Genomic DNA, 143,570 nt, shown 5'->3' with positions numbered 1-143,570 from the left:
ACTTAGCAATCTAATGGTAGGTATATTGTGACCCTATCTCAGATGGGGGTAACCGGTAGACTATGTTATTTGGAAAGGGGAACGCAGCCCAAAAAGTTTGAAAACCACTACTCTAGAGGAACAAATTCACCAAGGCCCCTGCAGAAAGAAGGAGGGTTTTGCACAGACTGTAGAATGCAGGTAGCAGACTTCACACTGAATCACTGCAGACTCATCATCCTGCCGGGCCATTTCACAAAGCTATAGTGACTTTCATGGCTCATGGCAAAGAGCTGCTGCGAGGTTTTATCTAATAGACCAAACATCCACCCCCCACTTCTTTTCCCACAGAATGTCTGGCCTAGACAGCAGCTTCCAAGACATGTCACCAGCGAGCCAACAAGACGTTTACAACTTTGCAAAAGACTACCTTACCGCTAAGGCCTCTCAAGGGGGTACTGCAAACTTTTACATTCTGTTACTCTCCTACATTTGTATAAATCATAGGGAAAATGTCAGTTTGGGTGCCATGAATACCATGGAGAATTGCCTTATTTAAAAACCAACGGAGGTAAACTGACCTGGCTGTTGTGATCAGGCTACAGTGTCCTCGGAATCCCAGAGAACCGGGCTGGAAGAGACCCGTTTGCTGTTATTCCCACAGATGTCAAGGCAGACCCTCAGCTGGTGTAAACCAATGCACTTCCCTTTGCAATGGAGCAATGCTCATTTACCAGCTGAGCTTCTGGCCCATCTACCTTAGGGGCTTGCATGGCCCCTGTTACCATAGTATTTCAGCACCTCGCAATTGTTAGTGTGTTTATCCTCACAGCACTCCTGAGAAGCAGGGCAGTGTTTTTATCCCCATTCTACACAAGGGGCAACTAGTCTTCCAGTATCAGATTTTTCAAGGTATTTAGGTGCCTGGAGATGCAGAAAGGAGTCGAGCGGAATTTTCAAAAGTGCCTAAGTAGGTTAGTGTCTAACTCCCTTTGAAGAAATTGATTACAGACAAACTAAACCGTGAGTAATGTATTTACTGAATGTTATTTGATGCTCTCCAGTGCTGATCAAACAAAGGAACCATATTTAGTATAGTCCCATTTATCCAAAACCCTATTATGCGAACCTCTGTGTTATCCAAATTCCTTCCTTGTCCCCCAGGTAGTTTATGCTGGGGGACAAGGAAGGGATCTAGATAATGTGGAGGTCTGGATAATAGAGGAGAGACCCCTAGCCAGGACTGCGAGGAGGAACAGGACGACGAGTCCTGGACCATGGGGGAAGTCACCCCACTGCTGAATGGCCACATTAATCTCAGTGGAGCTATGCTGACTGAGACCGGCTGGGGCTCTGGCCCTTGGGCACACAGCATTTGCACAACCTGTGTTTTATTTAAAGGTGCTCCGTGCACTGAGAATACCCAGGGAAGCTTGGGCTGGCTACACGCGAACTTGGGCTCCTTCAGCACTTTGTCCACATATGGAGATCTGATTGGCATCAATGCAGACTTCAGTGCTGTAAGTATCCCTGGAGCCAGAGGCACGGGATAGAATCCTCTTGCCAGCGGCTTGGTTTTCTTTTTCGCTGCTGGCACATGTTTTGCTGCAAAAGAACCAGCCAATGGTTTTTGCGTTTGGTTTCCTAGGTCGATGCAGTAGCGGGTCTCAGCCCAGTGCAACTAGCTTCTTACGTGCTGGCAAGTGATGTTCTGCGGGACAGCGACAAAGCGGGCAAGGTCTTCGGCTCTCTGAACTCCCACACCACTGGGGAGTTCCTGGATGCGTTCAATGCTGCTGCACAGCAGGTAAATAGATCTCCTTCCATTCAACAGGTTGGAAAGCACAATGTGGTCCTCAGGCATGCACAATGGTGGCCTTGATCTGCTAAAAGTAAGGAGATTCCATTAACATTTCGTCTGGGCTCCCACCATGGGAGATATACAAGTTCCATCCTTGCATGCTTACTGCTCTGCCACAGCGTATTCTCACATGGATTTCAGCGTTGGCAGAAAGGTTAATAAATGTAAATGTACACACCTAGGAACAAAGAGCAATGGCCATATTTACAGGATGGGGCACGCTATCCTGGAAAGCAGGGACTCTGAAAAAGATTTGGAGGTTGTGGATAATCAGCTGAACGTGAGCTCCCAGTGTGTTGCTGTGGCCAAAAGAGCTAATTCAATCCTTGAGTGCATAAACAGGAATCTCGAGGCAGAGCAGAGCGGTTATTTTACCTCTGTGTTTGGCACTGGTGTGACCCCTGCTGGATTCCTGGGTCCAGTTCTGGTGCCCACAAGTCAAGAAGGAGGCTTATAAACTGTAGAGGGTTTAGAAGAGAAGAGCCATGGGAATTATTAAAACATTAGAAAACCTGCCTTACAGTGATAGACTCAAGGAGCTCCATCTATTTAGCTTAACAAAGAGAAGGTTAAGGGGTGACTTGATTACAGTCTATAAATATCTACCGGGGGAACAAATATTTGATAATGGGCTCTTCAGTCTAGCAGAGAAAAGTCTAACATGATCCAATGGCTGGAAGCTGAAGCTAGACAAATTCAGACTGGAAATAATGCATAAATGTTTAATGGTGAGACCTGCAGAATGAGGTGTACAGGGCCAGACTTTGAGTGCATTTGTACACATAAGAATGTGTGTGCTTTTGCACACACAATTTGCATCTTCAAGAACCATGATCTGGATGCACAACCATAGTAACCCCACATGCAGATGACCAGATAATCGTCTACGTGGTTAAGCACGCAGTTACCAAATTTGCATGCCCAGCCGGAATCGCTGCACATGCAAATTAGATGACGAACTCTTGTCTGAATATCATGGCCCATGGTCAATCTCTTGGCTGGGTAATGCATTTCTGGGACCTGAATTTGACTCCTCGATGCCAGAGCAGCAGGTATCCTTTGATATTAAGCTACCACTCTCCAGTAGCCTGCAACAGTGCAAATTCCAATGTTGCTCTCACTCTCTTTTGATTGCAGCGCCACCTCTCTCTGCTGCCTCATGCCAATGTGAGAAGATTCATCCTGGGCGAGATCTTTTGCCATTTAAGCACCGTGTTCAAGCTCTTCACCACTGAGGATTACGTCGTCTGGTTCAGGGAAAGACTCACTCTCTTCCTGAGCAGCCTCCATGCACAGAATCTTGGCTTTTTACCTACCGACATGTCTTGCGACTCCCTCGCAGCCATGTGTGTATTCCATCCATAGCTAGCTCAGTGCCATCCATCACGGAGGCCAGAAAAAATAACTTAGTCATACAGAGGCTCTCTGTTTCATTCTAGCTGGGGAACCCAATTGCTAAGCTATGGGAGCAGCCTCTTCGCCACTGATAGTCATAGGTGGGGTTGGGAAGGAATTTCCCCCCCAGGTCAGATTGGAAGAGACCTTGGGGTTTTTTTCACCTTCCTCTGTGGTTAGGGCATGGATCATCTACTGGGCTCATTTGGGCATAGCGTGACCAGATGTCCCGATTTTATAGGGACAGTCCAGATATTTGGGGCTTTGTTTTATATAGGTGCCTATAACCCCCACCCCCACCCCGATTTTCCACTCTTGCTATCTGGTCTTCTCTACAGGCATAACCCACTAACCCACTCACTGCCATTGCAGGAACCTTGAGCGTTGGTGGCCCCTCAGTCTCTCCTGTTCTTTACCTGCGGCACACAATAGTTTAGTCTTTTGAGGACTGACATGCTTTAGTCCCACTAAAGTCACTGGGCTCAATACAAGGGTATCTGTACGGAGGTCAGACGAGGTGATCTGATGGGGCCCGAAACTCTATGACAGTAAGACAAAGTCAGACCAGATATCAGACCTGAGTCTCGGGTACGGAGGTGCTGAGCACTGACCAATAGGCTTGTGCTATGCTGACATATCAGTGACCTGTAAGAGGCCATGAACTGAACTTTTCAGGGGCTCTGAAGCTAAGTGGGCCAGTGGACCTGTGAGGAGGGGGAATTAGATTGAGGCCTTCTATCCAAATGGGAGAATCTGAATGAATCGGGGCACGGCCCAGTTAACTCCTGTGGGGAAGGAAAAAGCTGCATTTGTCCTGTGACCCATTCTGGGTCTGTTCCTTACTACTCTGTACTAGCAGGTCGAGCAGTATTGTTCCTTCAGCTCACCTGGTAGAAGCCTTTGTACTTACAGGTAAAGGGTGTGGGCACTCTTCCCTGTCATGTGGTTTAGCTGACAGTAATCTGGGCACTGATCTTTACGTTGTCCCAGTAACAAATGAAATCTCCATATTCTGCAGAGTGAAGATCCTGAGTGACCATATAGCTAATGGGACGTATGAGAACCCAGAGGACATCTTCTCATTTATAAAGAGAGTTCTTCACTTCCAGCTGCAAAATTCAGGTAACAAAGACCTACGTCCTTTGGATCGCTGCGGCTTAGGACAATGGAAAGATGGCAATATTCAGGCACTGCATGATCTACCACTGTTTAAGCAGACTCCCAGGTTTGTTCTGGTCTCTAGCAAAGGGCAACTGTCCATCGGTGACCAGTCTCCCTTTACTCCTTACCATCCACCAGCCTGCCCTCTGGGAGCATTGCATTGAGAGGGGCACACCCTGTCTATTTTGAAAACTAAAATCTTCTCTAGACTGTGCAGAAGGGTGAAGTGCAGAAGCACAGGATTTAAAACAGGAATAAGGCAAGAAATGCTTGATGGCAACTGATCACGCAGCACGTATGGGAGATTTGCAGCTCCCTAATTCATGCCTCTTGGAATCCCATTGAATTCAAGGAGATCTCAATGCATGTACATCAGACCAGAATTTGATCTCCCTCCCTCTACACCCTTAAGGTTTGAATGCCAAACTGGAAGCTCTGCAGCATGGTCCATGGTTGTGTTTTGTCACCAGTGGGGACAGTCCCTCACAGTGTTAATGGCCTCACCTATTCAATACAGAGAAGAATTATAGTTTTCCTGACTCTCTCCTTCCCTTCACGTAGGCTCGGCCTGTGCTCAGGGAATCACCGCAGACAGGCAATGGCTGGTGAAATATTTTGGGCTCTTCACTGCTTATGGCTTGTACTCTGACTTCATCACGTTAAAGAGCAGATTCCATGGGGTAAGGACTAGATTTGAAACTCTATGGCATTTTGTTCTCAGTAGTAAACCAATCTTACATGTAATGGGGCGGTGTCCAACCAGATTAGGTCAGTATTGCTTGGCTTGGGGGGGGGGGGGAAATCAGTGCCAAAAGTGCAGCATCCAAGAGGAAGCACACAATAACAAACCAGCAGAGGAGTTAAAATTAAACCTCGGGGGAGGGGGAGAAGAAAGATTTCAGTTTCAAGCTTCCAAAGACATTTACTGCTAAGCAGGCAAAGGAGACACTGATCTTACAGTATAGACCATCTTTTGGGAGCGTCCTCTCCAAATCATTCATTTAATAGGATAAAACCATTGCCCTGGCTATGGCTCACAGCCAAATGGTACACTTTGCCCCTCAGCTAAAAACGCTTACCGGATCTGGGTTAAGATTCCAAACATGTCCAAGTTCAGGTGCGTTGAGATCTGGGAGTCCGGCGTGGTTCTCATTTACCCGTGTTCTGTGTCTGACGCAGCAAGACTCCCTCGACCTTTTCTCAGCAAGTGCACTGGCCCAATTGTCTGCTCAAAGCAACACCATCTACAGCACCGCGGCCATCCAGTTGGTCTTCGAGGCAATCAGAAGCAAGGAGGAGCCGCTCCAGCACCTCAGCACTTACCTGGATGATCTCAACGCCTGGCTACTGAAGGTAAATAAACCGATCAACTACATTAGTAGTCTCCTGGGTTCATACACATGCTGCTTGTGTATCCTTCATGCTACCAGAATGGACACTCAGTGTGGGACCTTCATGGCCCCGAAGCAACAGTAGATCTACCGGATGAGCCAGAAAGGAGTTTCCCCCGGCTGATGCAATAGGAGCTGTGACATGTTTGTTTATCCCAGCTGGAATTTAGTCTAGCCCAAATCCCTGAGATCCTTATTCTGGCCTTGCTTAGGCAAAGTTCCCACCTGTCCTCCTGCACAAAGACCAGTTAAAAGGGCTTTCCTTAGAGGAACTACATGACATCTACTGGAATGCTTTGGGGTTCCAGTCGAGTTTTGCTGCTGTGAAGCTCCGCATCAACTCCCTGTCACACCAGCTTGTCTGCCTGGCCAGCAAACTCTGCATGATTCTGCCAGTCCAAACCTTGCCTAGGGGGTAACATTCAATGAACCCCAGCTCCTGAGATCCTCAGAGACATCCCTCTGCTGTGACCGGCCCTCACGCTCAACTCTCACAGGGGTGAGAGGTAAGCCAGTTAGTAGCCGCTATGTGAGATAACATGTGCATGCGTTTACATTCACAGACTTTCTGCAGCTTTTGCTAGGATACCACATAACTCTGGTGCGTTGTAGCTGTCCTCACAGTAACAACAAAGGAAAGCCGACCAACCTGAGTGCATTCAATTATCAAGGTTTTGTGGGATCTATGACTTGACACCACTGACTCCAAAACCAAAGACCTCGGTGTGAGAGCAGCCCAATTCTCCTCTCACTTATGCCAATCTAAATCAGGAGAACGTCCATGGAAGTCAGTGGAGTTACCGAGGTGTACCACTGGTGTGATGAAGAAGAGATTCAGGCATTGACTATCTGCTTTGCTGCCCAACTTTGCCTATAAGGAAAGCACAACTGAGACCCCCCCACCCCACGCCAATTTCCCAAAGCCTCTCCAAGGTGACCCCAACTGGCTCACGTTTTCACCTCTTATAGCAGGTCGGGGAGTAGGAATTTGTGATCATTTTGCCAATTTTTTCCTGCCATTTTTTCACCTAAAATTCAAGATGTTTCAGCAGCTCTGCTCAGTGCCTGCAGTTCATTTATCTTTCCTTCCTCAGAGCTCCGTTTTGCTAGGGAATTCCAAGGTGCGAGACACCATGCTAATGATGTCAGCAGAAATTATCTTCCCACAAATCACAGCCATGTCCCTGGAAGACACAACCCTGTGGCTCCACAGACTGAACTTGCTGCTCCCTGGTGTAAATGCAACAACATTGGGCCTGCTGCCTCTGACTATGCCATGCCCATTTTACCAAGCCGTGTGAGTACTTGTCTATAGTGTTGCATTCTGAATTTTGTTTGCATTGCTATTTGGGCAGGGTGTTCATCCTGGACCATTAATGTCACTCTTCAGTCATTTTCAGATGATGTAGTAGTCTCTATCCTTTAGCTCCACATTTCCCACATAACCAAAAGCATTCATTCAGCCCACAAGTTCAACGGGTACTGTATTTCCTTAGAGGGGGACACTGAATATAAATGTTAATATCTCCAGCATTCAAATCCAGTTCATAAAATGTGTTCCAGCAGAAAACTAAATAGTATTTCCTACCTGGAATGGGGAAGTCTCAACAGAACATAGACACCGATTGCTTGGGGACAGGGACAGAGAGTCTGAGCATAGGATCCTCCCTTTCCCATCTCACTCCTTCAAGCCTCCGCTGCACACCTGTCTTTGGCATGGATTCCCATGTGAGCCCACTGCTGAGTCAGACACTTGGACACTGTTGAACAACAGGAGATGCTCTTTTCCCTCGGAGACTGAACTACATGCTTCTGCAGGACTTTCAGTCAAAAGAGAAAGGGACCAGACTTGGAAATCAAGCCTCAGTCTGTAGCCTTAGAAAAACATTGGCTAGAGGGATGGATGGGTGGGTGTATAGATTTGTGTTATCCCATGGGAGTTAGCTAGGAAGCTGTGGTACAGAGGAAGTGGGACCTGGGATGAGACACATTGAAAAGTGTTCCATTCACACCTTCTCACATGCCCTTACCCATGGCACATTCCTGCCATTGTGGCTAACTGAGGATAACAGATAATAGGCAGCCAGTCCTGTACTCAGACACGCTACCACACCCGAATGGAAGGAATCTGAGCTACATATGGCTTTATTTTGTAGCATTAAAGCCGCTGGTGGAGTCTACTCAGCATTATCAGCCAGGAAGAGGCAAGATGTCTATGAATTTCAGAAGGCCTACCTGAATGCACAGTTCACAGACTCAGGTAAGAAGCTCGCACAGTAGGTGAAGTTACGGAGCTCATTCTTGTGATTTAGATAGCAAATCAGCCTTGCACTGGAAGGAATTACACCCTCTATGACACAGTGGCTTATCCGTCATCAGTAATATGGTCTGTTGTTTAACCCTTTGTATTCAAAACTTTTCAGGCTCAGCATGTGAGGATGGAACCCATGGGACCAGAGACTGGCTGCAAAAGAATATGGGAGAGTTCTGTTCCGTGGCTCAATTAAGCGAACTTCAAACCTTTTACCCAGACATTGATGGAGTAAGTTTTTCTAGTCAATGTGCTGAGCAATAGTGAAAGCCACTGCTCTCTTCCAAGCAATCAAAGTAGCTTCACGGGACCTGCATTTACAATGTTGAGCATGGGAAGAATTCAAATTTTTAAGGAAGATGGGTTTTTTTCTCCTCTTCTTGGGTTCTCTCAGTTTTTCTAAAATGGCTACATCTCCTAAAGCAGGGATCAGCTTGGGCCAAGGTGAGAGAAAGATATGAGAGGTTAATATGAGGTAATATGAGAGGTTAAATTATCTTCCTTGTTGCTTGCCTCCAAACCTGTCTCTGATCAAAGATAAGAATGAGGGTCCTAAGTTATCAGAACATTTTCAGATACCCCAATGGCCACGCTTGCAACATATCTGTAACACAGATGTATGCTCTTTGTATAAAGACAGGAAGGCCTATTTTATGTATTAGAGATCCCCTTTAAATCAAGCTGGTTTCAAGGCTGTAGTATGTCTGACTCATCTGGACTTTGCCATTCCTATTTGCCTCACACAGTCTTCAAATTATAGCTTGCCTGTGAAAGCTACTAGCAGTTGGGTGCAGGAGCTTGGATGTACTGGAATAACAAACACACACACATTGCTCCAGTTGGTAAGATAATTGTCTTCAACTTTTATCCTAAGTTTAGTCTAATCAGTAGCAATGGGTTTTATAACATGAGCATTTACCACCTAATATGTTCCATGGAAAGTGATTGTTAAGATGCTGATCATACAATGCCAAAATTATCACTATGGCAAATGTGTGTTAAGAAATGATGTGACCAATAGTAACAGATGAGTCAACAGTAACTGCATCCTATCAAAATAATATTTGATGGGAGAATATACATACTTAAATGTAACCATGCAGTTGGTTCTAAAGACAGAAATTACACTAATGGAATACTTTAGAAGTATGACTTTAAATCCATAAATTCTGCTCATACTATCATGTGAAAAGCAAAGATTTTTTGTGACCTCTTCATATGATTCTTTTCAAAACTGTGCATAATTGTAACACACCTGAAATTATGTTTATCCTTGAATTTCACCGATGCTCTGTAAACCAGTGCTAACATTCATGGAAATGTTGATTTTGTTTCCAAACAATTTTATTCTGTGTGATTGTATCTGTCTACTCATCAATAAAAATGAATGTTAAAACAACTGATTTAGTATGTTTCATATTGTTTTAAAGCATTCTTAATATTCACTTTAAATTACTTTGAACTACCAGGTTTGTAGTGGTACAAAAACATAATGGCAAACTGGTTGCTACTGGTTGAACTAAACTGTAAATATTTCTGTTATCACCTCATAATACCGATCACAGTTTGCCAGTTTCTTAAAGAGATCGAGAAGTTACACCACATTATCGCATGCCATTTTATTAATAACACATGAATACATGCTACATTCCAATATCTTTATATAAGGAGGATGTATTAGCCAATAAAACTTTGCACTCTAATATTTTTAGCAAATTTTAAGCACCAACCATATTAGACTTTCACCATTTTGCATCAGTTTACCTCTCTCACGGAAGTTCAGTTAGAACTTCACAACACAGTTCTGTTCTATTCTATTCTCTATAGGTTCGTATACGACGCTCATCCCCACAGTGTCAGAACACTTTCCAGTAGTGCATTAAGCAGCATGACTAGCATGCCAGCTGCACCAGTGGATGAGCTGGATATCTCCACTGACATGCAGGCTATTAAGGCGTTACCTGTGGCAGCTTCTCTCTTTTTGATGTACGTGGATATGATGCTTCACAGTCTTTCATTTCCAGTGCAGTGGCATTAGGGCACTTCATTCGGATCACACACATTGGGCTGTCACTGCCATTGAGCGTTCACAGCTCTGAAATGGACGCTTTCATAGGTAACTCTTGTGACAGCCATTAATCAAAAGAGTCGTCTGTCAAAACATTTTCGTACCAAGAACATTCACTTGAAGAAACTGGCAAAGTGAGGTCTCTGCATGTTGCATTGATTCAGGGTCATTGCATATTTTTTGCATAATTATTTCTCTTGGAGATGGGCCTGGATTAGAACCCCAGATCAGAAGCCCATCAGACTTTGGGAAAGTCCAGATTCTTTCTTGTCTCAAGTCTTTATCTTATTTATTAGTGATGATACATGAAAAGAAAACAACCCAGCTTGACTCTCAGATCCCAGACTGAGTTTGCCAGGTCAGCAGTTAGAAAAAGACATCTTGTTTTCCCTGGGAACCAAGCACGTTATGTATGGGAATAAAGGAGACACAGTAATGTGACTCCACTGCCATTTTTAAAGAGGCACTCTTCAGAACAGAACTGCACTTTAATTGTTCTAACATGGGGAACCAATGAAAAAATAAGATGATAGGAACACAATCAAGCCTTTAACGCACTAGAGGAGAAATTGCTTCCTGCATCAGACACAGATCTGCAGCATCCATTTGCTGTGCTTCCTATTTATATTCCTATACAACTCACAATACACTAATACAATACCTCCTGCCCCGGGAGGTTACAATCAGAGAAAACAAGGTCCATATGATGGTTGGGGAGAAAGGGACACAGTCAGAATATATACATTTATATACGCTGGAGTACTTTTGGCTTTAGCAAATAATTACACATCACCTATATCTAAAGGCCCCTCAGCCTAGCCATAATTAGTTGGCCAATTTATTGTCAGTGTCATGCAAGTAGGTCTTGAAGGAGGATAGGGTGGTATCCTTATGGAACATTTCTTTGAGAGCATCCATGCTTAAGATGGCAGTGTGGAAGAAGCAGCAGACAGGTGAGCAGTCAGGGCAGACCAGAGGGAGCTGGGAGGGGAGAGGTGATATGATGAATGACAAGGTGCAGAAGTAGGAAGGGTAGACTTAGATTTAGGGGGCAGTGCAGTGCTGGATTGCTGATGGGCAAGGACATCCCTTTGCTGGTGCCAAAATGTCACTGAGTGATATTGATACTGCGGTTTCTTTGAGGGAAATGACGATGAAGCTCCAACATGATGACAATTACCAGGCCTTAAGGATATTACTTTAGAACCGACTCTCCTTCAGACCTCCAGAAACAGAGAATAGGAAAAAAAAAGAAAGAAACTAACTAAATCGATTAGGAAAAAAGGAAGTTCCGCTGATGTGTAATAACCCATCTAGACATAAACGCAGCTTTTGAGATTCTCCCCTCAAAGTCTCTTGAAAAGAAACTCCCGGGATTTTATATCCATTGTCATCCCATCAAACCTTAGGACCAGACTATTCACTATTCTCTTCCACCCTTCAGACCAGGGTAATGAGGGAGTCTGAATCCTCTGCCCTACACCACATCTGTCTTGCTGTCAAGGCCAGACTGTCCCTATGTCTAAGACAGAAAGGTCAGACTGGTGATCAGTGCCCAGCCAATGCTTTGTTTGCCTTAACTCGTTGATGCTACGATGACTGTCACCAACCTACACAGACCACAATGTCCCTTTACAATCTGATGGAGGACTCTGCTTTAAAGCCAGATCCCAAAACTAGTGTTTGCCCAAAATACACATTTTCTTCCCCAGGAGACCCAGCCCTGGAATAAGAGCAGGCATGGCCCTTGGAAGACTTTGCAAAGATCTTCTAGGTAGGGGACTCCATGTTGCCCTTTCAAGCCAGTTCCCCAGATGTGTTGACTTTGACTTCACTGGAACTGTGTCAGTTTACATCAGCTAAAGATCTGGCCCAAAGAGCTTGCATTGCGAAGTGGTGACCCTGTAGGGAAGTATCACCTTCCGGAGGCTGTTTGGAAAGTTGTCATTGTTTCAGACATAAACTTACATTGATGGAATGAGGGAACCAAAAGATATAGGGATAGCGAGTGTGCCCAGTTGTTTTGAATTCCATGGGGACTGGCCCACCTGTTTTTTCTGCAGATCCCCAGGCTCCATGTGATTGGCAGGACCATGCTTCCTTCTCGTCCTGCACTAATGTGGGGGTCCTCCTTCTGGGACATCCCACCCACCAGCATGAATGCTCACTCTTATCGTGCATGTATGCTTGTTCCTAGCTTAAAGGGCTCGATTTAGTGACCCCGGAACAGATGGCGCAATTAACTGTGAATCTGACGTTGAACAGCCTGGTGGACACGCTGCTAATCCTGGCAATTCTGGACCAGAGTTCATATTACGCTGTCTATAGATACATGAGGGAGTTTAATGTGTACGTGCACCAGGTAAGGATCTAAAGAATCCATCATGTTTTCAGACTTCTAGGTCATGTTAATTCTATTATTGTGGATGCGTTAGGTCCCATGTCTTGTTGGAACTGTCTTAAGCATAGTGCTTGTATTCCCCTTTGCTCTCCACACACAATGACATCCTCTACATACAATATAGCCCTACGGCAGGGAATAGCTATGGTTAAACTTCAGGAAAACTTGAATGGTTCAAGGCAATGGGTTGAAAGCTACCAAGTGAGGCAGCAAACTCCCAGTCATTGGAGTTACTCGTGGGTGAGGATAGGTGACCGACTAGCATAGCTGCTTTAGGAATAATTAAGTCAATCCTGCCACAGTGCAGGGGTATGAAACAGGTGATTCATTAACAATCTCTTCCAACTTCAATGGCTACACGATCTTGATATGCTTGTGCTTTTTTCATATTGCAGGCAAACCTGACTTCCCTGCCCAATGCTTCGGTTAGAGATGCAATACTAAGGACTGTGTTTATAAAGCTGAGATCCAAGTTCCACCTTTTCCAGACAGAAATCTGGGCAGACTGGTTCCAGAAGCAATTGCCCTTATTGCTTCCTGGTATAAATGAAACCTATCTGGCATGGCTGGGTACTAACTTCTCCTGTGACTCCTACCAGGCAGTGTGAGTATTACTATCCCCGGCTACGTCAGATGCTGCAGGAATTGCAAGTCAAAGCTAGTATTTCTGCTGAGATCGCTAAAAAGGAGGTTTTGCTTTTCTGAGACAATGTTCAATGTCTTACTTTCTCTGTATTAGGCAAAAGCAAGCATGATTTATTAGACAGAATCAGCATATGGAGCTGTTTTCTCTTTTGATTTTGCAACAGTACTGCAGATTGGGAATGATTCCAGGAAGAGTGCAGAATATGACAGTTATTCTGTAGCACCTACCATTAGAAACAGCATGCTTTGTCATCCTTTTCTTTATTTTTAATTCAGAATCTAAAGTCAAATTAAAGAGAGACGACAGCCTCCGATGATACCTACCAGGATGATGCAATGGGGAGACACCTGCCTTTAAAGCTAAGCCAGCCAGATTCCTTTCTCATCCTCTCCTCTTTTATCTCCTCAGAGTGAAAGGGTTTAACATCGCCTACGAATCTCTCTCGCCTTCCAGCAGAACTGATATATACAATGGTTACATGAAAACCTACCTGAGTCAACAATCACTTTCAACAGGTAACATCCGTACAGGAGTATACTGATAGACTTTTAAAGTCAAAAGGGACTTTTGACTTATTATGATCATGGAGTCTGAACTCCTGCATAACACAAGCCATAGAATTTCACGCAGTGATGCCTGCATTCAGACCAGTAACTTGGGATTGATCTAGAATATACCTTTTCGAGAGATGTCCAGTCTTGATTTAAAGACTCCAAGTGCTGGAGAAGACCCACCATATATGTGTAGATCAGCAGAGGGCATTTACAGCTTCCTAGAAAAGAACTTTCCGTCTGAATTTCTTGTGGCGTGTTTTTTTCCCCCCTTAAAACCATTATAAGGAAATCAATCACAATTTGGAAGCAATAAATGCATCAGTGGCTTAAGGTACGATATGCTCTGGAATTCTTCAGAAAGAAGTAATTCATCCTCGGCAACACATTCGTGGGCTCCAATTCTCCATTCCACCCAAGCAACACTTTGTGTAGCACCCAACTATACATATAAAATGATGGGGTCTAAATTAGCTGTTACCACGTGAGAGAGAGCTCTTGGAGTCATTGTGGAGAGTTCTCTGAAAACATCCACTCAATGTGCAGCGGCAGTCAAAAAAGTGAACAGAATGTTGGGAATCATTAGGAAAGGGATAGATAATAAGACAGAAAATATCAGATGTGGTCGTCCCATCTCAAAAAGATATATTGAAATTGGAAAAGGGTCAGAAAAGGGCAACAAAAATGATTAGGGGTATGGAATGACTGCCGTATGAGGAAAGATTAATAAGACTGGGACTTTTCAGCTTGGAAAAGAGACGACTCAGGGGGGATATGATAGAGGTCTATAAAATCATGACTGGTGTGGAGAAAGTAAATAAGGAAGTGTTATTTACTCCTTCTCATAGCACAAGAACTAGGGGTCACCAAATGAAATTAATAGGCAGCAGGTTTAAAACAAAGGAAGTATTTTTTCACACAATGCACAGTCAGTCTGTGGAACTCCTTGCCAGAGGATGTTGTGAAGGCCAAGACTATAACAGGGCTCAAAAAAGAACTAGATAAATTCATGGAGGATAGGTCCATCAATGGCTACTAGCCAGGATGGGCAGGGATGGTGTCCCTAGCCTCTGTTTGCCAGAAGCTGGGAATGGGCGACAGGGGGTGGATCATTTGATGATTACCTGTTCTGTTCATTCCCTCTGGGGCACCTGGCATTGACCACTGTCAGAAGACAGGATACTGGGCTAGTTGGACCTTTGGTCTGACTCAGTATGGCCATTCTTATGTTCTTATGTTCACCAGGATATAGGACAGGAAGGAACAAGGTGACTAAAAGTTACTTATGAGCCTCCCCCCATTCTTGGCTAGACTGGGGCCCAGTTGATTGCTCATAGTAAGCTAGAGCAGCCTCAGGGTTCCTCTAACATACACTTGACTGCAACAGCTGCCTCAGGGCCATTTGATCAGCTGAGATTAGTGAGAGCACAGCACTCAGTCAGGCAGACTCACTCTCGCCCTGCTATTCTCCCTCTGCCTGGGGCTATAACAGATTGCAGTGCAGAGCTGTGCCTGAGGCTCTATTCTTCTTACACTGGCATTATTTGCCAGAGGCTGGATCTGGCTGGTTTATAGCCCCTTTACACAGCCATGAAGCATAAAATGGTGAATACCTAAAGAAGAATTGAGCCCTATGTCTATGCATTTTCTTAATATCCTTTTACTTACCATGGAAAAGTATGACCTTTGCGCCTCTTGTCCCATGATGTTTCTCTGTAACCATTATTATGCATCATCTATACATGTAAATGTAAATCGTGGTTTCAAATACATGGGATTGATTTTATTTTGTCACTAATCCTGCATTTTTCCTCTTTGATTGGTCCAAAATCTAGGAGTCGCTTGTGACAACCAAGCAGGGCTCATAAAGTGGACTGACGTTAATCTTGGGAAATTCATTCAACAATCATCCGTGCAAGACCTTGTCAGTTTCAATGCAGAATTTAAGAAGGTACTGGTCTGGCACTGTAATTTTAAAGTTGTATAAAACGTTAAATGCTGACATGGTTCCCAGAATCCTCATTCATGGTCACTGTGTGTCATGTGAGGGTTGACAGCAACAAACCTCAATGCTACAGATGAAAAAGGGCCACCTTTAATGGACAAAGGGCCAATCCTGCAAGAAGCTGCTGTGAGGTGTCGAGCACCCTCTTCCCCCACTGCTCAGCACCTCACCGAATCAGGCCCACAGTATCCCAGGTTACATCCTGAACAGTGTGGGGAAAAATGGCTGCGGGAGTGTAAATTGCTCCCTGACCAATCCCTTTCAAACAAAGTGGCGTGAGAGTCAATCCTACATCAAACCTGGCCCATTTCATGGCTCTCCAAACATTTGTAACCGTCTACATTTTTAATGAAATTTGATTTTTTTTCACTTGCTTCAGGCCAATCTGACAGAGTCCCAAATTAACACAGTGAACATTATGATACTGACAGCTGTTTGGAACAAACTCAGTTCCAACTTCTCAACCTTTATGCCTCTGGATTGGAGACATTTGTTCCAAGAAAACTTGCATGCACTACTTCCCAACATGAATTCAACCTATCTTCATCTCCTCCCGGCCAACATCAGCTGCTCCTCTTACCAGGAAATGTGAGTATCTGCCTGCTCGCCATTTCAAGCATCATGCTGACATAGGAAGATTTCTAATAATGATTTTCCAGGGAGTTTTTTTTTTTAATCAACAAGGAAGATGAGATTTGCTAACCCTTGATAGCCCCAAGGAACATTCCATTTCACACTTTTCTTTACCTAACTGTAGCAGGATTTGGAGTCCTTTGTTGCTCTCATTGATGAGAACCTGAAGTTAATAATAGGGACAATTAAATAGTTGCCAAAGCGAACCACCTTCAGCTAAACAGGTTGAATGTATTTTCATAATAGCTTCTGCCTTATATTGCAGAGTGAAGGGATTTGACCTGGCCTATGAAGCTTTATCACCTTTGAGTAGAACTGACATTTCTAATAACTACATGAAGATTTACCTGACTCAGCAATCTCTTGCAAAAGGTGTGTTTAAAAGGGTTCACGTGTCAATCGTTACATTCTTTCTTGCTTTTCTTCAAAACAAAGAGCATTTCAAATGGGGGTTGCCTCTTTTGTCATCCAGGCTCTGCATGTGCTTTGAACACGACTGGAGCCAGCAACTGGCTTGAGAAGAATTTCGGCCAACTCTCCTCCAGTGTGCCCATCAGAGACCTTCGAGCACTATATCCAAACGTCACCATTGTAAGTGCCTGAGCTCAGAAATCTCTTATTTCATTCAAACAAATCTTCTGCCTCCAGCTACAGGAAATGATGACATCCGCTGTCATCCCCATGACATGATATTGTGCTATTTTCTTGCACCAATATTTTGTGTTTAGTCTGAAAAGAACTGAATGCAGATACATTTACTAACAGTTAATTGAATTATAGGATTTTAAAGCCAGAAGGGACCTTTATGACCATCAAGTTTGACTTTCTGGAGAGCGAAGGCCACAGTACCTCATTCTGTGCTTTTTGCCTCAAGCCTATAACTTCTGCTAGAGCTAGATCGTAGCTTTTGGAAAGACTTCCCGTCTTGATTGGAAGAAATCAATCAGTGTGATCATAAGATTTCTTGACATGCTCTACGTACTTTAATGTATTATCTTGAACATAATGAAATAGAATCAATGCTATTTGTAAACACTGTAATATTATCTCCTATATCTGGCTTGCAAATATGTAGATTGACGTCATTGGTAATACAAATCTAAATGATGTGGCCGAGCTCTTGGCCAAACCAGAGGTCATCACTAACGGCACCATGCTCAAGAAGGTCGTCCTGTTAATTCCACCCAAGAACGTTACCAAGTTTCTGAATGCTGCCATGTCTGCTGCTAACAAGGTATTAACTGATTCAGAGGTTCACATTTTGGATTACATTTTTCCTCCATAGCATAAAACTACAGAATGGTTAATGCACAACAAATACTGGTCTTCTGGTTCTCTTATGGTCATGCAATATGTAACCATTACATTTGAATATATATTTGATATGTAAATAACACACACATGCACGCATAGTCTACTAAGGAGCATTCTGCCAGCCAGAGCAACCACGAGTGATGGTGTCACACCAGGAGGTGTGTAGTGAAGTTCTGGCTCAGTCCCAGAAATCCAGGAATCTCTGGGGTAGCCCCACAGTGCTGCCAGAGTGGGTCATGATATGTATGGAATGCAGGGAATTTAAATGATAGAAGACAAAATAATATGTATATATGGTGTATTGTGGGACTTTCTCAAAGGAATCTCATGAATCACATGCATTAGGACCTGGAGGTTTGGATTTCTGTTGGTTGTGATCGACTGACCCAGCTCTAAATTCTAAGATTCTAGGATTCATTTCAGGTGCTCAGACATAGTTTACAGACCTCTTGTGAAAATCTCACTCAGAGGCTGATCCGAGAGAGCCCTAAGCACCTTTCATGAGACGTTGGGAGTCCTCCTTGAGATGAATGGGATCAGCTTCACGGGACTGGGCCTTCTATGCTTCTCTTCAAATTTAATAAGAATTTCACCAAATTTTCCTGTGAATCAGCTTGCACTGGTTCCTGCTGAGAACAGGACACTGGCCTAGATGGACCGCAGTTCTGGTCCAGGCTGGCTGGTCCTAAATCCTACCTCAAATTCAGCACATTTCAGGTAACAGCAATTCTCCTTACTCTCAGCTTATTTGTAATCCTCCACATTTTCTGATGAAATTGTCTCCTCTTTCTCTTGCTTCAGGCCAGTCTGACAGATTCCCAAATTACCGCACTGAATGTGATGATACTGACAGCTGTTTGGAACAAACTGAGTTCCAGCTTCTCAGACTTCATACCCCTGGACTGGAGACGTTTGTTTCAAGATTTACGTGTGCTACTTCCCAGCATAAATTCAACTCATCTTCAGCTCATCCCAGCCAATATCAGCTGCTCCTCCTACCAGGAAATGTAAGTATCTGCCTGCTGCTGTTCTAAACACTCAAATCTGAGTTTGAAAAGCAGGATGGCTTCCGCCATCCCAGCTTCACTGAAAGACCTTCAAATAATTCCTCAATTGTCAAGAGAAAAATGTAAGCCTTACCCTACTACGAGCTGGGTGTTCAATCTGTTATACCTGTGCAAACTCACTGAAAGAAGCAGGATTACAGAGGCATCTTTAAAGACATGAGAGGAAGACAGTGGTGTTGCAAACTGAAAGCCTAATTTAACCTGCAAATACTTAATTGCTGGTGAAGATGCACAAAATGGAAAGATCCCAGCTTGACTGTCAGGTCCCAGGCTGAGTTTGCAGCCCTGGCAGTTAGAAAAAAGACATCATGTAGCATGTAATCAGTGCAGGTTTGATATGGAATCACAGAGACATTAAACTTGGGACTCTCTCCAGCACAGGGTGCCAGGCTGGCTGAGAGAGTATGTCACTTCTCAAACTAGAATCACTAAGTCCTCAGTGCTGTCAGAACAGCTTCTTTCCCAAACTAACCAAACAACCCGTACAATGTAAATGACGCTCAGTGGACACATCCAACATTGTCAATATTTGGTATTGTTTCCTCACAGAGCCACTGCTCTTAGCAATGCGTATACGGAGCTTACTGAATCGGCACAGGACTCCATATACAAGTATCTACTGGCTGTCCACAGAGGTAAATTATGTAGTTAAAATGACTTCTCTGTGAATGCGAGCAAAGAAAGTCTGCCTGCCTGGGACTAAACGCTCAACTGCCATAACTCCATTCAGTTACATCAGCAGATAATTTGGCCCATGGAATTTAAAACAAACTGTTGTTCCTCAGCTTACAAATCATATTGTGGCCCATTTGTTTTAAACGTGATTTAACGAGAGTTGGGAGAATTGGTTCAGAATCACATCATTTAAACAGAAATGACCTTTTTTCTATGTTGAGGTCAGAACAGGTTTGATGAACTCTAAGTATTTTAATTTCCTTACAATCCTTCCTTCCTGGTTTTGCGTGGAAGTGAAATTATTGAAAATGCCACCTGAAAGATGGTAGTCTGAATAAAAGCAGGAAGTACTAAAGATCTCACAGGCTCTTCAGGCAGAAAGTCCCCACCCCATGTGTGATCACAGAGCCCTCCCACCACCTACTGCCTTCTCCTTCCATCCTCACCACTCAAGATGCATGATCTTATTCTCCATCCCCCAAGCAAACAGCAAGTGGTAACAGCATCAATTCCACAATGGGGCCTTTGTCGTATTTAGAACCCTGATCCCCTAACCTCTGGCAGATCCTTGTGCCAGCATGAACTAAACGATGTCAACAGAAAAAAAGAAAAAGAATGCATCAAATACACCTCTGATGTAAGCCTCCGTTAAAGAAAGTGGAGTTCCACCCACTTATTCCAGCAGGGAATTTGTCTCTATGGTTTTAATACACAGCAGCTTACAAGTATATGCATGTGCTTTCATCTGCTTAGAAAAGGGTGGATTGGAAGGGTGCAACTTTCTAAAAAGAAATAAAGAACTCCTCTCATCCAAAGAGGGAGAGCTCCGTTGTCATGCAGAAATAATTCACATTTGTCTGGCTATGTCTCTTGCTTTACGGTCTTTTTTCCCCTAAGATTCCACCCTCAAATGTTGCATTGGATCCAGTCTTACAGCTTTTCTGGATACCTACTTTGTCAAATTCTCCAGCAAGCTGACGGCTGAGGATTTAGTAGCCCTAATTCCTTCCAGCCAACTGTCACAGGTGAACACATTCATTATTCAAAATCACTTTCAAATGCTAGTTCGTCATTGATTTTGGGCCCAGTCCCGCAATCCTAATTCAGGTTGAACAGTCACTGAAGTTGATGGCCTGAGTTATCGTTGATAATAATATAACGAATCTATTTAGCTTAATAAAGAGAAGGTTAAGGGGTGAGTTGATTACAGTCTATAAGTATCTGCATGGGGTACAAATATTTAAGAGCGGGCTCTTCAGTCTAGCAGGGAAAGGTATAACACAATCCAATGGCTGGCCGTTGAAGCTAGTCAAATTCAGAATGGAAATAAGGCATAAATTTTAACACTGGAAGTAATTAGCCAATGGAACAACTTACCTAGAGTTGTGGTAGATTCTCCATTGCTGACAATTTTTAAATAAAGGTCAGATGTTTTCCTAAAAGATCTGCTCTAGGAATTATTTTGGGATAGTTCTATGGCTTGTGTTATATAGGAGGTCAGACTAGATGATCACAATGGTCCCTTCTGGCCTAGGAACCTAGAAATAATGAACACAGAATCAGGGGTTTAATAAGCAGGTTGTAACAGCTGCTTCCTAGTGGCCATAAGATGGGAATAGGGAAAACAGTGTGAAAATCACCCCTGTGCAGAGGGCTAGTACAAGCCCTAAGCACCAGTTATATCTCACTTAAGATCTCAAAATACAGCTTAGGTGAGACCTAAGCAGTGCATAGGCCGAGGGTAAAAGTGTCCTAAGGGCCAGGTTCGTGACAGTATCTAGGCATCTAAAACTGCAGATGGGCGCTAAGGCATAAAACCAAACATTCGGCATAAATTGGTTTTCTGGACACATTTCACAGATGGCCCTAAAATATTTAAAGACTAATGACTTTAATATTGATTCATGGTCATCAGTGCGAGTTCATTCATTAAATAATGCTACAGCCAGGACAATGTATCTGTTTATTGTTTCCTGCAATGTTCAGACATTCTTTTCTGTTAACCCAATTTATATGGGTTAATTACAGAAAATTGGCTCGATGCAGCCCAGAGAGCTTCGAGACATACTGATAAAGCCAGGCTATCCCAGCAACTACACAGCTTTGGAAACCCTCCTCAGAAACTATGAGGACATCGATAAGATTGGTACAGTGCTGGATGGTCTTAATCAGCAGGTATAATGTGTATCTAAGAGCTTAGTGAGATTCCCAATATCTAGGTGAAAGACAATAGCAGCTGCTGTGCAAATAAAGGAGAGAAAAATCACAAAGTCATTCAACTCTCATGCTTCAGCACATAAGCTGATCGCCGGCTGGGAGGCTGGAAGAAAATTCTTCCAGAATGTACATTATTGAATAGTTAGGAATGTTACAAGAATTTATGCCTTCTTGGCCACTCTTGGAAATTGGAAAATAGATGCTTATGTTAAATATTAACAGACATCCTGCTTGCTCAGCAAAACGGGGAGCTGCCACCTACTTGTCAGTTGATATTTAGCTTTACGTAACCCTGTCTGCTCTAGAGCAGCGTTTCACAACCTTTTTGATACCAGGGACTGGCTTGTGCCTTCATAAACTGTGTCAGGCAGACCTCAGGGACCGGACCAGGTCTCCAGATTGGTCATCGAGAAACACGGCTGTAGGGACAATCGCTAAGTCTATCAGTGACGTGTAGCAATCCATTCACTGGCAGAAAATATTTGTCCAAGACCCACTTTCCTGCAGCCCACGTACCTTATGCTGTGATTGTGGGAGATCTCGAAAGCAAAGCAGCACTGAGTCTGGATAGGGACACCTGCAAAGAAGACCTGAGGTCCTGCAGGAATGAGGTCACTGAAGAAGTAAAGAGAGAAGCATTGAAATTGAGGGGGAAATTAAGCTCTTGTTAATATAATGACTTTAGTTAACACTAGCCAGAGAGGATCTATTAGCCAATTTCACATCACCCTTAATTACACAGTGCAATCCTGTATCTCTCAGGTAAATAGGACCAATGGGAGCCTGAAAGCTGTTCTGAATGGTGTCTGGCCCAGCTTTGTAACAGCTCTGAGCTCCTTTAACTCATCCAGTTTGGACCAATGGTTAAAGAAGCGGCTCCAGACCCATCTCCCTCTCATCACCCCGAGTCAGCTCAATACATCTGAGATTCTTACCACAAATTGCCTGGCATTCCGGCATCTGTAAGTATTTTGCCTTTTCCCTTTGAGAAAGCAGGTTCCTAAGGTGATGACAGCCTTCAGGGGCTGCACTCACCACCTCTGACTCTAACTAAAGCACTTCTCCAGCTAACGGAACAATTTCACTAGTCAAGAGCAGTAGCGGACTCTTCCAGGTGCTAGAGGGAGACAAAAGCTATACTATGTAATGTATAGCTTACATTGTAATGTATATTACAATGTAATAAGGGTTACACTGACAGATTGATATGTATTATCTCCTATGGCCTCAGTTTTAAAATGCTCTTAGGCTGTGTAGAGAAACTGTTGAACAGTTTGGAGGTTTCTCAAAGGGACATGAGACGGAAATCGAAGAGCATTCCATAATTTACCACAAGTTGGTTGGATGCAGGAAAGGATCTCTTGCAAGCTCCCCACCCCTCTGTCCGATCACCTAGTCCATTCCCCATCTGCAGAATGCAACACCTTTTTGTTAATGCCTTAACATTTCCCTTTTCCCCTCGCACCAGAGTAAAGGCTTTAAACATCCACTACCATGATTACACAGTGGAGATGCAGAGAAGTATTTACATCATTCTCAAGAACTATCTTCTTCAGCCAGGTAAGCTCCTCACGTAATGTATAATTAACCTGTGGAACTCTGTACTGCAGGATATTTTTGAGGAAAGTAATCTTGTCATTTTTTTAATTAGACATTTACAGTAATAAAAATAGCAAGTGCAATTACACTAGCTAGGACCAAAATTGCAAGGAGTCATCGTCACTAGGCCTCATGCTTGATTACCGCTAGGATCTAGAAGAAATGTCTCCCCAGGGAGAGCATTCATCAGTTAAGTGTCTGACTGTTTTAAATCTTCCTTTGAAGCATCTGATGTTTGCAAGGGGAACCAGAACTAGCTGGATCATCATCAGTCTGTTCTGTGGTAGCAGCTGCAACATAGTTAATATTAGTGCCATTTATATCTATTGTTATGAAAGCTATAGGGGGGACTGGATTGCTTAGGAGACTGGCTTTCAGACGGAACTGAATTAACACAAGAATAGGTCTCACACTCTGTCCAACAGAGGGCACCAGTACAGAGATTCCTGAATTAATCTCTCAAAGCAACACATACTTTGGGCCTGCCAGCATTTTCACTCTGTGTCACGAGGCAACACTGTGGGACGAAGGCACAACAGCGACGGGAGCCGAGAGACACTGTTCCCCCCTCCTCCTCCTCCCCCCCGCTCTCTTGCTGGTAATAGCTCATCTTAAGTGATCACTCTCCTTACAGTATGGTAACACCCATTTTTTCATGTTCTGTATGTACATAAATCTCCTCACTGTATTTTCCACTGAATGCATCCGATGAAGTGAGCTGTAGCTCACGAAAGCTTATGCTCAAATAAATTGGTTAATCTCTAAGGTGCCACTAGTACTCCTTTTCTTTTTGTCGATTTATAAACAACTGTTGAGAAATTATAACTCTCACCCCTGGCAGGTGACCAGCCAAAGTGCTATAACCAAAGCGATGAGGATCAGAACTCCACGGCTTGGTTTCTAGACCACCTGGGAAAGTATCTGACACACTGCACTGGTGAGGATCTCAGAGCCTTCAGTGACAGCCAGCAGTTGGTACGTACAGAGTTTGGGTTTCTTGAGGGGTTTCGTTCACTACGTTTTACTGTCCGTCGACGTAGGAGTGCATTCATGCACATTAACACATCAGTGACCAGGCTCGTCATTATTATTATTTATTTATATTAGCATAGCGTCCAGGGGCCCTAGTCATGGACAGGGCCCCAGGCGCTGCACAAACATAGAACAAAAAGATGGTCCCTGCCCCCAAAGAGCTTCCAGTCAAAATATAAGACAAGAGACAACAGACGGATGTAGACAGATGGGGAAATACAAGGAAATAATGAGACAATATTGGTCTCTGCACACCAGCAGCTAACTGTTGTCAAGATAGTTGTAGGCGTCATGACAAAGAGTTCTGGGGAGGGACTCAAAGGGGACACCTTTTTGTTTTTTTAACAGGCAGCAGGGGTCGAGCAGATTGACCGTGACACTCAGAACCCCTGCTCTGATTTGCTCTGGGATCTTGAGCCTCCTTTAAGTCTACTGCAGTCGTGGAAAGACTCTCATGGATTTCCACAGGCATTGTTCTGTGCTTCAGTTTCAGTCATCTGTAAAATGGGGATAAGAATATTTACCTACATCCTGGAGGACGATGGGCATCAGTTAGTTCATATCTGTAAAGAGGGAACATGCTGTAAAAGGGATGGGGGTTGTTTTTATTATCGCCATTAAGAAGCAGCCGAAAGGCAGCGCTGGCCGCGGCCTCAGGCTGGCTCATCTGCTTGCTGAGCAGCAGCCTGGGATCTAAAACTGAAGCAAACGCAGCAGTTCGATTAGAAGGATAAGAGGCTCAGAAGGCTGTGCTGTGCCAGTGTTTCCGAGTGTTTGTTTTATACTGTTGAGACCATTGCAAGGACACAGCAATCTGGCTGAGCTGCAAGGCCCCGCAGAGATAGCAGCAAGGCTGTCTTGGATATGCGCTGCCAAACACACTGCAGCTCCACCATGCATGGCCAGTCACAACACTTGATGGGCCGGTTCCCCTGCTGGTGCAGATCCATGGACTTCGGTGGAGATTTGCCCATTTAGAAAAAGCAGATCATTTGGCTTTATATTTTTTAAACATATTCTCTGGGTTACATTTTATTATAGGTCCAAGCTTAAGTACCTGGGATGCTGGGAAATCAGGAGCACAGGAAAGCATCCATCTCAGTTTGGAAGGAGATTAGGGTTTCTCTGCCTCCTTATCTTGGAATTTTCCCCTTACAATTCAGCTTTCCTGCTATATAGCAGTGGCAATGGCTGACGACCGTATGGCTCCCTTCATACTGTTACTACCTCAGGGAGTTCTGTGGAGTTACGCATCCCCTAGGGCCAATCTCAATCTCAACCCTGGGGTAACCCCACTGATGCCAGGGGTGTGATACCAGAGGTGCACTTATACCCTTTGAGATCCAACAGAGAACCTTGCAAGACAAAGCCCCTCAGGCTGCCAGATGTAGTTGCACAGAGACCCCTTTGCATGGTGTTTGGCTGGGCTGATTGCTGCCTGAGTATCCCTGAATATGCCGTATTTTAAAGAGACAGGGTTAGGACCACTTGCAGCAGTCCAGGAGCGATCAGCACCCTGCACTGCCAATGTGACAAACTCCCCACTCTGCACATGTTTTCACTTGGCTGGTTCCCGTTGGGCCGTCAGCAGAGATTGGTCCCTAGTTGGTTGATTTCGGATCCGGACCTGCTGTTGAGTGGGGCGGGGGGCATGTTTCAATAACAAGGACAACGGTGACATTGAAACCTTTCGTCAGAACAGCTTCAAGACTTTGCGGTGGATCCTCGAAACCTGGCGCTGGTCGGGGAACTCACGCTTTCAGAAGACGTGAAGGAATACTACTCCACTCTGATCTCGATGCAGAACCCTTCCATCGGGCTGGGAAGGTAACGTGACTGGTCTGTGACTGCTGTGGGGACGGCATGTGTACCTTTAAGCCAACAAATCAGGCATCAACGTTAGTGTCACAGGGGTTTTAGGGCTGCCTGGCCACGGTGCATGATACCCACTGGGTTCGCTTGCCTGATTTCAAGGTGATTCTGTTGTTTTTTTTAGTTTTGGGTTCACACAAATCCAGGAAACTAAGACACCCTATTGAGTGTCATCCAAACCAGTTTAACTCAGTGGAATTTCCCTGTCTCGACATGGCCCCCCTTAGCTTGCTCATGGAGGGAGAACCCCAATGTTCTACACGGCCCCTCCCCTCTAGTCATGTGCAGAGAAAGTCCATCCCGACTCCTCCACTGTCTTCCTACTTTGTGGGGGCTGACAGGGTAGGACACTCCCCACACCAGGCCTCTGCCCGTCCCCCCACTGTGCAGCAGTGGGGCAGTAACAGCACCGAGCCGTGGCCTCATTCCGGGGCTGATGCACCCCAGGCAGGTGCATTAAAGCCAGTGTGAGTGGTCAGTGCACTAACTAGCTCAGTCACTCCTGTTGCCAGGAATCAGGGCCTGCAGCCGAGCGTGGGACCAGACAGTTGACTTATAGCTGAACCCCCTGATTGACCAGACCCCCTTGCTGGGCTGAGAGGCCACCACCAGGTCTGCGGCTGTTCAACACTTACGCCTGCAGCTGCGATCGCTCTTGGGCCAGCCTTGTTCCAAGCCGTGCTCCTGCCCTGCTCAGTTCCCGACTCTAACTCTGACTCTGCCGCTGTGACCACTAGGCCTGACCGCCCATGCCCCAGTCTGTGACACCAGTGGTCCCCATCACTATCGTATGCAAGCATCTCACAATCTCTAACATATTTGTCATCAGCATCCCTGTGAGGTAGGAAAGTTTTACAGGCACTGAGAGACTTGCCCAAGCTCAGACAGTGAGTCTGTGGCAGAGCAGAGAATTAAACCCAGCTCTTCCGTACCCCAGAGTAGCACCCTAACCATTGGGCCAGCCTCTCTCTCCTGTTGCACTCAGAGCAGCAGCACCCAGGGAGTCTTTACGGCCCCATTGCCGAAGAATAGGGCAGACAGGCCTGTAAGCCTATCCTGGCTCTACCTGAAGAGACCATTGTTGCTTTTCTTCCCACAGTGTTCCAGATAATTTGATCTGCTACGTGGCTGGCAAGCGGAATATCAGCCAAATGACAGCGACTGAAGTCAGGGTGTCTCTGGCAGCCTTGCAGAGCTGTTTGAGACCTTCCCAGGAGCCAGCAGGAGAGGTGAGCCCTCAGGAGGGGAGCCGGGGGAGGTCTCATTTGGGGACACTAGGCTGCATGTTGCAGTTGTTTCATGGCAGCAGGAACCCTCCTTTGCCATCTTGCCAGGATTCCGCAACTGGGAATTGAGGTGACCCCACCTCTGCACTTTCATGGAGTGTGTAGCCATCGTATTTTGCCTTGCAAATCAAGGGCATCACTGAAATCTTTCCAGTAACCCTCCCTCTTCTATTACATCGTGGAAGTGCACTCCAATACCTATGTGGACTACGGGGCCTTAGTCCTAAATAAATAACATATTGCCATATTAATAGACAGCTTCAAAGAGCTTCACAAACTTTAATTCCCGAAACGTCATACCAACGCCGTCAGGCAGGTGGTGTTACTCCCATTTTACAGTGAGGAAACTGAGGCACAGAGAGGAGGCGGCATCTTGAAACGCCCAGAGCCTGATTTTCAGAGGTGCTGAGCACCCAGAGCTCCCACTGGCTTCATCTGGAGTTGTGGGCGCTCCATGCCTCTGAAGCTCGCGTCCTAAGTGTCTCCAGTTGGGTACCTACCAAGTCAGCCACTGAGAAGTAGTGACCGCTCTTGAAAACTTGACCCTCAGTGACTTGCCCCAGGTCACACAAAGAGCCAACAGCAGAGTCGGGTGAACGCAGGTAGCCTGTGCGTTAGCCCCTGGGACTTGCAAGTCACATAAAGAAGGGAGAAAAGAGCTAACAATTTACCGATGGCCCCCTAGTGTCTTACACAAATATGAATCAGTTGACACAGAACTGCAGACCTGTGACAGATGTCTGCTTTCTAAATGCCTCCTTGAGAAGCACCAACTATGTCTTTTAGGAGTAACCCCGGCACTCTCTTTCCTTTCACAGGTGACGGGTGCGCTGCCTGACACCACCGGCAACCTCTCTGTGGAGAGCTTTAAAAGACTCGGTCCCTTAGCCATCGGGTTAACTCCGTCTGTGCTCCTGGCTAAAGCGGATGGGCATAGCCTTCAGCAGGTGCTCCCGTTGCTCTCAGCCGCAGGGGGCTGGAGCCCAGCGCAGGCTTCCATCGTCATTAAAAAAGTCATCCAGAACGGATACCAGGTAAATAAATATATATAAACAAAGAAGGGAGGGCTTTGGTCTCCTTGGCCAGTATATTGTACCAAAGCCACACGCACAAGGACTTCTCAGCTGCCACTGTACGGCATGCTGCGGCCACTCAGAACTTCACAGAGACAGCTGGGCTAAAGCTCAGCTCCTCCTACTTAAAAAACACTAGCCCCTGCCACTTGGGCAAAAGAAGACTCTCCACTAGCAGTATAGGCCTATGACACACAGTTGAGCTGAAGAGGGTGGTGGTGACATATACACACTAGGTAGCCCATGACCACAGTTAGGGTTTTCATTCAGTTTAACCCTTTTATTGACGTCCCTCCACCTACCCACCCCACTCCCACTGCGCTGGTGTTGTATTGAAAAAAAAAATCAGCCATTGTGCACAGAGCAGACACAGGGAGACACACGCCCGATCGTTTGCAAGTGTGAACACGCACTTTGCATACACACCCCTGCACACTGATTGTTTAATCGCACGCATGCACTTTTTGACCTATCAGACCAAATAAGTTAGCCTGAAAGGTGATTAAAGAAACCTTGCATTACTCTCATTCAGTAACAGCGAGGGCACAGTTCAGCTAACTGAAAGGACAGAGGATGATTTATTTAGGCTTCCACACAGTGTTGTGAATCTTTCACTAGATCAACAAAGCCAGCAGTGTTTTGATACTGGGGAAGCTAGCTCTTGGCCTTCCCGTCAATGTGCTGGACAAACTGGACAACAAGGACACCCTCCTCCTTGCTGCGGATCAGAATTTCACAGAGAGCATGGAGCAAGCCCCTCTGCCTGTGAAACACAAGTTTGTGCAACGGGTGAGTCTCTGGATTGGCTAAAGTACAGCTCTTCACCTGATAACGCCCCGGCTGCTTTTCATCAGCACCCAGAACAGATACGGTCAAGGCTCCAGGTCACTGCCTTGAGACACAGTTAGTGTGAAGTTGATGTCTGTGCGGGCATCTCACCAAAACCCAAACCACTTCCTGGCCCTCTTGCTGGCAGGGTCAGCAAAGGGGACAAGAACTCAATGGGCCACTGAGCTCGAGTTCTCCTTCCATTCCTAGAGATGACCCTCCTGGGCAGGGCAGCTTGCACTGCGCCTGCCCAGGCTGTACCCGATCTCTGCATAAACACTGGGCTCCAGTGCTGGCCATCCAGCAACTTCCATGGTACTTAGAACGAGCAGACAAAAGTATCCCTGAAGCAAAGGCTCAGTTCTGCCAGGTGCTGAGCCTTCTCCCTGCCCCTCCACTGGCTTCAGAGCCAATCGTCAGCGCTTATCCCCTTGCAAGACACAGCCCGGAGTTTTATAAGCCCGGCAGCCCAGCACGTCCGTGTTTGTTTTCATTTTAGATCTTACAAAGCGTGACCGGAAGCACCTTCCTCAATATCCCAGATAAGCTGGCTGATCAGATCCCTCTGTCTAGACTGGCATTTCCCCAGATCAATGTCAATGAAATCAACCAGAAGAAATGGACAGCCACTCAGGTAGCTCATTTTGTTGCTGTTTTGTATTTTCGTGGCCAGTTTCTTCCTCTTCTCCTGGCCTCTCCAGTTCCCTGTGAGAACCCTTGTGTCCTGCTTCCTACGGACAGTTGGTACTGCCACTGAATTCTACTCTTTCTGAAGGAACCAAAATAAGAACGGACCATCGCTTCCAGACTTCCGCCTCTTATTCGTTTGTTAGTGAAAAAGGAAACTGAAGTGAAGTGCTTTTCTGGCTTAGGTCCTTATTATCTTAACAGAGCTACACAAGTTTAACCACCTAAAATGTAGTGTACCAGGGGAAAAGTAGCTGCCACGCTCCACTCCAGAGTCAGCTGCATTTCAGGAATGAGTGACACATTCAGGGTTGAATTTTTATCTAAGGATGTGTAAATCCAGAGTCTCTCCATTGACAATAGCAGAGTTACTCTCGATTTACACTGTTGCAGCTGAATGCAGAATTTAGTGCTCCAGTGTCTGAATCACTTTGAGTGTCACTAGATAAATGATCCTATAGAAAGATAGTGCATGATTAATTATGATTATTAATTTCCCCTTAAAACGGGAAAAATAGTTCTCCAGCATAAACACGTTCTGATTTTGGGGGCCAAAGTATTTTTTCCCTCTTTGATTTTTTTTAAAAAGCAGCTTATGGAAGCTCTCTCTGCAGAACATACAGCCAGCCAGTGTGAGAGCTCAGTGTCTTTTCATTTTCCATGCCTCAGCTGCTTTTCATCTTCTTACGGAAGGTGCTGTAGCTCAGGGGGGAATGAAGCATGTTTTTCAGTAGGATGCAGGAAGGTGGTGAAGAAGCAGGGACTAGTGAAGGGAATCCCACAGTAAGGGGCATATTTCACACTCATTTTGCGTGCAAAGCTTTCAGTGAGAAGAGTGCCCATGTCGAAAAATAAACGTAGAATGTACTCTTTTCCACAGCACATTAAGAGCTCTGCTTCTTTTTATAATCACAGGCCAGCGTGTTCTTCCAGGCGGTGCTGAAGTCCATGCAGCAATACTCCAGGTGAGTTAGCTGATATTTCCATCCCTGAGCAGGCAATAGGTATTACCTTTAAAGCATGAATGGTGCTACCTCCACAATGAATGGAAGAACGTGTGTGAGATGGTTTTCCTTGATGGACAAGGCCCCTCTAGATTTAAACGTCCTCCGATGCTCAAGGGCTCTGATCTTTGTGTATTGGGGAATCATTGGACTATACTGCAATGGGATACGTAGCTTTGCCATTGTCAATGTATACCATGGGCTCTATTGAGATGCCCTGATAGCTTTAGTCCTCAACTCCCCAGATTTGGCAAGGGCTTTTAATAGTTCAATAGGCAGCATGCTGAGATTGGGGGAGCACCTGTTGTATTGCTCTCGAGTGACCCCCGGGCCAGTCAATTTTAGGTGCATTGATGGCTACTAGAAAGAGCCACTTTCAGCCTCCGTAGGACTGCTGCATTGTGCGTGTGCACATGTATAAAGGATGATCCCAAGGAATAAGCCTCCCCGTCAATAAAAATAGTCTCCAAAAGTTTCTTTTTTATACCGAAGAAGAAGGCGGCAGAGGGACCAAAATGTTGACCAAATAATAAAGCCTCTTTTTCTCTCTTAGTTTATCTTCCACTGTCCTTCAAGGGTTCAACTGTGGAGCAGCAAACTTTTTAAACAACAGTCAGTTTGCTAGCCTGGCAAAAGCCATGAGGGACAAACGAACACGGCTGGAAGATAGGCAGGTGAGTCAGCACAGGGGACAATCCGTCCACAAGTCTATGGTGGAATGTCTGCAGAGAGCAAGATTGCACAGTGTGGCAACAAATCCACCCCGGTGCAGTTTGAATGGCACCAGGGAGAGATTAGGCCCATGATATGCATAAAACACACATTTGTGTTAATCAGAGTCATGCAGTTGTATAGAGCTAGAGGAAAGCATAGCTCCTAAATTTATAGACCTAGTAATTTACTGAGACCAAACATGTTTCAAACGTTTTCAGGTCTCATCTGAGTCACGAAGCCAAGGCTCACAGTTATTAAAGAGCCTATGGCACTTAGCAGAAGATTAAGGGAGTTAGCCCTAGTGACCGACCTATATTGCAACGTGGGCTAATATCCCACCTCCCTAAATTCCCTCTGAAGTTTCAACTCGATACAATATTCTTCTTCACTTCCAGTCCCAAACTATTGCATAGCACTGTGGATGCTGTGTTCCATTAGCCAGATGCTGTGTTCCATTTCAGAGGTGGCTTCATTTCAGCGGTCAGTGTCCCACTGGTATGCATAAGCCCCAGCCCTGCATTGTGTTCCTTGCAGATGGCCTGTTATACCTGGGCTGGGCTGCCCTGAAATCAGTATAGATCATAATGCAGGATCAGGGCCACTCTGGGTACGTCTATACTGGGGCGGGGGGAAAAAGCCCTACAGCAGCAAGTCTCAGAGTCTGGGTCTACAGACTCAGACTTGCACTACAGCGCTAACAAGAGCAGTGTAAACATTCCTGCTTGGGCTCTGAAAGTTGGTGAGGGGAGCGGTCTTAGAATCTGAGCAGGAACATTTCCACTGGTAGGGTTAGCAGCAGAGCACAAGCACTGCAAGCCGAAGTGTAGACGCAAGCTCTGAGTCTCGCCGGGGCGGGAGGGGTGTTGCAATGTAGACGTACCAAATGTGTATAGCACTTTGGGCTTAGATCTAGTACCTCTTTAAATCAAGGGAAAGACTTTAATGGTCTTTGGAATAAAGCAGCATTATTATTTGTTGTTTTATTGTGGTCAGATGACTAATGAAACCCCGGTGGGACAGTTATAAGTTGGGGAAGAAGGAGTCAATCCGTGATTTAAACCAGCATCCTTGCGTATTATTTTTGTAGCTCAGCTGCATGACAAAAAGACTGACAGGACAGATAACTCCATCAGATTTTGAAGAGTATCCAGCTGAGATTCTTTTTTACATGGGGTAAGACACACGAGTGCATTTCTTCCCTCACTTTTGAAAGGACACTGTTCAAGATTTAAAAAAAAATAACAATATGAATTCAAGGTTGCCTACTCTCACAATTTTATCGCAAGTTTGACAATATATGGTACATTCTTAAAGCACCCGCTCCTGGAGTCATGTTGAGGCTTCATTTTAAGTTTCTAGCCCCCTTGGTGCAGAGATGACCAAGGGTACCTTAAAGGTTCAAAAAACAAAAGACAAATGAAAAGGGCCCAGTATTATTTATTTTTAGAAATCTCATGATTTTGGGGGGCCTGGCTCATCATTTTTGATGCTTGAAGTTATCAATACTGTATATTTGTTGAGATGTCTTTACCCATTTGATTATACCTGTGTTAATAAAGAAAAATTATTAAAACAAAAATAAATTTAAAAATCTAATCTACTTCTTATGATTTATGCTGTTCATACACTTTCTGCTTTTCACTCAGCTTGGAACATAGGATATAGGACTGCAAGGGACCTCCTGGGTCACTGAGTACAGCTCCTTTCTACCACAGGCAACCCCCATCATATAGTTCTGCTCGTAAATGTATCAAGCCCAGCCTTAAAATTAGCTAGGTTGCATTCCCCCACTGCTCCTACAGGGAAGCTGATCCAGAACCTCATCCCTCTGATGGTTAGAAACCTTCTTCTAATTTCCACCCTAAATTCATTCGTGGCCAGTTTATCCCCATTTGTTCTTCTGCCAATATAATCCTTCATCTTAATTAGCTCTTCTCCACCCCTGGTGGTTATCTTCTCCCACTCCCACTGTATTTATAGATGGAAATCAGCTTGGAGAATAACACTGCCCCGTTTCACTTTCTGCTTCTCCTGATCTACTCTAGTGCTGTTGCGTTTGGGTTCCTTGCTTTGTAGGGGACTATTCAAGTCACTGCTATGGTTTATCCTGATAGCCACCTTACTGTGGGATATACTTTTCCTTGCTACCATTCTGTAGATACGGTTTGAGTTTCAACAAACAGACCTGACCAAAACTATTGCTACCTGAAGTATTCAAAAATCATCAACCAGGCATCAAAAGTCAGAACACTTAAATAAAAGCAAAGAAAGAAAAACAAAATTCATATTTTTAAAAGGTTGGGTTCATTTTCACCTCTCTTCTGGAGTCTGAGCACTAGGATTCACATTTCAAGCTTTTCTCCGCAAGCATGAAGACTAAAGAAAAGAAAGCTGAGAATCTCATGGAATCCTGTGACTCTGGGAACCAGGACTTAGCAAATATTTTGAAATTTTGGATAAAATTGTGAGCTGCCAACACTGGATCAAATACTCTTCACTGAGTAAATTATTTCAAGACCAATACACCACCCACCTAAGTCAATAAAAGACTTTCCATTGACTTTATTGGAAGCTGAATCAAGCCTGTGATGATGAATATAGACATTTTTCACCGAACAGTATTTATTCTGAATGGCATCTGACCAGTGCTGCTAAGCAATTCAGTTTGCAATTCTATGAGTTTAAGATGGTTTGTTTTGTAGGAGGACAAATATGTCTGTTGTTTAATCTTTTCTAGACCAGAGAAATTTTCAAACACAGTAAACTGCCAGAAATATTTTCACCTTGTTGGACAAGCCAACGTTGACCTTTTGCCAAGAGTGTCTTCCAAAAGACAGTTGTTGCTGGAGAGTGCTAAGGCTTGCTTGGTAAGATGCTATTTTATTTACTGATTAGTTAATAGTCCAGAGATAACTGGGTGAGATTCTCTGTCTTGTGTTACATTGAAGGTCAAACTAGATGGTCTAATGGTCCCTTCTGGCTTTAAAATCGAAAAGTCTATGAGCCCAACTTTCAGCTCAACAGCTGCTATCAACTTGAGAATACAAGCTAACAAACAGTCCCTATATATATATATATATATATACACACTTAGGAGGGGTGGTGACCAAGCATGCTCATTGGCATGTTAGCTCCAGAATTCACTTCCTTTCCTGACGTGGTGCAAGTTTGCTGATCCATAGGGCTCATTTCTTGTCACTGCCTTTTGCCTGAGGTGTCTTGTGGGGAGAGCTGGGTCAGTGAGTGCCACAGAACTTACCTACCAGGGAAGCTATTCCAGAATAAGGTAGGGTGTAAGTTTAAAGCACAACAGATATTCCAGAATAACTCCATGTGCAGATATTCCTCTTCCAGAATAAGCATGTCCACATGGGAAGCTATTCCAGAGTAGATAACTATTCTAGTGAATTTCCCCATGTAGACAAGCCTGGAAACTTGTTTCTTTATTTTATTTTTAAGGAAAAACCCAACTTTTATTAAAATTGACTTTATGTACCCCGGGAATTTTTATAGTTGGGTGGACCGAGTAAATGCATATATAAATGAGTCGCCACTAAGCAGGGGAGATCCTGGCTCCACTGAAATCAATGGCAAGGTTCCCACTGATTTCAGCAGGGCCAGGATTTCACGGGAGGTCTTTTCCCACTCCATACTCAGGAAAATTCAGGATATTTTGGAAAGGGAATTTCTTACTCCCTGAAAGTAACATGTACGACATGACTGATCACTCTTTTATACAAGAAGTAGTTCAAGCCCAAATCTTACAACTGTGGTTCAGGAAAAGCTTCCACGGAAGTACATGGCTTGATTACCCTCCTTGTATATGTTGCTAAGAGCAACTGATGTAGAAGCAGAAGCAGCTGAGGTGAGATATTCTTTGAAATGTCCACATAAATGCATTGTGGTACTATATCCAGCCAACTTTGGTTGCTCATGTCAATTTCTTTTGTTTTTTCATCTTCTCAGGGAACGTCTACCTTATCATTTTCAAAGGAAAACCTACAAATTTTAGGCAATCTTTCCTGTGCCCTCAATGGCTCCGACATTGCAAAATCTGACCCGTACATCCTAACAATATTGCAAAGCTGCATGTCGTTCACTCAAGACCAACTGACAGCCATAGAGCAGCAGCTAAAGAACAAATACGGGTATGTCATACATGGAGTCATGTTCTAAACTTCTTTAGTGATGTGTTATGGACTCATTCAGGCTGGATAGGATCTCCTCAGTGGACCATCTTCTCCAGTGGTTCTCAATCTTCTTCATCCCAGGAAACCTCTCTCATCTGGCATATTTGATATTATGGGGAAGAGCAGGGTGGTCACAACCCCCTGGGACTGCAACCCCTAGGCTGAGAATCCGTGATCTAGTCCATACCCCTGCATTGGGGCAAGACTGATATCTAAGGCATTCCTAATGGATGGGTGTCAAGTCCATCTTTGGATGTCTCAAGTCAGGGTGATTCCAGCATCTCCACTGATATGGCAGCTTTCTCGGTTGCCTAACTGCTGTTATACTAGATAAGTTTTTCCAAACGGTGAACCTCAGATGTCCTTGCTACTGCAACTTCTCATTCTGGCCTCAGTGCCCAGTGAGAAGAAGTGATCCCTCTCCTCTTGAGACCACACCATTGCCTATTTATACACCATTATAACAGCACCTCTCATTCTACTGTTCTCCTGCTTAAACATGCCCAGTTTTTCTCAAAGACTTGGTCCTCCTCTGAACTCTCTCATTTGTCTGTCCCAGACTGACTTCATAGTTTTCGTTGGGCGAGTTCTTTCATTCTTTACAATTGAAGGCAAAGACTCTAATAAACTGAAAGGAATAGTCTTCCCTTGTATAGTGCCTTTTGTCCGAGCTCTCCTGATTGACGTACAGGCCTCATCGGGTTTCTGTTATGTCTCTGCAGACGCGTTCCATCGGGCATGAGATGCATTTTAATTTCCCTTCCTGCACTGAGTGATCACATCATTAGCACGAGGATGTTTTGATAAGCTCAGGGCATATACAAAATACACCTCTTTCCTTCTCAGATCACCTTCAACATGGACAGTCAGCACCCTGACAGACATGGGTATTCTTGCCAGTGGCCTGACGAGCAGTACACTTCAAAGGATCTCAGAGGTACTGTACTGCTATGGAACATCAGCCCTATGTCTAGTGTATGTCAGGAGAAGCAGCATGACCTAATGGACTGAGTATGGGACCAGGCGACAGAAACTCCTGGGTTGTAATCCTGACTCTGACCATGATTTGCTGTAAGGCACTGGGCAAGTCACCTATCCTCTGTGTCTCTGCTCCGTGTATTAACCTACAGGGATATTGTGAGACCCAAGTAGTTGAAATTTTAAATATATAGAGCCCATCCGTGCTAAGTATTGGTGCCATTATTAGTGATCCAATATAAGCTGGGAGCTTCATACACCTGTTCCTACAGTTTCTGCACAGTTCTGTGAAGTTATAGAGTAAAATGTAGGAATATTGTAATCAGTTTAAAAGAGGATGGATTAGGAAACTGAAAACCATTTCTCCAGATCTCCTAAAAACTCCAATATACCTATCCCAGCAGCTGCCTTTCCATAAAGTTCTTTTCTTCCTAACCAGACAGAGAAGACACAATTTTTCCCTGATTTCTTGAGCCAGTTGAAGACCTGGAATAGGAACCAATTCACCTATATTCTGAAACAGCTTGCAAACCCTCAGCGGCAAAAACGAGCTGCAAGTACGTACTGTGTGTGACATGCCCTGTGTTGGCTAGGTCTCATTTCCTCTAGTCTAATCTCCCTTTCTCCTCTGCTCTCATGTACCACAGCTGCATCTTCTCAGGAAATGCCAGCTCCTGCTCGGTAGATACACAAGATCTTAGAATGGAATCTGATGCTGCCAATTAACTTCCATCCAGTACGGTGGAAGGTCAGCACAGGTTACAGCTACGGGTCTCTCCTCCTTTGCTTCTCCTTCCTCTCTTCCCCCAATGCCTCCAAAAGGCTTCATGTGAATCCCTCTGGATGAAATGGCCACATCAGAAGCGGTATCACAACATATGCTGCTTCCCCCCCCACCCCCAGAAGGGCTGAAGGTACTGCCTCCGCCATGATTCTAGCCCTAAGCTCTCCAAAATGTCATGCTGGGAGATATTTGCACAGAGTGGAATGAAGGCAAAAGATACACTAGATATTTTAATGGTATCTCTTTCTCCCAAGCAGACTGCACAAGAACTCCATTGACAACAGAAGTAGTGGTGAAGCAGAGAGACCTTCTAGCTTCCAAGTACACATCCAGCAGTGATCTGGATGCTTGCCTGCCTGATGATGTGCTGAGAAAAAATTTGGAAACTTTGGGGAAGATGGAATTTCAGGACCCTCTCCTTCAAGTGCTAAAATTGAAACTGGACAAGGTAGCGTAGAATCTGGAACAGATTGGGTGAGATATGCGGAGGAGGACTTGTTGGGGCAAAAGGGTAACGTTGAAGGATGGCTTTTGAGGGGGTTGTTTGGGTTTTAACTTTTCAATATTGTCAGTTCACTGACTCTAACAAGGACATTTTCCATATCTACAGCACCTTTCCAGCGAAGATCTTAATTCATTAATGTTTGCAATGTGCTCTAAGTCTCATAACACTCCTAGCTTCATTTTACAGATGGGGACACCAATGCTGAGTGTTTTAGGCCAAATTTCGTAAACAATAATTGGCCTGATTCTCAGGGGGCCTGAGCGCTTATAATTTCTTGAAAGTCTATGAGACCTGCGTGCTCTCGGCACCTCTGAAAAGTCAAGCCACCTATGTAGGTGCCGAACTTTGAACACCCATGTTTGAAAATTTTGGCCAAAAGTTACTCCCTGTATCAGGACCGGGAATAGAACCCAAAAGTCCTGATACCACAACCCCAGCTCTTACCACTCCCTTCCCCTTAAACACAGTTAGGATATTGCATCAGGATTCAGGAATCAGTTCATAAGAAGTTCAACAAAAAACATGAGCCATTAAAAATAAAACACACGACTGTGACTACTGATGGTGGATTTGGAAACTTAGGAAGGTGTATCAAATCCACCTGTTTACCCACTGGATTTTGAATCAATGTCAGTGAATCCTGCACACTTCAGTAGATCTTCTCGTACACATTAGCTTCATATCCATTTGAGAAGTGTGTGCACTGAAACAACGCAGGCATATGCTGCCCGTCTGCTCACTGTATTTTGTGCTACAAACAGATCTTTGGCACGCTGCCTGAAGACTATCTTCCACTATTAGGAAACATAGCCAGGATGTATACCACAGCTGAAATTGCTAACTGGAATATCACTACAGCCGAGACTTTATCAGCCCTTTTGACAGGAACATCATGGCAACAGGATCTCCCAAAGGTAAGACACATGCGAGCAAAACATGACAAGTGCTGTTAGGACACTAATTAAAAGAATAAATCAGTGATTAAAAAGTGGATACTGTTGCTGCCTAAACAATGTGACACCTCCACACACACACACACACGCACGGAGTATATTGTATGCAGTACTGGACACAGCATTCTACTGAACAGAGATTGCTATTGCCCTGGAAACAGTGATCTTGTTACTTGTCTGGCCCCATCCGGGGAACTGTTTGCAGAGCTAGGGAGCTTCCACTCGAAGGAGGTTATAACATTAGAAAAGGTGCAATGTAGGGAAACCAAAATGATATGGGGTCTCCAAGATTCTCGAACATGAGGTTAAAGGAAACAGTCTTATTCTGATTGGCAAAGAAGAGGCCACAAAAGGAAATGTTTCAAAACTATGAACAGATACCAATAAAGATGATAAAGAAAAGTACACTCTCCTGTTTTAAATGGAGACTTTAATCAGAGCATTAGGAAATTAAAAGCCACTGTGGATCTCAGACACAGATCTTTCAATCACAGGGTGATAAATACATGGAATCAGCTATACTGGAACGTGATGGTAGCAGTGAGTATAAATGGAGGTCAAGAGACACCTATAGAAATCTGGGAAAAGGGGATTTAAAATACTGGCGGAAAAGCAGAATTGTGGGAATAAACTTGGGACCCAAGGCAGATTTTTCTTTGTCTTAAAATGTCTTGTTGATTTAGCACTTACTATAAAAGAAATGTTTTGATGTGGCAATGGGTTAGTGATAGAGATGAACATTATCTTAAATTACTTGAATGGGTGTCACCAAATGCAATTTTAAAATTTAAATTAATGTACTTTTTTAACACTCATCGGTTTACCCTAACTGTCATACCTGCAGGTTAAGTCTCTGGTCACTCGGCCTCTAGAAGCTAATGGCAATCAGTTTGATGGAACAATACTCACAATGCTAGCTCCACACATCTGTGCTTTGGAAGATACTCAGATAAAAGCAATCAGCAGTGAGGCCATCAGGTACCTTTGTGAATCTTTTAACCATTAGACACATTTGGGGTAAGTGGGTTCTGTTTCTTTCTTTCTTCTTTTAATAGCGGATCAAGAAATCTACACTTAGGACTTGCTTTTTGTAGCTCGGACTGAGCAAGAGCTCAGGAGGATTCGCTGGTGTTGTACAAATTCTGATAGTCTCCTTCTGACAGTCACAAGCCCCAGGGGAGGGCTCACCAGCAGTTTGGGGAGAGGGAGAAAGGCAGGGCATTATGCAGCGTCTTTCCTATCTAGGACCCCAAGTTTCTTCTGCTGTGCCATTACAAGAGCCCTGTGAGGCAGGGCAATGCTGTTATCCCCATTGTGCAGGGGCACCGACAGTCTGAGTGACTTGCCCAAGGTCATACAGGGGGTCTGTGGTAAAGCTGGGAATTGAACCTGGGCCTCCTAAATGCAGGTTAGTGCCCTAACCACTGGGCCAGCCTTCCTCTGCCAGGGTTTTGGTTTTGTCAGGGTGTATTTCACCCAGCTATGCACATGCTGATTGCTAAAACTGTTGACAAATATAAAAGGTACATCTCTAAAACACTGCCTCTCCAGAGAGACCAGCAGGCCCATGAATACCTCGCTGTGTTCTCAGCGCCAGAAGAACCTCCTCTATAGCCAGCTGAGAGCTGCTTACGAGGAGAACCAGAGCTCTCCAGACGCCTACTACCAGCTGCTGAAGCCTGCCATTGGTGAGTCCCACTGTTGATGCTGGCAGGGCTGAAAGAGGCAGGTCGGCAGTAGCTAATTGTGTCCCGTGTGGAGGGCTGAGAGACTCCAGCTCGGGCCTTTGCCAGTTGGGGCAGTGCATTTGGCTTCTGCAGGTACGTCTACATAACAAAGAAAAACCCACGATGCTGAGTCTCAGAGCCCAGGGCAATTGACTTCAACTCACAGGGCTCTGCAGGGCTAAACATAGCCGCGGAGACGTTCCCGCTCAGGCTGCAGCCCAGGCTCCGAGACCCTCTCCCCTTGCTGGGTTTCAGAGTCCGGGCTCCAGCCCACGAATCTATGTCAGCTGACCTGGGCTCTGAGGCTCAGCACCACAGATGTTTCTTTGCAGTGTCAATGTATCCTGGGGGAGAAGGAAGGAGAGTCTAGCGGCTATGGTGACCTCTTCAGCCACCTTGAGAGCAGCACTTACGGGAGGGATGAGATAGGTCAGGCCTTAACACATAAGGACCACTTGTGGAGTGGGTCAGTAAATAGAAGCTAGAGGAGGAATACCTGGTGGCTCTGAAAGAAACCACTCCCCCACCTGTGCCTCGGGGGGAAAAAGGTGATTAAGAATTGCAGTCAGCAATGTGACTGACTACTATCATCATCACAGGTAATTGCATCCGTCAGGAAATATAGACAATGTGTCACCTTGCATTTTCTTAGGAGATGGGCCACATTTTCAAAGTGACTGTGGGAGTTTAGGGCACATAGGCCTGTGTTCATTCACCATGGTGGTGTGTGCAAACTAGGCACTGGTGTGGGAAAATGGGTTTTTAAGTGCCCCTGCGGTGATTTTAATGCACAAGTGCCTGATTTAGAAGGACAAGAAATGACTAGAAGGTTAAGGCGTGTCTTGACATACTTGGGAAGAGAATCTCTGATACTAGAGGGCTCTTTAATCTAGCAGACAAAAGCATAATAAGTAGGGTGACCTGATAGCAACTGTGAAAAAATAGGACGGGGGGGGGGGGGGTAATAGGCACCTACATAAGAAAAAGTCCCCAAAAATGGGAGTGTCCCTTTAAAAATGGGACATCTGGTCACCCTAATAATGAGATTTAAGGGCTGGAACCTGAAGCTAGACAAATTCAGACTAGAAATATGGCATTTTGAACAGTGAGGGTAATTAACCACTGGAACGATTTACCAAGGTATGTGGTGAATTGTCCAGCCTTTGAAGATATTTAATCAAGATTGGACGTTGTAGCAGATAGGAATAAGGTCATATCCCTTTAAATAGTTTGAGCCTTTTAGTGGTGCTGACCATGTTCGGTATCTGAGAAGCGCAGAACCCACCCCGAGCACTAGTGCGTATGTACAGCTAGGCCTTGCATGGATGTGCAGGGGGATACCAATGAACAGCACCGTTTTGTTGTGCACGTGCACACAAGCGAGCATCTACCATCTAAAATTTGGCCTCGCGTGCGGCTGGTCATGGCATCACTGACTGCATCTAATTTCCTGTTTCGTGGCAGTGGTGGGCTTTGCCTCTGCGGGTACCTGCAGAAGTGGGCAGGATCAAGGCAGCAGAGTTAGCATGCAAACATTCCAGAGGCACCAGCTTTTACACACATTTTTTAAGAGGAGGAAAACGTTGGCTCCAGACACATTCATACCGTGTCGTTGAGCCGCCTGAATTACTGCGCCACTTTATGATGTGATGCAAAAACAGCGACAGGGTACTGGCACCCCTCGCTCCCGCCCGTTGCACACAACAGTTTAGTCTCCTGAGGGCTGCTGGGCTAGGTGCAGAAGTGGCAGAGTGTTGTTTATTTGCCTGTAATATACAGGCGTAAGCCTAGATGATCTGGTGGGCCTGTCAGGCCTGAAACTGTACGACTCTATGGTTCAACGACACAAAATGGGATGGGAAGGTTTTGTGGGATCTTGGCAGCTAGACACAGCTTCTGCTTTTCTTCTTTAAAGGCGGAGCCCCAACCAAGGATCTGATCAAATTTGCTTCTGGTTATCCTGTCATGGACATAGCCACATTTACAGTCCTCAACCCAGATGAAGTCCAGGTGGGTGGCGTTTTCCATCGGGAATAGCAATTAATAATCCATCAGCACTGCCTGCTCTGCCAGAGCTTTTTCCTGAGAGAACAAAAATGTCACTCCTGATCCGGCAGTTTTTAGGCAAGACTCCCATTGACTGCAAGAGAAAAGCAGTGATTGAAATGAGAATCTTTCCTAGATTTCAGGATTGGGGACGAAGCAGGCCCCATTGTCACATGTGACTACATAGTAACTGCCAGTCTGGATCAGACCCAATGTCCATTTAGCCCAGTGTCCTGTCTCCAGCAGGGGTCAGCACCAGATGCTTCAGAGGAAGATGTAAGAACTCTGTAGCAGGAAGTTGTGGGATAGCCTGCCACCGACATTAGGTCTCATCCTGCTCTCTAATAGTCAGGGAGCCGCTTAAACTCTGAAGCATGAAGTTTAACATCCCTTCCAAAATGTTTGTTCTCATTAATTATGACAATTCTGGATATTCTTAGCTATATTAATGTCTAACCCCTTTTTGAATCTTGCTCATTTCTTGGCCTCAAGGACATTCTGTGGCAATGAGCTACGCTATCGAATTACACAGTGTGTGAAAAAGTATTTCCTTTTCTCTCTCTCTCTTCAGAAGAAAGGAGGGTTTTTTATGCCCTCAGTCATTCTCATCCTCCTTCTCTAAGCCTCCTCGAGGTAGCATGAACTCCTTGCACACTGACATTTTCCAGTCATCTATCTTTTTGCTTATCTGCATAGACTTTGCACATTGTGTGTATATTGCCATCGCCAGAGGATTAGACAAGAACTCCAGGCAGATCTCTTATCTAAACCTGTTATCTGCCTTGAGCGGTAGGTACCTTCGTTTGGTTTTAAATTTTAAACCAACAAAATATTTGATCAGTTTTGCATTTAAGTGCAGAAATAATGTAAAACTGCAGTAGTCAAAAATCAGCCAAGGCATGCTGATGATTTAATTAACTCACTACATAGCTCAGCTGTTCTCTACATACAGGAAGGCCAGAATTGTCTCAACGAAGGGTTGAGATTTTGGTTGCACAGGATTGAAGGACAAAACAGACTCTAAGTCAGAGTAGTCTCCCACACAGGGGGTGCTGCAGGTGCTTTAGTAGTGAGGAGCACTGGAGTAGCAGGGGCTATTGTAGGGCAGAAGTGAGGTGCATTAGCAGATCTGTAGGTAGGGAGCCCAGAACTAGGTTAGTAGAGGGACATTGGCAGAGCTGAGCAAGAAACGTTAGCTGATGTTGTCAGTCTGCCATTATGTAACTTTTCTGTAAGCAGCTTGGAATTATTTCACATTAATGTACCTATTTTTATTTCTTTTCTGCTGTAGAAATTAAGCGCTCAAAATCTGAAAGATCTGCTAGGAGCTAATCTCCCAGAGTTGAACAATTTAGCTGATGACCCTGTGGTGAAAGCTTGGACCCAGGCACACAACCAATCAGAGGTGAATTCTTTAGGACTCCTTCTTGTAGCTGGACTCCCAGACAAGCCACCTAACGGTTTTATAGATATTCCATCAGGTAAGCAAATTCACGACAAAAGAGCCAAGGGTACTCGTGAAATATATGCCTCAAAAAGCTATTCACTGAGCTGTACCTAATGCTGATAAATAAAAGTGCACCTGTGATGCAGATGCATATGACAGGCTTAACTTTCATATATTTTGTACAGTAGAACTATAAGATTACCCTTAATTGGTACATAACACATGGGGGGGGGATTTAAAATGAATTCACCGAAGGTAGATTCTCTCATACATTCAGTTCAGTTTGTGGGGCAGAGTACTAGGTTATGATATGAGAGAGATGTTAGGTCCTGATCTTGCAGTGGGGTCTGCTCATTGTAGGATCAGGACTTTAAATATTAGTTTGTTGAAAATATTGCAGGAGTCAGAGATTGAAAAGCCCTATCAGATTAGATCTAGTCTGTCACACAGTCAGGATTGTCCCATACCATATTCTCCAGTGGTTTGCAGGTCTAGTTTTAAAATGACTCAGGAGATGGTTTTCACCCCCTTCCTTGGAAATCTATTTTACATCTCAATAGATCTATATTAGAATGTTTTTCAAATGGTGGTTATGGGACACATATTAGGAGGTTTGGCAGTTAAAGCCTTGAATTGAAGGGATTTATTGCCTGCAGAGATGCAACAGAACTGATGCGATTTTTAAAATTTTTCTTTCAGCACCTCACATACCCGGAAGAGCAACAACATATGCAAAAGACCACATGTTCCAGCTTTTCTACTGCATGCTCTTCCCCTTGGTGTTAAATGCTTTCTTGTAGGCTGTATCAATATTTGTCAAATATTAAATAGTAATATTCTGGGGGGACGGTGAATTACAATGATTTATCTAATTGGCATGGTTACATTCAATGTATATATGTCTCAATGTTCTTAAATGAATGAAATGTAAAAAAGTGGAGCATTTAATTTCTGTTTGATAATACATTATTCCATTATCCTACCATCATCACACTCAGCACTGCCATTGGTAAGGTGCTTAAATAAATGCAAAATATACGCCTAATCCTGCAAACTTCATTAGGACTATTGACAGTTAGAAGCACTACCCACAACAGTGTTTTCAGAATCAGGTCCTAAATAATTATAATTAAGTGTTGTTATTCTTCGCATGCTAATGATCATTAGTAATACATGTCATTTTTCAGCCATCTGTGTTTATCACTAATATTTAGCACATTTTATCAAAGCATTTTCAAAACCATTACTTTTAAAAAAATGTAATTAATGTCAAGTCAATGCAAATGGAGGAACATCTGAACAAATACAAGTTCTCTATCATTGTCTCTATGGGGCCCCATCTGTCTTTCTACACACAAGGCTTAAAACAGCATGATTTGAAGGGCTTCTAATCAAAAAGACCCAAGTTCTAAACCTGGTTCTACCATGGACTCAATGTGTGGCCTTGAGAAGTTGTTTCATCTGGTGCTCCTACTGACTCATTGTGTTGCCTTGGAAGTTATTTCACCTTTCTGTGCCTTGCTTTCCCCACAATGGAAATAATCCCTACTTCATGGGGATACTGTGGGGGTTATGTTTTGTACAGAGCTTTAAACACAGAAGGGGTCATAAATGCTGAGGTTTATGAAGCCAAGAGGAGGCCCCACCCACGCATGGAGCACTCGCAGAATTGCAGCCATTGTCCATTTTATGCCCGTGAAACATTTCAGTAGGAAACGTAGTGACCATTGTTTATCGAGCATTGAGCGTTCCGGCTGTAGAGCAGCATTCCCTCGGGACGGATCACGGGGGAGAGTCGAACTTTTGTTTTAATCCCAGCGACTGTGAGGGAAGGCTTTCTAGGAGAGCAGGGGTGGAGCAAGATAAATATGCTCCGAACAAAAGGGGCTCACTCTGAGCCCAGGGCCCCTTTTTACAATGCGAAGCGTGGCGTGGCAGCCTGTGTGCGGTCTCTCTGGGTATCCAGGCGACCAGCTCTGACCTGCGCCCTGTAACTCACTAAGTGTGGGACGGGCAACCAAACGGATGGGTGCCCCCTCAGTGCCCTGCAGGCAGCAGCAGGAGAAAGCCCATGCCCCAGGCTGCCTGCAGGCTGCTTAGCACCTCTCTGCACCACCCCAGTGCTCCTGAATAACCCTGGCGAGGCAGGAGTTAAATGCCCCAATCCGGCCAGGGCCCGTGCTGCGCCCCTCCACCTGGGCTCCAGGGCTCAGACTGCAGAGAGGCAGCCCGCGCATGCGCACTACCTGTTTTGAAGTGTGACTTAAGACGCCAACGCATGCGCACATCTACTCCTTTTGCGCCATTGAGGCTGCCCTCCGGCGGCCGTCGCGGTTTCCGGCAGCGTGGCTTCTCGCCGTTACCTCCCACGCCGCCGCGCGCTTTCCGGCAGCGTGGCTGGAATGGCGTCTCACTTCAGCGGGGTGCTGCAGCTGGCCGACCTGGATGATTATATCGGGCCCTCGCAGGTGGGCGCGGGGGCGAGCGGCGCAGGCGGGGAGCGCGCTGGTTGGCTGCCTGCCAAGGGGCGCGAGGGCGGGGGGAGGCTCTGCACGGCACCGGGCTGCCTGGAGGGGGGCTGGGCTGGGCTGGGCTCTGCACGACCCTGGGAGCGGGGCACTTGGGGGGGGCCCCCCGGGGGCCGGACATGGGGGATAATAGGGGATTGGAGGGTCCCCCCCGGGGGACGGGGATTGGGGGGTCGCCTAGGGGATTGGGGGGTCCCCCAGGGGTCGGGGATTGGGGGTTGCCTAGGGGATTGGGGGGTCCCCCCCGGGGGATGGGGATTGGGGGGGTCGCCTAGGGGATTGGAGGGGCCCCCCCGGGGGATGGGGATTGGGGGGGTCGCCTAGGGGATTGGAGGGGCCCCCCCGGGGGACGGGGATTGGGGGGGTCGCCTAGGGGATTGGAGGGGCCCCCCCGGGGGACGGGGATTGGGGGGGTCGCCTAGGGGATTGGAGGGGCCCCCCCGGGGGACGGGGATTGGGGGGGTCGCCTAGGGGATTGGAGGGGCCCCCCGGGGGACGGGGATTGGGGGGTCGCCTAGGGGATTGGGGGGTCCCCCCCGGGGGTTGGGGATTGGGGGGTCCCCCGGGGGTCAGGGATGGGGGGGTTGCCTAGGGGGCCGGGAATGGGGGATAATAGGGGATTGGAGGGTCCACCCCGGGGACTGGAATTGGGGTCCCCCCCGGGGGATGGGGGGGGTGCCTAGGGGATTGGGGGGTCCCCCCGGGGGACGGGGATGGGGGGTTGCCTAGGGGATTGGGGGGTCCCCAGGAGTTGGGAAGGGGGGGGTCTGTGTGGGTATGTGGGTGATTGCAGGTTTGTCTGGCAAGGGGGGGTTATTCAGGGGCCCGTGCAGGGGAAGCTGCAGGTCTTGAGGGGGGACCGGTAAGGGGGGGGTGCTCTGCAGAGTGTGGGAGTGGAGGGGGATGAATGGTGTTGACCCCTCTTCTCAGCTGCTCTCCCCCCTCCTGTCAGGTGAACGCTGGGGTAGATCCCTCTGGGGAGCCCTTGGGGGAGAGCCTCTGTCCCTTCTCCGTGCTCCCAGCCCAGGCCAGGGGCCCCTGGGCTGGGTATCCCCAGGTGGGGGGAGTTCTAGGGGCGAGAGTCAGGCTGAGCACAATGTCTTCCCCTGTCTGGTTGCCACTGAGTCTTTGCGTTGCCTTGCCCTGCCCTGCAACTCCGCCCCCAAGAGGTGGGGACCCAGGCTGACTGCTCACAACTGGCCCTACGACAATTGTTTTCTGGTAGATTTGAAATAAGTTTTCTGCTTCAAGGGGCTGTGGATGCCCCTGTGTCTCTCTCTGTTCTTGCTCTGAGCACCTAGGGTGGAAGGCGCTATTGATGTGCACTGTAGTTATTGTTACGTTTCTCATCTAACGTCTCTAGAAAGGGGATTGTTTCCTTTACAAATGAAGTGCAGCCACCTATGGAATAGAGCACAGAGGCTGATTAACCGTTCGTAACACCACCACGCAATCGGTGGAAATGTTCTCTTAGTGAAAAAGCTGCTTCTGCACTTCTAGGACAGCTGGATAACAAGTTGAGATAAAAGAAAAGGAGTACTTGTGGCACCTTAGATACTAACCAATTTATTTGAGCATGTAGCTCACAAAAGCTTATGCTCAAATAAATTGGTTAGTCTCTAAGGTGCCACAAGTACTCCTTTTCTTTTTGCGAATACAGACTAACACGGCCGCTACTCTGAAAGTTGAGATAAATTCTTACAAGGGTTCCTATAATATTACTCTTAAAGTGTAAATTATGGACGACAATAGACTATCATTTTGTAAATAGTATCCTCCAAACAGATGGAATCAATAAAAGGAGAGCTGATCTAGAAGAGCAGAAAAGACATCAGTCAGCACAAAGTAGTTGCAGTATGGAGGGAATGGAAAGTGGCAGGAACACAGGTGAGCTTTGCTGTCATTTGTAAATCAGAGCAAATAGGAAAGCAAGACTGGAGAGAGTTGCTAACGGAACAGCAGAAGCAAGAGTGAGCCACAAGTGAGGAGCAGTATAGGGAGAGGACATAGGAGCGCAGGGCTAGAAGTGGGGAGTAAGTCCATGGAGAGGTTTGATTGATTGATTTAGATTCAATGACCATAACTGGGGCATCAGAGTGATTTGGTCCTCCCTGCAGTGGGAGCGTTCTGAACCCCCCTAAATTCAGAGCAAAGATTTTTAGAAGCAGGATTTACAGTAGTCAAGATGGAAAAAGGATTTTGGTAAAGTAAGGATGATTTAAGGTCAGGATGAATTCTGGTGAGGCTGCTAGCCAGACTTCTAGACAAGGAAGGTGTGAGTGCACAAACAGTGCAACTCTTGGAAAGTATAAAAACACCCTCAAGGCTTCGGTCACCGAACTCTAACACACTAAACCGGAAACAATCCATATAAAGTCATCTGCTTGCCTTCAACATCAAATGAAATTTCATTGGCAATAGCCACATGTTGAATGTAATCCCCACACCTCCTGTCTGCTAAAACTCACAATGAAGAATGCCTGATCCCCCTTAGCGATTCTGGAAAGGACAGAACTTTGCAGTCATCTGTTTTGAGCAAGACTTCTTTAAATCTGAGCGTTTCATGCTGGCAGCAAAATTATACTATAGTTTTGATTATGATGTTGGGAAAATGTTCATTCTGTAAAAATGGGGTAAGTAGGTTTTGTATGTTTGATTTTTGCTTGTCTCCTTGCTGGTTACAGGAACTGTAAGATTGCATGCTAAACAAAGAATCCAATGCAGCTTAAACCAGAGATAAGAAGTTTCCACTCTGGAACTGATCTTTGTTTACACTCTGTCCAGTTTCAATCAGTCTTTTCCTCTCCTGCCTCTTTCATATTTAAAGGTTCCTCTCCTTAATTTTTGACTTTATTTCTGTTTTAGGATTGTGTAAAGCCAATAAAAGTTGAAAAGAAACCTGGAAAAACAGCAGCTAAGATCCGAATTGAAGATGATGGGAGCTATTTTCAAATCAATCAGGTAAGACTGTTTTCCCCCTTGTAATCATTGTGTAGAATGCCCATAAATTACCTTATTATTCTGTACATAAGTATGTTACAACTAGTAAATATCTGATATCACTTTGGCAATCATTGGGTAACAATCTAGATCACTCAGTCTGAGATGATGCCTGTTGTCCCTGTTACTCATTTGAAAGAGTGGAGGTGGGGTAAATCAAAATAGGTGTGACTAGCTGCTGGTAATTTCTTTTACTTTTGGTTCTAATTTTTTAAAAGATCTTTGTAAAGTGGCTTGTCATGTAATTACATAACCTTTGGAACTAGCTGATAGAATCAAAACCAACAGAATTGTAATGAACTATTTTCATGGTTGCAAAAGTAGAGTTACAGGACTTTGGAGGTTACCTGAGCTGGGAGCGTTGTAGAAATGGTGCGCTCAGCTTCAGGGGTTAGGGTGTACTTCCTACACAAACTTGGGATGCTCCTTTTTCAAGAGAGCTTGACGTCTGTGCTGAGTTGAAGATGGAGGCTGCTGCATTACTGGTGTCTGTTAAGGAAGGTGCGCAGAGGTCTGATTGTGCCCTAGAGCAGCCATCATTTAGTGGGTGAAAGCAGTGTTTGACATGCGATTAAGGCTAGCAGTACCCTGCTGTTCAGGCTATGATTCTGGTTTCTGACTTTCAGTTTGGTCTGACTGAAGTTGGGTGAAGGGGGCCCCCCCAAAACAAAGTCATTTGAAAACTGACTTACTCAGTTTGCCTATTTTGGCAAAATTCTCTTAGTAATATGTAGCAGGTTGTCTTTGACATGGTCTGCATATGGATCTCTGATTGTTATGGCTAGGACTGGATCTAATCTGTTTCTTTCTAGGATGGAGGAGCACAAAAGCTTGAAAAGGCTAAAATTACCCTGAATGATTGTTTAGCTTGTAGTGGCTGCATCACATCCGCAGAAAGCGTGTTAATCACTCAGCAGAGCCACGAAGAACTCAACAAAGTGTTAAGTTCCAATAAGGTAGGCGATACTCAACCGATGCAGTAGCCAGCAGGTAGGCTCGAGAATTTGAAAATCATACTGTTTGATTGCTGAAGCGCAGGTAAAATAATGGGTAAGAAGATCTTCTGTATCCAGATTAGTCTTCAAGAACCAAAAGCTATTGCAGCCCATCCACAGCTGAACACACTTATCTGTTCCTCTGAATTTAAAAAGTGGTCAGAATAACTTTGTGAAAGGATCATAATATTTCATATAGTAATCTCTTGATTTGGAAATGCAACATCTTCCCCCACTGGATCATACTTTAAAAAGAAAACATTGCGACCATGGACAAGTATCTTCTAAATGACTAATTTAACAAAGATGCTCAGGAAATGTTAATATTCCACTTCTTGTTTTTCAGACTGCAGCTCCTAATCAACAGAAGCTAGTTATAGTTTCCGTTTCACCACAATCCAGAGCATCACTAGCTGCAAGATTTAAGATGACACTTCTAGAAACAGCCAAGAAATTGACAGCATTCTTAAAAAATTTAGGCAAGCTTGTTACCTTTTGGTAATCACCGATGAAATTTTTTGGTATAGCTTACTAACCTTCCTAGTGCAGCTTCTGTTAAAATCTGTAGAAGTTGCAAGAATAAAATTCCAAGTGCCTGTTTCAAAAATCATAATATGAATGGGAATTCAGACCTCTGTTACTTTGATGGCATATTAAACTCAATGTGGCGGAAGGGATCCTAAAACACTCCATCAATTCATTTTTCTCATCCAGTTTTTCTATTAGACTGTCTTATTATGTACTAGGAAACTGTTCTGTTTCTAATTACAGCAGTCTATAAATATGTAAAAATACCAGGATTTAACCTAACTGGGCTGGATTTTTGTGTTGTAGTTTGTGGCATTTGTCAATTTTTTGGTGGCTTTAATATCTCTGTGCTATCTAGGTGTGCACTATGTGTTTGATACAACTTTCTCAAGAAACTTCAGCTTGCTGGAGAGCCAACGAGAGTTTATACGACGCTTTCAAAGGCAAACTGAAGATAAAAAGGCTTTGCCCATGCTAGCCTCTGCCTGTCCAGGTATATTGTAAAATTGTCAAAAATGTCTATAAAAGTGGTCAGATAATGTGGCAGACTAACTGCACACTAGAGAAGTGTAGTAAATGGCTGAAAAAGTTAATGGCTAAAACCACGCATAAGTGAGACTTGCTCTTGGTGCCATGAAGTTCTCTTTTAATGTCTTTTCACTTTCCGTTCCACTTAGACAGGGACTACTGTGCTGTGAGGATATTATAAATGTCTTTAATGGTTTCATAAAGACACTTGTTCCCAAATATGATTACATGAAATGTGGAAGTTCTTACCCATAGTGGTACAGATGTTTAAGTGCATCATTACTTTGCGCAGCTAGTCTTGTCCCAGAATCTGGTTGGTAAGAGCTATTCTTACACTGTGTGCAGAAGAGAGGCTGAAAATGGTAGTTATTGGCTGGTAGTAAGGCTGATTCTGAAGCCACTGAAAGTCTGTGCATTGATTAATTATACTTCATCTTTTTGCAGGTTGGATCTGTTATGCAGAGAAAACTCATGGAAGTTTTGTTATTCCTTACATTAGTACCACTAAGTCCCCACAGCAGGTCATGGGCTCCTTGATCAAGGGTCACTTTGCAAAACAGCAGGTAAAGCTTTACATTGACCATGCTTAACAGGAAACTGTAGAAATTAGATCTTGAGCTGTGTTTAAAACATTGTTAAAGACAGCATATTAAATAGGACTGATTTACGGATATGAAAATTTTGTAGAGCACTAGCAGGTCAGCCTGTCTATCATCTCCATTTTATTTCCTGAGAAGCGTAGAGTTGGAGAGAGAGTGTTAAAATCAGACTCATGCCACCAGGTGTCTCCTTCGCCTCCCTTCTGGTACTTGATCTTAGAGCAGTCCGTGTCGTTCCCCCGCCCCCACCCACACACACCTTTAGCTGCCCGGCTCTTTCCCTGCAAGTGCCTATTGGGAGCAGAGTTTCAGGTTTGGCATTGAAAAGGTCAGTTAAAACTTCTGTCTGTTGTTCAACAAATCCAGAAGAATTGGAATTGTCAGATCCCTACCACCATCCTATTTGCTTTTCTGGTGTTTTTTTCTCCCCTATCTAAAAGCAAATGTCTACCATGATCTTACGCAGAGCTTGAATTCATGTTTACGTGCAGGTAGTCTCCCCAGCTTAATGTTTCTATTTCAGTTTGATTTAATTCTGTTCTGTTCTGTTGTTGCCTCTGGAATTCCTCTAAATGTCACTTTGATGTCTAAGGACTGGGGTTGCTCTTTTGGCCAAAAGTTGAGTCTACCAAAAAACTTGAGCGTTGTTGCCATGTTTTATTATCCATAAAGGAACATTGGTTTTAACACTTTTGTTGAATAAACTCAGACATCTGGCAACTACTCAGAGCATTTGACAAGAGATACTGAAACAATGGCCTTGAGTCAACAACTTGTTTCCTTGGTCCCTGGGAGCTTCTTGGATCGTGATGAACTTTTGTACCTGTTTTCAGCTAATTTCCTGGAGTTGCTGTTGCAGAATATAAATTGTCGTGGGTTTGAGTCTGGCCTGTGGCAACTGATTTGAAACACATCTGACTACTCATGTAATCATGGACTCTTAACTGACTGAATCTGCCAGGATTGTCTGGCTTAGTAGAGAAAACACGCTCTCCCCACACCAAAAAAAAAAAAAAAAAGCTATTCAAGCTTGCTACAGGGATTGTTACTCTATTATTCTTTCCTGCACAATTGGGAAGGAACAGAAAGTATTAATTCAGTTACTGAAATTGTTAGCAGCAAAGGAGATTTCTAGCAGCATAATTGGCTTTTAGCTGCTTCACTTCTACCTGTACCTAATTAATTTAATTAGTGCAACTGTACAATTTTTTTGCAGCATTTTTCACCTGACCAGACCTACCACGTGACAGTAATGCCCTGTTATGACAAAAAACTAGAAGCTTCAAGACCAGACTTTTTCAGCCAAGAGTACCAAACTCGTGAGGTTGACTGTGTAATTACTACGGGTAAGGGAACCAGAGGTGCTCCATTGGTTGTTATGATATAAGGTAGTAGCTGCTGATCCTAAAAGAATGCTCTGAAATGCCATGTAGACTATGCTATCTAGCTTCACCTCACTTGTCCTCTAACCCACAGATATGCGCTAGACTAGAGTGCTTTGTAAAATATGCTTTCATGACCTCTTACCAGTTCTGTTAGTAATTTTGCATTTTAACACTTGGTTTTCTAGGACATTAGCCAATGAAAGCTTGTCAACTTGGAACGTTTTTTGCATTTACCTTTGAGCCATCATTGAGCAGTTCATACTGCTTTCCTGCAAAGCATCTCCCATTGCCACACAATAGAAGTGAAATAAGTTATGAAGAAATAGTCACTTGGGACAGTTGGCCCTAATTACATTTGTGGATTTAGGCTTTCATACTGATGAACATTTTTCTGTTCCCTAATAGAGAACCCTTACGCTTGTGGTTCTGTTTCAGGAGAAGTTCTACAATTGTTGGAACAAAAGGGAGTGTCTCTGTCAGATGTGGACTCTGCTCCTTTGGATATCATGTAAGAACAAATGATCCCGCTTAAACATTTACTGAAATACTCGCACAGCCGGGTTCTACTGCAGAATTTGCCCCTTCCACAAATTATTTAACACTACAAAAGTTACAGAAAAGATGCAAGTATCTGCATCTTACTCAAATTTTTGCTGTTGTCTTCTGGATTTTGAATCTGTTAAGAACAATAGTGCATCATAAACTGCTCTGTGCAATCTGCAAAATCAGGTTAGTAAGTATTTTAGGAGACTCTGAAGTTAACTGTCTGCTGTAGACTTATTTTCATAGCCCAACCAGTAATAGCTGTTTTTCTCCAAAGCATCAGGAGTGGATGAATTCACTTAATAAGATTGTTAGTGACATAATTGTTCTGCTACCCACACTTTTCCGTCCAGTCTTTATTACTTTAGATAGCTAACATTCGCACTGTATCTGTGTTTTTAGAGACATTACACCAAGCATAAATTTAGAAACTAATGATCAAGTGGAAAAATGAAATAGTTTAGAATGGAGAATATAATATGATGATACAGAAGTTTACAGGTCTGCTGTATTTAATTTTTTGGTACTGTATGTATTCCAGTGCTAAAGAACAAATGAGAAAATATCAAGGTAATTTCAACTAGTCTCTAGGTGTTCTCTTAGTCAATAAAAGCACATTGAACATGTGCAAAGCAGATGAGACTGTTTAATTGCTTTAACTGAAAAGTAACTGCAGGCTAAATGCCAACTGTATGGAAAGCTAAGTGACTAAAAGAATTTGGAGGATTTAGAAATCCGATGTTTTATTCATCTAAATTAGCATTAGCTGCAGTATTCCACAGCACATTAAACTAAAAGGATGTGTTTTCATCAGTGCGTGGAAAGTGACTTTGTAGTACTTTGATACATTAATAAAACTGAAGTGTTACAAATTCAGTATTTCCCTAGAAGCTGTAAGAGGAGAAAATAGATGTACATGGCCCAGTAGGCTAGTGTACAAGATTTTGCCTCATGGTTCGAGCATGTCAGTATAATAATGCCTGCATCTGTAATTTTTACTCCATGCATCTGAAGAAGTAGGTTTTTTGCCCGCAAAAGCTTATGCCCAAATAAATCTGGTAGTCTTTAAGGTGCCACTAGACTCTTTGTTCATTAACATTTCCATAGCACCAAACAAAATCTCTAACTCTTTGATAAAATCCTTGGCTAACTTATTAGAAGTGCTTGTTTAATATGATGTTTCATGCTTAGTGATGATAATGCTCCTCTCTAACCTTTTGCTATCCTTAACCTACTTAGTAAATTGACTGGTCATAAACAGAACATATTCCACAGAATTTGGAGGATTAACATAAGCAGTCAGATGGCTCTTAATCCATTTATTCCTTTGACATGTGGAAAAGGCCAGTAAGAGGTTATTAAATTTGGCAGCAAGAATGATACAAGAGCCAAAAATCCTTGAGCCTTTGCTGGTATAACTGCTTGCCTTAGCCAGCGATGGGGCTTACTGTCAGACTCCTTTTCATAGAGCTGTAGTATGTAAGGCTGGACACACTGAATCGCAGTTCCTGTAAACAAGGGTTGAGTTAATAATAGCCTCTGAAGCTGATTACTGGGTGAAATGTTGTCTTTCACAGTTCTAAGTCTGAGATTTTTATCTGCAAGTGCAACATCTTAGATCTGACTGAAATCCCAGGTGTTTTCCCTTCTGCAGCTCTGAGGAGCAGAATGCAAGTGTCACTGTTTGGTGTGGGTCATTACACATATTGAATCTCTTTCCCCATGTTAAGTATCCTCACACCTTCTTGTCAACTGTCTAAATGGGCCATCTTGATTATCACTACAAAAGTTTTTTTTTCTCCTGCTGATAACTCATCTTAATGAATTAGCCTCTTACACACACACAAATACAGAGAACATGAAAAGGGGGGGGTATGTATGTGTATATAGATATAATCTCTCTCTTCTTACTGTATGTTCCATTCTATGCATCCGATGAAGTGGGCTGTAGCCCATGAGAACTTATGCTCAGATAAATTTGTTAGTCTCTAAGGTGCCACAAGTCCTCCTGTTCTTTTTGTGGATACAGACTAACATGGCTGCTGCTCTGAAACCTGTTTGATGAGTGGGTATAAGCACATAGCTCCTCTGATTACCCTCTCATAACAGAAGCCATTGTTGTGGCTTACACGTGGTTTGTTGTTCTCAAGAAGCATTACAGTGACCTTCCAAGTAGATAGCTGTGCTTTGACAGATTACTGGAATGGAATTGTTTGAGGTGTTTGACCTATGGCTTTTCTTGGCATTATTTAGGCCGTATAAACATGAGTGTTCCCCTTTAGCTTGCAGGCTTCTAGGAGAGACTGAGCCAAAGTTCAAAGGTTTGATCTCATTCATTTTGGTCTTTCTGGTTTCCTAGAAGTTCTGTGGTTAAGGGTATGGAAACCAGTTGGCCAGAATTGATAACTGAGGCCATTTCCCCTCCCAGTTGTACTGGAACATCCGCTATATAAATGCTTTTGGGATAAGTCCCAATTTCTGGGTCTGAAGTGGATTCATGGAGGTTGTTCTATTGGCATTTCCCCATTATTGGAGAGAAGTGCATAAGTAGCAAAACAACTTTCAATGAAAAGCAAAATTCAGCAATAGGGTTGCTGCTTATTCTGCAGAGTGGCTTTAACGCTCATCAATGGCATTATCATCAAAAAAATAGTTGGGATCCTTCAGAAATGGAAATGAATGAGATATGAAGTGGAAGACCAGTTTAAATTCCCAGGTGTGATCAGTGCTCCAGAAATTCCTAAGGTAGACCTGTTCGAAGGCGGTTTCTATTGGATAGGCTCTCTGGATAGGCTCTCTAAGACTGTACGGTCATGTAAAGCTAGACACTGCAACCAGTCTCCTTTTTTTTTTTTTTTTTTAATTGGAAGCTTCAGTTATAGAAGCGGAAAAGTAACAAGTCTGAGCAAAGTTCCTTAGATGTTCAAATAGACACTTGTAGTAGGGATTAGCAAAGATGATAGAGTTTAAGGCTTAAACACTCTGATAACAGTGACACAGTGAAAGTTACCTGGAGATGGTATGTTTAACTTGGAACAAATTTTCCTTTTTAAAAGTTTTCAGAGGGCTTTGGATCAGCGTAGGGTTAAATTTACATAGCCATGGAATGATCACTAGTCAATACCGGGCAATTCAGAACTATCAGACGGGAAGTTGGTCTCAAGAAAAACTAAATTATAGCTGGCGACATATTACTTCCGAATTCCACAAGCACTTGTTGTGCATGGTGCAGTAATTCTGTTTCAAGAGGGGAAAAGGGACAGGGTTAACATAGTGACTCTTTTACTAGTGGTCTGAAACTACTTCACCAGAGCTGAATGGATTCTCAGTGCCAATGGGCTTAGCACTGGGTATCCTATTTTATAAACAGTTGCAAAGAGGGGCCTTCTTTTCTTCCTTTTTCCGTAGGTTTAGCAGCGTTTTAGAAGAGGAGCTCCTTGGCCATGCTGGTGGCGGTTCTGGTGGTTATTTGGAGCACATATACAAGTATGCAGCAAAAGAACTGTTTGGGATTCAAGTGGATGAAGTTCAATACAAACCTTTAAAGTAAGGAATTGAAATATGTTGCAAAGTGCTGTATTTCAGTGCAGTTCTGTTTATACTCCTCTCCTGGCAGTAATTAAAGAGCAATGTTCAGTGTTAAACATTTTACAGCAAGCCATTGGCACTTGACTCCCTACCCCCCACAGTTAACTTAGCAATGAATCAGCCTGCAGTCTGTGCAGCCTTTTCCCTTGGTGCCTTCTTGACTCCTTCCCCATCACCCACATAGTGTTCTGCAGTGTAGATTTCCCCACTATTAAGCTACAGAAAAAATGTAGAGCAACCTGGCAGCTGAAGCTCTCATGGAAATGAGGGAGCTCTTTGCCTGTCATCAGACACTAAAACACGTGTGTTGGGATTTTAATTCCTCCTCCGTAATTGTGTTAACTAGTAGTTTGATTAGAAGACTAGGTGTCAGGACTCCTGGGTTGTATTTCCAACTTTGCGACCCAATTGCTGAGAGACCTTGAGAAAGTCACTTAAATCTCTCTGGACCTCATTTTACCTGTATGTAAAATGAGACTCCTGCCTGCCTCCCAGGTGTGTGTTTAATGTATCATTTGTAGGGCTCTGTAGAAGTACATACTAACATGGGGATTTTTATATCCAGACACTGATGCTCTTCAGCAGATCAAAGCAGCAAGGTGGTCATCTAGGGTGAGTGCACCTGAGGTCCAGGGATGCTAAGAGGAATCCATGCACAAGTTGTTCTCATATTTCCCAGGCACCCTGTGCAGTGCATGGCTATTTCGCCAGGGGGCAGCATCGCTGGCCTGACTTGAGCTGCCGAGTGTGCCAATTGTCTGACTGAGCGAGACTGGAGAGAGTTCAAAGCTCGAAATTAAGACGTGTCCAAGCATCAGTTTGGGGAAAATGGTTTCCATAGCACACTGTTTCTAGTTTTGTAGTTACTTGCGTTATAACTGTTCTGTTACTACTAAAGACGCCAACAATTGATCTTTTTATACACACAAACCATGAAAAAATGAGTGTTTACCACTACAAAAGGTTTTCTCTCCCCCCACCCCGCTCTCCTGCTGGTAATAGCTTATCTAAAGTGATCACTCTCCTTACAATGTGTATGATAATCAAGGTGGGCCATTTCCAGTGGGGTGGGGGGAGAGAAAAATGGGGTAAACACCCATTTTTTCATGGTTTGTGTGTATAAAAAGATCTTCTATACTTTCCACAGTATGCATCCGATGAAGTGAGCTGTAGCTCACGAAAGCTTATGCTCAAATAAATTGGTTAGTCTCTAAGGTGCCACAAGTACTCCTTTTCTTTTTGCGAATACAGACTAACACGGCTGTTACTCTGAAACCAATAATTGATGTTGTCTAGAGTTACATCTGCATTATGCGGATATAAAAATGTTCATCTTTACGCGCTTTTCCTTTTGTATTTGAAGTAGAATTGGGGGTTATTTCCCTAATTTAACTAGATTTATGGAGGCTAGTTTCTTCCCCAAGAACTCTCTTGTACTCTGCCACCTCAAAGAAGGACACAGTTTCTTTATTTGAATAAGCTCCTGCATAAAACTTAAACTTGTTCTCTAGTATTTAGTCAAATGCCAAACAGAGAATTAATTTAGACCAGTGATTCTCAAACTTTTGTATTACTTTACAATAGTAAAGAATAAAATTGTCAGACACATAGAGAAACATAAATTGTTGCACAAAAGTCAGCATGGTTTCTGTAAAGGGAGATCATGTCTTACTAATCTCTTAGAGTTCTTTGAAGGGGTCAACAAACATGTGGACAAGGGGGATCCAGTGGACATAATATACTTAGATTTCCAGAAAGCCTTCGACAAGGTCTCTCACCAAAGGCTCTTACGTAAATTAAGTTGTCATGGGATAAGAGGGAAGATCCTTTCATGGATTGAGAACTGGTTAAAAGACAGGGAACAAAGGATAGGAATAAATGGTAAATTTTCAGAATGGAGAGGGGTAATTAGTGGTGTTCCCCAAGGGTCAGTCCTAGGACCAATCTTATTCATAAATGATATGGAGAAAGGGGTAAACAGTGAGGTGGCAAAGTTTGCAGATGATACTAAACTGATCAAGATAGTTAAGACCAAAGCAGGCTGTGAAGAACTTCAAAAAGGTCTCACAAAACTAAGTGATTGGGCAACAAAATGGCAAATGAAATTTAATGTGGATAAATATAAAATAATGCACATTGGAAAAATAACCCCAACTATACATACAATATGATGGGGGCTAATTTAGCTACAACTAATCAGGAGAAAGATCTTGGAGTCATCGTGGATAGTTCTTTGAAGACGTCCACGCAGTGTGCAGCGGCAGTCAAAAAAGCAAACCCTATGTTAGGAATCCTCAAAAAAGGGATAGAGACTAAGACGGAGAATATCTTTTTGCCCTTATATAAATCCATGGTACGCCCACATCTTGAATACTGCGTACAGGTGTGGTCCCCTCATCTCAAAAAAGATATACTGGCATTAGAAAAGATTCAGAAAAGGGCAACTAAAATGATTAGGGGTTAGGAACAGGTCCCATATGAGGAGAGATTACAGAGGCTAGGACTTTTCAGCTTGGAAAAAAGGAGACTAAGGGGGGATATGATAGCGGTATATAAAATCACAAGTGGTGTGGAGAAAGTGAATAAGGAAAAGTTATTTACTTGTTCCCATAATATAAGAACTAGGGGTCACCAAACGAAATTAATGGGCAGCAAGTTGAAAACAAATAAAAGGAAGTTCTTCTTCACTCAGCGTGCAGTCTACCTGTGGAACTCCTTGCCTGAGGAGGTTGTGAAGGCTAGGACTATAACAGGGTTTAAAAGAGAACTGGATAAATCCATGGAGGTTAAGTCCATTAATGGCTGTTAGCCAGGCTGGGTAAGGAATGGTGTCCCGAGCCTCTGTTAGAAGATGGAGATAGATGGCAGGAGAGAGATCACTTGATCATTCTCTGTTAGGTTCACTCCCTCTGGAGCACCTGGCATTGGCCACTGTTGGTAGACTGGCTACTGGGCCGGATGGACCTTTGATCTGACCCAGTATGGCCATTCTTATGACCCCTTTCACATAGCAAGCCTCTGAGTGTGATTCCCCCTTATAAATTAAAAACTCTTTTTTATATAATTAACACCATTATAAATGCTGGAGGCAAAGTGGGGCTAGGGGTGGAGGGTGACAGCTCGCGACCCCCCACATAATAACCTCATGACCTCCTGAGGGGTCCCGACCCCCAGTTTGATAACCCCTGATTTAGACGAATGATTTTGCCTGCTTTTATTCCCTAGAAACAAGGATTTCCAGGAAGTGACACTGGAAAAGGATGGCACAGTCCTGCTGCAGTTTGCCTTGGCTTATGGATTTCGAAACATACAGAATTTAGTGCAAAAACTGAAACGAGGAAAATCACCTTATCACTATGTTGAAGTCATGGCTTGCCCATCAGGTAAGGCTACACAGGAACTTTCACTGGTACGTTACTGGACGTCAAGGTTTGCTGTAAGACTTTTTAGGGTTTCTGAAGTTCTGAGAGCTGGATTGAAGCCTTCATGTCTGTCTGTGTGTCTGAAAGCTAGAGGCCTTGTGTTAGTGTTTTGTTAAGTCAGGTGTGCTGGTTTTGTTTTTTAAGTGTAGCAGTCAACAATTCTTTAGCAATTACTTTATAGTCATGATTGAAACTCTGCATATGAAAACGGGGTGCAATTCTTAATGAACAATTCAGCTTTTAAAAACCTGCTCACTGCCCTGCCCCTAGCTTTGTAAACCCAAGTGCTTCCTAAGCCATGCAAAAATGAAAGTTCTGCTCTTCAACTAGCTTAGAGACAAGTGGTGCTCCGTTCCAGTGTGCTAGAAACAGCTTTACCACTTCGCCCAATCTTTCTCCCTTCAACTCGGTCAGTGATGTTCAATTACCGTCTCTGCGTTCACAATGCCCAACTCCTTCCATTTGGCTGATGGAAAAAGAGCCATATTCTCAGCTCAAGAGTTACACTGTCACCTCGAGAGGACTGCAGGGTGTGAGAAATGAAGGAGTCACATGTAGAAAAAATTCTTAGACTTCTTAGAAAATGTTATAGATTCTCTTACCTTTCTGATGTAGGAAGTGCTGCAGCCTCCTCTGGTTGGATACATGGGCAGTTTAATTTAGCCAGTCAGCTAAATTAGGAAAACTCAATCCCTCTGGGGTAAATAAGTCCAAAGCAAGCACTGGCTCTGACCAGCCATTCTTCACCCTCTCTGGGCCTCAATTCCCCCTCTAGGGTTCATATAATTTTCACCTAGTAGCAGTGTTCCCCAGCACTGCAGAATTGGTTGCATGGTCCAAACTAAGCATTATGCAGCTGACTCTGATAGCTCTGATTTCAGGCACACTGTTCCCCTGCATTTGCAATCCCTGGCTTCTTCCCATGACCCCTCCCAGCTGCTTTCTTCAGTCATCCACCACGCTTGCATACTCCCCCTCCCAGTGTTCTGTTTATGGAGAGGGCAGGATTTTCCAATCTCCTTCCTTCAGTTGAGACTCAAAGGCTATTCCTGACTTGGTCTAAGCATGGTCCTTTTCCAGGCTGTCTGAAGGAGAGCCACAAGTTCCTGCTCCCTCTCCAACTCCCCCCCCCCCCCCCCCCTCTCTCTGAGGAACAGGAAGTCCTAGCTCCCTGTCCTTTTATCAGCATGCATTGCTGTCCATTCTGAACTAGGACTGGGCCATGACTGACCAATAAGCTCCTTTGTAGGGCTTGTGTCCCCCTACTTTTATAGTATTTGATTTCATTCCCCACTCAGCTGTGTTTTAATTTATGAAGTCTTACGTTGCTACTGTCAATTGCAGATTGAGATCATTGTTTTGTATTAGTTGCTTTTAATTGCTCTTAAAGTTTTATTAAAGCATTTCCACACCCACAGGCATGTTCTCTTGTTGCACCTAGGCTGTTTAAATGGAGGTGGTCAGATCAGAGCAGAAGGTGAATCCAGCAAGGATTTGCTTCAGCAAGTTGAGAAGTTGTATGAATCTGTTAAGATGGAAATTCCAGAGAGGAACCTCACTGTAAAAGAACTGTATGAACAATGGCTGGGTGGTACAGACTCAGAAAAAGCTGGAAAAATATTGCACACGGAGTACCATGCAGTGGAGAAGATGAACTCTGGATTTAATATCAAATGGTGAAGATGTATAATGCACTTGTATTTCTACAGGGACTGTAAATCTGTGAGACCAAGAGGTACACTTACTCAGTGCCCTTTTAAGTTGTCTGTCATTTTAAGGTCCTCAAAAGTCAACATGTGCACTGAAATTCTAGGATACTGTGACTGGAAGGACACAATCTATACATAGAAAATGTCTTGCAGCTAGAAGATAATGTGTGTACACCCTGGTACTGCTAATTAGTTCCTACAGCTTCTAAGGCTATTTAAATAAAAACAAATGCTGACTTTAGATGTGAAATACGTCTCTTTAAAAGAAGCAGTGCATATTAGCCACCACACTATGGCCCCAACCTTGCATTCCTTTTTCACACCCCCAGTCACACTGGAGTCAATCAATGCATTTAAGGTACACAGAGAATCCAGGACTGACCCATGTCAACTGTGACATTATTTGGATCTTCTTAAGTCAAAATTTTACCAGTCCTGTACCTGAGCAACACATCTGCTATATTTTCACAGCATGAAGGTTTAGGGCTGTGACTCTTAGACATCATGTTCCAGTTAGAGTTGGGTTAATTGGCCCCTGGTACTCTATTTCCTGCTCCTGGAGTCTAGCTGTGATATCATTTCCTGTATTTCAGGTAAGCTGAAAGTTGCATAGGCATGGATGGAGGCAGCCTACAAGCGAGTGAGTTTGTTTAAAACTTTTATTACCAGTTGAACTCTGACTTGAATGAATGGGCAGAAAAACTTGTCACCAGTTTTTTCATTGAAATAGTCTACAACTGCCGATGTGAATTAGAGGGATTAACAGAACAGCAGAGTCTAACTAATATCTCAGTAGCAGAGTTCACTAGTGGATTTTACCTGACACTCAGATCAAGCAAGTGATCTTCATACAGTATGCTTCACAGAAGGGTTAAACAGGCACTTTTCATTTCAGAATGACACACAGTACTCGGCATAACTGTGCTCAGTTCTGAATGTGGCCTCTAGCTGCTACTCTACGACAAATACTAGGACCAGAATATTAAGCCTGTGAGACCAGAAAAGAATCAAGGGTAGTTGCTTACTAGAATGAATATCATGGTAGTGAGTATAAAGTCACTCCATATTTAACGCAAAGCACCAACACACCTTAAGCAAAACAATGGTCCGCTTGCATTGGAACACATGGTCTCCGGTTTGTTTGATAGAAACATGTACCTCAAACGTGCTGATCTTGCAACATATTTGAAGTTTGCTTATGGGCAATTTGAGAACTGTTCATATTAAACAGGGGAAAGACCTTTTTATTTCATTGGAGCTCACTGTGAATTTCTAATTTCCTACTAAATTTCTTTACGTAGTATGGTCTAAGAATTCTTAGACCGTCACTTGACAATGGATTAAGGGATACTGTCAAGTTTGAAAAATTAAAATACTTCCAGATACTGGACCTGCTACTCTTCTTTGTGGCAGGTTACAGAGCGGTAGCCATGTTAGTCTGTCTCAGCAAAAACACCGAGGCGTCCTGGTGGCACCAGGACTCCTCGTTGTGGGTTTATAATCACATGTTCCTATATTTAAAAATGCTTCTCTTCCCTACCCTGCTGTGTGAGACCCACAGAGTGAAATGAAGGTAACTGACTACAGAGAAAGCTGTGAAGGGCTCACAATGTAGAAATTCTCTTCCAGTGAATCATTTTACATGTTACTTTTAGCAATAATATATATGATTTTAAGCTATTGTCCTTTTAAGTCCTACACAGCAGACCTTACAGTCGCTTTTTGGTTAAACTGTGACCAACAAATTGGTTTCTTTTGATATCTTGTAAGCAGCAAACTACACTCCAATCTAAGCCATGCCTTGACAAGCTGTTAGAAATCCTCATTCAGGGAGTTTAGGCTCTGAGCCTACAAATGCTTTATGCACATGGTTAATTTCATGTATCCAAGCAGTCCCCTTGAAGTCAATGGGAGAACTCAAGTGCTTAAATGTTAAGCATGCACAGCTGGAGGACAGGAGCTTTACATTTTTTTAAAAAGAACAAATGCGAGATGCAACTCAGATTTTGTTCACTTACAATGCTTTGACGAAGCCAGTATCTCTCTTGCATGCCTGGGTTCCTGCCTTTCAAATAAGATTACATGGGCCTAATGCAGAATGGGGAAAATTAGGTAGCCGGAGCAAAAGATGCCATTTCACTTAACTTCTGCTTTGCTAGAAGACGACTGGCCTGTTGGTGGGACTCAATATTTGAAAATCTTAAACTCCACCACATTTCAGATCACTGAAGTATTCATGCAAAAGCTGAGCTCTTTCTATTTTGGAACAGTCTGCTGTGTATCTTAGGTATTTGTTGGTTTTGGTTCTAAACAGAGCATCTGATCAAACTGGAGCAACAGATCTACCTCCATCTGCTCAAAAGCAAAGTTGTGAAAGACAATGGTTGCCTTTTATACCTGTAAAGCAAAGTCTTGTTTTCTCTTGGTACCTCACTTTTTTAAGTCATCAAATGTTTACCAAAAATAAACCATCAGTAACATGCACAACATGTCAAAGTTTAAAAAAAAAAAAATCAAAGCTTTATTTAAAGCTGTCAATACAATCTAGTAGCAAGTACACTCTGCTCATCCGGCAAGACTCTCGCATTGCTTTTCTCTCCTGTTTTGCAAGGAGGGGGCTAGTTTCAGTGAATACCTTCTCATGCATAGTTTTACATATGGTATTGCATTAAACCTGTAGGTTTTAACTGCAGCAAGCCCCATGAATTCTGGTATTAGGTGATGCAATTCTAAGTTTAGTACACAAGTGCTAGGACTTTGAACTAAAGTGCAAAAGACCCAAGTTCAGTTTATTTAAAATGTGCAGTCTTCATTAGGCATATACAAATAAAATGCTAATTAGCTATTGCACTGTAAAATTAACCCCTCAGTAATCTGCATTTTGTTTTGCTACCCCTTTACGAGAACTATATTCTACACATCAGTAAAATAATCTCAAGAGTTGTACATCAGTGGTGGTTAGCATCAAAGTGTTACACCATGGTCAGGTCTACACACAAGTTGTACTGTGCAAACCTAGTATGGAGACAATTATATTGGTTTATTTAAAAAAAAAACGCTCACTGTACATAAAAGAAAAATCAGGTCAACTATAATCCAGTGCTAAGAACTTATCAAGTTTAATCAAAGCTGTGTGAACAGTTTTAGAGTAAGACGTTTTAGGGGGCCCAATCTGCCTTCCTTGGTGTTCTCATTCACCTGTGTGAAGTAGGTGTAAAATCACTGCCCTTTTAACGGAGTAGTGTTTAACCAGCTTTTTCACTTTGGTGTAAACAGTAACTCAAGGTAGTGGAGAATGAGGCCTGCTATTTAATAGTAAAAGCTATGGAATCCTGAAACAGAGCAACTTGCTCCCTAGAACTGCTCCCTCTAATCAAGGCAGGCGGATTTTCACAGCTGTTTACAGAGCTATTCTAGATTTTCTTTCAGAGGAGACAACACTTAATTCTAAATATTGTAATAAACTGCTCCAGTGCCTTGCAAACTTTAAGTACTACACACAGTTTTCAGATTGTTAAACTAAAATTGGAAGGCTGACAAATTTTTTTTAGAAAGCAGATGTTAATTTTTACTTCTATAAAAAAAAATTAACAGTCATACAAACACAAGTCCTTCCCCTTTCCACTCTGCTAAACGTACACATGGGAGGGGAAGAATCTTTCACGTTCTATAGTGGGAGAAAAGCAGCAGAACAGATGCTGCTTACTGACCCAAGGCCCTGATGCTGCAGACATGGATGTGCTTAATTTCATGGGTGTGAGTAATCCCCTCGTCAATTGCATAGAGTTAAATGTGCATAAATCTGCACAGGCTTTTAACTGTGGTTCCTTAATCTGCCTCTGCTGGTAAAGGGAGCATATAAGCATATTTTCAAACTAGGAGCCTAAGGGACGTGATCCATCAGGCCTTCTGCACAAGCAACTCCCAGCAAAGTCTTGCTTTGAAGGACGACAAGCCTGGGCTCCAATTTAAAGCATTTTGCTGGGTTAATCTGTTCAGAAGCCCATGCTATGTCCCTAGGAATTGTTTTTCAAATCCTGCTATCACATTTTGATTTGGGAATATTAAAAAACAGGGTGTGTTTTTTTTTAATGCTGCTTTTGACAAAGATATTCATGATTATTAAGCAAAAAGACAATTCCCCTCCAATTACCCTGCTGCTAGTTTCAGCTTGCTGTGATTAAGCGTGGTAAATTTTTGCCTTACATACTATAATTCTATTACATGAAACCTTTCCAACCTGTCAAGGTTGCAGGGGGCCAGTGTCGGCTCCTTGAAAAGATGCACTGCTTTATATACTCAATATACATGCATCACCAGATCGCACTACAAGGGGCCCATTGACTGCCCGTTTTGATTTTCTGGAGACAGTTAACAACTGAAGACAAGGGGAGTTTGGCACAGAAATCAGCACTTTCAAGTTTCTCAGTTATCATTTGTGAGAGTCACTGTTGACAAGGCCAGCCCTGGCTTCGTGCAAAATAAAACTGTTTTTTCTAATGCTACATTGGTACACAGCATAGTTTCGTTCCATTCAGCGAGCAGCCCCTCCCCCAGTAATTACTAGAAGAATTGGAAGTTTTAGATGTCCCCAAAATATCTTGTTTTGGGGAGCAACAGAACAGCCTTTTAAAAACAGGAATTGTTCTGGGCAGAACTGTTCCACTTTGAACCCTTACGTTCAGATTTCCCCGTTTTCCAGAAGCCCATAGTTTACTTCCAGGTACAAAAACGAACCTGGTTCTTACATCACCCCTTTTAAGAGGCAGGGCTCAGAAAATCAGACCATTCACAGAGGGGTGTAAGGAGAGAGAGGAATTGCTTAGGGTGGTTCAAACACGTACAGCTAGAAGTGAGGGGATCAAAAGGAGAAAAGAAACAAGGCTGAATTACATCCCCAATTCCCAGCTGCGGGGCCCATGCAATAAGGGAAGCTTCAGTGGCCGAATCATTTAAAGCCAGACAGGACAGAGCCCTCCACAGTGTGCTACGGGGAACAATCCTTGCCCAGCGGGGAGACAGGCTGGCCCTCACTGTGGCCTTGGTTGCATTTATATATTGGCACAAAATAAACGATCCGACAAACCCGGCTGCATTTCACTTCTTCTCCAGGAAGGGGCTGAAGAGACCCCACTCGAACGCCAGCATGGCCTGAGGGGTCAGCCTTTCTTTGGGCTTCTTGAAGTTATCCTTCTCTGTGCGGAGAGCTCGCAGCACGTCCACCGGATCCGTCTTGCCCGTGAATTTCTGCACTGATTCTTCCCTGCAAGTTCAAGCGACACCAGTTGTGTGCCCCGTGCGTAGCAGCAAAGGGAATCAAGACTCAAGGCCAGGTTTGGTTTTCTAGGACTCCGGTGGCCATCTGGAGTCTTGTTTTTAGAGACTCCCTTTGGCTTTACACCAGAGTAACAGAGCAGAATCTGGCTGTAGTCTGTCTCCTCCCACCACCCTCACTGGTGGGGAGCAGGCTGGTGGAGGGGTGGAAGCCAATGGGGAGGGTATCTTCTGTCATATCCCTGTAGAAGGCTGGCTAGGAATGAGTTATCCTGGATGGGGAGCTAGGGGGAGATGAGACCCCCCCCCGCCCCATCACCTACCTGATGCTTCTCATACTGGTGGGAAGGCAAAATTTCCCTTCCCCTGTGAGTCACCAAGTGAAAGGTCTGTTGCTGGAAGGCAGGAAAAGCAGCCGCATTCCTCGGCCTGGTGCAGGACGGGGCAATGCTATGGGGCATCTCCGTTCCCGCAGAGCCCGCTGTCCCCTCACACTCAACTGGGCCTGCCAGTGAGGCACTTGGTGCCCAGGGGGCTGCGGGAGGCGCTGAACTCTACTCACGAGACCCGCAGGAAGGGGTTGTAGTGGAACTCCTCCTGCAGAGTGGAGGGCACCGTGGGCAAGTCCTCGTCGTCTCGGAGCTGGGGAGAAACCACAGACTCGTTCAGCATATGGAGACAGTCCCCATCACTGAGCTCATGGAGAATATCAGAGGCAGATGCTTAGAAGCTCCTAGACATGGGGACAAGCACCTTAAACACACAGACCAATTAGAGGGGAAACAAATCTAGCGTTCGCAGAACTCAACGTTCGTTCCAGCCTCCCCCTCCCGCTGGGACTCTCCGCTTCGGAAGGGGAAACACCTACTTTTGCCCAAGCGAGTTTCTTTTTCACAATCTCGTTCTCCGGTTCCACTTTCAAAGCAAACTTGAGGTTCCTCACGGTGTACTCGTGGCCACAGAACACTTTCTGCAAGGCAAACGAGACAGTGCACCTTTACGGTCTGCATGTCGCCCTGGGCTTGGTACCTCCCCACCCAGGATAGCACGTCTTGAGACGGCGTCCCAGCGGCGGAGACCCCAGGTGAGCTCCGGGGGACGAGCGTTCCCGCCTGTGGAGGAGCCTGGATGTGGAACTCCCTCAGCCAGAGCCAGGGGCTGCTGGTCTTCAGAGTGCACCGCAGAGCTCCGCTGCTTAGCCAAGCGGCTGCTTGACCTTGGGCGGAGATTCTGGAGGGCTCTTCTCTCTAGCGGGCTGGGGTGTCCTACCAAGGGAGGATGCATTTAATACACGTGGTTTGCCCACTGCAATTAATCCAGGGGGAAGCAGCTGCCTGGGGAGAGCTCTGGGCCTGATTCCCCATAGTCACAGTGTCTAGGAATGATTTGTGGGGAGCTCTCTGGCCTGTGTCATGCAGGAGGTCAGACTAGATTATCACCAGGGTCCCTCTGACCTAGGAATCCTACTCATGCTGAGGGGACGGTGGGAAGTAGACGCTGGTGGAGCGTTCTGGGCCCAGTCCCCACATTCATGGAGCAGCCACGGCCATTCCAGTCAAAGAGTGGCATTTGGCCAACGTGTCAAATGGCAAGAGGCTGGTGCCAGCCAAAGAGAATCCAGGCAGCGCACGTTGCTCAAGAAGATGGAGAAGCACGTTGGCACCAACGTGCTGCGGGCATAAAGCTCTGCCCGGCCTGCTCCGAGACACAGAGAGGGAGATGAAGGTAAATAGGGGAGAGGGCCCGGACACCCCCTGAAATAGGCGTGACACTCACAGTGTCCTTTGGCAAAGCACCCAGGATTTCAGTCAGGTTCCTGTACATCTGCTCGGCCGTTCCTTCAAAGAACTTCCCACAGCCACCAATGAACAAGGTGTCACCTGGGCGGGGAAACACGTCACCTTACTGCGGGGAGGGCAAGGAGGTTCTGCCTGCAGGGCAGGCGGGAAGCCTGTGGCCAGGGGCTGATGCCTGGGGGAAGCCCACCCTGCTGTTGTATCTGTGCCAATGCTGAACCGGACTTTACTCCCCGGGGTTGGCAGTCAGGCATGTTTTGCTGGTCTAGTGGGCAGGGCACTATTCCTAGCTCTACCACAGGCTTCCTCTGTGCCCTTGGGCAAGTCACTTAGGCATATAAATACTTAAGAGGATCTGGACCTCTGGGCTTCAGTTCCCCATCCACACAATGGGAATAACAGCTCCGCCCTGCGGGTCAGGGGCCAGAGAAGGGCCTAGACAGATATCACTTTAAAGGAAAACAAAGCCCATCTTGCTCAGGCTTACCCTTAAAATGAGGCAGTTCCCATGCAGATCGCAGCTAAAGGAGGACGGAATCTGAATGATTCTAGTCTAATGATCGATCCCCCCACATAGCTCACTCAAAGGGATCTCAATCGGAGACTGTCTGAGACTTTTCAGCTCCGGCTGGCTTCTCAAGAAGGTGCTGAATACCTGAAAAGACGGCTGGAGCATCTGGGGAGTTCTCTTCCCACATGAAATAACACACGTGGCCTGACGTATGGCACGGCGTGAACAGGCACCTCACGTTAATATCCCCGAACTGCAGAGACAAAGGGGCAATCCGGGTTGGTATTATCACCACACGTAGGGACCCTAGTCAAGGACCGGGACCGCACTGCTCTAGGCGCTGCATAAACACAGAACAAAGAGATGGTCCCTGCCCCAGAGAGCTTCCAAACCAAGCAATACGGACTTCCCTTCTTCACGACAGGATGCTACAGCAGATCAGCTTACTTCCATCCCAGCTGAGATCTGCTAGCCGACATTTTTCAGAAGTCACCTGCTTACTCTTCGGTACAACTGAAATCACCAGAAAGGCCTGGCTTTGCAACCATTTTAGAAGCAACGCCTCACCGTGGAGAAGAGAGGTATCTTCTTGTTTGGAACAAAGGTGAGTGACTTGGCACATCAGCGTGACGATGACCCCTCCCCAGGAACGTCAGAAGCTTCCTAAAAGCGCGGCAGGTCACCAATGGCCCTAACCATGGCCCCACTCCCATGCTACCCTTTACCCCCCCAAGGCCCTGCCCACATGCCACCCCTCAGGCCCCACCCCCCACTCACTCCTCTCCATCCCTGCCCTGTCACTTGCCCTTACTACCGATACAAAGTGGGAGGCCATGGCCCCGGCCCCCCTATGTTCTGGCAGCCCTGCCCCTCCCTTACCTCAATAACTAGATGACTCAAGATGGAAATGGGGCAACCAAAAGATAAAATTCTCAAAGACAGACATGCAAGAATATTTTCCATGTTCTCCACCTGCTAATGCCAAAGACGATGCAGGACAACAAGTGACAATTATGCTTAGTATTTATAAGGCATTTTTCCCTCTTCCTGGCATTTCACCAACAGGACAAATAGCAAATTAAGATTCACAACAGGCAGATGTTATCCCTGTATTACGCGTGGGGAAATTTAGATTGGGGATTGGCAGTTTCTGGCTCACAGGCCTGTGCTCACATCCACCCCAGAGTATATAAAGCCGGCTATGAAGTTCGTCCACAGGATCTATTTGAACAAAGACGGGCTGCAAAATTTCTGGCACTGTGTTGACTGGCAGTGTTCAGATCTAGGATTTGGTTCGATGCATTCTAAAGAAAAGGGTCATTTGTAAAATTCAGATGCACATTTGGATTTCAAAGAGTCCCCGAGCAGAGGCGATCTATCACATGTGGATTTATAACCTTGGGAAAATGCTACCATCTACTGGCTATTTGTTCCACATGAGAATCTGCCACAGAGAAACCTGGCAGCAGTAAACCAGGGAAGGTTATTGACGCTGGATCCTAGCACCGACCCCCGCGCGGCGATCCCATAGATTCCCACACACGCTAGAGCAGAGACAGACCGAAATGAATTAGTAGTTGGAGCAACTGACAGGCAGCAGCTTTCTCACGCTTCCCCCCTCTCCCCTGGTCACAGCAGTGGGTTACACAGCAGGAAAAACCAAAGACAGTAAGAGTGTGTGTAGTGGGAGCATGGACCGAATCCTTCCCTTGGTTACGCCCCTACAATCTCATGCACATTCATCCCCGGGCAAGCAAAGGACTCTCTCGCTCTGGTCCCCGTTCTCACATTGACTCCCTGTGGGTCTTTGGGCACATCACTTCCCAGCTCTGTCCTTCGCCATCACCCTCAGTAAAACAGGGATCCTGACACCGACCTCCCTGCCGGGGCTCAGGAGGTGTCATTCAATCGTGTGTAAAGAGCTTTGAGATCCTGAGGGGGGCGCTAAGTGAGACAAGAGGAACAACAATGTTAATAATAAACCTCCAGTCTCGTACCTTTAACTCCTCGTTGTGAGTCACCTTGTGTGTCAAGGCTCCAATCCGCTCATCTGCTCCATACACCTGCAGCTCTGGATACACCTTGGCCAGTTCTTCATTTCCTCGGGCGTGGTCCCTTCACAGACAGGGAGTGAGATTAGCGTCTCCAAGATACACTTGGCATTTACTGATACCCCAGAGGAAGGGGGAGGGCTAAAACGAGTCTCAGGCTCCTGCATCAATGTAACCCTAGTGTTACAGTACTGCGGGGACAGCCCTGGTGTGTGCTGTGACACGAAAAATACCACAACTCAAGATTTCAGAGCATGAAAAAGGGCCACCTGACATTCTGGAACAGGACACAATTTATCCATATGTGAGCACAGCAGCCCAATAGACCTGTTCTGCATTCAGGACCCAATCCTGGGGAGCACGGAGAGCACTCTGCTTCCACCTCACAGGATCGGGTCCCTTGATATCTCTCAGATCACAGAGTGTTGCTGTCATGTCATGAGCAGGGATTTCTGCATAGATCTCCCCCCAAGCCTCATGCACTCTGATGAGAGCATACTATGAACATAAGAACGGCCATACTGGCTCAGACCAAAGGTCCATCTATCTAGCCCAGTGTCTCGTCTCCCGACATTGGCCAATGCCTGGTGCTTCAGAGGGAATGAACAGAACAGGGCAATTATCAAATGATCCATCCCATTGTCCAGTCCTAGCTTTTGGCAGTTAAGAGGTTTAGGGCACCCGGAGCATGGGGTTGTGTCCCTGGCCATCTTGGCTAATAGCCATTGACAGACCTATCCCTCACAATACAGGTTGACTGTGTGTTGTGTAAAGAAGTACTTCACCGAGTGTGTTTTAAACCTGCTGCCTGTTAACTTCATCGGGTGACCTCTAGTCCTTGTGTTACGCAAAGGGGTAAATAACACGTCCTTAGTCACTTTCTCCCATCATTCACGATTTTATAGACCTCTAGCATATCCCCCCCTTAGGCATCTCTTTTCTAAGATGAACAGTTCCAGGCTTTTTAATCTCTCCTTCTATGGAAGCTGTTCCATCCCCCTAATCGTATTTCTTGCCCTTCTCTGCACCTTTTCCATTTCTAACATACAGTACTGTACCCCTTTCCTCTCCACAGCACTTACCAATGGTGATGGGTGGTAAGAATTGCTTTAAGTGCAACGCCTTCTTTTCTGACAATTTCTAGTAACTAAAATGGGGGGGAAAAAGAGTCATGTCAAAGAGCATAGATTTTAATAAGATCCTGTGTCGGCAAGTTAATCATTAAAGACCCTAAAGACAATCTTGAAAGCCTTGCTGCTTCCTGAAACACGACTCTGCAAAACTAGCATCCTGCAGGGTCTCCCAGTGACTTCAGATTATGTGTGAACAGATCACATTTGAGGAGGCAGTGATTCTAACTACCAGCCCTGCAAATTCACCCTGCGATCAGCATAATACTTGGCGCTGGAAAGGCGGCGTAAAAAACAGCTGGCACACAAAAAGCCACAGGTACAAGAAACAAGGCGCAGCCTCTTGGGATGGTTTTTCATGCAACATAGTATTAAATGTTGTCAAATGCGATTTCATTTATAAATCAGAACCCAGCATCAGTGAGAGAGTTAAGTGATGGATATTTTTGTTAGAAGAAAGAGGTAACCAGAACAGTGGGTCTCTGCCTGGCAGTTTGAACGTGAGCAAATAATACTACACACAGCTCCTGACCGCCCCTCTCCTGGGAATCAAAAGAAGTGCTTAGTACATCATGTATCTTCCTAACACTGTGAGCTTCCATAAACTCTTTCAAGATGTCTTATCGCAAATGTCACAAACTCAGCCCATTTCTGGTAGGATCTTTAAGCATGATGCCTTCGGGAGCTCCCTAGAACACTGGGGGAATCCACTCTGTGATCACAGACAGATCAGATCGGGGTAACTCACACTACACCACTGGAAATCCAACTGCAAATACGCCCCTAATTCGAATCCCCCGCCCAAATATTCGCAGCATTGATATTGACAGGGATTCCTACCAATCGGGAGATTGTGATATTGGCTTCCACTTGTGCAACAGCGCTTTTTGGCCCAATTTGCATAAGCGTGTGCACAAAACTGTATGCATGTCATTTGCACATGCAATCACCACAACTGCACATGCAGTCACAGCACCTCCAGGTACAAATTATGTGCATGCCTTTCACATCTTTTCACATCAATATGAAAGTCTGGCCTTGGGTATTTGCGTCATTTTGGTCTGATTAAGGGTCAAACTGTGATCAGAAATGATACTGGGCACAAGAAGGGTGCAAAGGGCAACCCACCTGCAGGAGAGAAAGGGCTGCCCAGAGGCAGCCATGCTATCAGCATGACCACTCCCAAGGGGACGAGAAGGTGAAGCATAGCCCCACTGTCTCCCACCCCAGCCGGCCAGCCCTGGAGAGGAATGCACCCTGCACCCTTTTTAGGGATATAGCAGCAGCCATACTCCCCCATGCTCCTGGAGGCATCATGCTTCCAGAGCCTATCGGAAATGGAGACAGATCCTCTCTCCCCGACGGGCCCCCTGCCCAGCCAGTGACTGTATTTGATGGCCAGGTTGGCAGTGGATGAATTCTGTCAGGTACAAGCTGTGTTGCTATGAGAGATGCTTTTTCCATGCTGCTAAGCCCAGTAGCTCCAACCTGCTGCATCATGATTGGCTCAGCTGCCAGTCTCAAGGCCAGCTAAAGCAGGGAGAGTTGAGCGCAAGACTAAACACCTAGCCTCATAACAAAAAACCCCAAAATTCTTCACTGGTTATAGAAACAGAGCCAGGCTGCCATTCTGGTGAAAAGGAACACTACCAACCCCCTGTGCTGCATGAAGCCTCCTGGTGGAAGGCAGTCTCTGGAAGCCAGGGCCCCAGGAAGTTTGATGCTGTTAGCAAGAAAAGACTTCAGAGTTGGCTAGTGGAATGCAATCGCACAGATCATGAGGGAGATGGACAACTATAGACTTGAAATCCTGGACATCGGTGAGAGGGGAGTGTTAGGTGTGGATAAGAAGTACTTCGAGCAAGAGGACACCACCACACAGGGAGCAGCGCCCCATACAACAGATTCTGTGGGGGAAAAAATCATTCATCAACTGCAATCAATGAACCAATGCAACGGAGATGCCGAACTCCAAACCAGAGGCCTAAAGATGTCAATCAGTGCTCTGCTCCAACAGAGGAGCACAGCGATGACGACAAGGAGGACTTCTACAATTGCCTCTGAAGTGTGATTGACAGACTACCTAAACGCGACTTACTCCTTGTCTTGGGCAACTTTAATGCTGGAGTAGAATGTGATAACCAAGGAATGGAAAGAGCAACAGGGAAGCATGAGCTGGGAACCATCACCCAAAATGGCAAGAGACTCATTGAATTGTGTTTGGTCACCAACCTAGTTCTTGCAAGTAGCCTGGTCCCTCACAAAGACACGTGGAATTTGTCAGATGGCAAAACAAAAAATCAGATCGACCACAACTGCATTCGCCGAAGATGCAGGTAATCTGTCCAAGATCTAAGGGAATACTGAGCAGCAGATGTTCACAGCAACCACAATCTTTGCATTGCTAAACCGAAATTAAAACAAGAGGAAGATCAACTTTAAACAGAAAGTGGTAAAGAAAATCGACAGTACAAAACTGAAACCAGAGAGTCCTGTGAGAAATTCCAGCGTGAACTAAGGAACAGATTGCAGGCACTGACAGAGGCAGAGAAAGGTGACACAGAATGGGCCTGAAGAAAAAGGGCAGCACTCAGAGACAATGTGAATCAAGCTGTACCAGTCACAGTCGAATATCAACACAGACAGAGCAAGAACTGGATAGGCCAAGAGACGTGGCGTCTCAGCAAGGAAAGAAAAATTACCAAAGGAAAACTCCTGAATTCTAAGACCAACAAACTATTGGAAAATGTACAGGAGGAGTACAAGAAAGCAGACAAAGCAGTGAAAAGCAGCTCAATGAAAGATAAACGGAGATATGTTGAAGACTGAGCAGCAGAAGCTGCTGCTAGCATAGGAAACCACAGAGCCACTTACCAAGTGACTAAAACCCTGTGTGGAAATTTCAAAACAGGACATGGGCCAATAAAAAGCAAAGAGAGAAGAAAGAAAGCTCACAACTGAGGTAGAACTAAAAAGCAGATAGGCAAAGCATTTCAAAGAAATCCTCAATAGACCCAGCTCCACTTCAGCATCTGATGTTGGTGAAATACATGGACCTGATCAACTTGACTAACATCGGTCACTAGAGAAATATCAGAAGTGAAGGCTGCAATCAAAAAGCTGAAAAGTAACAAAGCAGCAAGAGATGATCCAATTCCAGCAGAAATGCTAAATGTGGTTGATACCATAATCTTAACGAAACGGACAGAGCTGTTCAACCAAGTTCAGGGAAAAAAGACCCCTCCTGACCAGTGGAAACATGGAATCATTGTCAGAATACCCAAAAAGGGTTGATCTTACTGATTGTAGCAACTGGAGAGGAGTTGTAGGGAAAGCCTTCTGACGTGATACTACACAGGATGAAAGGCAGTTGATACAAAGATTAGGGAAGGCCAGGCTGGATTCAAGCCCAAGAGATCCTGTGTGGATCAGATGTTCACACTAAGGTCCATCATAGAAGAATGTGTAGAATGGCAATCTCCCCTCTTGGTCAATTGCATTGATTTTTCAAAAGCCTGCACAAGACCGTGGAATATTCCTCAGTCCTACAGCATCCCAGCTGAAGTTATCAAGATCATCAAGGAAGTTCTGTGTAAGGGTGAACACCCAGAAAACAGAGCGCTTTAATATGGACACTGGTGTGAAACAGGGCTGCATTTTATCTCCACTGTTCTTTAGCACTGCCATAGACTGGATAACGAAGAAGTGTATTAGCAACACAAACATCAGTATAGGATGGGTAGATGGCAAATGCCTAGAAGACCCAGGCTTTGCTGATGATATTGCGCTACTAAGTGACACCCTGGAAAAGTTACAAAGAAAGACAGACAACCCAGCAACAACAGCATGCCAAGTAGGGCTCAAAATTAGTTATGCTAAAACAAACATCCTTGAAACCAAGACGTCAAGCAGTAACATCACATTAGAAGGCAAAAATATCAAGAAAGAACAACAGTTCACCTACCTGGGCAGCACCATTTTAGCCAACGGAGACCCCAAGAAAGAAGTGACACCAAGGGATAGGAAAGGCATCCACAGCATTTACAAAACTCATCAACGTATGGAATCAAGGCTACACAGCACCAGAACAAAACTGAGAATTTTCAATTCAGACGCAATCTCGGTGCTAAGATATGGCTGCAAGAACCGGAGATCTACTAAAAAGTCAGACAGAAAATGAGACACCATTGAAAATAAGTGCCTATGAAAGATTCTGGGCACTGGCTGGAGAGAGCATCACCAATGAAGAGATCTGAGAATTCACCAACCCACAGCTCGTTTCTGCCATACATAGGGCATGTACTTCGGATGACGATGCACACGGCTACCTGCATGTAGCAGTCCAGTGGAAACGAACTCGTGGGAGGAAACAAGGACGCCCAAGAGAAACCTTAAGAACCCCCATTACCAGGGAGGGCACAACTGTCTATCTCAACACCATAGAGCAAATGGAAGCAGTAGCAAATGACAGAGAGGAATGGAGAAGACTGGTTTCCACCCTGTGTGCTCACACGGGATGTAATAATGTCCTAATAAAGCCCAGGGCTTTAGAGGCGGTTTTTTTTAATCGACATAAAATACAGTTTTAGTACCATATTCTTAAGGCTGCTCCAGATCAGGCCTTAAGCTATTAATTAATTGTTTGAATCAGCAAAGCAACAGTCACTAACAGTCAGATTTCCCTTGGTACTTACAGTATTTATCCCTTTAGTGTAAGGAACGCAGCACACAATGTGGAGATATATCAGAGACTCAGACTCTCCAATGAACTCGGCCTGGGTGGAACTCTGTACTACTGGGGTTCTGCACTGGAACAAGGATCAGCCCACCTGGAGCTCAATGCAGGATGGAGGCTTCTGTTATCAGAGGGTACATCTGCACGGCTATAAAAGACCCGTGGCACAGCTGCCCTGACTCAGCTGACTTGGGCTAGCAGGGCTCTGGCTGCGGGGCTAAAGAGGGCAATGTAGATGTCCAGACGTGGCTTGGAGCCCAGGCTCGGAGACCCCACAAAGGGGGAGGGTCCCAGAGCCCGGGCTCCAGCCTGAGCCCAAACACCTACATTGCAATTTTAGTTCCACAGGCCAATTGACCCAGGCTCTGACACTTGGTGCCATAGGTTTTTTATTGCCATGTCGATGTACCCTAAGACAACAGGCAAGTGCTTAAGAATGGATCCCCATCATTTCCATCTCACCATTAATGCTGCTTGTTTGTTTTTGTGCCTCAAAAGCTCAAAAATCACAAGTCAGGCCTCTAAAATCAGGAGGTTATTTTTAAAAACTCTGATCATGTTTAAGCCAATTAAATAATTTTAATAAAATAATTAACAAACAAATAATAATTTAAAAACTAATTTGGGTTTTGTCTCTTTGCCTTCTGGTTTGTGAGACTTGAGGATCAGATTTTCAGGCTCTTCCCCAAACCATGAAGAGGACTAGAAACTTTCATTTAAAAAACAATTAAGCTGGGATTCTCACAGAATGATAGGACTTTAGCAGCATCACTCCAAAAACCTAGTATTGCCAGGCCCATGATAAAAATCACCAGAGTTGGCAACACTGCATTTTGGATAATGAAACAACCCAGGCCAGTTTCACCTTTGTTTCTAGTCAGTTTCATTTTCCATCCTCTCCACTAGCACAAGACAGTTCTTGTGTTTGGGTGTCCAGCACTGCAGGGCAAAGTGTGAATCAAGAAAAACAAAACAAAAACATTTTTACTTCAATTTTAAAAAAAACGTTTAAGGCTCTTCTGTTTGTTTTAGGCTGTATAACATCTTTTTTGACCTTTCCCCCTAAAACAATATACATTTTGGGCCTAAGCCATAGTCAAGTGTCATTTTACAACACACAGTTGCAATCCCAGGGTCCATCCTACAGACCCACACTGAGTAACTTTTAAATCCTGCAAACAAACAGAGAAGCATTTACAAGATTGGGCCTCATTTGTACAGCACCTGGCACAACAGGACCCATTGGGACTGGGAACTTCAGGCACCATCACAATACACAGGTTTAATAAATACAATGGCTTCTTGTTTTTCCTGATTGTAACTTTTCACTGAGCTCAGACCTGCTGCAGGCATCCACCCTGGACTAACTAACCCCATAGCCCTTATTTGATAGGTCCCTATGTGCTCTTAGTGGAAGCCAAGCTAACCCAATGCTCTAGATTCCTTCCTTTGGTGTCTACAAACAAGCCAGCCTGCTCTGAACAAACGTCCTGAACCAGGACCAGATGTCCCTCAACTTCAAGGCTTTAAGTAGCAAAATTCCTAGTTACCCTCTTGGGAACAGCCGCATCCACTACAACAGCTTCCTTGGTATTTTCCTCAATGACCAAGTACATGTAGTTATCTTCCAAGACTGAAATTACTTTGACCTTCATAGTCCCAGGGTTGTGAAGCTCCACCTGAGCTGTAAGGGCAATTCCATTATTTTAGAACTATCCCACACAAATCACAAAAATTACAAGAAATAATCTTCCCAGAACACACTGTGGGGGAATTAAAGAGACACACGGAAGCCCCCAGCCCAGGCGCAAAGCATCCTCCAGCCCCGGGTGAACCCCCCGCACCCAGGTGCCCATCACCCCCCTCCAATTTGGAAAAAGCCCACACGCGGTGTGAAAATCCCCGCACGCCGATCACCTCCTCCACCCCGGTGCAAATTAATCAGCTGTCTGCTAGTGTCACCCCCCCCATGCCCTCGTGCACCCCTTTCACACGCGTGTGCAACAACCCCCGTGCACACCCAGCCCGGCTCGCGGGTGATCGCGGCAGCCCCGGGGTTCGGTACCTGCTCGGGGCGGGGAGCTCCCTTCCGCGGGGACCGGGCAGGCTGCGGGGACCGGGAGGCCCCGGCCGGCGGATCGGAGCGTAGCCCTGTCACTGTGCGCCAGGGCCCGCCCCCAGGGCCCGGAGCCAGCCGCCTCCATCGCCGGGGCCCGCCTCCCGGCTCTCCCCAGCAGCTGCGCTCAGCCGCCGCCCGTTCTCCTGCGCTGCCCCGGGACAATCTGCGCGACCCCAGCAGCGGCTGCCCGCTTCTGGGGCTGCGACATTGCAGGGGTCGTGCAAGGCCAGCTGCTGCGGGGGGAGGGGGGGCGCAATCCCCCCCGCTTAACCCTCCTCTTCCTCTCTCGACCCCCCCCTCCCCGTCCCCTGCCCAGCAGCCCAAAACACCTGGCCCAGGAGGAGCCCCCCCCCCCCATTCCTCTCCTTACCTTCCCCCTCCCTGGTGGCAAGTCTTGCCCTCAGGTGACAGGTGTGTCCCACCAGCACCCAGGGGAGCCACTGTAGTTTCAGTAGCCAGCAGGCGAGGGCCCGCTGGCAAGCCTGTGTCCGCGTGCCTGCTTAAAAGCCATGGCCTGGGGGGGGGCCACATGGCACTGCAGCCTATGCTGTCGTGGTAAGGTCAAGGGGAAAAGCTCTTTGACCTCAGCCTGGGCAGACGGGTGGCCGATTCTTCCAGGCCTCACCTGTCAGGACAGCTGTGTCATCTCGCCTCATCATTCCCTCCCGGCAGTACCCATCCGTAAAAGGCAGAAATGTTAAATCCTCCACCATGTACCTGAGCCCCTTAGCCCAATCCCTTCCCGCTACACTGGGAGGGCCTAGCAGTGGGCAGCGAAGAAATTGTGTGGGAGGAGGAGAGGGAAGGTCCTAAATTATTTCCAGTCTACTGTGGGCTGTAGGAGAAGAAGAAACCTCAGCCTTCTCCCCTTGAAATTCTGGATCTTTTACAAACTTATTCCCCCTCCTGCCCCTGCCCGCTACTTATCAACATAACCAGCATGAAGCAGCAACGGGGGTCCTGGCACCTTGCCGAAGCACACGCAAAGGTTTTCTATTTCTTTGCACCTGGAAAGGGCTTTCAATTCCAGGCTCGCAACGTGGTATACAGCCCTATTTTACACTTGGGGAAACTGAGGCAGGAGCTGAGTGCACAGGCTGTCTTTTTACTTCACGTTTGTACAGCAGGGCCAAGCCAAGAACTCAGATCTCCTGAGGCCAGGGCGGTATTAAGGTATAAGATAACGAAGCTACCATTTAGGGCCTTGTAATATGAGGGGCCTCTAAAAAAGAAAAAACTGACTCCATGTCAAATTTTAGCAAAATCAGCTGATAAGTAAGGGAGATATGGAGAAAAAGAAAAGATTCACTCTAAATACAGACATTTTCGTTCAAATATGACAAAAATATACACATCTGGTTATACAAATACCCTTACCCTTCACTAATTGTTCATTATTGACAGGGGAGAGGCCAGGTCTGAGAAAAAAAAAATGATAAAAGCACTTGTAAAATTAGTATTTCTATGAGTAAGTCTGCTATCAGTCTCCTAAGGCAGCATTTTGTTGGCCAGTTGCTACTGGTAAAATTCTGACCATGCCTTCATAATTTATTTAAACAAATAAATAATCGCACTGCCGATAAAATCGGGAAAATGATGAGTTCGGAGACAGTGGTATCGTGAAGCCATCCTGCCAACCTCATACTCCTGTTCTTTCTTCTTTTGATCCATACATACGTACACTTGTGTATTTTAGTGCATACGTGGCTTTCTGCTTCATGCACTATCCATGCTTCACGTGATTGAGTTTGTGGGTGATCGTCTTATGGTCTTGGATCGAGTGGATCTTGAGGAGGATAAATTTGTGTTCGCTTCCCTCTGTCAGTTTCGGGAACTTTCACAGTAAATATCAGAGAATGCTGACCAAAGGATACAAAGAGGGTTTTGAGAGACATGAAGGGAGATATACATATATATAAAAATATTCTGAGTACTTGATGAGCAAGTTATTTCAGACTATGTGCATATAGAAAAGGAGGACTTGTGGCACCTTAGAGACTAAAATTTATTTGAGCATAAGCTTTTGTGAGCTACAGCCCACTTCATCGCATGCATTCAGTGGAAAATACAGTGGGAAGATTTATATGATTTATAGGCTATTAAGGCCTATAATATTCATTATATTTGCCTGAATATAGGCTAGTTTTTCTCACTTTCTCAATGCCTGCCTGGAGATTACCAGTCTTTTCTCTGGTAAATTCTCTCTCTCTCTTTCGCGCATATAGCTTGTTGTTCCTCTGTGTGTCCGAGGTGTTTACTCGAGATTGATTAGTGGTCCTGGGGGAGACAGAGGATAGAGAAGTGAACACGAAGAGAGATGTCTGCCTAGATTTTCTGCTCGGGGGGTTTGGCGCATGCAAGATACTATTTTATTATAGGTAGTATGCTCTGTACAAATTCTTATATAAACTTATAACTCACACATCATATGCACAATACATTGTATTTTTATAGTATGGCAAAAGAAAAATCCCAACAATTCATTGTTTCATAGCAAAAATTAAATCTGAATGAACATTTGTAAATATATTTTACATATAGTCTGGATAATCTTTGTATTTCCCTAACAAAAGTAATCAAACGCTTTTCATATGAAAAGAATAATTTTCCTTATTCATGGTGTAAACAAAATTATATATCCTCTCTTGTTTTCCTGTGAGAACATAGACAAAATAGCACTAACTTTCACAAAAATAGCCTGGTAAAACAACACAGGCTTTTGGCGTATAATTTTTTGTTGTATAGATATATAAATCTCAATATTTATAATATAAAATTCATTTTTTTACTGCTTTCAATAAATATTCTCTGCTACCAATTTTAGTACCAATATTAGGTAATTCAGCACAACCTTCTATAGAAACAAAACAAATCTATTTATTGAAAAAACACAATGCACATGCAATTTTCTGATGGTTTGCTTATTACCTGGGTGTAATTCATATCAATATAACTAACAGTTGAGCTTTAAGCTTGTGGGTTATCCGCATCCGATATCCTCTAAGAGTCTCATTGCGTATTCAGGCCAGGAATACCACTATTTAGATGCCCCAACAGAGAAGAAAAAAATTTCTGAGAAGTCTTCTAATAAATTGTATTATTTAAGTCTACCCTACTTACATATGCAATTAGTTCAAAGAATTAGTCTAAAATGTATTTCTGTCATGATGTCATCGTTAGAGAGGTTTCAGAGTAGCAGTCGTGTTAGTCTGTATCCGCAAAAAGAAAAGGAGTACTTTTGGCATCTTAGAGACTAACCAATTTATTTGAGCATAAGCTTTCGTTATGCTCAGATAAATTTGTTAGCCTCTAGGGTGCCACAAGTACTCCTTATCCACAGACATCAAGGTCAGAAGGGACCATTATGATCATCTAGTCCAACCTCCTGCCCAACGCAGGCCACAGAATCTCACCCACCCACTCCTGCGAAAAACCTCTCACCTATGTCTGAGCTATTGAAGTCCTCAAATCGTGGTTTAAAGACTTCAAGGTGCAGAGAATCCTCCAGCAAGTGACCCATGCCCCATGCTACAGAGGAAGGCGAAAAACCTCCGGGGCCTCTTCCAATCCTCCCTGGAGGAAAATTCCTTCCCGACCCCAAATATGGCAATCAGCTAAACCCTGAGCATGTGGGCAAGATGCACCAGCCAGATACCCAGGAAAGAATCCTCTATAGTAACTCAGATCCCACCCCATCTAACATCCCATCACAGGCCTAATTATCAAAATCATGTTATACCATCATACCATCTCCTCTATAAACTTATCAAGTCTAATCTTAAAGCCAGATATGTCTTTTGCCCCCACTGCTTCCCATGGAAGGCTATTCCAAAACTTCACTCCTCTGATGGTTAGAAACCTTTGTCTAATTTCAAGTCTAAACTTCCCGATGACCAGCTTATATCCATTAGTTCTTGTGTCCACATTGGTACTGAGCTTAAATAATTCCTCTCCCTCTCTGGTATTTATCCCTCTGATATATTTATAGAGAGCAATCGTATCTCCCTTCAACCTTCTTTTAGTTAGGCTAAACAAGCCAAGCTCCTTGAGTCTCCTTTCATAAGACAGGTTTTCCATTCCTCGGATCATCCTAGCAGCCCTTCTGTGTACCTGTTCCAGTTTGAATTCATCCTTCTTAAACAAGGGAGACCAGAACTGCACACAGTATTCCAGGTGCGGCCTCACCAGTGCCTTGTATAACGGTACTAAAACCTCCTTATCTCTACTGGAAATACCTCACCTGACCTCCCAAGACCGCATTAGCTTTCTTCACAGCCACATCACATTGGCAGCTCATAGTCATCCTATGATCAACCAATACTCCAAGGTCCTTCTCCTCCTCCGTTACTTCTAATCAATGCGTCCCCAGCTTATAACTAAAATTCTTGTTATTAATCCCTAAATGCATGACCTTACATTTCTCATATTAAAATTTCATCCTATTACTATTACTCCAGTTTACAAGGTCATCCAAATCTTCCAAATCTTATCGTTAGAGTGTGTTGCTGAAAATGAAGATTATTCTATTTTTACAACTTTGCCTTTATATTTATGCAAATATAAAGCTTTTGTGTTTATATATTCAACATCCTTTCTGTGAAAATAATAAAAAAAAATTTTAATGGTATGGGGCCACTTACACTTGACATCATTTATGGCCTCAGAATGTCATAATCCGGCCCTGCCTGAGGCCCAGTAAAGCAGCTGTCATGTAACAATCATAGTACTTTAAAGAGGTTGTTTCTTTTCATTAGATTTTTAAAAATTGCTTCCTTTGCTACTATAAACAAACTGAGGGCTGATTATGAATTTTAAGTTCATACTCACATCTCTGGGTCTTTCTGTTTATTATAGCAGGGAACTGAATTCTTCTTGGACTTTTTGATGTCCTGATTGTGTATTAACCTCACGTCTGGGAAATAGCAAATAAAGGATAAGTCATATTGTGTGAGGGAGAGGGTAGATGCCAGCACTCCCAAATTCTAATCTCTCTTGTGCCAATGATTTACTGTGTGATTGTAGACAGGTCACCAGCTGTTCTGGACCCCATGCAGTCCTTATAAGCGGGTGGAGTCTCCTTTGGGTGCAGTGGAGATCTGACGCTTCTCCCAGGGCTGAATTTAAACGTCTGTGCCTCCATTTCCCCCCGAGGACACTGCAGACAACAGCAAACTGCTCCCTGCAAGGATGTTATGAAGTTTAATTTGTAAGTGGCGAGCCAGGGCAGACCCGTGGAAAGAACGTTTGACTAAGTGCATCTGCTGCATTGCCAACCCCAAGGGTTCAAAAATCATGAGACAACCCCCCCACCTAATCATGCAGTCTTTTGTTTATTGAATCCCCCTCATGTCTGTTTAGTGTGGCAATTTTTCCAACAGTATTGAATAAGGTGGTCTGGATCTTGCTTGCTAGCTGATGGGGCAGAACTTCCAGCTTCTCTCCAGCCCCCAAACTTGTAATTAATTGTGTGTTCTTCCCCCCAGCAGAGAAATTAATTATGCCCTCTCCACCCCCAAATTGGTTCCCTCCCCACCACAACAGTCCTCCATGTTAAAGAGAGACAGACTCTTCCTCTAACAGAAATGCCAAACCAAAGGCTCAAAGGGCATAGTGTGTTTCAGGTCTGTCTTTGGATTTCCATTTTAAAGGAACATTTTTAAATACAATCCAGACCTACTTTTGAAAGTGTTACCCAGGCCCCACTGACTTTCCATGAAACTTAAGTACTTTTGAACATTTTACTCCTTAACCATTAGTAACAAGTAAAATACATTTACATTCTTTCCCTTTAGATTACTGCCCTGATTTATGCTCTGTTTACATGTCTTTCCACTTTGCAGTAATAACGTTCAAACTGTTTTTCTTTTCTAATTGAAACTGTACAGGTTTTAGAGACAGTTGGGAAATCTGTGTTTCAGAAACTGCAGTATTTGGACATTTATATTTCACTTTTTAGAGTGTGTAAAAAACCCACCCACCCCTAAATTTAAGTCATGTCCCTTTAAAATACTTTCATCATGTGACTGCACTGGCTGGCAAGCAAAAAATTAACTCGAATTCAAGAGGAGACAAAGTCCACCATGCCCAGTTTACTTATCAGGCAATAAACAGAAGAGGAGGAACTAGATTCAGAGGCTTGAAATGACTCAGCATTACTCAGTTTCAGCTGAGAATCATTTATTGAAAAACATACAGTTAGTTTGTAACTGTGCAATCGGAAGAGACACAGGAGGAGAACGTAATTAGGAGCCCAGTTCATTAAGATATGGGTGTCAGAATTTTTCAAGTGTGTATTCTACCACTTTGTGCTCATATCACGTCCCACGAGCAAGATGAAAACACTGCACGGTCAACTCCTACATAAACTTCTCTGCAGACTTCTCTCCCCCAGGCCCCGCTCCTAAGCTACCTGCACCATAACAGTGACAGGTGTTAGAAGTGAAAGTATTAATAGCAACGTGCATCTTTGCTGCGTTTGAGCAGTAACCACTTCAGAGCTTAAAATAGATCCTACAGTAGCCACACATTGGATAGTGTTCACCCTCCAGGTTTTGTGGGCACTATCACATGGCTTATGGTTCTTTAAAAAAAAAAAATGGAGAAGGAGAGTGAAAGAGGTTTATAGGGATATCCCTGGATGAAAGCCAGAGTCTCTGAGCACTTTACAAACCTACACACAGTAGCCCTAGCCTCCTGAAAAGTACATGCATTGTTTAACCATGCAGAAACTGAGGGACAGAGAAGGTAAGGGGCCTGTCCAAGGTCAGAAAGACTCCAGAAAGGGGAGCCAGGACTCCTCTGCCCTAGCCACTTGGGGTGGGAGGGAAGTTACTTTTGAAAACTATCCTCCTTAAAGCGCAGTTCTCTGAAGACTCTAGTGACACCAGCTCTGGCTCAGAGATGCAGATGTGGAAGTTGCTCCAAGTAGGACAGAATGAGCAGCTTGTGTTAATAGGGTGCTTTTGGCCATATATTTAAAAGAAGCCTTTTTAATGAGGGAGCTGAAACGAACCCTGATTCATGGCACAGATGGTAAGGGGGCACGGACACCATGCTAGGTCCCTCTCCCGCCCCACCAGCTCACTTGAAGCCTATCTTCCAACACGGACACTGAAAACTCTCGGCAGCAGTTCCGTGACATGGCAAAATTCTGCCTATTTTCCTCCACCCCAGCAGTTACTGAGAGATCTGGAAGACCGTCCTTTGCTCTGAAAGAGACCAAGTGGTCCCTTTTTGTCCAGAGTACCAACCCACAAGCAGCATGAAAACAAAGACCCAGAGAACGGGTGGGGAAAGTCAGGCTTAATTCACCCCCTCTGTGCCATGCACAGTCTCTGCCAGGGAGGCAGGGTTTCCATGCTCTCGATCTGCTTTCGTAAAATTGTGCTCTGTTCACCAGGATTAACAGACTGTTTAAATGAACACAGCAGTCTGGGGAAAGTTGCCATCATGTCTGTTTCAGGCTGGCTGCCTATTCCGATCATCTAGATGTGCCCACAGTTCATACCAGGGAGGGCTCTTTGAGCCACGAGGGCAAGGAAAGGAAAGTTTAAGGAACAAAAGTTGTGTTGGAAGACACCCTGGGTCTGCCTAGAAACCAGGCTTCAGTGCAGCTGAGTGACCAGGGCAAGCTTTGATTTCTTTACATTTAACAGCACTCTAGAAGAAGCTTCTGCTGGAAGACTAAGAGATTGCAGGAGCTAAGGGGTTAAACCCGGCAACTCTAGTTTCTGCTCCTATTGAAGCAGGCCCTGAAGGGTAGCCACTGTTTCAAACCAGCTGGTACCTTGATGATCTTGGGCACAACAGTAACCAGAACTCTTGAATCTTTTTGCCAGAGGGGTCAGTTGGGCTAATCCTGCTATGTTAAAGTAGCATTTACAGCATAAAGAAGCTATCCTGATGGCACAATGGTAGGAAAGGTTATATCTACGGTCTAACTTAATAGCTACTCAAACTTGTAGGACATGCATTTACTCACTAAACCAAGTTAGTTCTCTTTAGGATCAGACTGGTCTATCGGCCGAGTCCCTGCCTAAGGCTCGGTGTTGTTACAGGCACTATTCATAGTATACTTCGGAGGGGAGTCAGTGGGTACATGCAAGCTGCTTTTTAAGCCGTTAATACGCAGCTGTTCATACTTGAAGGGTATAAGCAACATCATGGCCCATCAGTCTGAAAAACATGCTGTCTTTAGAAATTATTGATCTCTAAGATGCAGAAGGAAAGGGGTGGGTAGAAGGCGTGGGAGGGGGAACTACACTCTAATGCAAGCTTGGACAGTCTTATTTCTACAGCCAGATGTATCCAGATACCAAGCAAGCTGGGCAGCATATTTAATGAATTAGACCCTTAATTGCTGGTGACAAAGTGAGCACTGCACTATGACAAATGAATGTAGCAGATCTTAAAGTGACAGAATCAGAAAGGTTAATTTCGTAAGTTGCAAAAGGATTCGTTAGACAGCCATTTGTTTACGTGCATTGCACACAATTTACTTTAATTGTGGAAGTCTCCTGGCCCAATCCTGCAGTCCATATGCAGGCAGATCTCCTATAAAGCTAACTGAGTTTTGCCCTGGTAAGGACGAAGCCCTCAAATGTGCCTTCCCCTCCCACCACCACATACTGAACATTTGTAAGGATTCATGCAAAACCTCACTGCATCTGACAGTTTGAAAGCCAGGAATAAATATTCTTTAACATCTTATAAATAAGCCATAGAACATCTTAACAAGAGCAAAGTGCTTTTTACCCCCACCCCACTTAAGACAGTTAAAAAAACCTAACTGTGAATGTGTCTCCACCACAACAGAACAATGAAACTTCTAGTTCCTAAAACACGATAAAACTGACAGGTAAGTGTTTCAGACAAAGTACTCAGTCTTTTGGTACCCTGAAGTTATCCTTCTCTTTTCTGATGGCTCCCATTGTTCGAATGGGATCAGTTTCCCCAGCATGCTGCTGGACTGTCTTCTCTCTAGCAGAAGTAAAATAGACAAGCCAATTTTATTTCACTGCAATAAGACTGTGTATATTAATCATATTTTAACTCAAACCAGAAATATTATAACCCAGACCTGATTTCACATTTAAGTTACAATCACACAAACTTCTAGGCAGTATTTCTTGCAAAGCGCCTGCTCACAGGATACTTATCGACCCATGAAGATGTGAGGGCAGAGCATGGTTTCTCTGGGCTGACCAGCACAATCCAGAACTGAGCCCTGTCATAGTGCTCACAGCGATCTTAAGAATTTTTAAAGATGCAGTCGTCAGCCAGAACAGATTGCAAGTGATAAAATCAACATGCTGAGAGGAGGTGCTTACATCTCCAGATTTGCACTCTCAGAATATACAGCATGAACGAGGAACACGTCACTCAGCCAAGAAACAGATCTTCGCTCGGGTCAAATTGTATAGCATTCTTAAGACTTAGCCAGTCACTACACCTTCATCTGTTGGCACAAATCTCTCCCAGGATAAACAGTTACGCATGTGAGAAGAGGTCACAGAATGGAACAATTTAAACGCCAGTAATGCCACAGAAGCACCAGCTCCCTTGCTTCCCATAATTGTTTTAAGTGACACCGGTCTCCATCGAAACTGAAATTTGCTGATGAAAGGCAGAGCAACAAGCTGCGATTGCTGCTTTCTTTAGAGGTCATGGCCTCCCCCATTTCCTTATAACCCAGGATAATATCAGGATCAGCCATGCATACACAGGTACCTCACTCGCATGAAGGGGTTGTATGTAAACTCCTCTGCAATAGTAGACGGGATAGTTGGTTCGCCACTGTCATATTTTGCCTGTAAAAAAGGGAAAGATTTCTGCTTTATGATGGGTACAGATGTGAAAAGCAATGGTCTTCAGTATCGTGCAGTAAAGCTAAGACACAGAGTCAGTGCTGTGTTTGCATTGCCTCTAGCTGCTCTGAATGTCGCAATGATACAGGCCATCCACAGGCCAGACTGCTCTCACCAGAGGAAAAATGGCATAATCCTTCCGCAAATGGACACGTAGGTACAACATTCAAACAGATGCAGGACACAGACAGATGCTGAGCGGCCCCATTCACAACCCTCTAGAAGCAGGAATAGCACATGGGGAGGTGGGACTGGGAAGGGCAGAGGGAAGCTGGATGTAGGGCCAGTGCTGGCTCACAGGGTCTTCGGCCGTCTGGAACTGCCCCTTTGGCTTTGCTCCGCACGTTCGGGGTGCGGGGGGGGGGGGTACCCTCCTGCTGCTCCCACCAGTGAGGCTACAGCTACGGCCTCTTTGGGATAAAGACAGTGTGTGAGCTCCGCCCATCTGCTTCGCTCCCGCCGCCAGCCCCAAACCCCTTCGTGCTGCTGGGTTTAACCAAACTCAGGACACGACCTGCCTCAGCCTCCTGATCCCGGTCATTGCCCTCACCTCATCCCTGCCCTCCATTCCTCTCAGCATCCCTGCCCTCCCACCAACCACACTCTCCTCCTGCCTCCTCACCTCCTAGCACCACGGCTCCACCCACAAACCTTGCACGACTTTGATGGAGGCGTACAGGTCTCCTCCGCCACCACATCACATCAGTGCCAGTGCCCTGCTTCTCCCTCTTATTTGTTAGACTCACTTGTTGCATCGTGTCCCACCCTTGACTAAGATCTGAGGCAGCGGCCATGTCTAGATGCACTTGTACAATGCCTCCCCCTTACAGGGCCCTGATCCCAAAAGAGGCTCTGGGGTGCTACCCCACTATAAAAATAATTCTAATAACCCACTAAGCCGAATGCCAAGATCCCACTTACCTTAGCCCAGGCTAGTTTTTGCTGGATGGCAGCGTTATTGGGTTCAACATGACGGGCAAATTTTAGGTTGTTGATCGTGTATTCGTGACCACAGTAAACTCTCTAAGAGAAGGGGAAAAAATGTTACACTCACACCGCTTCATATCCCAGGATCTCAAAGCACCATTACAGATGTTAGGGCTGCAAACCTGGCTCCACTGGAGTTCATGGCAAGGGCTCATAATCCTCTAGGATATGGATATATATTCTATCCACCATACGGAGGCACAGAGGAAATGGGGAAGAGATCTGCCTGATGTTACATGGCAGAGCTGGGAAGAGAACCCAGAAGTCCTGCCTCCTAAGTCCTCTGCCCTAGCCTGCATTCCCTCTTTATGAGCAGAAGAGGGATCAGTGGACCAGTGCTCCCTTCTCCACGGACCCCTGGCTGTTCTACATGCAAGACAGTCCATGGATATAGCCCTTGTTCATTCTGAAAGATCACTTCCCCCATTTTGAATACCAATTCCTTCTTAAGTCTGCAATAGGTTCAGCTTGGTGAATTTGCTAACATGAGATGAGGATCGATACCGTTTCAGGGTCCAGGCGGCCTAAAATCTCTATCAGTGCTTTGTACATTTCCTCTGGGGTTCCCTCAAAGAACTTCCCACAGCCAGCCACGAACAGTGTGTCACCTGGGAGAGAGGACAGGACACAGTGTCACGACCAGACAACACACTGGAGCAGACAATCCCAGGGGGAAAAGAAAAAAAAAATCGGTACTGTGGCTGGTCATAATCATCATTACACGCAAGCTTCCCACACACACAGTTTTGCCACCTTAAGCAAGAGACATGGCTAGAAGGCCATGCTATAGATCCAATGGACATTGGTCTGTAAAGAGATACGTGATGGTGCCTAACTCTTGGTTGTTTGGGTACGTTGACGAGAGCCTGTTAAGGAGCAGGTACACATGATCAAGTTCAAAGCATCAGACCTACTTCACTTGAGGCAGGATCACCACCCAGGTTTCCAGAGACCAAAAGTGAATGCACTACCCACTAGTATAGTCGCCCACCTAGTCTCTCCTCCAGTTAGCTACACAACTAACAAAGTTGTAAGAAAATATAGGAAAGCAAACATGGGCCAAATTAGTGATTGCTAATAAAATTCCAAGCCTCGCTAGTTGGACAAGTTTAGGGAAATTTCCATTTAGTGAGCTGTGGGGGGCATGGATCAGCATTCATGTCGCACTCCTCATCAACACTCGGCCAGGGCAAGCTAGTGATCCAACCGGCGGACCAAATTCAATGATGAATCCTGGTCACATGCCACCTGAGGCAAGTTGCACATAGGCTAAGAAGAAGTGAGCTGTGATTGTAACAAGGAACAGGGAAAGAACCTAAATCTGGATAATCAGGAGAACATAAGCAGAGGAAAGACCTGCATTTCTCAGCAACACAGATCAGAGGCAAAATAAACCACCCAATTCCTCACCTGTAAAGACAGCGGGAGGCTCAGAACTATTTGGTTTAGTCACATAATAACAGATGTGTCCAGAAGTGTGACATGGCGTATAGAGGCATTTCACATGAAGAGATCCCACCTGAGGAGAAGGCCAAAGAATGAAGTTAGGCCACCGTGCACTGGTGGCAAGGGAGATTAACTCACTGTTTTTCTAGTCGTACAATTCAGGCAAGTTCTCAGAGCTGCAGAGTAAAATCTCAAGTCAGGTTGCCACGGGAGCTCAGCAAAGGTAAGGAGGGGTGAGCTTACCAGAGAATGGAGCGTATTACTTAAAAGCAGGTGCTGAGTCACTCTCACTTACATGCAGAGTAACTCAGTCCTTGGCAGTGAATGAGGCCACGACAAGAGCAAACAGATTGAGAGACATACAAAACCCAAACAAGTTAATCAAGTGTAAACAGCTACTGCCAGCTACTGTGTTAAAGGGGACGTGAGCTATACCCAGAGACACATACTAAAACAGCCTGCTCACCAGGCTAAGGGGCCATTTATCACAGACATGAGTTAAATTTTAGTGCCCCCCCACACACACTTCCCAGTGTCTCCTTGTGCTTCCTTTTTTGCTAAATACATCCCTAAATGTATATTTCTGGGACAAGCAGAATTCCTGTGCGTCAGCAACATTGCCGCACGTTTTACTGCGTAGGCGCCAAACGTAGCTGGCAGATACCTCCACTGCAGTTAAACCAAAGCTTTGTCGAATAACCTTCGTTTGTTCAGCTTAGGAAGAGCAGCACCAGTCCTGAACCACTCACTTCCCCCTGCCAAATGCTGCAGTCCAGCCAGACAAGGAGGAGAGAGTCTCCACTCTGCGTTTGCAGATCTACAGGAGCTGATTTTTAAACCTTAGTCTTAAGTACCTCTCTGGCCTCCATCGCCACAGTGTCTAAGCACCTCAAAATCTCTAAATGCATTTATCCTCACAGCACCCCTGTGAGGCAGGACAGTGGTATTATCCCCATTGTACAGATGGGGAACAAAGGCAGTGACTTATCCGAGGTCACACAGGGACTCTGGCAGAGCAGGGAACTGAACAGGTTGTGATCCATGAACCCTTAGTGGCAGTCTACGTAGAGACCTGTGGCATCTGTCCAGCTCTAGACAGGCTTCTCAAGTGGAAGGCACATTCTGGACTGGGGTTTTTTTTGGTTTTTTTTTTGTTTTTACCTGAAATGATGTAGAGTGAGACACTTTCTGTGTCAAGGCTCCCACTCGGTTGTCTCCTCCATACACTCTTAACCCAGACTCCATCTTCACAAGCTTCTCGTTACCCCCGGCATGGTCCCTAGAAGGTCAAAAGGTCACGTTTTGGGAGACCAAAAGATGCATTTCTTACAACTCTGGCCCTCCTCTAGCTACACTGCAAAGTCTGGCTCGTTACCAGGCATTGAATTTTACCACCTTTTGTAACGTAAGCAGCTACTTGTTTCTGTTTCCCTGCACTTCACCTCCACACACAGTTTCAGAAGATTCATGATCACCATCTCCTCCCTGAGGCTATGCCCCACCAAAGCTATTACTTGACTTCATTGTTCAATTATGTTTTAAGAGGAAGACCAGGACAATTTCTGCCATGGGTCTCCCCACTGCACCTGTGCTGAAGTTTACGGGGTATGTGTTCATTACAAAAAAAAGAAAAGATGCAAAGACCAAGGCACATTATTGACAAGACGTGAGGATTTTCAGGAGAGCTGGAGGAAGATTACAGATCTCAATTCACAATGTAACAGCATTTTCTAGTCTTCAACATGAGATTTTAGAATTGGATACGGTCTTTTCTGCAGAGCAAGAAGAGGGGCTAATGGGACATGGGCCCACGTTCTTACAGGTATTTAGGCACTTAAGTGCCACTGAAATCAATGGAAGACAGGTGCCTAAATACTACAGAGGATCTGTGCTTTGGACACTGTCATGATGGGTGCTCTACAAGTACACAGCTAGGTCAGTTAAACAGAAGCCATCATGAGTCATTCTTTTTCATTGCCATGAGAAAGCTGGTAGCGTCACCAGCTCCAGTTCCATCGCCTAAGCCTGTATTAAAAGTGCTTCCTTAGAGCTTTCATTCCCACCAAACTTTAAATTAGATGGGTGTTAAGTAAATCTATCTAAACAAGATGCCAAGTGAGGGAAAGCCAGAGCAACTGTCAAACCAGTTTCCTCACTCCACTTTCCCTGAGGCTTGATTCAGCTCTCAGTTACACACACGCAGCATCCAGCAGTGATAAATGCATGCACATACCCAAGGACCAAACTCTGCCGCCGGTAATCTTCTTTATTGAAGTGGGTCCTCCTGTCTCTAAATTGGATTCCAAGCCCAGTGAAGCCAGTGGGCAGACTGCCATTGACTTCGATGGGCTCTGGATCAGGCCCATTAAGCCTAACAGGGAATCTCCTTGTAAAGGTTAGTACATTTCCACTGAGCCCTGGCTCCTCTGAGCAGGAACTCATGTGTGGGGACCAATAATATCTGGAAGAACCACCCCTTGAATTGTGCTTTGGATGAACAACTGCCTCCAGAGGCAATTCTACCCTACCCTAAGATTATAACATCGCAGAACATAAGTGTTACCAATGGTGATGGGTAGTTAGAACGGTAGTCAACTTCACGCCATGCTTTCTGACCACTTCCACAACCTACAAACAGAGCATCATAGAAACATTAGACCTCATATAACCTGGCTTAGGCATGGCCTCAACCATGAGTAGGGGCTTTTGTGCCTCTATTACGGTTTGTAAGGAGCTGAGCCAGAACCTGCATCCCAGAACTCAGGCAAGGCTCCCATTAACTATGCTGGGAATGACACCGGAGTAAGGACTGCAGATCAGGTCATTAGGGCTTGCCAGACTGGATCAGAACATCAGTCCAATGTTCCACCTCTGGCAAATACTTGTTACTTCATAGGAAGCCAAGAAAAACCTCCATACTGCACCCAGGGCAGATAAAGGGGAAAAAAATATCCCTCCTGTTCACATCCCAATAAATACAATTTGATTACCCTTATCTGAGCAGCTGTATCGACCAGTAATCATGACTTCATCCAGCCTTTTTACCCCTAACCCAGAGCAAGGTTCATGGCTTAATCATTTCCTGCATTTAAAATGCAGGGCTAGCATAGGCAGCAGCCAGCCAAACCCAGCTCCCCTTTCACCAGGCAGAGCGCTTTAGCCAGAGCACCATGGAGCGTCACCTTCTGGGGTTGCACAGGGTCAACAATCGCTGCCTCTTTGGTTTCCTCATCGATGATGAGATACATGTAGTTGTCCGTGAGGGCTGGAAGCAGCTCCACCTTCATGTTGGTCTGTGTGACTATCTTAGACTTTCTCAGATCAGAGTCGGCGTGGAGGAAGCCAGCTCCTGGCCGTGTTGCACCTGGAGATGCAGAGGATATTTGAAAATATGGTTGGTGCAGCAGCAAAACTGGCAGTGGGGAAAGAGTATAGGGGATCCTGTGGCTCTGAACGCCAAGGCTCTGAAGGGCCCCGGAGAAAAGCAGCACATGGCTTAGTGCGGTCTCCTGCTAGAGCCGATATAGGCTACCACATCTAGGAGAAAAATCAAGGGCACAGGAGGGGTGAATTCTCCCAGGTAGGATGCCACCTGCCACAACGAGGAGTGAAATGGCTAGCACGTGGCAGTACGGCCCTGCTTCCTCAGCAACACCCAGGAGAAAACCTGGCAAGTCACCACAGAGATGAGAGACAGGCCCTGGCCCAGGGCGCTTACAGTCATCAATGAACCTGTTTGCATGAGCAAAGTTACACAAGGTCTGTGTGATTGCAGGATTGGGCCTAATTTAAGACCTGACAGAGGGGTAATAGAGCAGGCAGAGGGGGGTGGAGGAGGGCTGACAGCTGTCACAGCAGTAGGACTACGGGGTTATCAGCAAAGGCCAGTGTACAGCACAGTGGAGCCAAAAATAAAAAACCCCCATGTTTTACAGCCGTGTTTCTCAACGGCCAGTCCAAGGAGCAGTGCCAGTCCCTGAGATCTCCCTCACACAGGTTAGAAAGGCAGCATGCCAGTCCCTGGTATCAAAAAGGTTGAGAAATGCTGTTTTAGAGCATAGACAGACACCTTTGGCTCATTCCTTGTAGACACCATAGCAGCAAGGTAAGGCAAAGGGGGAGAGAATGCTGGATTCTCTGCGGAGGATGCTGGACTCCCCTCGGTATACAGGTTATTAACCAACATACACTCTGGAGGAAAGGTTTGGGTTAGTGGGCTACTGCCACTCAGATGTGACAAAAAGAGGTGTTCTGCTGTTTGCTTCGGGTGAAGTGTTTAAGCAGATCCAGGACATTTCACACGAAAACAGCCCAAAGTAAAAAAGAAGCCTATTTAACTCCACAGGGAATCGGTACGTAAAACAACAGCCAATGGGCAAAAGGCTCAGCCATTTAAATGGTGGAGATGAGCAAGAGAGGACAGCCCACTTGGCCTCCTGTTTCTAGAGCCTCTAGTCACCTACTCACCAATTTCAGGGCTCTTAAATATAGTTGTTAAAGGTTTAAAAACAACAACAACAACAAATGTTGCACTCAGGGAGGATTACTGTCGCCTGTAAAATCTTGCTCAGTGTAAGCCAGTTGTCTGGCATGAAATTCACCTCTGTGGAGAGGGCCAGCACAACATGAGCATTACAGAATCACTGAGAGGTGCAAGACCAGGGCCCCGTTGCGCTGGGTGCCGTACAGACACACACACTGAGAGACAGTCACCGCCCTAAGGCACGTTCAGTCTAAATTGACAAGGTGGCAGCCCAGAGAGGGAAAGTGACTTGCCTGAGGTCACACAGCAGCTCAGTGGCACAGGTAGGAATAGAACCCAGTGCTGCCACTGGACTGTTCCGCTTCCCCACAGTATGGCTTGTGCTGGCTTCTGTCTGTGGGATAATAGATAGAAGAATAGGAAAGAAGAAATATCTACGTTTCTGGAAGAGGTTTCTAAACAGGCTTTGGGATGCACAGTACACAAGCATCACAACAGTGGAGACACACCAGACCTAGAGCTACAATCCAGCTTCATCGGTGTTATGAGCATTTGGCACACGAAAAAGCCTTTGAACCACAGTCTCGCCCGCCCTCTCCCCCCAGGACATTTAAAGTATTTCTAAATTTATATTTAACAACACACACACAGCCCTAGAATGGCAGGAGACATTAGGACTTTAGAGACACAATGCACCAACAGGAAGCGTAGGGAAACAGACTCCCTAAGTCACTTCATAGCCAGCTCTTACGAGTTCAATGAAAGACCTTCTCTCCCCGCACTTGCTCCTTTGCCAAGGATCTTCCACACCCCCTATCTTTCCTCACCTGGCTTGGAAGCCTCTAAAGGGACGCAGCAGGACCATGCAGTACCTCAGCAGAGACTAACAACAGCTACAAGAGTCAATAGGGATTTAAGCAACAAGAAAACTTCAGCGAGGGAGCAGTTCTACTATGTCGCCTGGAGGTCTGTTCACATGGTCCTCGTTAAGTAGGTCACTGCGTCTCAAGAAGGTACCGTCTCCCACTCTGTTAGCATGACAAAAACTGAAGCCAAATTGGAGTTCCTTATGGCAACTGCTGACCCATTTAGTCCAAAGTGTCTCTCACCCTGCTGACAGCAGCAGCTCTTTGTCTAAGCAGCAGAACCCGTTTCTGTCCCAACCCTGTGAGACTTTTCCGGTAGTTTCTCCCTTGCAGAGCTGCCAACTGTTGCAATTTTACACTAGTTGGCATTTTTCTTAAAGCCCCAGCTCCTGGAGTTAGGGGATTGTGTGAGAATCTCAGTCTGCATTTTGAAAGTATGATTCTAGCCCCCGTATTGCAGGCAAAAACCTGATGACCCACGTGCACCCTAAAGGCTCAGAACTCAAATAAAAAGAACCCCCAAATATTTAGCCTTTTTTTTTTTTTTTATATATATAAAGTCTCATGATTTTCTGAGGCCTGACATGGTTTTTGTCTGTTCACTACTGGCAATGTTGTGCTTGCCAAGATGAAACGCCCTTCTCTCCCAACACAGCGTCTGCCCATGGCTACAGCAAATGCTCCAGGTGAATGCGCTTTCCGTCTGATCTCACTCCTGATGAAGCCGGGGTAGAACTGCCCTAGCAAGACTGGAACCCGCTCGCCCGATCAAATAGCCTCCTATGGGAATTCAGCCATCCATCTCCCCGGAACAGAAACCGGCTGTCTTAATGCCGGAGAGAATTGATGCGCAGCAAAGAAGACAACCGTGTTGCTTTGAAGTGTGGGGACACAAGGGGCTGGTGTTTCATTTTACTCCCAGGACTCCAGCCCAGTGTTTTCTGAGATTTGGCAATTCGCAATTTTCCTGGAGTGCCACAGGCACAGCAGGAAACCGAAATTGCAACTGAGGCAGCTTCTGAGCGAGCCTCTCAGATGGCTCAGGAATGTCCATGTTTGAGGAGAGATGTTTTTAAAAGGCCTTGTAGTCTTGTTATAGCTTATAAAAAACAAGGCCCGTAGAACTTTAGAATATATGATGTTAAATCTACTGCGGAGCTTCACTTTGCAACCATCTGAATCTCTGCAACCATCTCAGTACTGGCAAGCGTAATAACCCGTTGGAAAACTTAAGAGGCAGACAGTTGTTGCTGTAGGTCCCCTTTGGCTTATTTATCTGGCCCAGAGTCCTTGGTTTTCCACTCCACACCTGCCTTCCGCCTCATATTAAACTAGAGCTGTAAGATCAGTAAAGGAAGAGAGTGTAAGAATCTAAAAATGCAATACTACAAAGAAAATCCCCAACTCTGAAGCTTAACAGAGCATACACATAAGAGGCATTTGACAGAGAAGACACTTTAGCATCCATACCTGCCAATTGGTGTTATGGAGCAGGGAAATCCCTTTTATAAAAATAAAGCTATCATTCCTGGGCAGGAGAAACACCAAAAACAAACCAATCCTTCTTCCCCGACCCAAATCTGGCGTACTTCAATAGGGTAAAACCATTTCCTCATCTCCCCCAACCTCTCCAACCCTGTTTACAGTTAAATTAGGCTCTGACCCTGCAAACACTTATGCACATGCTTAAATTTTAAGTAAGGAAATAGTCCCATTGACTTAAAGGTAATCATATTAGTATTTGGAGGTTCTGGCCACAAATTATTTACCAGATCCTTGAGAGGGGGTTTTCATGCAAGCACTTGCCTTTAAAATACCAAAGTGTGATCGGAATAAAATAAATAAATAAAAATAAGCGTGCACACACTTTGAAATGCCCTCCGAATTTCCAGCTGTAACTCAGACCTAGTTTTCAGAGCTGTTCTCATCTGGTCTACAGGTGCATAATTTCCTATCTGTGCACACTGATGCTATCAGAACTGGTTCTGTTTAAGATGTCATTCAGCCTCATAACATTACGTAACTGGTCCCACTATTCAGGACCATATCACAGCATTTATTTCAATGTCACTATATGAGCCTTAATAAAGTGTACCCTAAAACATTAAGGCCTAATGGTTTTATTTTCATATTGTTCCTTAATATGTTATCATACTTGGGGTCTGATCCAAAGCCCCTTGAAGTCAACAGAAAGATTTCCATTGACTTCAACAGGTTTGGGATCAAGTTCTTTGGTCATATCTTCTGGTACCACTCTTCAGTGTACAAGTGTGATTCTGCACTTGTAGAAAGGCGTGTTTGCAGATAGGAAACTGTTCACATTATCCAGCATATGGATGTACGCTGAGGAGACGAAGCAGAGTTTAATGCAAGACTTCTGTATGAGAGGCGTTATGAATTCATTCCTTCTACACTATTAGGGATCAGATAGGAAATTTATATTTATTTAATTTCTGAATCTGGTACCTGCATGTCTTGTGTTCTACATTCGCAGCTTCTTCTCCAGGTAGAATGGACTACAACAAACTACTTCTTATATCAGTTGTGAGACTTTATCTTTTTGGTCATACTGCCTGTATGGTTCTCAGAATTTTGATATGACTTATGCTCCTGTTTGTGTTGCTGCCATCCGAGTGATTAATGCAATTTGCAATAGCAGCTCCCAGAAATACATCTGGGAAGGGCCAATGACATCATTATGCTTTTATAATAATAATAATAATTACCCTAATACTACTTAGCACTTATGTCGTGCTTTACATGTTCAAAGCACTGTACAAACATTCAAGTTCTGGCAAACTGTGGGGTCCCTAATAATCCAAAGGGATGACAGAGTTGCTTATAAAATACTGTACACTTTTCAAGTTTGACAGCAAATGAAGTCAATAATAGATGGTTTAGGGTCATTCCTACAACTGGACCCATGTAAAATCCTCTGCTCCTTACTTCACTAGGACTCAGGGTGATAAATTCACATTAAAATCAGAGTTTCAAAGAAGTTCTGTCGCTGTTTAAGTTTGTGTGGGTTTCTAAAAGTTACTAATACAACCCCTCACCCACAAAATATTTATAGTTTATCAATAAAACCAGCTTGGGCTGGGTTTTCAAAATATACTCCAGGAGAATTTCCCACCCAATCATCCTGCTGCAGGAAGGCCAGAAATGAAACGGACTACAGGAAAAAGGGGAATGTCACCTATCTGCGGTCGACCTGTGGAGTTAACTCCCAAAAAATCCCTCAGCGAAACAGCAGCGTTAAAGCTGTAACCTCCTGAAGGGTCACAACCAGGGTTACAGCCCAAGAGGAAGGGAAGCGTTTGGGGTGCCGATTTTTTAACCTGACGGCCCATTTTTAACTAGGAGATGGTTCCCCCCCGGGATTGTCCTTGTTCAGTCGCCTTCAAGGTTATTTCAAGCCCTGAAGTGGTTATAACCGCCCAGCCAGAGGCAGATACCCCCCCCCCGGCCCAGACCCACTAGACAGGGCTGGTGCAGCACCCCAAAACGGATCCCTCCTCCGGCCCAGAGCAGACACACGGCCCCGAGGCGGCTCTCTGCCCCCTTGCAGGCGTTACAGCCCCGACGCAGACGCGCTACTTGCGCGTTTCCTTCCCTGCAGCTGGCGACGAAGCCACGGCTGGGGGGGGGGGCGTAGTGCAGCCGCAGCGCACGGCGCTGGGCACGGCCAGGGTGTCCCCCCCAGAGCCCCTCTGCAGGGGACGCTCCACCCAGCGCGGCCCGCTCCGGCAGGCGGTGCCCGCAAGAAGCCCCCGCCGCCGCCGCCACGTACCCGCTCGGAAGCCTGCCGCCGCCCCCAGCCAAGCCAGCGCGCTGCCGAGCCTCCGGCGGCTCCCGCGGACCATGGTCTCCAGGGCGGCGCGGCAGCCCGCCCGCCCGCCGGCGGGGTTACATAAGAGGCAGCGCCGCACGCTCGGCCGGGTCCGGCCCCTTCCCCTTCCCCGGCCCGCCGCCAGCCAATCGCGCCGCCGCTGGCCGGACCAGCCCTCCCCAGCGGGGCGGCGTGCCCGGGGCTCGGGCGGGCAAGGCCGGCGACTCACAGGGCCGCGGTGGGAGGCGCCGCTCCGGCCGGGTGCGAGCCGCCGCCGCCGCCTGCCCCCCCGGTCTCCTGCGCTCGGGTCTGCGCTGCCCCAGGCCCCCGCGCTTGCAGCCTCGCCGACCGCACCGCGGCCTGCGACGGTGGCACGGACAGACAGACACCCCCCGCTCGCTGCCTCGGGCTTTTCCCTCCGCTCCCGTGTCCCACCCGGACTTGCCTTGCACGCCCGCGGATTGCATCACGGGGACGCTGCCGCCCTCGGCCGGGTGACCCGAGGCATCTGAAGGGATCGCCCCGACCCAGCAGCATAAGGACCGGGGGTGGGGGGGGCAGAGGCTTGGCCCGCTGGTTTCAACTCGCTTCTCTTGTGACTGTTTGTTTTGGTTTTTGGGTCTCCGCTCCACTTTGCTCACGCTTTCTGCCTGTTGCCTTAGGGACGAGGTGGCCCGGGGAATTTGCCCTGGTGCGTTTTATTCCATCAAAGGGTTGGTAAGCTCTAAAGTACACATTGGCACAGCATTTGAACGCCATCCCTGCTCCTCACCATCATGTGCTGATAAGGAGCAGGGAGGGTGGCTGGCAGGCCATGCATTTAAATACCCTGATTGCAGAAGCAGCTTCGCCCAGCGGGGGGAAACCAGGGGCGGAACCGTGTGTGCCTAGACAACTCTATGGTTTCCAGCTGCGAGCAATTGGATTGGTGCAGGGGAAAATGTGTCTCCTCTGGCCGGCCGTAGCTGTCAGGTGATTGTTCTGCCCTGCTCACAGCTCAGCATCTGACACAGGGGGAAGTTTGCAGCGATGATGGCCTCTTCCAAGCCTTTGGCTAAGTTCTGGGAATGGGGCAGAAACATCATCTGCGTGGGGAGGAATTACGCAGAGCACGCCAAGGAGATGAAAAATGCTCTCCCCAGCGAGCCCCTTTTTTTCCTGAAGCCTTCCTCAGCCTATGTCCGGGAAGGAGACCCCATTATCAACCCTTATTACTGCAACAATCTGCACCATGAGGTGGAGCTGGGAGTGGTGATTGGGAAGAAAGCCCATGCTGTCTCCCAGAAGGCTGCTATGGACTACGTGGCAGGTTATGCCCTGTGCTTGGACATGACAGCCAGGGACACCCAAGCTGAGTGCAAGAAAAAGGGCCTTCCCTGGACCTTAGCCAAGGGCTTCAATACCTCGTGTCCCGTTAGTGATTTTGTGCCCAAGGAAAAGATACCAGACCCACACAAGCTGCAGATCTGGCTCAAGGTAAATGGCGAGCTGAGGCAAGAAGGGGAAACCTCTTCTATGATCTTCTCTATCCCCTACATCATCAGCTATATCAGTGAAATAATCACACTGGAAGAAGGGGATCTGATTTTGACAGGTAGTCCCAAAGGTGTTTCTGCTGTACAGGAGCATGATGAGATACAAGCTGGGATAAACGGCATCCTCAGTATGCAATTTAAGGTGGCACAGCAATCACGCTGATCTTGATGAGGGAATCTGTCATTTCTTTTTGGGGAGCACTCTACAGATGCCTTTTAAAACAGCCAAAGAATGAAGAAATACCTAGCTGTCTGTTCCCCAGCAGCCTAAAAGAATGTATCGCCCAACCCTCTTGGAAACAATGAAGAATCAAATGTACTGAGCTAAAATATTAGGTTTTGTGAGCCTTCTTATAAAGGCCCCAGATAAGGACTACCACTCTTGTGAAGGTCAAGCTTTTCACATTACTGAATGGCACACAGATCCAGCTAAAAATATGTATATGGTAGAGAGGCGCTCACGCAATCTGGTTAATGTGTTATATTTGAAGGAAGCAGCTTTAAAAAGGAGAGCTGGGAGCGTGTGAGAGAAAGGGATTGTTGTAGTGAAACGCTAGTTTAGGAAGTACTCTAATTAAATTGGTTTAAATTAACTGTTCTGTCATATTGTTTGCCCTAATCCTAAAACTAATTTAGTGCTTCAGGCATATTGTCTTTAAAATAAACATCGATTTTTGCTAAGGTATGCAGAGGCCTTTGGAAATAAGTGTCTACAAATTTTAAATGGTTCAAGAAAATTAGCGTTATCCTCACCACTTTTTACTCTCTGTTAATTTTTTGGTGGGGCAAGGTGACATTATGGGCACATGAAATTTGGTCTCCTTAAAGGAAAAATTCACTGTGGTATACTTCACCACAGATACATGTTTGCTTCTTTTATATGACTGTCATTAAAAACAAATTATTTTTCAAAGGAGGTTAAAAAATTAAAGTATAGCTGGCATACACAATATACAGTATATTTACAGCTGGTCTGGTAATTAGCTTGGAATTACATGTCATCGAAATCATGCACGTGATTGCCAGGAGGCCTCGTTAACGGCATAAACCTTCTGGTGGCTGATTAACAGAAGTTTGGGGAGAAAGCTGGGTGCTCCAAATTCAGAGGTGAGTGCTGTGTCAGTGGGCAGCCAGAAGGGGAAAGGCATTTTATAAAACACAGCCCACTGTAAAATGGGGATAAACAAGGCTCTCTCACCTGTGCTAAGTGCTTTCAATTAATATTTATTAAAATTAGCAAAATTTAAAATATACCATTACTTCTAACAAACTGGCTTTCAAGAGAATTACTTCATCCAACTATTAGTTAAAAGAAAAATACAGTTTTAAGGAAATTTTCAGCAGTTGGGATCCAGTTGCCACATAAGGAGGGACTATTTTAAGGTTTAAGACCCAATTCTGCAAACGCTTTCTACACACGATAATATTTAAAGGGCCACTTTCATTTTTTAAACTTTTTAATTACATTTGTGACAGTCCTTAAATGGGTGATTTTTCTTTTAATTCTTTAAAGCAATTTAAAAAATTCTTTCCTGCTGATGTTTTAGGATCTTCTCAGTAAGAGATTGTTTCTCCAAACAGTTAAACAGGAATAATCTCATACATGAGCAATTTAGTCAGTCGAGTAATCCTATGGCGTTTATGTTCCTTGGACGACACCCTGGCCATAGAGGGAAACGGTGAAACTCAGTATGGTACAAAGTACTATCAAATGCACAAAAAGAATAAATTGAAAGCTTTTTGTCCTCCACTAGCTTCTTTCAATTATACTAATCTTAGACCACAATCCTGCAAAAATTTGGGCATATGCTTAATTATTATAAGCATGAAAATAATCTCAATAAGAAAACTCGTATACTTAAAGTTAAGCACATGCTGAAGTGTTTGCAGGATGAGAGCCCTAGTTGTTACTTATGAAACTGTAGCCGGTACAGCACTTTTGGACTGAAATATAATTTTCATGTATATCATTTATTTAATACTGCTACTGAACCCGCTATTGTGAAACAAGGATCTGAATTAACCTAGCAAAGTGTCTTGTCCAACAGAAAATCCCCTTGATACTCTCACTGTTGAAAGTTCACAGCTTCTGCAGAAGGCCAGCTTAGTGAGAGGAAAGGTCAGCCTTTTTCCGGAAGCCCAAAACCCCACAAACAGCTTTCCACTTAACACTGTGCATAATGGCAGAATTTCTGTTCTCCTGGTACTGGCTCTCATTGTTTCCAGGTGCTTGGTAACATCAAAATACAGCAAAAAAATTGTATTTTCATATCTATACTTTCCCATGTAAACAATTCCTGTTATAACAGCAACGTTACAAGTTCATGAGCGGGGGGGAAAGGTGCCCAGTACACTCATGTATGCAGAAAGATATAGTCCACAGACGTTTTAAGATGTGGTATATACTGTGAAAAAAGTTTGAGATTCCCTAATTGAAAAAATCCCTTTTCCTCCTCAAATATAGCTGTGCAGCAAATAGATGAACCTAGAATAGGAGTCATTCATAACCAAAAGGAAAGGGGACATGTGGGCTTAGCAGTGGGTTAGCAGCTGGTAAAGCTTTTTGGACATAGAACTTTCAGTGCAAAGGTATTCTAATCACATTTTTTATGTCTGGCATATGCATCTTGGGCCTTCTGTTATTCTTCCTTCACAGATTTACATTCCTGAAGGAAGTCAGGGAGAGCCGCTCATAGCGTGCTTTGGGATCTATCTTCCCATACGTTGTAGGATCTCATCTATACTACAAATAGAATTGTACTGAGGACCTGGTTACAACCCACAGTTATCCTCCAATACAGTTAAACTATGGTTCCATTTTAAAGCAGACAGCCATGTTTGGAATCAACAGCTCATTTTGTCAGCTTTGGAGTGAGCTGTAGCTCATGAAAGCTTATGCTCAAATAAATTTGTTAGTCTCTAAGGTGCCACAAGTACTCCTTTTCTTTCTAAGTTCATGTCAAGCAGACTAATTTCTGTGGGGAAAAAAACACCTCCACGTCAGAACCACCCCCCTTCTGAGGGAATCTGCAGACAAGCTCAGTGCAGTGTCATTCTTAAGAAGTCTGATTGCCATATGTAGACGTTGAGCTGGGGCATCTACACGAATCCGTTGTGGAGAAGCAGGAAGCACAGAAGGTCTATTGTGACATCTCTTTACCTTTCCAGAGCTCTGTAACTCTTTCAGGAGTCTGATTTGTCTTGTCCCCGCAAAGTGTCACCTCACTTAAAAACTACATGCTTACAAAATCAGACATAAAAATACAAAAATGTCATAGCACACCATTTCTGAAAAATTGCTGACTTTCTCATTTTTACCATTGTGACAGGGTCAGGCCAGATGGCTACAGGAGAGTAATTTTTTTTTGGAAGCAAAAACGGTATTTTTTTATTTGCATAACACACTTACAAAACAAAAGAACAGCATATGCAATGTGTAATACAGCAACCAATCACAATTGTTTTCTCATTAGCTTCAGGGGAGGGAAGTGTTCAAGCTTGCCTGGGCCCAGAGCAGGGGGCTTCCTCGACTCTCGTGGTCTTCCACCCTTCCGAGTTACCTGGTGGCCCAGAGCGAGGGGGCTTCCTCGACTCTCAAGGTCTGCCACCCTCTCGAGTTACCTGGCGCCACGCCCGAGTGTCACCAACAATTCCCTCCTCTGAAAGCACCCAATAAAAGGGCAGGCTATGGGGTGGATAACTGGGGGGGGGCACATGCACCCACGTGTGAAAGGACCCCTCTAAGGTGGTGGTGTCCACAGCAGCAATGGCTGGGGCTGAAGTCCCTTACTCTCTCCCCCAATCAAAGGGTCAAAACAAAGGGAGCCAGACGGGGACACAGAGCAGAGAGCCTCGGACAGCGCCCACTGCTCCCCAAAAGCATCAAGGGAGTCAGTGGACGCCGCCCAGAGGAACTCCACCCGGATACATGAACAGACCGAGGATCGGAAAATAGCCCCACAGTCACAGGAAACTCCATCGGGCAACCTCCTCTCTCTGGTTTTATAGATGGCCATTTTAGCCAGGGCCAGGAGGAGGTTAACTAGGAGATCCCGCGACTTTGTGAGGCCACGGATGGGGAGTGCATAAATAAAAAGGTGAGGGGAAAAAATGCAACCAAAAACGTAATAAAAGATTTGTGAGGAGCCAGAACAGGGGCTGCAGCCTAGCGCACTCCAAATATATGTGCGCCAGGGTTTCCCTCTCACCGTAAAAGGGACAAGTATCTGGGATGGGGTTGAACCGCGCCAAGTACGTGCCCGTGCTCACAGCTCCGTGAAGGAGCCACCAACTGATGTCCCCGACGGGCCTCGGAACCAAGGTGGAATATAGGCTGGCCCACTGGGGCTGCTCACCCTCCAAAGGTGGCAGAAGGGTGTAGAGCACGAGCGTGTATAGATGTTTCCTTGGCACGGTTTGGAAGCATACTGGCTGCAGTTCATGCAGCCGGCTCGCCATAAAGGGGTGAGGGGGTCGATTGGGTCTACGGGGCAGGGGTCCAATTAAAAGGTCCGGCGGGCCTGGGGTAGAGGGTGGGCGGGGCATGCCCCTCGAGCAGGGTCTGATCGAGGTAAGCTCTAGCAGCTGGCGTCAAAGCGGCGTTCACCTCCTGAAGTACGCGCCGGGGAGTACGAGGTCTGGAGAGCCCCATGCGCCGAGCGAGTGTCAGGGGATCCAGCCAGTCTCCCCGGTTGTAGTCCAGGAGGTCTCCGACTCTCGTGACTTCTGCCAGGATCAAACTCTGGCGCACCGAGCGGGACTCCGCCACCTGCACACAGAGCTGGGGGTTGCGTAGCAGGGGCTCCGCGAGGAGATCTGCCCCCTCGGTGGCTGCCACGGACCTGGTCGTTAAACACCGTTTCCAAGTCCGGAGGAGGTCCTGGTAGAAGACTGGCAGCCCGGAGAGGTCTCTTGGAAGACCTCCCGGACAGAGATAAAAGAGCTGCCGGTCATATCGGAGCCCTCGGATGCGGCGCAGGATGGCGTGCGCCAGTCTGCTCCACATCGAACTGCCTGCACTATAAAGGAGCCTCTGTAGGGCCTGGAGGCGGAAGACGCAGGCCTGAGTGTGCAGACACTTCAGGCCCTGTCGTCCTTCCTTCAGGGGTAGATGAAGAACCCCAACAGGGGCCCAGTGCATTCCTGACCAAAAGAACCCCAGAATCGATGTCTGGAGGTTGGTCAGGAAACCCGGGGCTGGGACGAGGATGTTGAGCCGGTACCAGAGCTTGGACAGGACTAGTTGATTAAGCACCAGCGCTCTCCCACGAAGGGAGAGACATTGGAGTAGTCCCGTCCATTTCCGGAGCCGCTCTATTACCCCGCCCTCTAAATTTTCCCAGTTCTCCGGCGGGGAAGGGTGCGCGGCAGAAAGGTAAACGCCGAGGTAGAGCAGCGGACCCGCGCTCCACCCAGATAGTCTGAAGCGTGGGTGGGAGGGAGCTCGCCTGCCGCCAGTCTACTACCGCCAAGCCAGAGCTCTTGACCCAGTTGACCCTGGCAGAGGAGGCTGCCGAATAGATGGCCTGGCAAGCCTCCACCCACGCCAAGTAGCCCAAGTCCTGGACCACGAGGAGCACGTCATCGGCGTACGCCGACAGGACCAGCCGCAGCTCCGGCTCCTGCAGCACCAACCCTGTCAACCTCCTGTGGAGTAGGCAGAGAAAGGGCTTCATCGCCAGAGTGTACAGCTGGCCCGAGAGGGGACACCCCTGGCGTACTTCTCGTCTGAAGCTGACCGGTTCGGTCAGGGTCCAGTTGAGCTTAACCAGACACTCTGCGGAGGCGTACAGCACCCGGAGAAAACCCACAAACAGGGGTCCGAAGCCAAACGCCCGCAGAGTGTTTAGGAGGTACCCGTGGTCCACCCTATCGAACGCCTTCTCCTGATCTAGGGACAGGAGGGCGAACGACAGACCGTCTCTACACCCGAGTTCCAAATGGTCCCAAACCAGAAATAGGTTATCAAAGATACTGCAGTCTGGGACGGTGTAGGTCTGGTCTGGGTGGATCACGTCCGCCAGCACAGACCCTAGCCGCAGCAAGATTGCTTTCGTTACGATTTTGTAATCCGTGCTGAGGAGCGAGACGGGACGCCAAATTCGTAAATCGCGGAGGTCCCCCTTCTTCGGCAGTAAGGCGAGCACAGCTCGCCTGCACGAAAGAGGGAGGACCCCGCTCTGCAGAGACTCGGCCCAGACGGTGACTAGGTCTGGGCCGAGGACGTCCCAAACATCGGTAGAATTCCACGGTCAGCCCGTCCATGCCTGGAGACTTACTAGTGGGCATACGACGGAGGGCTTCCGAGAACTCGGCCAGAGTGAGAGGCAATTCTAGCCGGTCTCGGTCACTCGCGCTGACCGTAGGGGGCTCCTCCCAGAGCACTCTGCAAAGGCCAGGGTCGGTCGGATCCGGGGAGAAAAGACTTGCGTAGAAGGCTCGGGCCCTCCCGCACATCTCCACCGGTTCCGTGAGGGGGGTGCCGTCTTCTGTCAGGAGGCAGGTGACATGTTTCTTGGCCCCCTCATTTTCTCCAGGGCATAGAAGAAGCGGGAGCCGTGATCCATCTCCCGAAGGAGGCAGATGTGGGATCGAACAAAGGTACCCCGGGCCCGATGGTCCTCGAGGGCCCGGAGCTCCTCCTGCTTCTCCCGGCACGCTCCGCAGAGGAGCGGGTCCTCGGGGATGGCGGCCAGACGCCTCTCCAGCTCTAAGACCTCCTGTTCCAACTGCTCTATCGCCGCATTTCTCCATCGGCCGGTGCCCCGGGTGTAGTCGCGGCAGAAAAGCCTGGCACGCACCTTCCCCAGGTCCCACCATCGCTGCGCCAAGGGAAAGGCATGCCGCTGCCCTCGCCAGGCCAGCCAGAATTCCCGGAAGGACGTCACGAAGCCCTCATCCTCCAACAGGCTGTTGTTAAAATGCCAGTAGGCTGGCCCCGGCCTCTCTGCATAGAGGGAGGCTGTCACAGTGGCTAGATGACGGTCAGAAAATGGGGCCAGCCGAATGCTGGAGGAGTGAGCTCGTGAGAGATGGAAACGTGAAAATAAATGCGGTCCAATCGGGAGTGGCTCGACCGATGGGCTTCCACCCGGACAAAGGTGAATGTGGAAGTGTCATCCAGGTGGTGGTCACGCCAGATGTCCACTAGGGAGTGATGTTCGACTATCTTCCGGAGGGTATCCGCGGCGGCCGGGCTCTGCTCGGTCCCCGAGCGGTCCTGTTCCTTGAGGGTGGTATTAAAATCTCCCCCCAGGACCAGGCACTCGTGAGAATCTAAGGTGCCGAGGAAGGCGGACACCCGGTGGTAGAATTGCAGCTGCTATGGACCCGATGTCGGGGCATAGACGTTAACGAGGTTAACCATGAGCCTCTCCATACGGACCCGGAGATGCAGCAGGCGACCCGGCACGGCCTCGGCGACCCCTAGCACCTCGGGCCATGGGTCGGGGGAGAACAAGGTCACCACTCCAGCCTGTCAAACCGTGGCATGGCTAAAGTAGACCCTGTCCCCCCACTCCAGCCGTCAACTGTCTTCGGCGGTTGGGTCCGTATGGGTCTCCTGCAGGAAAACCACAGAGTACCCTACCTCCTGAAGGAAGGAGAGCACCTGGGACCTGCGGAGAGCCATCCTACAACCCCGGGAATTCAACGTTGCGATGGTGAGAGGTGTCATGGGGAGGAGATTGGGGGGGATCCTCACTGGCAGGGACACTCGCATCTCCCAGCAGGCCGCGCAGAAGTCCGTGACCCATCTCGTAGGTGAGTAATTGTTCACGGAAGACGCGGACCCGCCAGTAGGCCGCGGCATCCTGCTTCCCCGTCCCTTTACCTACCCCCATGAGTGCCCTTGTGGCCCGGAGGATTTGAGAAAAGTCCCCCCATCACTGGAGAGCAAGTTGTACCTTTTTGCGGGAGCCACGGACATCCTCTAAAAACTTCCGCAGCTCTCCTCGCAGCTCATGGGGGGGTGGGGTTACGGTTTCCCAGTTGTTCCCCGGCGGGGCCCTTGGTGCAGCCCTGTGGTCCACTAAAACGGACAAGCAGGGTGCGGACCCCCGACAGGGTGCCTGATGGGCTGGAGCTTCTAGGCCCGCCTCAAGCTCTGGGGCGAGAGGGGGCGGTGGCGGGAAAATAGCAGCTCCTAATGGGTTGGGACAGGAGAACACAAAGGCCGCTCCCTGGGGGGTCATCAGTTGGGAAAGGGAAGGAAACAGCCCCGGGGGCGGCAATGACATTGCAGGAGGTAAATTGGATAGGGGCAGGGGCAGGGGCAGGGGCAGAGGCGAGGTTCTGGGTTTCGGGAGGCAGGCAGCTGGATGGTGGCGCTTCCTGATCAGGCTCAAGGGTTAAGGTGGTGGGGAGGGAGCTCTCAGTGACACTGGGTGCGCGCTCTGTGGTGGATTTAGCGGCCACAGCATCAGGAGGTGGATTGTCTTCTATAGGGCCCCCACCCGGGAAGGAAGTCGATTGCTCCACACCAACGGGGGGTGCCCCTGGTGACTCGTGTCCTGGCCACGTGGCACCGGCTGTCACCTGAGCAGGCTCAGTGGTCATCAGCGGGGTGCCATCAGCGGCTGGGTCAGTGGAGGAGTCCAGGGGCTCCTTGGAGGTGGGAGCGGAAGCAGCAATTAAGGGGAGGGAGCATGGGGAAAAGAGGGGTGGAGTGAGGTCGCCCAGATCAAGATTTGCTGGCAAGAGGTCGTCCTCCCCCTGGGCGACCGGGGTCAGATCTAAGGCCTCGATCTCCTTGAACATGGAGGAGAGGACACTTTCCGCCGCCCCGGGGTTCTCCTCGCTGGCACCCGCCACGACGGTTGCCTCGGGATTCACGGGGGCTTCGGGTAGCGTCAGGACAGAAGGGGCTTCCTCAAGGGTCTCATGGGGAGGGTCTCCTGTGGAGGGGAGACACTACCCTCTGGTGCTGCCACGTCTTTCTGGGCTGACACTGGTGGATGGGACGCACTCGTGGGCAAAGTGGAAGGGGTCTTCCAGGGGGCCTCCGCCTTGGGTGGATGAGGCGGAGCTCGAGCCTTCCGCTTGCCTCGCTTCCCCTGGACTATGGCCCAGCCCTCCATGACATCATCTGGGGGATGGTTAGCAGGGGTCGTGGCAGGGGGTAAAGGCGATGGCTCAGGGACTTGGGAGGGGAACGGTGGGGCAGCATAAGGGAGGGAGGATTCTCCCTGGGGCAGGCTCTCTCCCATGCCTGGTGGTATCTCTGCCACACCCTCCTCCATAGGCCCCGCTAGATTGTCAGCAGCGAGGGCGGGGCTCTCCCGCTCGTCTGGGCATTGTAGGGGAGGTGCCCCTTGGGCCTGAGCAGGAGTAGCGGTGGTCCGAAGAGGAGGGGAGGCGGGTTTGGGTACCGGGCGGCCAGGGTGTCGGCAGTGACAGAGCCGATGTCCTGCCGGGTCTTGGGTATCCCAGGTGCCCCTCCTTGCCAGGCTAAGGGGCGTCCCTCTGGACATGCCCCGCCGCCCGGCAGAGGTAGCACCGGGCTTACCCCGTGGAAAAGTACACCCAGTAACGGGCCCCCTGGTGGGGGACTAGGAAGGGCCCTTGGAGTGCCACTCCGTCACGCGCTGCCAATGGCAGTAAAAGTTGCACTTGCCGGCGGAAGGAAAAATTGTGACGGAGGGTGGGGTCCTTGCAGCCCAACAGGAGAGGGCTGATAACAGAAACAGGTTTCCCCAGGGTTGAAAGGGTGGGTAGCAGGGCAGCATTGGGGAGAAAAGGAGGGACAGAGGTCAGGACCAGGCGGACGCTCATGCTCAAATAAATTGGTTAGTCTCTAAGGTGCCACAAGTACTCCTTTTCTCTTCAGGTCCTCTAGCGGCTCTAGGGGGACAAACACCCCCCCCCCACTGCCAGGCCCCTTTCCACCACTTCCTGGGCAGCAGCCTCCGATGCTAAGAAAACGACCTTCCCTTACATTTTGGAGGCCGCCACAATGGCCGAGGGCCCCACCACCCTCGCCAACGCCCGCACGTAGGTCTCCATGTGGGGCGAGGCGGGCACCAGGAGGCATCGGACACCATGCTTCCTTGTCATGGTGGGAAAGGGGCCCCTGCTGCTATTGATAGTGGCGGAGGCAGTGGGTGGGAGAGATGACGAGGTGGCAGGCGGGGGGGCTGCCGCCACCTGGGCATACATTCTGGGGGCTGAGGGAGGGACATCCGCAGAGCTGGTGGAGGGGGCAGCGGGGGAGGATGCCGTGTTCGGTGGCGGGGCTGCAGCAGAGGGGGTGGCCCCTGCCATGGAGGGCCCAGTGGTTTTAGCGGGGCCCTTCCCCTTCTTCTTGCCCTGGCCTTTCCCGCCAGCTGGGGGGGCTTCCCTAGAGTCTGGGGAGGCAATGGGCATGGCAGCGGCGGAGGTCACCCCGGTGCCCCCCATTGCCAATGCCCCAGTGGGGGCGGTGGCAGGTGATTAACAGGAGTTGGGGTCAGGTAGAAAAGGACAAGCTGTGGGGTGGACAATTCGGGGGGGAGGGGGGGGCACATGAACCACCGTATGCTTGTCCCGAGAGTCCTGTTTGGTTGGCTGGTGCTTCTGGCCCACGCAGTGGAATCAGGGCGAACAGCTGATTCCAGAGGCAGATGTTAGACAGCCAGCAAAGATGGTGGAGTGGGGGAGGGGGTGAAGATCGTAGTGTGGGGGTTGGGAGGACACAGATGGATTGGGGGGCAGCTCCGTGCCACACCCCCTGTGTCCCTACGAACACAGTTAAGACACAGTCAAGGCCTCCCCCCACACGAGAGCACAGTTCGAAAGTTACTCAGTCTTAGGCCCCCTCCACGGAGATTTGTAGATTCCCCGGGTGGTGTTCCTCTGGTGGACGGCTTTTTCTCTGTCTGTTCCGAACTTTCTTTTTTGCATTCCAGAAATGCCGGAGCAAGTGGTAAGAGTCCTCTTGACCGGAGACAGGTCCGCAGACAAACAGCAAGCGGCTGGGTCTGGGGGCTGGGTCCTTCCACTCCCCCGCTCTGGGGAAGCGGGCTGGCAGGCCCCCACTCTCTCGGGGGGGGGCGGGTTTCAGCTGGAGTGGCAGCAGCGTCCGACGGAGGGCCGGGGGGGGGGGGGGAGCTAACAGCCAGCCGGCAGCCAGCCAGCATTCTAGCAACAGCAGAAAAAGAAAGAAAAACAAAAAAAAGAAAAGAAAGGGGGGAGAGCGTCTGGCCCGGTCGGGGGGGAAGCTGAAAGCAGGGACAAAAAGCAAGGAAAGCCCAGGCCAGAGGGTAGCAGCAGGAGAGCAGGCTAAGTAGGTCCCTTTTCCCTGGGTAAGGTAACAAGGAAGGTTCCAGAACTATCAGGAACCTTCTGGAGACAATTAAGACAGGCTGATTAGAACACGTGCAGCCAATCAAGAAGCTGCTAGAATCAATTAAGGCAGGCTAATCAGGGCACGTGGGTTTTAAAAAGGAGCTCACTTCAGTTTGTGGTGCATGCGAGGAGCTGGGAGCAAGAGGCACAAGGAGCTGAGAGTGTGGACTGTCGGAGGACTGAGGTGTACAAGCATTATCAGACACCAGGAGGAAGGTCCTGTGGTGAGGATAAAGAAGGTGTTGGGAGAAGGCCATGGGGAAGTAGCCCAGGGAGTTGTAGCTGTCGCACAGCTGTTCCAGGAGGCACTCTAGACAGCTGCATTCCACAGGGCCCTGGGCTGGAACCCGGAGGAAAGGGTGGGCCCGGGTTCCCCTACAAACCTCCCAACTCCTGGTCAGACACAGGAGGAGTCGACCTGGACTGTGAATTCAGAAAAACGGCCAAGCTGAGGGCTGCTGTGAAGCTCCAAGGTGAGCAAATCTGCCAATAAGCGCAAGACCCACCAAGGCAGAGCAGGAACTTTGTCACACCATGTAATTATAAAATAAATCAATTGGAATATAAATATTGTACTTACACTTCAGTGTATAGTCTATAGAGCAGTATAAACAAGTCATTGTATGAAATTTGTTTGTACTGACTTCGCTAGTGCTTTTTATGTAGACTATTATAAAACTAGGCAAATATCTAGATGAGTTCATGTACCCCCGGAAGACCTCTACATGTACCCCTGGTTGAGAACCACTGGTCTATTGTGTTTTATAGTTTAGAATTACAGGGATTTTTCCCAAAAAGGAGTGATTATCCTCTTTGGCTAGAAAAAACAGAACTTCAGTGGGCCATCAGTCACAGAAGATCATTTTTGGCTAGACAGAATTCTGTTTTTACTGCATTGTGATCACTACTCTCCCATGCTATACAAGATCACCGATCATATCTACTGCAATAAATCAAGAATTATGGTTTTAGAATTTCTTTCCTATGGGGTATATTGTAATAAAAACATGTTTGCAGCTTAGATTAAACAACTGTTTATTATTCCTTTGAGCATTTTTCAAAATGTATTATAAACTGAATGAAAATGGTTTCCCTCTCTACTTAAGGGGCTTAATTCAACAGAAAGTGCATCTAGATGGCAGACAGATTTTTCCTAAAATGACCCCTAAATCAGCTTTTTTAAGTAGAATAATATAAAACAGAAATATCAAGATGATATAGGCCCATTTGTAAAGTTCAGTAATAAACCTGTTTCTCTTTTACCAATCTAAATACATTTAACAAAATACAAGTATTGATTCAAACATCTTTTTTTATAATAATGTCGTTTCAACGCAGTACAACCTTTTTAAATCCTTCCAGCTGTTAAAAAGCCAAACAATGTTATTTTCTTCCTTTTCCTGACAAGCTCTGACTAGCCTCTACAGGATCTGCTAGTTTGCATGAAAGCAAGTTCACTCTCAATCCGGTTCTCAAACTGGGTGACAAAACCAACTGTAAAAATAAAGAATTGTATTTTTTCTGCAAAACATTTCAAAACTTCTTGTTTTCAAAGTTATATACAATATCTCACGTCTAAATGAAGCATCTTGCTTATATGCCTATGAATGTCAAAGATAAATGCTTCCATTTTATGGGAACCAGAGACTGCGTGGGCTAAGGAGGGGTATATGTTATAAAGAGTTGTGTTTAAGGAATGTTAAAGAAAAGTTAGAAGCCAGATTACAGTAGCTCTATAAGAGGCAATTTTATAAAAAAGGGAGTACTGTACAGTGCACAGTAAAGTGTATGATTTAAAAAAATCAGGAATGTTGCATCAAAGCAGAAAATGTTTTAACAATTCCCTTCTCCGGCCGCGTGGGTCTGTATTACTGTTGCCATTCCCAAGATAGCTAGAGACTCTAGATACTATCATATTCCCTTCCCCAAAGGCAAAGCCATAGTGTTGTTTTAAAAAATGTTTTAATTTACATAATTAAATATGAAAGGTAATATTTACGCAATCCTGGACACTGTACGATATAATCAAACATGTAACTTGGTCCCTGATCCTACAAACATACACATGCTTGAGCTTATGCACATGAGTAGTCCTAATTAAGTCAATGGTACTAATATGTTTACAGTTAAGCACATGCATAACTCTTTACAAGACCAGGGCCCTAGTCAGTAATGGCCAGATCCTGCAGGCCTCACTCAGATTTTGCCTGAGTAAGGCCTACAGAAATAGCCATCCTGCTGTCAAAACCCAATAGTGAGGACATTTATTTTCTTGTAATAATTAAAACAATTATTTGTATATAAATTCATACACTGTTTAACGGTCAACAAGTATACCAGGTGACTGTCTTATAACTGTTTTTCATCATTTTATTTTAATTAAAAAAAATCCTCTCTCTAACTGACACTAACAATTGGTTTACTTGTTTAGTGAAAACACTACATACTTACTTTAAAATAAATTTTGCTTCGTTCCAGAAGAAGGTGCCATTTTAATGCTGTCTTCTGCTGTTCTGTCAGAGTGAGGAACTCATGGACCTATTGAAATGATCAAACAACACACTTATTTCTGAAACACATAAAAATATACATGTGAGTGAAAATCACTTTCAGAAGATATTAGAATGACCACAAACCTAATGTCCTCAAAGGAAAATGTAAAACTCATTTCTTCAGTCTAATGTTCCAACAATCATACCTCACCAAAAAAAATGAGCAAACAGAAACGCTTCCCACCAACTGGTGGATGGAAAGAGAGATAAGTTGTTCATTTTAATAAACTTGTAAAGCTATCAAATATCACAGAGATGCACGTTTTATAAATACGTAGATATATTGACTAGAATAAACCGCTTAGTGTTCAGGGAGGCAGATTAATGGAAATATCAATTATGTCTCCAGGAAAGTGTAATTTTTAAAATGAAAAAATAGGGATTTTCTGTTGAATCTCTTTTAATCAAAGTAAGGTTTTAAGAGAATGGGCACCGTTATAAATTCTTAAATAAATTTAAACATGATTCCTTCTTTCTAGGCACTTGTTAGTTCCTAGTCTTTGACAGGTGCAGTAGCTATACAGTAGAATCTCAGAGTTATGAACCAGAGCTAAAACTGACCATTCAACCACACACATTATTTGGAATCAGAAGTACACAATCAGGCAGCAGAGATTTACAAAAAAAAAAAAAAACTAATACAGTACAGCACTGTGTTACATGTAAACTACTAAAAAATAAAGGGAAAGCAGCATTTTTCTTCTGCATAGTAAAGTTTCAAAGCTGTTTAAGTCAATGTTCAGTTATAAATGTTTGAAAGAACCATCAAAACGTTTTGTTCAGTTACAAACCTTTCCTGAGGTGTTCGTAACTCCGAGGTTCTACTGGGTAAGGAGTACAAACATAATATAGCAATAGTAGTAATTTTTGGCTTGCTTCACACAGCTGGAACTTCACACTATTAGATCAGATCAAGCAGGGGAAACTGATTTCTATTATTTACCGTGCAGCTTAATGTTTCCTCAGCTACAACATCTGAGAGGTAACATGAACGTAGAGTGCCTGTGTGATCTGTAAGATCAACTAGTAAATCAAAACTGGTAAAAACAGACTTAGCATCTGAAGAGATGTCACTGCAGAAAGTGCATGTGTTTGACATTTCATTGACCACATAGTGGCACCCTGAACTGCAAGGAACAGGAAAAGACAAAGTATCAACTACAACAGGTATACAGTTATTTATTGTCAATCTGAAATTGTTCCCTAGACCCCCTGACCTTCCTCCAAGCCCACCCCTCCAATGGATCTTCCTTCCAGCCAGAGTCCTTCATCTTTTACACTCATATAGAGACAAACTGGCCCTTACTCTCCTCTCTCCCCCCAAAGGCCAGAGAGGGCAGGCCCTATCTCTAATAATCTCTGACAAACTACTATATCTGAAACCCTCCATTCTAACAAGACCCGATTCCCCCCCCGTCCCCCGCAGAGCAGTTTCATTTTACTTTCCTGGAACTAGGCTAAACATTGTTTGATCTCAGTTGTGTTGGGGGTAAAGGAGAGGAGGGCAAAGGTCTTTTTATATAAATTTAAAATATAAACAGTTGCTTACCACCTGTTTCGTATAATTTTAGATGAATCTGTGTCAATGTTCAATGTAGAAATATAAGCGTAAATAATACCATAGACTGGTTCAGGCTTTCCCTCATTCTGCAAAGCTTTTACCTTTAACTGCTCCACAGTATAAATGTCAACTATAGTCTGCACTAAAGTTGAAAGAAAAATGTTAAATATGTCCTAGAAAACACCACTAAATAATAATAATAAAAAAAGGATTAAGTTCAAAAAGGAATATTGGGCCTGATCTAAAGCACATTTGAAATCAACAGAGACTCCCATTGACCTTAAGGGTTTTGGATCAAGCTCATAATTAATATAAAAAAAAAGTTAGGTATTTTCTTTATTGAATGTCTCAGAAGTAAGAGCTCCAACCCAGAGAAGATAAGTTTTACTCTAAAACATTTTCAAATAAAAATTTGTCCTGTTTTAATTTATTGTGAGCTTCCTTTTCTAAATAAATTAATAAATAGGTATTTTATATGCAATAGTTTGCCCTTTCTTTTTCTTATTTATTCTGTTTAGGTCTCTTGCCGCAAGGCCAGTGCATTTCCAAGAATAGTACCGTCAAACTGTTTGCAAGTAAGCATAGCCAACCACATTTGAGGTACACAACATTGTCAGACAATTTGTAAAACAGCTCAGTAATGGTCAGGTCCTGAAAGTCTTAAACAGGTGAAATTTTCCATTGAAGTCAGTGAGTTTTACCGCTATAAAAAAGCTTCAGGGACAGGCCCAAAAAGCAAATGACAGTACTACACAACCGAGTTACATTAAATCAAAGGAATATCTGGAGGAATGCTTACAATTTATGGATTCTTTTAACTGAGCCTCAGTTATATCATCCAAAGCTCCTGTTGCTGCACTCTCTTTTATGAAGTTGAAAAGAATATTTGCTTCTGGTGTGTCTTGAAAATATAAAATAAAAATTAGCTATGAATAAATGTTCCCTGCAAAAAATGACAAGCACAATGTCTGAATTTTGAAATTATTGCTATTTTTATTCTGGTAGCAGCAAGGCCACATCAGTCTGCAGTGAGCAAAGCAATGCTTCTCTCTTTCATTCTCCAACCATTAATACATATATGGGATGCACAAAGGAAGCGTAGATGGAGGTGCAGCAGAGAAACCAGAAATTATTGTTCACTCGGCACCTGATTGCCCCTTCCTGCAAGAGGGGAAAAATACTCTTAAAAATACGAGCACAATGCTGCAGTACCAATGCCATATTATCTCACTAACACAAGGACAAAGGCCTAGGAGGAGTGGGAGGACCACTTAGGCCAGGGAGTCAAAGTAAAACAGGCCCAACCCTTCCACGCAGATCTGCCCAACAGAGATTCCCCTGTGCACCATCCAGGCACCCCACTTTTCCCTGGCATCAGGAGCAGCTCCAAGGTTGTACTGCCATTCTCTCTCCTCTCATAGCTACACCTCTTTATGGAGTTCCTGTCACAGTGAAGGAACTAAGCATCTATATATGTGCCAAATGTCCAGAGACTGTGGGGCACATTCAATAGGAAGTAAACTGTGTTTAGCAGCTCTTGTCTGACTTTGTCCTCTCTCCACTCCCCAAAATCTAGAGTCCCCAACATATGATGTTCACACAAGGGTCTTCCACGGACTCGAGTGAACTAACTGGGAGCCCTGCTGCTGATCTGACGTTCTCCTGCACAGACACTGACTCAGCTCAGATCTTCACACGTTCACTCCTTCCACCCCACTCACACAATGGAATGAGAACATCTGGCCCTCAGAAACAATGCAACTGTTAATTTTACAAAACAAGTGCAATGTTATTTACAAGAGATACAAAGCCTTAGAGAATGCTTCCAACTGGTGAAGATGACTCACTGTGTGGGCAGCTAGTGTTAGATCAGGCCATTCTTTTCTTAGTTAAAATTAAATTTTCATATGTCTCTGCAAACAGACAAATTATGAATACGCTGGGCCAAATTCTGCACTCATATGCTCACATTCATTGCTCACTGAAATCAGAGATGCATGTGAGAATCTGAGGGCTGAATTTGACCCATGAACTCTACCTATTATCCTAAAAGTTATTTTTACTGGGTTTGCATTTTGTACCCAATCGAGGAAGAAAAAAAATATTCATGTCACAATGCTTAATAGGAGACTCAGCTAAGTTTTAACTACTGATTGGACAGTTGTGCTAAATACTACAATACTAGGTGTTCTAGAAAAACCATCAATAGGTGAGAGAGACAGAAATTAGCAATTGTATGTGGTGACATTTTTCTTCAGCTAAACCTTCAAAATTTGTTTTAAATTCTCATGCAAGCTAAATTTGAACCAAAAAGTTAACACTTTCACTTGAAGTATTTATCTACAATATGTGGGCTTTAAAAATCTCTTACCTGGATTAGTTGTAAAAATGGTTTTTGATATAACAGTTGCAGTCATGCAGTTCCTAAATTTGTCAAAATTTATTCTCAGCTCTGATGCAAATATTACTGGGCACAAAAACATAATTCTTTGTTATTTTAAATAAGTATCACACTAAAGATAAAAAACAGCAGCAGAAATCTTTCACAAAAACATAGAAAAGGGATACCTGTTTCTCGTGGCATCCAACTTTGCGCAAGCTGGATAGATTCATTATCCCAACTAAATAAAAAAAATCTCTGTTTATTTAATAGTGAAAGCATTGGGAACATGGGTGACAAAACATGAAAAATAGTAGGTGTAAGCCTTTATGCCATTAAGGAGCATTTATTCCCCTCATCCTTCCCCAAAATATTAAACAAAGATCTAATTATAGGTTAAAATGGTCAGAATGACCCCAATCCAGCCTTTAATTGTACATGAACACTTCTGTGTGCATACCATTATTTGTATATGCAAACTACTGGGTTTATACAACCTGTATTTGTATGCCATGTGCACAAGCACAAATGCTTTTGGGTGTACAAATTATATCACCTGTACACCCAAATGGTTATGCAAACACAACTATGGGCACATTTTGAAAATGTAGCCCACCAAGTAACTACAAAACTTTCCTATGTTATCTCTAAGTGTTTGTTTTCATTTTAATCCCATTTTACCCTAACTCTACTCCCCATTATTAACTCTGCTTTAGTCTTTTATCATCTTTTATATTCCCTTTTTAACTGTTTGGTTTGTGGAGGGAATGCACTGCACTTACAGCTATTTTTAAATGGCAAGTGCTGTATAAATGCATATCTAATAGTATGTTTACTTGATATTTGCTAGGAGATTTAATTATAAAACAGTTTACCTGTGAATGTGATGATAGGCACGTATAAGTACATTCATGCAAAGGTAGACCTATGTTTGGGGGCAAACAGTACATCTCTTTGCATAAATAAAATGTCTATTGGTCTGATTGGCAACAGTTTCTTTATTATTCCATACCACTGATGACCTTTCATAATTTATTTGTAGCTCAGCTTCACTCTGACACTCTTGAGCTGTAAGTTTGTCAATAACTCCTAGAAATAGATAACCTATCCAAGGTCACGATCAGATATCCTTTATATGTAATATTGTTTAATGGATACTGCTGCCATGTAATAAATACTGCTGCCTCATCAGAGTGGCCACCCAATTAATTAACTAACTACAAGATTATGGCAGTATTTGCGACATTCAATTTATTCTCTCTGTATCTACCCGGGCTTTAATTTGTGTATTTGAATAATGATTTAGTACATAATTTACCAAATCATTGCAAAGGACAACTCTGTTTCATCATACAGCTTTACTTCACACCTCTGACCTTTCCTTTTGTCTGAAGTGGTAAAGTACTTTGGCTCCCCAACCTTGAAAAGAAAAATATTACTATTCACCTAAAATATATAGAAGAATTAAAAAGAATCAAGCTAGAAAGGAAGAGTCAAAATGATTAAAATATATAAAAAATGACAACAGGCAAGAATACAGAATGAGTTTGGATCCCTGACTGTCTTAGCTAATAGCCACTGATGGCCTACCCTCCATGAACTTATCTAATTCTTTTTTGAACCCAGTTATAGTTTGGCCTTCACAACATCCCCTGGCAACAAGTTTCACAGGTTGACTGTGTGTTCTGTGAAGAAGCAGAGTTTGACAGTGTTGTCTTTAACCCCCAGAGAAAACCCCCAGTTTTATTTCATAAAAACTGAATGAGTTATATATGTGAAGGTATCCATGGACACTCTGGTTTACTTTGAAAGAAATGTTGATTTCCAGATATGCATATCTTCTATGCATGTGCTGAGATGATCCCAAAACAGTGTGTGATTTGGAAGGTTTCCATTCTCATAAATCTTCACTGAAATCACCTATACAAAACCTACTTACTGAAAGTACCAGGATTTGGCCTAGCATATACACTTGAATGTATTTCAGAAAAGCAGGACTGGTGTTCATAGACAGACCATCAGTACAGTAGTTGCAATAAATTCCTGAACATATCTGGGGCGCTTTTGTGATCTCAAATATGCAGGTATACCTTGTGTTCTCAAACCTCTTGATATTATATTTGCAACGTAGATCTTTTAAGCGACAGTATGTGCTGGTGTGTGCCTGCAATTAGAGCTTTACACAACCCAAAGAAGTCCTAGCATCCCAAAACTTAAATATTATATTTATTAACTAATTTTACAATCTAATTTTTACTTTATAAAAGTGGACTTGTATGTATATGAACACTGAAATAAGTTATCCCCTTGTATTTTTGTATCAGATAAAGCAACATATTATATACATCAATCCTTATGTTTCATTTTCTTATGAATATTAAAAAATAATGTCACTTGTTACCCTTACTTTGTATTAACTCAATCCATATGATTGCAGACCAAGACAAAAGAAAATAATTGCTTCAGGCAGCCATGACCCTGTAAATCTAGATCTACACTGACATCAATCAGGGCTTCAGCAGAGAAACAAAAAACCCTCTTCATTTTATTGTAGCACTTCTAACTTACCGACTTCACTGCGGCAAGCACATTAATGATTCTTCCATCAAGGCTTTGCCCATTTGCAACAATGTCACCCAGAGAATAGTAATCGTGAGGATCCTTTACAGGTAGATGCAACAGGGAAAGCAGCTTGGTGTCCACTTCATAGCAGCAACAAATTTTGACAACTGAATGAGTCTCACTGAGCAATAATTTGTAGCAGCTAAATTGAATACATAAAAAAGTGTTTCACACATCACCAGTAAACTATCCTGTGAAAAGTTACATCAGTTCATAGCGAACTATGTCAGCTGATTTTTTTTGATAGGATTATTACTGAGGATGATAAAAGGTTAGGAAATGCAAATTGTTACATCTTGATAACAACATGTCAGTTCTTCGTCCTCAGGAAAAATGACATGATTATGTTACGCTTCATAGATATTTACTACCAAGAAGTCAACATGCATTATTAACAGTGTAAAACATAAATCCAGCACTCTTTCAGCACTTCACAAGTAATTTTTATTTTGTGATATATACTCCATGTAATGAAACATTTAAAAAGTGCTTTACAAAGTGTTAAATTACATACTGTTAGGGTAGCAGCTCAGTGACAATGTCTATAGTACTTAGATTGTAAACTTTTTGGGACAAATACCAGTAATACAACTACTACTAAAACAAACACACAAACACACACACACACACACACACACACGCGCGCGCGCGCGCCAGGATAAAGGAGTTCCCTCTCCACAGATTCAAATGCCTGAAGAATATATGAGAAAAGGAAAAGATCCTTGCTTTTCCTTCTCAAACAAACAACCCTCAATCGATATCCCATGCTGGAATTTGGGTAGATAAGGTTTGATTCAGTTGTTCAACATCTGTGACAAACTCAGGTCTGAGTGAGGACTTACAGGGCTAGTTAATCTCATTGTGCCATCCCAAAATTTCAGATACCTTTCACAAAGTTAACTGAAACCAAAATAATGGTGACACCATGTAAACTATTTTTAAAAAATAATGCTATATTGTACTAAACTGTCTTCCAGCTAAAGACATGCAAATGGATTTTGACAGGATTAAACATCTTTCCATAAAATTATTCAGTGTTTAATTAAACACAATGAGGCACAGTCATCCTTGGAATAAATTCAATTAACTTCAACATACTTTACTGCAGACATAATGTAAGTCAGGCTTAGCTACTGAGGATCTTTACTATATTACTACAAAAGCCAAAGGTCCACATCATGACTAAATATATTTTTCTTGTAAGTCTGTTTGGCAGAATATATGACTATATATTGTTCAGGACACACAAGTGAATGAGGACAGACACATGGATACATTTTAAACAGCAGGCCACAACTTTATTAAAATGTAACATCACTATCTGCCCTGTTTCCCCATAACAGGCATGTGAAGTGGGTCCAGTGTGGGTTTTATAGGGCAATTACCATAAAGCTCACAACTCTCAGGGTATACTTTTCACTGCCTACCCCAAGGATTCAACTTGCTCTTCTGAATCCTCTCACCTTTCCCCCTGCAAAGAGGATAGAGGGTCCCAAAGAGGGACCCCATTCTGCAGGGACTTCAGGTCTCCCTTTTTTCCCCACAGATCTAGGATCCACCAGCGAAATCCTACATCTCTGATATTCTGGTTGCTGGCTGTTTGGTCTTTTATCCACATTGGACACTGGCCATAAATTGTGATGATGAACATTCATAAAGTTCCTCACATGAAATTCCTAAATTCTACATCTATTTAACATAATTGTGTCTCCTGGACAATATGAGGAAGGAAGGGACCAAAAAAAAAAAAAAAAAAACCAGGCCACAGCCAATGTGTCCCTGATGGAAAAAATTCCTTCCTGATCACTTAAACAGTGATCGGTTAGACCCAGAGCAACCTAAAAACATAGTTCCTATATAACATAACAACAGGGAGAGGGGGTGGGTTCAGCTAAAAATAGACAAGAGGCTTGTAAAGCGCCTAGGCCATGGTTTAAGTAAATGACTGGGGGAAGCAATAGCCAATCTCTCTAGCTGGCCAATGGGCAGCAGAGCACTCAGTACCCCAGTACACACCCACTTTTAACAAAGTTGTCCAGCTCCTTACAGGTCCAATCAAGTATCCCAGCCATTAAATCAGTGGTGGTAGGGTATGGAGGAAAGCATGGATGCATGAAATTAATCTTGCAATTTTCCAAGGGAAAATTGCCTTATAATAACTGTGTAGTCTGACAATTATAGACAATAATAATCATGATCATTCCACAAAAGAAGCTGGAAGTCTACTTTAAATTTACCTAGGAGTTGTGGGATTGAATTTTTCTTCCTTTTCTAGCTCCTTTGTTTGTACTAAAGGATTTTCAATTGTCACTGAAATGAAATATAACATTGAAAAGTAATATTAAATTATTTTAAAAGGAAGAGTACAGATATGTACAGATAAATGTATCTGGGCAATTATTTATTTGTTCTAGGTTAGATTGCAAAAATTGACGGTTCTTACAAATAATTTAAAAGTGCTTTAAGAGTGAAATTCTCACCTGTGCAGAGGGGTCACACAAGGACAATATACTATGTCTCACTTAAGCCCTCAAAATATAGCTTATGTGGAACTAAAGTGGTGCACAGTCCTTGTGCAGGCTTTTTTTCACCCTGTAGGCCTGATCCAAAGACCACTGAACACAATGGGACTCTTTCTACTGATTTCAAGAGACGTTGGCACAGGACAAATAAATCAACAGCTGTAGGGATTTTTTTAGCGGATTGTGTTGGGGATTTTTTTGGTGGAGGGGAGGGGTTGTGTCTAATCATTTAAAAAATTATAACTGTCATAAAGAAGTAAGTAAAAATGCTAAATTATCTTAACACACAATTCACTTTTAATGATTAATAATAATTGAGCACAATATTAAAATGTGGATCCATTAACTATGGATGGGTTCTGAGTGGCAATATTCAACGTTTATATCTGTGGGAGGGACGCTGTTGACAACTGTTGTAGCTTTGACTTTAAATTCTAAAAGGTTTACTCCCTCTTCCTCTATACTTATATAACTGAACAATTTGTTTCCAATTAAATTGTTCTCATAATCATCAGATGAAAATATAGTAAAACCGCAAATGCATAACACTGATTTACAGGAAAAAATATTCAAACAGAAATATGTTAAGAGTAAACTCCAACTCACCACAGTCACCTACTCTAAAACTTTCTGAAAGTGACCTAACATACTCCTCTCTGCCCCAAGAATTTACATTTATAAAGTAAGCTGGTGAATCTCGAATGGTAAAACTGAAAGTGTATCTCTCAGATCCAATGTCTAAAAAGAGAAACAATGCTTTTAATGTCAAATATGCATCAAAACATGTCAATTTAATCTGATATTAGTATTATTATACTTGACCAGATTTTGCCATAACTTTTATTTAAAGTGTTAAATAAGGTAGTGTACAGAAATTTGGTAAATACCACTAGAGGTCAGCAGATTTTTTAATTATGAAATTTGGTGTTCATGAATGGGAGCTGTCTGGCACCAATAAATACTATGGTTCAAACAGATGCTGTGCAAGTCTCCCCACACTACTTTGGCAAAGCACTTGTCATCCAACTTTTAATGGAGTATTATATTCTGTAACATCACATTTAGGAGTGTAATTCAGTAGATATGCACCAAAAATGTAATGTGTACATCAGAGAAAGATTTAAGATCAGTCAACTATAAAAATATATAGCAGTGCAAAATGATAAAGCAACACTAAACAGAGAACATATTGAGCTAACTTCTCTTTGGTATAGCTCCACAGCAGCCAACAGATAAGAGAATTTGGCTTACAGCAACCTCCCCAGGAATAAAACTGGCATGAAGAAGTGTAGCTATGAGGCAAAAAAAGCTCATGGGTTGAGATCCTCACCTCTGCTCCAACCCCTTTACACTGCTCAAATGGGCTGGAGCACTGATGCCCCCAGGGCAGGCAAACAGCCTTAAGGCTGCCTCTGGAGGACCTGTTCGCAAACCCTTGCAAAGACGACATGCCTGGGGACAGAAGGGACTCATTGCAGGGCAGGGTCAAAGCTCTGCAGAGATTCCAGGCAGCAATGCAGCCAATAGGGTAGTCTGGAGAAGCCACAGTAACTTAATTATACCAGGGGCCTCTCCAGCGCTTGGAACAGTCAAGTATCAGGAGGGAGCAAAGATGACAAAAAGCCACCTTCACTCCCTCCTCCCGCCGGGCTGCAATTTCTTTGCTGAATACAGAATCCCATCCATGAAGCTGTCTTTGGATCATGCTGCACTGTAACATTTGTTATTTGTAAGTTTTCAATAAAAACTGTATGGTGATCCACACACAGCAAGAACAATTCTGATTACAATTACATGAACACATATCTTGGTATGTATTGTGAACCACTGAATTTAAAAGTTATGCAGATACTTTCCTAGAGAGGATTCTTCTCCTTGGGAGTGCCAGCAGCAGGACTGAGCATTGAATGTCAGGGAGACTGAAGTATCCTCTCTCCCTGAAGGCATTTCCTAACAATATCTGTGCCATACCTGTTCTCTGGATAAACAGACAACCTCACTCTTCAGGGCTGTCAGTTTGGTACCTTTCAATTCCAATAAATTACATACAAAATACTGTTTTCATACAATTTAAAAGGTATACAATCTATGAATCTGTGCCATTGAGATCCAAACAGCCCTATTTGCTTCACTCTTCAAATACATCCTTGACGCTTCTATTAAGACAAAGAATTAACATAAAAAACAGCAACATTTCTGGAATGTTCTCAATTAGAAAGGGGCCAAAATTGGCATCATCCCCCCCCCCCCCCCCCGCATGCCCTGAGGTGGGGTTAGGAACTATGGATCTCAAGCACCTCTGCTTTGGGGTTTTGGAAAACAAAACTGATGAGACTTTTGCCAAGTTAATGCTGTTCCTTCTGTTTCCGAAAAAATAAGCTTGATCTTTTCTATTTTTTTAACCAAAGAAAACTAAATATTTTTTGTTTTACTCATACAAGCCAAAGTTACACCACATGAGAAACTGAAATTAAAAAAAGAACTCTACTTTTTCGGTCTGGAAAACCTTTGACATCTGTTTTCCCAATAACTACACCGATTATACTCTGAAAAACAAAAAACATTATAGAATACAAATATTAAACACAGGTGCATATGATAAATTAGATTTCATGGACTTGTTATGCTCTGATGATAATAAACATACAGTATTATTGACTGATAACCATTTTAATGTATTTATTCCACGGTGCCATATCAACTAATGGCTTAAGCAGAAACATTCAGGTTTTATAAGAAAAAAAAGTAGAAACTAGTACAAAATGGTAAAAGAGGCCGAAACGTTTGCCTGGGTAAAAAGCTGTGGGAAGAAAAAAGGTTACCTAAAAATGTCTATAATTTTGGCAGTCTTCCCCTCAGATAGGCAGGGATAGATGGACTATGTTGTGGGCATGGTACGTGGCTCCCCAAAATGTACTGAGCCAAGATCTGCTTAAATTCACAATGGAGAGAGACCCTGTGGCTTTCAGCCTCATTGTTATTATTTATATTACTGTAGCAGTCATTGACCAGGATCCCACTTGTGCTAGGTGCTGTACAAACACAAAAAATGGTCCTTGCCCTAAAGCATTTACAATCCAAGTATAAAAAAAGACAACAGATAGATACAGGCAAATGGGGAGTATACAAGGAAAGAATCCACATTGGTCAGCATGGTAAGCCGTGGTATTAGCACACAAGCAGCCTAACCATGGTCAAGTTTTTTGTGGGCATCACAGAAAAGGAGGTTTTGGAAGCAGGATTATGAGGTAGCTTTGCAGATGGTTATGCAGACTGCCTACCAAGGGTGAAAGACAGCATGGGAAAAAGCACAAAGGTGGTTGTTTGAAAAATTTAACAAGTGGGCAATGGAGCCTGGCATTGTGGGCTGACCGGAGCCAGGAGTCAGCATCTCAATAGTGGATGAGAGGTGGTAAATTGAAGAGGATAGGGTGTGAAGGGCCTAAAAAGTGAAGAACGTCAAGCTGCCTACCGCTTCTGCAATCTTAGCATCACCAGTTTAGTTCCCACTAGTTGACACACTGCCATTAGATCTCTAGGACCATTCCAGTGGTCACAGAGCATGTATCATTTATATTTGCATTTTGGAATGGACAACATCTCTGCATAGCGCTTGCACTTACATTCAATGGATGTCCTGCAATTTTGTTGTTCCAACAACAAATGGAATATACGACCCAGTTAATTGGTATTTGCAAATGTAACAATTTAGTGGTCAATATAGGTTGAATTCTGCACTAATTTACAACCTCAAGCTAGTCACCTATTTTTCTGGAAGTACACAGGGTAGGTCTGCTCAGAACCTAAGCCCATGTTTATAGTTTACTTTCAGTCACTAGGTGGAGCACGGTAACTGTCCTATCCTATAGTTATTTAAAGGATTTCATTAAAAGCATGTGTTTAATACAGTGTAACTTCCTTGAGGTCTTCAGCACTTTCTTTCATAAAGCATTTTCTATCAATCCACATAACATAGTTTAGTTTTTTTAAGCCAGGCTGGATGGCAATTAAATGAGCTTGCAACACATCCTGTATGTCATTGCTGGTAATAGGGAGTTAGTTCTTGGAATCTGAACAAGTGATTTAATGTCTTCTTAAAAACTTTAACCTGAAGTATAATTAATTTCAGCCTTTCCTAACAAAATAAAATTACACTACAGTAAACTAAAAACTAATTTTAACTAATTAAAATACGTACTCATTAGTTTAACATGTTAAACATGTATTGATAGATTTATTGTTTTTTAAATTATCTGCCCATCAAAAGCTAATTAGAGAGTCAGGTTTAATTTGTAGTAATCGGATGTTTCTCAGATGAAAACAATCTGCTGTGCTCAAAAATTACAATTTTGCTTTTAAAAGAGAATATATTTTAACTGAACTGGTGGATCAATTTATTTGTGAGTGATGACAAATGACAAAGACTTGAATGCATTTTGCTGGGACAGGAAGAATTTATGAAAAGTTGAAAAATGTCAGCACAAAGTACCGAGGTGTGTGTAAAAATATCTCATCTGGTTCAGTTCCTTTTGTGATTACCCAGCTTTCATTATTTAAAATAGACAAGAACACCGGACTAAATTGTCCTCTCTCATAGAAAAGCTGTGGCAACAGGAAAAGTACTTGGAAAATTCCATGTGTTTTCAACTCTGTTTCAATATAGCCCAGAATATTAAAATCTAAACTTGAAAAGCAAAGAATGAAAATTAAATAAATGCATTGGGATTTCCTATTTTGATAATACAAAGTCAATGAGCTAAAATGCAAAGGACAGTTATGCTGTGTATATATCATAGGCCTAATCTTGCAAGCTTTACTCTCATGAATACAGTAGTCTTGGTCCTCACTCAAAGTGTTAACAGTTAAATGATAGAAAATATAATATAGATATATACATTAATAAATCTAAACACGGATCATAGAACTAACAAGCCGTACTAAATTTCACTGCTTAGTGAAATTGCTTTTTGTTGCACCTCATTCCCCTTCCTTTTTCTGTATGGTATCTTAATGTATTCTGAGGCTGAGTCCTTATCTTCTTATAATCTATTAAGTGTCTAGACCATTTTTTGTTTTAAATAATTAAGAAATAATAATAAACAAACCCATTGGGTATATAATCTTGAAATCTTTACTCCCACTGATGTCAGTGAGAGTTTTGTCTGAATAAATAAGGACTTCAGAATTTGCCCAGTGGGACTACTTATTTGAGCAGACGTTGCAGGATCAGGCCCTGTGTCCATAACTTGTAGCCAGAGAATATCACACATCCCTGATGTGTTGTGACTACATAGTGTTGTCTCTGTATGTGTAATCACTAATTCACCATTCATTTAAAACGATACAAAGAGGTCTCTGATACTTCCAGATAATGAATTGCCCAGTCAATATCTATACTCACACTACCGACAAGAACAGCAGCAATTTTCATTTTCCTGGTGTGTACACAAAGAAGGTACGGTACTTTATATCTTATAATTATACTGACGCTCTGAGTTTCTAAATACATGTCAATTACATAATTTTGCAGTAATATAATATAGTCAGATACAATTTCATTTGAGAACAAAAGTGCGACGTTGCTGAGACTTACAGGGCGAGCCAGATTTGGATGCAGATCTGAAAGCGCAACAAAGTTCTGGGTTGAAATGGAGTAGGCCATTCTTTATCTGTAATTTGAGAAAACGAATTTAAATCTAAAAATCAAAACAAATCACTTTGAACTATTCATACTGAAATTGTTAATAGAAGTAATTTTCTTTAAGAAATTTATTTTGACATGAAGAAGTTTGGTAAACAGCACCTCTCTTCTGTAAAAGTTTTAAATGCATTTCAGGGCTTCTCAACTAACAGTTTTCTTACTGTCCATGTTTGTATACATAGTCATTAATTTCATTTTCCATCCACATTTCCCACAGATATTTTGGGGTTTTAGTACTGAATGACTCTCTTAGGCCCTGACCTTGCAAATACCCACACGGCTTTTCCTACATAGGTAGTCCCATTGAACTTAATGGGATTGCTCACATACATAAAGTTACTCAGATGCGTAAAGTGTTTCTAGAGTTTTGGCCTTAATTTGAAGTTATTATTAAATACATATTATTTTAAAAAAATGAAGGCCCTATTTCCATAGGCTTATTCTGCAGCAGCATGTTCTACTTCTGGCAGTATGAAAAAGAATTTCTAAGGGATGTTCAGTGCTAGAACACACTTTTTTCTCATCCTCAATTTTTTATTTATTTATTTACTAGCGTTTTGAAATTAACAACAATGTAATTATTTTCAAGATTCAAATTTTGATTGTAAAGGGCCCACTCCTGGGAAATACTGAGCACCCAAGACTCCCAGTACTGGGAGTGTGCCAGTGTTGGGCTCTAAAGGCTTTGTTAGCCTGCCTGAATGCCTTTTGTAATTTCAGTGTTTCAATTCCAGGGCAGCTCCCTGAGGCATTTATTGATACTTTGCAAAGCGGTATCAGATTCCCTCTTTTTATATAAAGAGCCATCAAGATGTCTAATACATAATAAGACATATTATATGTACAAATAATAGAATAATTGTCAGCATTTTTCAGAAGTCAGACCTGTAAAGTCTGGAGACATCATCCTTCTTACAACTCACAACAATTGATACTTTGTGAGAGCTTTTAGTTGTTTTATCCTGCACCACCACCATTATATCTTTCGTAGTCACTGGAAATCTCTCTCACTTTCCTTTTTCCAGATATTATATATTTATATATTACTTTTCCTTTGACAGCTCATATGAGTTTTTAAAGACATTTTGTTTGATAGTTAAGGTGAGACTGACGGCAGTAGGAGTTTTGCCTGGTCTTTTGTGGCAGGTCTTTGTCAACATCTAATTCACCTTACTTTCAGGATGTCAGACACTAAATTCACTGATTGTTTTCTGTTAATTATAGAAGATTAGGTAAGCTTTCGAGAGCTCTTTGAAATGAGCAGTTAGTTTATTTCTCCAAAATGAAATCAAATTTCCCAAGGCAACTACTAAATATCATCATCATGACATCATATGAAAATTAACATGATAGGGATGCAAATAGCACTATGAAGAGTAGCAGAGGGAGATAAATACAGTACTTCCTATATGGAAGCTCAGAACATCCGTACACATTTAAGGAATTTTAGGATTCTCAGATTATGGTTTAAGTAATTTTCGAGATCTTCATTTTCTCAATTGATTATGATCTCTTATGAGAATCACAACAGAAACCTGTAGTGATTCCAAGCTATCTCCGGTGTCTCTAGATAGTATGTTCAAAAATTACCACCGGAGGCTCTAGCTTAATAAGAGTTAATGCTAAAGGATTTCACTACTATGTGGTCCACAATCACATCTTTCTTCAAACTCCAGAACATCTTATTTATACTTTTACCTTTTTAGTGACTAATCAAAAGATAGAACTTGTAATTTGTTGTGGCTGATCCTATTAAAAGAAAAGTTTATAAAAACAAAAATCAAATCAAATCATGCTTAGATATTGCAATGATTTTACAAAGATGTACAGAAATAAATAAGGAGAAAAAGATAAAAAATAATTCCTATAAAATATCCACTCCTTTCCCCCCCCCCCCCCAATTCCACTGATATGGAAGTTACATTTGTAACATCATTATCTTCTGCTTGTAGCTTTTGTTGTACTGAAAGTTTAATGTCCCCAACTACCAAAGCTATAATATGAGCACTGAAAGTAACATTCAGATTCGCAGCCATCTGGTTTGTATACCCATGAGGCTACTGCAGAAGTCCAAGAAAAGTAAATGAATGGTACTTCTCACCCTTGTTGTTTCCTTTTTCCTCCTTGTCACACCTACAGCAATTCTATCTGGATCTCTCAGAGGGGAAAAAGTAGTATGAATTTTGTGTTTTGTTTTTTAAAAAGATGGATCATAGATTCATCAGAATATCCTAACATGACATCCATTTATTCCACTGTCCTGTATTCCCTTCTCTTACCATGGATAGAAAATATATAATAAAATATAAACCATTCTAAAACCATAAACTAACAAAATACTTTATCATAAACTTGGCTTGACAAATGAATCAAAACTTGTCATCTCCCACTGTATTTTGTTTTTTATTCTTTATTACACCAAAACTTACTTTGGGACAGACAATTTCTTGGAAATGTTAAATGAGGCATCCCTAGATCCCATAACAACATCTGGATTCTGGACATTCTTGCCTGCTTATAAATTTTAGTCCATCAACTATTATTAAATGAATATCACAAGATCCTGAATGCTGTGATTAACAATGACAAGCTAATAGTATATTATTTATTTAATACAACCAGGAAATGCTCATCTACATGAAATGGGATTCCTTCAGAGTGACTTCACAAATCATACAGCTTATGAAAAGAAAAAATGGCTCTAAAAAACAAGAGCAAGACATTTAAAGCAGAACAAAACTAGAAACAATTCATCTCTAGAACAATGTGCTTTAGTCCCACTGACTTCAACAAAACTTAAACATGTGCTTAAAAATTAAGCACACACTTAACTACTTTCCTGAATCAGGACCAGGTTCAAGGATGATGTTCCAATCACAGGGGCAAGGGGACACACAAATTTATGAAACAGTGATTTTAAGCAAAAAGGTGAATTCTCTATCCTCCTTCACAGAGGTCTGTTTTTCCTATAATGCTCCCAGATAAACTGCAGTAACATCAATGAGAGTAACTTTTGTGTGATGAAAAACAGATTTCCTCATTTTCTATGAAATACGTTATACAGAAGGTACTAAAGCAGACTGCGCATCAAAGAAAAATATCTGAAAAGCAAAGTAGAAAATCTTTAAAAGCATTTTAAAATGAAAATCTCATGGAAAGATTTCAGAGATTTATTTTAGAACTACTGTTTACTATGGCCCAAATCCTTCTCCTATTCAATTAAATGGAAAAATTGATATTAACGTTAAATGGGAAGAGGCTCATGCCCAAATATATCTCCAAGGCATCTATCAATGCTTTCCTTAAACACACTGTTAAATAATTTACCACACACTGAAACGGAATTCAGTAAAAAAGATGAACTCAAATGACCTATGTATCAAACAGAAATTAAACAGGCTATTAAAGATTTAAAAGTAAAAAATGCTACTGGCTCAAACAGCTAAATTGTAACATTCAATACCATGAATCACTTGTCTTTTAATGAGAAATAGAGGGCCCAACCCTGAGGTACTGAACACCCTCAAGTCCTATTGAAGTCAATAGGAATTGAAGGTACTCAGGACCTTTTCAACTCCTCCCAGGACCAAGCCGTTACTGAACAGGGAGGATAAGGGCATTTTTCCACACAGGGTGATATAATTATGTTGGAAAAACTAAGCAGAAATATTTGATGGGTCAAAAGTATCAACCCAGCTCTTTAATACATTTTATACCACGCTCTTCTATACACGTCTTGATCAAGTGACATCTCGTTACTTCAAAGGGGAACCAAGGTAACTCTCTATGGCTAGTGGTGTAGGTACCAAGAAATAAGACAAGCCCCTTTTACTGAGAAGAGCAGACCCGCCCTCTGCCCTGTCTGTCACCGGTGGACTGGTATACCGGCAGTGACGTCCAGGACCTGCACGCGCTGGGTAACGGGAACCCGCGGAGGAGGAGCACTGGAGAGTCCCTCCGCCTCTTGGAATAGAAGAAGCGGACTGAGAACCCTCCGATGGTGACGTCCCCAGGAAGAGGAGCAGGTAAGGTGACACACGCCTTCTTCTCTCGTCTCTTCACTTCGGGAAAGGCGGTATCCCTCGACGACGCACGGATGCTGCGAAGGCCTGAACCACGCACGCACAGTCACTGCGCCACTTGTCTGTGGTCCCAGCTCTTTTATGCAGTTTTTTGGCGGGAAAACATGGCACGGTCCCAGAAAAGGCGGGAAACAGTCTGAGGTAAAATTGTTCTGGAGATCGCCCAGTGGCGGGAAAAACCAGTTTGATCAAGTTATAACTAGGCCAGGATGACAGGGCACAAAGGGGGTCGGGGGGGTCACAAGATGGAGTTTACAAAATGGGGATTCAGACTCCATTTTGAACTGCTGCTATATCCTTACAAATTACATATTGGGTTTAACATACACATATTTTAATAAACTATAACAGTATAACAAATCACACCCAACACTCTCATCCCTTATCCCTCAGTTATCCTTTACATATTTTATTATATTGATGTAACATCACTGCAGTAATATGGGGGTGGGTTGTTTAGTTTGGTTGTTGCACTTGTAAGAGCAGTTATGCAAGGTCTTGGCAGCACTGCTGTATGGACCTGATCCGACACTATTCCAGATAGGTTCTTATACTGCGCTCGTCACCTTAGTATCTGAGCTCCTTCCAGTAATATGCTAACTAAGCAACATGACTACACATCTGATATATGTTGTTTGTCCTCTTGTCCTCTCCCTAGAGGGAGAAGCAAGTGCCGTGTCTTGTTTCAGTTGAGTTTTTAATTTCTGTTTGGTTGTTTTTTGTGTATATATAAAAATAGCCTACATGCCACCGTTACTCAATCTGAGGTGCCAATGAAGTCAAGAGGGGCTTTGCTGGAGTCCGAGTCGGGAGGACTGGGGCGGTAAGTGGTTATTGTTAGAGCCAGGCAAATCCGCGGATATTTGCGGTCCATTTTTGCGGATCAGATGCGGATACAAATTTTGTACCCGTGCAGGGCTCTAATTATTGTCACTTATTCAACATTTGCCAAGATGCCGTAAGGAGCAACGATTATTGGGGTGGTGACACCGGCTCAGCCAGTCCCAACATAACAAGGAGCTCTGCCTGCAAACCCACACCGACCTATGGCCCATCCTTACTGCCCTGCAGTGGCTGCCCTTGGGAGGACCAGAGGGTTGGGGCAACAGGGGCGGGTGTCAATGGGGCCAAGGGTGGGAGGGCAGGGAGTGTGTGGGTGAAACAGAAGGGAGCCTCAGGGCGGGCTGGTGAGGTCCCTGGGGCAAGAGGACGAGTACAGAGGTGGGGGGCCCCATGGGGTCCTGGAGAGGGGCACCCGCAGGGTGGGGGCCCCCCACCTCTATGCACCCCCTGCACCCCAGCCCTTGGGAGGCCCCCACCTCCGCATGCCCCCTGCACCCAAGCCCTTGGGTGGTCCCCACCTCCATGCACCCCCTGCACCCCAGCCCTTGGGAGGCCCCCACCTCTGCATGCCCCCTGCATGCCAGCCCTTGGGAGGCCCCCACCTCCACGTGCTCCCTGCACCCCAGTCCTTCGGGGGGGCCCCACCTCCCACACCCCCTGCACCCAAGCCTTTGGGGAGCCCCCACCCTCCACGCACCCTCCCATCCCCCAGGCCTTGGGGAGCCCCACCTTCGCATGCCTCCCATCCCCCCATTCCTTGGGGGGCCCCCACCTCCGCGTTCTCCCCACACCCCAGCCCTTGGGTGGTCCCCCAAGGGGCGGAGGTCTCCAGGAGCCTTGGGGTTCTTAGGGGAGGGAACCCCCACCCCCCAGGGCGGAAGCGGGGGAGGGGGATCCAGCAGCTCACCAGCAGCGGCACCCCTCACCCGCCGTCTCTCTCCCTCGCGATCTGCACGCTCTCTGAGTGGGAAAAAGCACCAGCCTGGAGGGCAAGTCGCTGAGTCTCTCAACCCCTGCGGCAGGGCTTGAAAGCCACCTGCACGTGCAGATGCAAGGCGCAGGCCCGAAGGCCCCATTCAGCAAAGCACATAAGCAGGGGCTTGACTATAAGTATGTTTGAATCCCGTTGCAATCCAAAGAGCTTGGCCACAGGAACAGAATGAAGCACATGCTTCAATTTAAATATGCATTTAATCCCAGTGAAATTAATGCGACTACTCATGTGCTTAGTTTTAAGCACATGTTTAAATGCTTTGCAGAATCAGGTCATTAGTGCAGAGGTTACAAGACAGAAATTACCTAATGCTGAAGAAAAATTATCATTTGTCCAATGTTATCGCACCAGTCACCTTAAAGAGAAGCTGTTCTTGTTTTCCTACAAAAAGATCATTTGCTTTCTCTTCCTAGTCAAGGTCTTTGCAAATATTCCTTCCCCTTCTTGGAGTTATTTTTAAAAAGTATTTGTATACAGTTATAACTGTAGTTTCAATTTGCTGTAGGCAAATTGTTCTGTCACCCCCCAAAAGCCCTTTCCTCACATAGCCAGGATTTTTTTTTTTTGGCCATACAATATCTTCAATTTAAAAAACAACAATATAAATAGTCTTCAGTTATACTAAAATTATGCATATATATTACTTCTACAAAAGCAATAAATTAAGGAATATAATTCATATTTTTGTCTCTGGCTTGTTTTGGTGTGTTTTTAATTTAAATAAATGAATAATTGCGGAAGCTACATCTTGGGAAGCTAACACAGTCAGGCTCAACACAACAACACCATGACCACTCTTTCATGAGAATCATCCTGCTTCACTGCACATTACATTTGGTTCCAGAGATCAGCTTTTCAGAGAAGGACTGTACTGTCTTAATAATGAAGTCAGCATCTCTGATGTGCAAAGAAACGGTTTCCGCCTTTTCTGGTAACATTGCTGTGCAATAGTTTTGTCTTCTTAACAATAGCATTGACTTGTCAATACAGCCCTGATTAATATGAACAGAAATGAGGGCAACACATGACTAGTTCTTGCCACTTGATAAAGAAGTCAAGGGTGACTGAGCAAAGGTCAGAGCTGAAATAGTTTGCATATATGGCGAGAGAAATTATATCAGATTGCATCTGTCATCTCTTCAGAAAATGCCAGGTGTCAAACAGTCAACACAACACAGTATCCATATCACTGGTACAGGTAATATTATTTAAAATAGGAGTGGGCAAACTTTTTGGCCTGAGGGCCACATCGGGGTGCGAAACTGTATGGCGGGCTGGGTAGGGAAGGCTGTGCCCCCCAAACAAATGCAAAATAATTAAAAAATCATAACCCGAATTGTGCCTGCCTTACTCAGACAAGAAGTCTCATATGTGTAATGAAATGGGAATTTGGCCCATAGAATCTGATCCAAAGCCCAGTGAAATCAACTTGGATTGATCTGAGTGGGTTTTGGATCAGGCTCTTACTGAGCTATGAATACACTGTAAGTGGAAAACTCTTTAAAAAATATTATACCTGCAGTTGGATCCCTTGCTTCTGTCATCTGAGACAGTGAGAAAAGAGTCCAGCTTGCTGTTAGAGGTCGACTGATGTGGATATTTGACTAAAAAAAAAAAGTCTGTAATTGTGAAGTATGTGGCTTCCCACCTCTGTCCTTTATAGTTTTACATTAAGAAAGCTGTGTGTGCATCCCCACTCATGGCTTACAGATCTTTTGAAATTAATCTACAGTGCACTTCATTCCATAAAAAATATTTTCTATAAAAGCTATTGAGATTGGTTCTGCACCTTGATGATAGAGGTTCTGTAAACACCCAAGAGAGGTCCAAACTAAAGCCACGTCATGTTTAAGTCCCTTTGAAGTCACACACTTAAGTGCTTTCCTGAATCAAGACCTTAAACATCAGAATGTAGTATCCCACATTTTTCACAAATTTGGATTCTCATTCAGATTGGCTCAGATCTGTCTCTAATATACATCAAGCCACACACACAGAGCTATAATGGGAATCAAACTCAGCATTGATTCTTACCCACAGCACATGGACATGAAATAATGCAATCCCTGATTTCCACAATGATGCAGTATACAAACTGTAAACCTCACAGTAACATCCTGAATTTTGTATGCTCTTGATTGAAGGGTGTACTCCAGTTTGTTAGCCTGTGACACTCATAAGAATCCTTAAGAGAAATGTACCACAAGAAGAGCTCCCATGTGAAGGCTTATAAGTACGTATCCTAGGAAAATGTGTTTTATTTAAACTACACATAAATGCATCCTTACTGAAGTTTGAAGAATAATTTTGTGGGATTAGAGATGGGCCAGTTCCAACAGCCGTTTCCGCCCCTGAGATCCAAATACCCACAAATTTTGGCAAAGTTTGTATCCAGATCTAAACTTCACAGCCAACCTCTCAATCTATAGCAGGCAGAACCAGAAACACTCCCAAAGTCTGGGAAAGTTCAGATCCAAAATGCAAATTTGTGTATTTCGGGCCTGTCTATGCGGGGCATACCACAATCATTAACTTGTTTGCCACATTTAAATCCACTAATTGTTACTTCACTTATAGTGTGAAAAAAATGGTAGGTGAGTCACAGATTGGGAATGGATGAAAAAACTGACGAACCAGAGTTTCTGAATTAAGATAATCAAGCTATGCCTCCAAAGGGCCCAATTATTGCTACTTGGCTAAATCCTGAGACTTTCATATTTCACTCTGACAGTCCCAGATCCTCAAAGGTATTTAGGTACTAAGTGGGAGTTAGCCCCCTTTAAAGATCTGGGCCTCAATCCTTATGTAGGCAAAAGATCATTCACATCTATGAGAATTTGCCTGGTAAGGACCTCAGCATTTGGTCCATTGAGTTTTATTTTTTGTTTGGAATTCTTTTGATGTTTACACCGTCATGAGTATTTTACGCTGTGGCATGCTGGATCTATTTTTTCACTAGTTTAAAGAGACAATGGGCCAGATCTGTAGCTGGTATAAATCAACAGGGCTTCACTGAAGTCAATGGAGCTACTGCCATTTACACCAACTGAGGATCGATATTTTTAAATCTCATTGACTGTTATCCACTTTCAGTGCCTAATGCACTTGGATGGACAAATGCACTGCAGAATACTTTGCTGTGTAGTAAAAATTCCCTGGCTCTTTATTTTCTTTGCTAGCCCATACAACTCAATGTGTGCCATATTTCATAACTGAATTAAAATTTATATGTTTAGACATAATTTGTATTGATTCGAACACAGCACTCATGGGTTTTCATAGACAGCAGGAGAATGGAGCAGGCCATTTTGTCCATTTATGATACATATAAAAATTAAAAAAGAATCAATAGAATTCACTTCTATGTCATAAAATTTTTTTAGTCCTGATCAGTAATTTTATGACCTCAAGGTCACAGCTATTGAAATCTTTAGTGTGGCCTGACAAATGCTCTGAATCAACTCCATACTACAGGATCTTTCAGTCCTTCAATTAAACAACTGAAAATGGATACCACCTGTGCTCTCTATATTTATTATGTCAATAAAGTCCATTATAATTATACTGTGCTGATGACAAATGGCATGCCAGAGAACTGATGGCCTGGTTTTTTAGGTAACCATTTTATACAACATGAACTATGGATCTAACTTTTTTTCAAATGCTTTGAAAATGCTTAGAATGGCTTCTGTATGAGGAGAGATTAATAAGACTGGAACTTTCAAGCTTGGAAAAGAGACAACTAAGGGGGTGGGGGCATATGACAGATATCTAAAAAATCATGACGTGTGTGGAGAAAGTAAAGAAGGAAGTGTTATTTACTCCTTCTCATAACAGAAGAACTAGGGGCCACCAAATGAAATTAATAGGCAGCAGGTTTAAAACAGACAAAGGAAGTATTTTTTCCACACAACGCACAGTCAGTCTGTGGAACTCCTTGCCAGAGGATGTTGTGAAGACCAAGACTATAACAGGGTTCAAAAAAGAACTAGATAAATTCATGGAGGATAGGTCCATCAATGGCTATCAGCCAGGATGGGCAGGGATGGTGTCCCTAGCCTCTGTTTGCCAGAAGCTGGGAATGGACGACAGGGGGTGGATCACTTGATGATTACCTGTTCTATTCATTCCCTCTGGGGCACCTGGAATTGGCCACTGTCAGAAGACAGGATACTGGGCTAGATGGACCTTTGGTCTGACCCAATTTGGCCATTCTTATGTTCTTAAATCCTGATAAACAGAAAGAGGGACTAACACATGGCTTACACCATTTTCATTAATGTTTTGCAAAACTATTGAATGGGCAGAAGATATTTCATGTACCCATAGGATTCTAATTGCACTAGAAGAAATAATACATAGGAAATCTGAAAACTTAAATACTAGAGATTATGAGCCTGCTTCTTATCTCAGTTACACTGATGTAAATCATCAGTAACTCCACTGGTCCCACCACACTTAAACTAGTTTAAGCAAGATCAAAATCAGGCCCCGTATTTATTTGAAGGCTGTTGTCAAAAAACTATTGGATTTCATGTGAATTCCAGTTATAAACAGCTTTTGAAAGCACATACTTAATGGGACATAAGCACATGTATGTTTAAAGTTAAGCATGTACTTAAATGCCTCTCTGAATGAGGACTTTAGTGCTGCACATTTGTTCAAAGCACAGTTACCAGTTTCTCTAGGGTTTATCTAGTTTTAATTGCCATTTCTCACGCATATGCAGGTGTAATCTGACTGACTTCACTCCTTCCTTCACCTTTATGGCAACAAGTCATTGTTTGGATTCAAAGCTAGTAAAACAAGGGTGCTGTTGTGTGCCATATCTCTGTGTGACTGTAGCTGGAGTGTAATGTTTTGTGCTCAGGTAACTCAGACCGTCAGCATTTTGCCTTGTGGTTTACTTTCATTTTCCTGCTCTTGTTTTCAACTAACCAATGTACCTGCATTTTGAAAAGACCATAATTTACTTTCCAGTCACACTTCTTGTTAAAATGAAGTTACAAGGTCTGTCAAAGAATGACATTAAAGAATCAAATCACAACAAAGTAGTCGTGCTCAACAGGTTATAGACGCACAAGCCACTGAGGTGACAATAGCAACAACAAAACAATTACACTTTGAGATCTGATTAC

General features: G+C 44.6%; 5 protein-coding genes and 1 long non-coding RNA gene across 9 annotated transcripts; 3 read left to right on the top strand and 3 right to left on the bottom strand.

Moving 5' to 3' along the window:
- The first annotated feature begins 44,250 nt into the window (after nt 1-44,250).
- LOC144271738 (uncharacterized) lies at nt 44,251-45,348 on the top strand. The gene is made up of 2 exons (XR_013347415.1): nt 44,251-44,434; nt 45,100-45,348. It is a non-coding gene; the product is annotated as an uncharacterized LOC144271738 (long non-coding RNA).
- A 1,397-nt stretch (nt 45,349-46,745) lies between these two features.
- CIAO3 (cytosolic iron-sulfur assembly component 3) lies at nt 46,746-63,466 on the top strand. The gene is made up of 11 exons (XM_077828432.1): nt 46,746-46,868; nt 49,794-49,889; nt 50,741-50,884; nt 51,270-51,402; nt 51,810-51,944; nt 52,424-52,542; nt 53,795-53,924; nt 54,399-54,471; nt 57,915-58,052; nt 61,320-61,477; nt 62,958-63,466. Exons 1-11 carry the CDS (start codon nt 46,803-46,805, stop codon nt 63,194-63,196), a joined length of 1,431 nt encoding a protein of 476 aa, XP_077684558.1. The 5' UTR covers nt 46,746-46,802; the 3' UTR covers nt 63,197-63,466.
- Nucleotides 63,467-65,716: 2,250 nt separating this feature from the next.
- LOC144271228 (hydroxyacylglutathione hydrolase-like protein) lies at nt 65,717-80,883 on the bottom strand. The gene is made up of 9 exons (XM_077828433.1): nt 80,788-80,883; nt 80,273-80,406; nt 73,940-74,004; nt 72,804-72,921; nt 70,951-71,059; nt 70,276-70,379; nt 69,368-69,469; nt 69,062-69,141; nt 65,717-68,488 (listed from the first exon to the last, which is right to left on the bottom strand). The coding sequence occupies exons 2-9, from the start codon at nt 80,375-80,377 to the stop codon at nt 68,323-68,325; spliced, it is 849 nt and encodes a 282-aa protein (XP_077684559.1). The 5' UTR covers nt 80,378-80,406; nt 80,788-80,883; the 3' UTR covers nt 65,717-68,322.
- A 6,118-nt stretch (nt 80,884-87,001) lies between these two features.
- Nucleotides 87,002-102,901, bottom strand: LOC144271188 (hydroxyacylglutathione hydrolase, mitochondrial). Of its 4 annotated transcripts, none has more exons than XM_077828362.1 (10): nt 102,760-102,870; nt 97,917-98,013; nt 96,323-96,504; nt 95,704-95,768; nt 94,302-94,419; nt 93,105-93,213; nt 92,199-92,302; nt 91,629-91,730; nt 90,571-90,650; nt 87,002-89,820 (listed from the first exon to the last, which is right to left on the bottom strand). In XM_077828362.1, exons 1-10 carry the CDS (start codon nt 102,853-102,855, stop codon nt 89,721-89,723), a joined length of 1,053 nt encoding a protein of 350 aa, XP_077684488.1. In that variant the 5' UTR covers nt 102,856-102,870; the 3' UTR covers nt 87,002-89,720. The 4 variants fall into 4 exon arrangements, with proteins under 4 accessions (XP_077684488.1, XP_077684487.1, XP_077684486.1 ...); XM_077828361.1 differs by lacking the exon at nt 102,760-102,870 and adding an exon at nt 102,280-102,394 and having other exon boundaries at nt 97,917-98,017; XM_077828360.1 differs by lacking the exon at nt 97,917-98,013 and having other exon boundaries at nt 102,764-102,901.
- Nucleotides 102,902-103,150: 249 nt separating this feature from the next.
- Nucleotides 103,151-104,446, top strand: FAHD1 (fumarylacetoacetate hydrolase domain containing 1). The gene has a single exon (XM_077828363.1). The coding sequence runs from the start codon at nt 103,348-103,350 to the stop codon at nt 104,014-104,016; it is 669 nt and encodes a 222-aa protein (XP_077684489.1). The 5' UTR covers nt 103,151-103,347; the 3' UTR covers nt 104,017-104,446.
- Nucleotides 104,447-116,558: 12,112 nt separating this feature from the next.
- On the bottom strand, nt 116,559-132,474 carry MEIOB (meiosis specific with OB-fold). The gene is made up of 13 exons (XM_077828726.1): nt 132,406-132,474; nt 129,301-129,358; nt 127,419-127,550; nt 126,528-126,600; nt 124,237-124,432; nt 122,987-123,087; nt 121,857-121,909; nt 121,660-121,755; nt 120,088-120,189; nt 119,277-119,430; nt 118,671-118,854; nt 117,627-117,713; nt 116,559-116,669 (listed from the first exon to the last, which is right to left on the bottom strand). Exons 1-13 carry the CDS (start codon nt 132,472-132,474, stop codon nt 116,559-116,561), a joined length of 1,416 nt encoding a protein of 471 aa, XP_077684852.1.
- Between the last annotated feature and the right edge of the window lie 11,096 nt (nt 132,475-143,570).

Source organism: Eretmochelys imbricata, chromosome 10, assembly GCF_965152235.1.
Source record: "Eretmochelys imbricata isolate rEreImb1 chromosome 10, rEreImb1.hap1, whole genome shotgun sequence".
In the NCBI taxonomy this organism is placed as follows: Eukaryota; Metazoa; Chordata; order Testudines; family Cheloniidae; genus Eretmochelys; species Eretmochelys imbricata.
Note: the sequence above shows the minus strand (reverse complement) of the source record. Positions and strands in the feature narration are given on the sequence as shown.

Coding starts and splice junctions, on each gene's coding strand:
- CIAO3 (XM_077828432.1), top strand. CDS start 46,803: ATGGCGTCTCACTTCAGCGGGGTGCTGCAGCTGGCCGACCTGGATGAT. Junction 46,869..49,793: donor ATTATATCGGGCCCTCGCAG/GTGGGCGCGGGG, acceptor TTTCTGTTTTAG/GATTGTGTAAAGCCAATAAA. Junction 61,478..62,957: donor AGTCATGGCTTGCCCATCAG/GTAAGGCTACAC, acceptor TGTTGCACCTAG/GCTGTTTAAATGGAGGTGGT.
- LOC144271228 (XM_077828433.1), bottom strand. CDS start 80,377: ATGAAGGTCAAAGTAATTTCAGTCTTGGAAGATAACTACATGTACTTG. Junction 74,005..80,272: donor ATGCGGCTGTTCCCAAGAGG/GTAACTAGGAAT, acceptor CCCCCATTTTAG/TTACTAGAAATTGTCAGAAA. Junction 69,470..70,275: donor GTGCTTTGCCAAAGGACACT/GTGAGTGTCACG, acceptor TTTGCCTTGCAG/AAAGTGTTCTGTGGCCACGA.
- LOC144271188 (XM_077828362.1), bottom strand. CDS start 102,855: ATGCTGCTGGGTCGGGGCGATCCCTTCAGATGCCTCGGGTCACCCGGC. Junction 95,769..96,322: donor ACCCTGTGCAACCCCAGAAG/GTGACGCTCCAT, acceptor CTCTGTTTGTAG/GTTGTGGAAGTGGTCAGAAA. Junction 94,420..95,703: donor CTAACTACCCATCACCATTG/GTAACACTTATG, acceptor TTGACCTTCTAG/GGACCATGCCGGGGGTAACG.
- FAHD1 (XM_077828363.1), top strand. CDS start 103,348: ATGATGGCCTCTTCCAAGCCTTTGGCTAAGTTCTGGGAATGGGGCAGA.
- MEIOB (XM_077828726.1), bottom strand. CDS start 132,474: ATGGCCTACTCCATTTCAACCCAGAACTTTGTTGCGCTTTCAGATCTG. Junction 129,359..132,405: donor ATCCAAATCTGGCTCGCCCT/GTAAGTCTCAGC, acceptor TTTGTTTTTCAG/AGTATAATCGGTGTAGTTAT. Junction 121,910..122,986: donor TTGTCCTTTGCAATGATTTG/GTAAATTATGTA, acceptor TTTTTTATTTAG/TTGGGATAATGAATCTATCC.